The 141,458-nt window shown below is 41.8% G+C and overlaps 11 protein-coding genes and 1 long non-coding RNA gene across 19 annotated transcripts in view; 7 read left to right on the top strand and 5 right to left on the bottom strand.

The window, feature by feature from the left end:
• Window positions 1–2,154, top strand: part of txndc5 (thioredoxin domain containing 5) — an 8,980-nt gene extending 6,826 nt beyond the window's left edge. The window contains exons 10-11 of one of the 2 annotated variants that reach the window (XR_004612321.1): window positions 4–1,394; window positions 1,602–2,154. Coding sequence is in view for 1 of the 2 variants with exons in the window: in XM_034572386.1 (XP_034428277.1) it covers window positions 4–126 (123 nt within the window). In the remaining variant the exon portion in view is untranslated. Of the gene's footprint in view, window positions 1–3 lie in introns of both variants that reach the window. The other variant, XM_034572386.1, reaches the window with a different exon arrangement.
• On the bottom strand, window positions 649–45,477 carry bmp6 (bone morphogenetic protein 6). The gene is made up of 7 exons (XM_034572383.1): window positions 44,566–45,477; window positions 19,788–19,980; window positions 15,854–16,002; window positions 13,879–14,076; window positions 5,424–5,500; window positions 4,155–4,265; window positions 649–3,765 (listed from the first exon to the last, which is right to left on the bottom strand). Exons 1-7 carry the CDS (start codon window positions 44,972–44,974, stop codon window positions 3,616–3,618), a joined length of 1,287 nt encoding a protein of 428 aa, XP_034428274.1. The 5' UTR covers window positions 44,975–45,477; the 3' UTR covers window positions 649–3,615.
• Window positions 45,478–64,962: 19,485 nt separating this feature from the next.
• pdcd6 (programmed cell death 6) lies at window positions 64,963–80,550 on the bottom strand. Of its 2 annotated transcripts, none has more exons than XM_034572533.1 (6): window positions 80,297–80,550; window positions 76,301–76,362; window positions 68,869–68,913; window positions 67,778–67,948; window positions 67,274–67,383; window positions 64,963–66,175 (listed from the first exon to the last, which is right to left on the bottom strand). In XM_034572533.1, exons 1-6 carry the CDS (start codon window positions 80,377–80,379, stop codon window positions 66,077–66,079), a joined length of 570 nt encoding a protein of 189 aa, XP_034428424.1. In that variant the 5' UTR covers window positions 80,380–80,550; the 3' UTR covers window positions 64,963–66,076. The 2 variants fall into 2 exon arrangements, with proteins under 2 accessions (XP_034428424.1, XP_034428425.1); XM_034572534.1 differs by having other exon boundaries at window positions 67,790–67,948; window positions 80,297–80,546.
• An 813-nt stretch (window positions 80,551–81,363) lies between these two features.
• On the top strand, window positions 81,364–92,511 carry rec8b (REC8 meiotic recombination protein b). The gene is made up of 18 exons (XM_034572532.1): window positions 81,364–81,728; window positions 81,850–81,918; window positions 82,245–82,387; window positions 83,142–83,217; window positions 83,390–83,507; window positions 84,555–84,630; window positions 85,115–85,182; window positions 86,256–86,337; window positions 86,716–86,782; window positions 87,974–88,166; window positions 88,884–89,018; window positions 89,617–89,683; window positions 90,526–90,689; window positions 91,000–91,039; window positions 91,173–91,248; window positions 91,351–91,452; window positions 91,621–91,727; window positions 91,927–92,511. Exons 1-18 carry the CDS (start codon window positions 81,673–81,675, stop codon window positions 91,998–92,000), a joined length of 1,713 nt encoding a protein of 570 aa, XP_034428423.1. The 5' UTR covers window positions 81,364–81,672; the 3' UTR covers window positions 92,001–92,511.
• LOC117753955 lies at window positions 81,843–84,078 on the bottom strand. Of its 2 annotated transcripts, XR_004612333.1 has the most exons (4): window positions 83,421–83,487; window positions 83,094–83,210; window positions 82,771–82,846; window positions 81,843–82,380 (listed from the first exon to the last, which is right to left on the bottom strand). It is a non-coding gene; the product is annotated as an uncharacterized LOC117753955 (long non-coding RNA). The 2 variants fall into 2 exon arrangements; XR_004612332.1 differs by lacking the exons at window positions 83,094–83,210; window positions 83,421–83,487 and adding an exon at window positions 84,032–84,078.
• Window positions 92,512–92,620: 109 nt separating the features above from the next.
• On the top strand, window positions 92,621–95,356 carry si:ch211-196f5.2 (uncharacterized protein LOC556372 homolog). The gene is made up of 4 exons (XM_034572379.1): window positions 92,621–94,133; window positions 94,216–94,315; window positions 94,405–94,534; window positions 94,945–95,356. Exons 1-4 carry the CDS (start codon window positions 94,039–94,041, stop codon window positions 95,040–95,042), a joined length of 423 nt encoding a protein of 140 aa, XP_034428270.1. The 5' UTR covers window positions 92,621–94,038; the 3' UTR covers window positions 95,043–95,356.
• An 853-nt stretch (window positions 95,357–96,209) lies between these two features.
• Window positions 96,210–107,630, bottom strand: ipo4 (importin 4). Its single transcript, XM_034572258.1, has 30 exons — window positions 107,177–107,630; window positions 106,822–106,908; window positions 106,604–106,683; window positions 106,460–106,501; window positions 106,014–106,143; window positions 105,418–105,597; window positions 105,192–105,257; window positions 104,993–105,094; window positions 104,791–104,874; window positions 104,499–104,651; window positions 104,350–104,403; window positions 104,031–104,140; window positions 103,779–103,887; window positions 103,085–103,214; window positions 102,845–102,958; window positions 102,380–102,493; window positions 102,170–102,293; window positions 101,954–102,065; window positions 101,736–101,869; window positions 101,436–101,513; window positions 101,131–101,188; window positions 100,314–100,419; window positions 99,915–100,108; window positions 99,764–99,814; window positions 99,298–99,423; window positions 98,654–98,880; window positions 98,431–98,563; window positions 98,186–98,290; window positions 97,519–97,588; window positions 96,210–96,731 (listed from the first exon to the last, which is right to left on the bottom strand). Exons 1-30 carry the CDS (start codon window positions 107,240–107,242, stop codon window positions 96,601–96,603), a joined length of 3,270 nt encoding a protein of 1,089 aa, XP_034428149.1. The 5' UTR covers window positions 107,243–107,630; the 3' UTR covers window positions 96,210–96,600.
• Window positions 107,631–110,801: 3,171 nt separating this feature from the next.
• On the top strand, window positions 110,802–113,221 carry nanog (nanog homeobox). The gene is made up of 4 exons (XM_034572263.1): window positions 110,802–111,375; window positions 111,831–112,219; window positions 112,316–112,459; window positions 112,640–113,221. The coding sequence occupies exons 1-4, from the start codon at window positions 110,940–110,942 to the stop codon at window positions 112,943–112,945; spliced, it is 1,275 nt and encodes a 424-aa protein (XP_034428154.1). The 5' UTR covers window positions 110,802–110,939; the 3' UTR covers window positions 112,946–113,221.
• Window positions 113,222–113,695: 474 nt separating this feature from the next.
• On the bottom strand, window positions 113,696–120,613 carry tm9sf1 (transmembrane 9 superfamily member 1). Of its 4 annotated transcripts, XM_034572260.1 has the most exons (10): window positions 120,034–120,613; window positions 118,401–118,612; window positions 117,895–118,026; window positions 117,076–117,198; window positions 116,620–116,978; window positions 115,891–116,045; window positions 115,461–115,646; window positions 114,904–115,177; window positions 114,242–114,644; window positions 114,044–114,201 (listed from the first exon to the last, which is right to left on the bottom strand). In XM_034572260.1, exons 2-9 carry the CDS (start codon window positions 118,605–118,607, stop codon window positions 114,251–114,253), a joined length of 1,830 nt encoding a protein of 609 aa, XP_034428151.1. In that variant the 5' UTR covers window positions 118,608–118,612; window positions 120,034–120,613; the 3' UTR covers window positions 114,044–114,201; window positions 114,242–114,250. The 4 variants fall into 4 exon arrangements, with proteins under 4 accessions (XP_034428150.1, XP_034428153.1, XP_034428151.1 ...); XM_034572259.1 differs by having other exon boundaries at window positions 113,696–114,644; XM_034572262.1 differs by having other exon boundaries at window positions 113,696–114,644; window positions 120,363–120,539.
• On the top strand, window positions 120,613–126,213 carry fen1 (flap structure-specific endonuclease 1). Its single transcript, XM_034572265.1, has 13 exons — window positions 120,613–120,751; window positions 121,014–121,108; window positions 122,081–122,183; window positions 122,341–122,443; window positions 122,810–122,873; window positions 123,058–123,167; window positions 123,446–123,582; window positions 124,143–124,209; window positions 124,468–124,599; window positions 124,696–124,847; window positions 125,487–125,601; window positions 125,890–126,014; window positions 126,051–126,213. The coding sequence occupies exons 2-12, from the start codon at window positions 121,027–121,029 to the stop codon at window positions 125,965–125,967; spliced, it is 1,143 nt and encodes a 380-aa protein (XP_034428156.1). The 5' UTR covers window positions 120,613–120,751; window positions 121,014–121,026; the 3' UTR covers window positions 125,968–126,014; window positions 126,051–126,213.
• A 251-nt stretch (window positions 126,214–126,464) lies between these two features.
• On the top strand, window positions 126,465–135,607 carry itprid1 (ITPR interacting domain containing 1). Of its 2 annotated transcripts, none has more exons than XM_034572875.1 (7): window positions 126,465–126,783; window positions 129,269–129,471; window positions 129,577–130,076; window positions 130,206–132,578; window positions 134,047–134,174; window positions 134,606–134,717; window positions 135,035–135,607. In XM_034572875.1, exons 2-7 carry the CDS (start codon window positions 129,273–129,275, stop codon window positions 135,290–135,292), a joined length of 3,570 nt encoding a protein of 1,189 aa, XP_034428766.1. In that variant the 5' UTR covers window positions 126,465–126,783; window positions 129,269–129,272; the 3' UTR covers window positions 135,293–135,607. The 2 variants fall into 2 exon arrangements, with proteins under 2 accessions (XP_034428766.1, XP_034428765.1); XM_034572874.1 differs by lacking the exon at window positions 126,465–126,783 and adding an exon at window positions 127,913–128,493.
• A 1,090-nt stretch (window positions 135,608–136,697) lies between these two features.
• Window positions 136,698–140,226, top strand: ppp1r17 (protein phosphatase 1 regulatory subunit 17). The gene is made up of 4 exons (XM_034572550.1): window positions 136,698–136,839; window positions 137,515–137,603; window positions 138,312–138,458; window positions 140,071–140,226. The coding sequence occupies exons 2-4, from the start codon at window positions 137,534–137,536 to the stop codon at window positions 140,139–140,141; spliced, it is 288 nt and encodes a 95-aa protein (XP_034428441.1). The 5' UTR covers window positions 136,698–136,839; window positions 137,515–137,533; the 3' UTR covers window positions 140,142–140,226.
• Window positions 140,227–141,458: the final 1,232 nt, after the last annotated feature.

Here is a 141,458-nt window from a genome sequence, read left to right as displayed (position 1 = left end):
CAGGTACGAGGTTACCCCACGCTGATCATCTTCAGGGCAGGGAACCAGGGCGACGAGCACCACGGAGGACGGGACCTGGAGAGCCTGCACAGCTTTGTCATGAAGCAGGCGAGAGACGAGCTGTAGAAACCGGTGAAGTCCGCGCCCACACTGCATATCTGACCAGTAGGACACCACTCTCTCGCTCGCTCTCTTACAGAAGCCAGCTCTCCCTTTATCTCTCTCCACTCGGGTTTGGTGGTCTGTTCTTTCTCCAGTGTTAAAGGAGAGAACGATTCGGTTTGGGATCTGATGTATTTGTCATTGCTGTTATTCAACCTCAAGTCTCCTAATGTGGAGAATATCAGTTGGGCCTGCACATGAAGTAAAATTGTGTCTGACATTCACTTTGCAAGCACTGTTCAATTGATCGGAACCAGAATTCCTCAGACAGGTAATGTTTATTAAAAGGGTAACACTGAAAATGTTCCTGGTTAAAAATCTATTGTTTCTGACTTAAACTTCTGTTGCCATTTGACTTTTCTTTTCTTTTTTTTTTTAAATACATGAATTTTTTTATACATGGGATCTGTTGTTAAATCATGAGCCATTAATGTTACAGTACTTGGTAAAAGCTTGCGTCACCCGAATGTGATTTTTTTTTTTTTCGAGTTAAGTTGCAGGAACCTCATATCCACTCCACTAATGGCTCGTCTGACTTAACTCTCAGGGAAACCCAGGCTAGAGGGCGCTGTGACGGAGGCTTCGTTGCTGTTAAGGGAGTCGGACATGGCACAGGGACACGACTTCATTTTTCTCTTTGTGATTAAGAGAAAATAAAGATCTGATTAAGTTCTCATGCTTGTTGTAAAGGAAATTAGCAAAGATCCAAGTCATGCACCCGACTTCGTTTCCGACTCCTCCAGCCCTCTCTGCTCCTCCTAGCATTCAGCCTCTCAGGCCTGGACCATGTCGCTCCATATCTCTGTTACTGAACATCTGTAGACTTACTGCTTCTTCTGTTCATTCGGAAACACCCATCAGACGCAGTGAATTGTTTCCTGATAACTGTCCTTTCAAAATATCGCCAAATTTATGAATGTAATTTTTCGCTGGCACTGTTTTCTAAGTCATCTTTTCAAGAAAAGACGTGAAAGCTTTTAGTAGCCTTTCTCTGCAGTCAGACATTTTTATAAAGCAATGTTCTTACCGAAAGAACGTAAGCTCAAAGCCAGCCAGGCTATCTAGCATCACATCACTTCTCTTACGATGATTTGTTTTTGTGGTTGAACCAGCTGCATCTACCATCTTTATCATTTTTCCCAAATAGGGGCAGCCTCTTGCATTAGTTTTCCAGTATGCTTGGAACTTTCTGTGTATCTCACCATATCTGGGAGACCCTGAATTGGACATAGGTGTGATCAGTTGAGTGTAAATGCCTGTTTGTGTCTATGTGTCGGGGTTTTCCTGCCTCTTGCCCAGTGTCAGCTGTGATTGGCTCCTGCTGCCTCGTTATCCTCAAAGGATAAGCAGTATAGATAATAGATGAATGGTTCTCTATAATCATTCTGAATGTTATGTTTTCTGTCGGTGGCTGTGAGACCAGTATCTTGACTAAACAGGTGACTATGACTCTGCTACATGGGTAATGGGTCTGATCTTGGCTGCTAATTCACCATTTACAACCAAAATAAACCATTATTCGACTGGTTTTAACTTCCTATTCTCGCTGTAAGCATTGGTTAGGTGTATTTTTAGTCTCCTGCATACTGAGGCATAACATGAACCCTCAAATCCAACATGTACTGAGGGATTTAACTGTCAAAGGCCAAGGTTTGAGTAGTATTCACAGTTTGCGGCTTTTCATTTCCTTTTCCTGTGTTTAATCATGTAGCGATGTAACAAACTGCATCCATCCACGAGGCCGTGCCCATACCATGCAAATGCACAATGCAGGGTGCCATTTATTGTCCAAACCAGGTACACAAACAGTGAGACACAGCAGTTCTTTGTCAGTAAAAGTTTTTATGGATAGCACATGGTCTTTAAAAAAAGAAAACTCCAGTGAGAAGTTTTTTTTCCTTGTGAGTCATGGGTTGTGCTCTACCCATGGATTTTGTACAAAAAAGAGTAAATAATGGCAAGTTGTAACATGAGATTTCATAATAAATTTTTTCAAAAATAAGTTTTCATTGTGTTTTTGCATCTGTCTTTGTTATTAAGGTATGTGATTTTTCTTTTTTAATAAAAGGTGCAATAAATAAGCTGAGAATGTACAAGTATTTACAATAAAACAGTCTAAACATGATCACAAATGTAAACAGCAGCTTACCAGAGGTATATTTTGTAATTTTATAGTTGGTTAGTCATGTAAGGTAATTTGATTCTTTACTGGTATTAGTTTTTCATTATAATATGGTCTCTAAAAGTCATTCAAAGCTCACAGTAACATGTTCAAATGGAGAGTGTTTGCTACTGGACACACATCTCGACATAATTTTACCCTCCGGGTTGAAAAAGCAAAGGGCTAATTTCAGACAGCTGGCACAGGAACGCTTCTGTCGGCCGGTGTGTGCCTCGCTAAATGTTTTTCCATGATGTCTCCCGAGTTGTCCGGGGTGGAACGTTTGTTAACTTTGCGAGTGCAGCAACGTGGAAATGGCCATTTGTGGTACGTCGGAGGGATAAGGCTGTATTCTTCAGTTCTTTGGAGGAAAAACACCAGTTTAGCCAGAACATGCATCGGGAGCTGAACCAGCCCGGTGAGTCGCAGCTCAGCGTGAGCCCGGCAAATATTGACACGGAGCGGATATTCGCAGCGGTGCACTGCTAAAATAGTGTGCGGTTACTTTGGTTTGGTCCATATTATATTCTAGGAAGGCAAATATGGCTTGAGAAGAAAATACATCAGGAAAAGAGGAAGGAAATATGAAACAAACGAGTCCAATCGTTCAGTCAGTATTAGATTGTTTGGGTTGACGGCATCTGAAGAGGAAACTGCTCTCGTGTTTTTTTTTCCATCTGACTCAAACCATTTATTTTATGTCATTGACTACAGTTGAGTCACTTGGTTTTAAATATATATATATATATATATATATATAATGTATATATATTTGTATGGGAGAAGGGAAAGTAAGCAGCACTTAGACTGGTCCCCCAACAGTTCAGGTTTGCCCTCGCCCTCTCAGTGAGGGAGAAGGTGCAGTAGCCTCTTCGGCGTCCATACACACTCTTCCATAAACACATAATACGCAGACAGACTGACCCCCTCGCAACACTCACACATGATCATTCATTCACCTGCAGACCCCTGGAGGAAAGACTCCACTCCAAAGCCAGTAAAGAGGGCGATTGACCCTTTGGTGACTCAGCAATGGAGTAGGGGGAAGTTGGACGTTTTCTCAATGGTCCCTACTTAGTTTGATGCCTTGTTGACAAATGAGCTTTTGAGCTGTCCAGGATTATTGGAATACAACACATAAAGGGCGGACCTTCCTTGCAGGCTGAGGATTTGTGCAGAAAACTGGTGTCTACTGGAGGTCAAAGTCACTCAGGAGTCGCTGGTGCAGTTGCAGCCCTTTGCCAACCCCCTTTTTTTTATATCAGTTCAAATATTATTGGTCCTTGAAGGTGTCAGTGGCAGCCACAGGACCGTACCACCATGTTTTTGTATTTCTTCAGTATGACGTTGGAGTTGTCGTCAAAGTAGAGCACTGAGATGGCATGCAGCTTGGTGGGGGCGCAGCATGGCTTTGGTACGTTCTCAGGGTTCATTAGGTGTACCTGAAAAACACAGGAAATAAGTAAAGCCTCTTCCTGTAGATGAATGTGTGATACAGCAGCGTTTCCATCAATCCAAGAATAATACTTTATTGAATAACTGCAGGACTCCCTCACAGTAGGTATAATATTGGAGCACTAGTGTTTTTACGTAAAAAACATAACGTTTTTACCATCACTTTCTACCTGCTTTGAATCCTTAAAAAATCCAGACCAAATGCTTCACATAAGAATAAAACAACAATATAATTACATGAAAATGAAGTAACATGAAACTAATTAAAACTCACACACAGATAAAAGCTTTTTTAAGAAGGAATGTAAAACCCTGTGTAAGTCCTCAAATGTTAGGAGATATTTGGTAGTGGTAATCTCCTGTGTATTGGCCTTACCAGTGTCTGCACAATGGCGTGGTTGGTGGCGTTCATGTGGGCGTTCAGGGGGAAGGAGCACTCTCCATCACAGTAGTTGGCTGCGTAGCCTTCCGGAGCAATGATCCAGTCCTGAGACACGTGACGATAAAAGAAGCAGATTGAATCAATCACATTCAGCTAACCTCTTTCTGAAAACTGGCTAATCACAGCAGTACTGGGTTATATTCATACTGAGTTTTTTAAAAATATTTAGTAGGCCTTCATTTATATGAATGGGATGGACAACATATTAGGAAGACATATCAGTGTTTTCAAGTGCAGTTCAACAGCAGCACAAATTACAACCTCCAAAATAAATGTTCTCTTTTTTAAACTGATTCAAAAAAAGTGAATATTATAATCTTCATATAGGAGGATCTGTTATACTGCATCAGTTTTATCTAAATTAAACCTCATAAATTGAGAAAGTGAGTGTGTATCAATGCAGTCCTTTTGAATTTCCTTTGGGTCCAGTGCTGTCTCATCAGGTATCTGATAAATAGGGTCTACTATTATTAATATTTATATTATAACACATCAGTGACATTAAATCAGATGATAATGATTTGATGATTGAATTAAATATTATAATAGATAACATGTAGAATGGGCTTTAACTTTTAAATTGAGGATGTAGCATTTGACATCTTCTTCAGGAGTCTACCTGACCTCCATGCCTCAGGACAAGTCTCTGTTCAAACACTAGTGTCTGTGGAATCGCTCGGAAAAGCCATATTTCTCTCCTCCTTCCTCCCTTAGTCTGTCGCTCTTTCTCTTCTCACTCATCTGCTTCTCCTCTTTCTGCACAGCTCCCTCCCATGGCCCCCCTCCCAATTTGTCCTCTTCTATTTCTTCCTCTGTACATTTCCTCATAACACACACGTACCTGATGCTTAATCTACCCCCTCCTCCTACTCAAGATACTTTAACAGACTTTCTCCCAGCTTTGCTCAGCCTGGTTTGTCAGTACCAGTTTCATATCAGCCTGACACACTGTGGGGTGGATATGTGTGTATATTATGTAGTGAGCTGGTCAAATAGCACTGTAAACAGTGTGTGAATATAAAAAAATACTGGAGCATCATGTGTCTATGGATCAGCAATATACCAAACTTTATTTTGAAAACTGAAATGTTTTAGCTTTGAGCAAACCCAGATAAAGAGAGTCACTGTGAGGATCACTGGTTCATCACATATACATTGGGACTTGTTTGCATCTATGGAAATGTGAAGAAAAGTGTTTGCTACCTGCCAGCCCAGCTCCCGGAAGCTGACGTAGAGCTCGTGCCGTCTGCAGGCTGTTTTCTGATCGCTGCTGTTGTAATCTGCAACAAAAGAACAGACATCCTCAGGAAACTGCATCTTTTAGTGTGTGTATGAATGTGTGATTCTACATGACCGTCAACTGTCTGGGGCCCTCGGCTGATAGGGGGCCCCTGAGAACGGCCGACTACGTTTGTCCACAGCAGCAACAGTTTAGTTAGGAGCTTCAGAAGCCCATGTGGTACGGAAGGGGCAAAGTGCAAATAATAATAATTAAATGATAAAATGAAAAATACAAATTAAAACAATAATTAATATAATCAGCTCTGTTACTCCTGGGATGATGGTCGGGGTTTGCACTTTGCTTTAGTTTGATTTCAGGCCCTGCAGGTCCCTTTTGCCTGGGTCCCACAAAGTCCCTTAAAACACTGCTAAGGGGAGGTCACACAGCAATTAAAAAAAAAATCCAATTAAACCGTGTGAAAGTGCCACAATACACTCAGAATCTGCATTTAAATGTTGCATGGCATGAGCACAAGCGGTGACGCAGTGACGTGTGTGTTTATGGGCTCTCCCGCTCTGCACTTTCTTCTCAATTATGTCTGTTCCACTCTGCAGCTGCCCGGCAGCCGGGGCGGTCAGTCCCAGGTATACGTTTGGTTTTTACAGTCGAGAAGGTCATTGCTGGCATCAGTCAACACACTGTTAGACTGTGACACCAACTTTCCACTGACTCCTCGAGGACTCTCTCTCTCTCTCACTTACTTTCACTGTCTGGCCTTTATAGTTTTGAAAACTTTTTTTTTCTTCTTCACAAACCTCCCAGAGAAAAATAAAGAGAGAGAGAAAATGGAGTTTATGGCAGCGACTAAGGTCGTGTATTGTTAAAAGACTGTAATCCAGGAGGGAGTTAACCTTGACCACCTAAAGTCATAAGCAAACCAAGTGTCTTGGTGGCCCTACAATGCCTTAAATAATACTTCAGCCTTGAGCACACAAGGGATTTTATTGCATTGGATTTTTGGACGACACGTCCCCAAAGTCCAAAGTTAATCATAAAGCTAAAAACTAATGTTTTGGTAGAAAACCTTAGTGTATTTTTGTTGGGGTTTTGTGTGGGCCACAATATGTTTTTTCTGACTACTGCTTACGTTGTTAAGTACAATTAGGGCCAGAAAAAGGGTGAAATTATCTGATCTGAGCCTAAAATGATGACTTTATTCATTCATTTTATTCGTGATATGACTTTATTTGTTGTTTTGTATAATTTTCTTTGTTGTAAATTAGCCACTTTAGCTATTTTAGCAACCGTAATCACCTCCTCACATGCATTTCCCCCGACATGCAGTTACCCCAACACCATTTTGCAGGGGCACCATCACTTCATCCGGGGCTTAGTGCCACCACATACGATTGTGATGGTTTATAGACATACAAACAAGCTGGAGAGTTTGTATTCCCCCTGTAGCCGAGTCATAATGCGTGCAGCCTGACCGCTGTCCACGTCAGACACATTGCCATGGCGATGAGTCTGGCTATGCAGGACGAGGGGTGAGGTCAAAGGGTCGTATATAACTGTTGCATGCAATCAGGTGTTTCCCCCAGTTTCAGGTTCCTTCCTTTCTGAAAGGAAAGAGAGTTCGCTGGACGTGTGCTAATGTGGAAACACAGAGATTATATGTGCAAGAGTGTGTATGGTAAAGTGTGTGCATGTGCAAATGATGCACATGGATACTGGGTCACATGTCTTCGTCCTCCCTCCCTGTGGACTGACTGACCTGCCCCTTCAACAGCTGTAAGAGCCGTATGAACAGATTTACTGTACTGAGACCTTCACCAATGAGGAAACAGACTGGTCCCAGACCAGCTGCTGCAGGATTCCACTGATCTTTCCTATAACTGTTACACTAAAAATATTTTTCTCTTGCAGTGTAAGGTGCATTCTTCAGTTTGTAAAGTGTTTGTATAAGAGGAAGGAAACATTGAAAGAACAAGGCGGTGCGACTTGGCCTGACATGAACTTGAGGTGATGTTTATAGAGAGAGGAAGTGACGCTAATCACGATAATGTCACCTCCGACATCTTTTCTTTTCTACTGTGCTGCAGGAATTTCAGTAAAAGTGACTGATATTCAATATTTATGAGCTTCTACTCCATCATGACATGCAAACACACACACACCGGTTTTACTTTACATCTCTTAAAACTTGCATTGTGATGGGATGTTCTCCTTCTCCCGCTCTTTGTGTCCCACGGCAGTATTAGTGTTTTTATTTTTTCTGTTTTTAAAAAGTTTTGTTTAGAGTGCATGCACATTTTATTAGTGATTCATTTAGTGCTGTTTTATCTGCATGCTTTATTGAGTCTAATGGGTTTCTGCACCTTTATTGTTTATATGGGTCTGGGTGGAAAAGAATATCTTTATTTTCTTATTACTTTTAAAACAATATTTGTTTTCTTAAAATCTGTGACCCAATCGTACTTTCTTCAGGGTTTTGTTGGATGAGCACCTGCTTGTCCCATGTGGCCATCTTGGGTGGGTCACTAGACTCGCTACTGAAAGTAATATAGGAATATCTTGTTTTACTTTACGCTGTACAGTACAAGGTATAACATTTAGCAATATATACCCTCTTCATCTTATTCTCCCTGCACCTCTCAGCCTTCTAAGCCGTCAGCGTTCACAGTTTGTCGGTCTCTTTAAGAGGAATAAGGCTGATATTTACTGTGGGCTTTCATTGAGTGTAAAGGCTCAGATTTGCGGTGCCCATAAACCACATCTCTCCTTCCTGCCTGTAAAAATGTTACGCCACATGGTTGTTGCTGAGCTCCGGCTCCCATCAGGATCCCACTCGTTTCTTTTTCCTCGACAGAGAGCGAAGGTGGGAAGGAACTTGAAATACTGACTGATTGTGAAGTGAATACTTATATTAACGATGATGCTAATTAAAACGTCATCCTTTCTATACTTCACCCATTCACCTGGTTCTCACAAAGTTTGGTACACATCACAATGTTGACAAAAAGTTAGAAAAAGAGTTTTGAAGAAAATCTGTTTTGAAATTATAAAACAGACCTGGGTCTTAAAATTTTACATAAAGTCTTAATTTTTTGATGCAATTGTAATAAGCCTGTGTTCGGCTGCTTTGTCCTTGCGTCGCCACACAGTCTTGAGATGTTCTGCCTCCAGGGGGAACTGCAGAAGCGAAATTTGCAAACTTTTTATCGCGCAATCGGTGGCATGGATTTGTTCAATAAAATACTGGTTTCTAAAATACTGAACAACTCATGAAGCATCATCAGAACCATGAACTCTCATTTCACCCCTTTCTTACACAAACGTCCAGACCAAATATTTGTATATTAAATGAAAAGAAAGCAGCGTTGGCACTGAGCTCCTCTCCCCCACCGCAGCAGCTTACCTAACTGTGTTGTACCTGGAAATGTTTCCCTGTGAGTGGGCAAACATCCGCTTGGCCGTGCGAAAGTAAAAAAACGTTGCACTCGAACCCATTCACATTGAATTCATTGAGGTGGGACACCAGCAGCCCGTTCCCACCCTGTCTATTCAATGGCAGGGGAAACATTACTCATTACTGAACGTAAGCATTGTGGCTCTTTAACACTGAGACCTTTGATGTGCGGCACAGTTTGAGTGTTGGGTTGATATTAACCCTTCACTGCACTACCAACCATTCATGAAACACCTGAAACACTTTCAGCAGCCTCTCTGACGGGAGGAAAAGTAGAAATCTACCACACGTCGTTTGGAAAACACAGGAATCGGATGACGCCAATACAGACGTTATAGTCTGGGTGTTCCACGTAGGAAGTATGTATGTGTGTGTGTGTGTGTGTGTGTGTGTGTGTGTGGGTGTGTGTGTGTGTGACGTCTGACAGGCCACAATCTCCCAAACCACTTTACTGTAAGTCTATAGTTTGCTCTACAAATTTCTCATATCATTACTCATTCTAGAGAAAAGATTGCAGCTTTTACTGTAGAAATTACATGAACTCCCATCGGGCTGGTGGGGCGGCGAGAGAAAACTTGGGTTCAGACGTTTAAAATAAAATCTGGGTCCTCGTCACCCGGAAGGAGGAAGGAGAGAGTCCCGTCGGCGAAGAGGACATGAAAGCAGAATGTCACTGTTGTCTCTCGTCTCCCTCCCACCAGCCACTATACTACTGAAGCTTTATCTTTCTTCCTGTCTTTCATCACAGAGGTTATTAAACCCTGCGAGGGAGCTCCACTACGTCTAATTACTCCAACAGTAAACAAAAGGAGGTCGGGCGGGGATGGAGCGAGGAGAATGAGGAGGAGGGAGGAGAGACAGATGAAAAAACACAGCTGGCTGAGTGCTGTGTTATTATAATTCTTTAAGCGATATTGTTAGCGTGGTCAGTCTTTTAGCCGTGCAGCTAATGACTGGATAGGCCTAATTACAGGCCTCGCAGGCAGCCTGTGCTGCGCTGGGACGTGATATTCCTTCCCTGGATGGTTGTTAACTTCCCCCGCAGCCAGAGCCCAGCCCGACTCCCAGTACCTCCCCGGACTGCTTTGCCCATAAAACCCTAAATTACCTTTTAAAAGGTGTTTCATTGTTCTTTTAGAGGTGCCTGATGTGCGCACAGTAGAAATCGCTGCCCAGCATCACAATCAGAGGTTTTGGACGCCATTGAAAATATTCCTGCATTCTCCTCATCGCTCCAAAGAGAAAATGGAATTTACTAAAGACAAAGAAGGAGAACTTCCCCTTTCAAAATTGTCTATTTAGTGGGTAAAACATGAGACACGCAGTTGATTTATTACCTCCTTCAGGGAGGTTATGTCTTGCTTTGTCCGTCTGTTAGTTAGCAGGATTATGCAAAAACTACTGACCTACCTAAAAATGTGGTTTAGGTGAGGAGAGAACCTCTAATCCAGATCCGGATTAGGGGGCGGATAAAGGATTAGTTTTGCCTTTCTTTAACATTGCAAGATAGGCTGTTTTCCAACACTTTCCTTGATTTCTCACAGACTATTTGATGGATTTAATTTTTTTAACAAAAATCAGGTTTGCTTCGGGGCCTGATATTAATGAGTGTGTGAAATTTGCTGCAGCTCCAAATAAAAATGTGGATCGAATTTAAAATTTCGAATTTAAATTGAATTTAAATGCGGTTTCATAAGGGGACTGTTGGTCCTTGACACAGGTGTATCCCACAGTTCTCTTCTAGTGCCCTAGTTGTTGTTGTCCCTATAATCACATTATTATCTCAAGACAAATGCTGCAGAAACTTATTTGGCAGAAGTTTACCTCTTATGACATCTGGAAGACATTTAATATCACGTCATATTTAATCCAAGTCATTAACACTGCGAAATCGAGGAAACAGAAAGACACAAAACCTCACGAGGGGTTGGTGAAATAAGGTTTCTCCGTTGATGCTTAGCTGACACTTATCTATGTCAAAGCAAAGCTCTATTGCCAAAATTATAAAAATGTCTAAATCACGAAAATAGCTCTGACGGACAAAATGGCAACAAACTCTGTAAAAAAGTTGCATTAAATTTAGTGCAGTGGTTGACCACAGGTCAGGAGTGTGCAATTTAGCCAGAGGAGAGAAAGTATTTTTAGAAAACACACAGTCGAGTAACAGAAAGCTGACTGTGTGGAAGGTAGCACGCTGCAGTAATTAAAAACAAACAGATCGCTGCCTCTCCGCCTCAGATCTTCATGTGTTTTTGGAGAAAATGAATTATCAGTGACACGCTTTCTTTTTTAGCTGGAGTTGTGGTGGTCTGAAACTAAGGGGGGGGGGGACACAGTCCACGTTTTGCTTCTCCCCCCATGAGCGCTCCACAAGACGGATGCTCTCCCCATCCATCCTGTCCTCCTCCCTGTCTCTGGAGTGAGTGATGCGGTATTGAAACCATATGCCCTCCTGAATTCCTGGCGGATCCTCCCATCCCGTCCAGTCCCAGCAGCGCTCTCGCTGGCCGCGGACACTCGGCTGCCGCGAGGGGGGCCTCCACGCTTCCTGTGTCGGATCTAAATATTTACACTCCGCATCGTCCCGAGTGGCGAGGTGGAGAGGTCTTGATGTTTTGGGTTATGTAAAGTCCAGTCCTCCAGGATGCATATTTAACAGATTGTCCTTGTTAGAGCAGATTTTCTTTTTTTCTTTCTGGGGGGGGGCAGATTCACTTTGCGGAAAGTTTTCTCTCTCATCAAGCAGATACAGTTTGATTCATGGGGTAGAAGTTCACTTTCTTGCAAAATCCCTGCAGGAATTCATTTTACAGCAGTGCAGTGTAACCCACCGGGAATAAAGATGCTCGTAACAAACAGAAAATAGAGGCAACAAATCCGAGCAGAGGACTTTCAGGGAGCAGCAGTGAAAACAATCCCAACTTGTCCAACAAATACGTCTGTGTGCCACACAGATGGTAGAGCCATTAAACACAAGTAGCAGAAGAAGCAGAGCAGAGGTAAATCGTTTCTCAGGTAGTCTGCCAAGTCGGGCCGTTCGTGGCTGTGTCAGTGTACCGAGCCAGCTATGACCCAGATTTGGCTGTGGGTTTAGAGGGAGCAGACGTGTGTGTCTTTGGTCGAAGCGTCAGCTCAGGTTAACAGAAACACAAGTATGTTTATGGTCATTTATCGTAACTCTGACATGGGTCCAGAAAACAGGTGAGCTGAACGTAAGCTGCTGCTGGGCCAAACAATGTCAAACAATCAATTATCAAACCCTTATGACAAAGAAATGTCATTGAGGCTTAATATTTTTAAATACTACTAAACTTTATAATATGAATGAAAGGAAAACACAAATACAACCAAATATGTGAATAAATATGTGAATAACTTTAGATAAAATATAAACGTAAATGCCCATCTTCTCGGTAAATAAAATGCAAACTTTGTTGAACTCAGTTTTACTGATCTTAACTTACTTGTTAACATAAGAACTGCTCAGACCCAAGAAACATTTAATCATTGCTGAAGATCCACTTCTTCTGTCTGGCCTTCAATTTGAGTACTTTTTCTATTTACTATTTATTCTTTGTTGTAAATCTTACATATATTTTTATACTTTGATCAACTGTGTTTTTTTAAACATGCTATATCAATAACGTATACTTTAGATCTTATTTCAGCAATAAATCCATCTCGTAAAATGTTGACTGTAAAAGCAATTTCTCAGCAAATGAAGTGACGTTGACTGAGTTAAGTTATATATAATATTACGACCCTAGAGTCCAGTATCTGTAGGAATTATGTCTATGTTGGACAGTTCTGTACCACATCATTTTTATCCAGTGTGAATGTTACACAGGATGTAGTGTGAAAGGTGAAAAGCTTGACTTTTATTTGTTACAACCACTCTCTCATTAAACCCAAACCTTTTTAAGGGTTTTAATGAAATCACTGAAAAGTTTGAATGTATTAACATGTAGAATAATACAGATATTTAACATAAACAGGTGGTTGCCTGCAGGAGACATTTTCTTGACTGCTCCACACAGGGCTCAGCTCTGATACAAAGGCTTAATATTAACACTGTGCTTCATCTGTCAAGTTAGCCAGGGATTAGACTTCATATGAACAGCAGGCCCACTGAGTAGCAGCTTTATGTACAGCAGGAGTCACACAATGAAGCCTCACAGCAGCGTCGAGGCTTTAAGAGATGGAAAGTCTGGCCAGAGTTACACAGCAGGTGATGGGTGAGTGGATTAAGGTTTGATTTAATTTGAAAAGCGTGCAGAGCTCATAACATCAGGCTTAAACCTGCTCTTTGTATCAGCTGCTAAATAGCGAGAGAATGGGGGAGGAGTATAGTCTTTGTGTTAAATTATATAATATTCAAGCTTTTTTAGCATTGTCTACTTGTTTTCCTATCATACACATTATTTTTAATTTTGTCTGACCCTAATTCTTAAAGTATTTTCTCTACTATACTCAATTTTACTGTTAAAGTTTACTGGTTAAATTCAAAGCCAACCCTCCAATCCATCTATCAATCATCTTCATAATACACATATTTTGTATATATTGCAATGAAAAAACTACATTTCGTGCTCAAGATGCAGGTTTGCAAGCACAAAGTAAATTCTGTGAAATGATTCGCCTGCCGAAGATGGTAAAATCTTTATGGATGGCAAAGGACCAGCAACACAGGTAGGATTTTTCTCCTGTAGAACTGCAGGAACCACACAGACTTAGCCCACACTACAGTACAGACAGATTTTGGATGTTACCCCTAGGCTTACATTTTTTGTCCAATGGGGGCTGATGGATAATAACAATTAATAACGCAATAAAAACTAAATTGGGAGGACTATGCAAAACTGAAGGCAAAATATCCCCGATACGGGCACTGCCATCTGTGTCTGTTTACGGCACTTTGAGATGAGGTTGCTTAAATTCAAGGTTTGTTTAGTCGACGTCAGACTGACCTGTGAGGCTGAGCCCTCTGGATCCGTCTTGTGGTTGCGTGGACCGGTTGCGTTGCTGCTGGCGACGTTTGCCGCCAGTGGAGCGGGCGGTGCGGATGTACACTTCACTGACTTTGAAGAACGCCACCATGAAAGGCTGCTTCTCCAGGGCGCCGTCGCGTCCTACGAGCCCCGCCTCTTTCGAAGTGATGCTCTGTCCTGTTAGAAAAGGAACAGCAACGCAAAATTACACAAAGCCAGATTTTCCACCACAGTCATGTTGCTTTGCACATGTTGCCTAAATTACTTTATTTTTTCAGTTATTTTGTTCATTACAGCTCTAAAAAAGTAAATCAAAAGTCAATCTTTGAGAGAAAAAAAACATATTATGCTTTTCATTTTTTCTTTCCTCTAGTTTTTTGTACGGGTTTTTTGTGTCTGTAAAAGTCCTGAAAAGTTAAAAACCCCAAGTCAGTGGTCAAGGGAGCTCCTCATCAGTAGGCCAGCCGATACTCCTGGGGTATTGTGATGTCATTTGATGACATAATGTACTCGTAGTCTGGATCGCCCCGCAACAAAGCCAAAAAAAGTGAGAGTGGAGACTGACTTTTCCTGTACACGCTGAAAGCAACTGACCAATTACATCAGAGTGGGTCAGCTGGCCAATCAAAGAATACTTGGACTTATCATGGGGGGGCCTTAAAGAGACAGGAGCTTCAACCAAGTGTTTCAGACAGAGGCTGAAAAGAGGAGTGGCAGCAATGGACATTAGGAAGAAGGTTTTTCTGAGCATTAGAGCATTTAATCCTTTTCAGGTTATGACTCAAATTAAAATTATGAAGCTAAATATGAGCATAGTATTTCTCATTTAATTTAATTGTGCTCACAGTGCTTTGAAAGAAAACAAAACTAAAGCAAAACTAAAGGAACATGCCGTCCTAAAGTAACTTTCAATAAATAACATATATGTGGTGGAACCCGAACCCTTGCATGCGAAACCTGCATTAAGCCTGTGACCCACTGACATAAAGAGCTTTGTGATGCTTTTACCACAGCTCCTCTCAGTTCTTGTTTCTTTCAGGGGGTTTCTCCCTTCAGTCTCCTCTTCAGGGGCTGACATGTTGTTTTAAACCTTCCACTTTTACCTCTCGATGATTTGACTCATTGTTTTGATGTATGGCGAAATGTATCTCCCGTTAGCGTGGATGCATTTCTCTGTAAATTGGCACACAAAACGTTTCTGTGGAGCTCTGAATTCATTCTGCTGCCGCGATCACCAGTTACATCATCAATAAAGATTAGTGAGCACGTTCCAGGAGCAGCCATGACACCACCTCCGCCGTGCTCCACAGATGAGCTTGTATGTTTTGGCTCGTGCGCACATCCTTTCTGCGGTTTATCTTGCTCTCATCCAGAGCTCCTGCGGCTCGTCTCTGTGCTTTCAAATGTAAATTCCAGTCTGGCCCTCTGATGCTTGCTGCTGATGAGTGGTTTGGATCTTGCGGCGCGGCCTCTGTAGTCCTGCTCTCTCGCTCCTCTTCAAACGATGGATTGTGACACCCTCACCCCTGCCCCGTGGAGATTTGTGGTGATGTCACTGACTGTTTTTGGTTTCTCTCCACAGCTCTCTTTATGTCATCAGCTGCTGTTGTTGTCCTTGGCCGACCTGTTCGATGGCTGTTTGCTCAGTTCACCAGTAGTTTCTTTCTTTTCCAGGACATTCCACATTGTATTGACCACACCCAATGTTTGTGTCATGGCTCAAATAGTTTTATTCCTCGTTTTTCTCCCATTGGTCTTCATGCTGTTTCATCCTACACAGGTGAAACCCTAGGTTCAAACTAAGAGTGACATTCAGTACAGCAAAAGCAATGGAATTGACCTTAACGTTCCAATAGTTTTTGAGGGGACTGTATATCCACTTTACTCAGAAATAACTTGAAAATTGTTTTTCAAGATCCTAACACATCTGGACGTATGTAACCATTTCTCTTACCGCTGCTGGTCTCCAGGCTGATCTGTAGGCCCAGGTTGTGCATTGGACTCATCACCCACAGGTTACTGGTGGCGGTGATGTCAAACTCCAGCCAGCCCTCCTCAGCCGCCCACAGGTTGCGAGATTCCAGCAAGAACAGGTCTGGCTCTCTGGAAGAACATGCGAGATGAAACAAAAGAAACAAATATTTTTAGCTATATAAACTTTTCTCAGAGTAGTTTCTAGGATGATATGATATGATTGTAAAAGTCAAACTGGGTGGAGCTAATTAGCCAAAGAGGCTTTTTTGGCTACTTCCTGCAATGTAAGACAGAAATATGATGAAAAATTTGATGAACAGAAGAGAAATGAGAATATTTTAACAAACCAAGTACTTTAATGGCTAACTGAAAAAATGCACAACAATTACTCTGTTAACGTTTATAGTTTAAGCTTATAGTTAAGGTGATCTTCAAGTTGGTAGTTTATGCATTAAATGTTTGGCAACCCAGAAAGTCTGCGTGTCATTGTAAACAAGCCAATTTTTTAAAATATGTTAGTTTAGTTTTTCATTTTTCGCTATTGCATTTTCCCAAAGATAAAAGAAAACAGTCAATGAAAAAAAGAGAGGTTGTTTTCAAACTAACCACTCTGAGTTGACTAGTTTATCGAGTTATCTCAGGTGACCTTTAAAGCTCAGAACAGCCGGGCCTCTGAGTAAGTAAAAGACCCCCCGTATTTAATGAAGAAAGAGCTGAGGACGTGTAAGGAAAAGACAGAGTGTGAGTGATAAGAGGACATGTCCTTCGGCTGTCCCATTACAGTAGTAATAACATAGCATCGCCTCTGTCGGACCCTCCTACACACCCGAGATCAAAGCCTCGCCATCGTCCAGGTGTTCGGAGAATGCCCCTGCAGTGATGCACCGGCAGCCTCTCCTTATTGCTCATTAATGACAGTGCTTCTCATGGCTTCCGCATGAGCCTCCACCCACACACACACACACACACACACACACACACACACACACACACACACACACACACACACACACACACACACACACACACACAAAACCTTGTACTTATTTATATATTTTTTTTATAATTCTACTTTTTATTGGCAGCCAGAAATTACACAGCCAACAGACACAGTGTTCATTTAACAAGCCTCTTTTTGTTTTTAAACAACTGAAAGAAAAGGGGAAGACAAAAGAAAAAGAGAAAAAAACATATTTCTATTTTTATTCATACTGTTATTCTTACTATATTTTCCCCTTGCGCTGCTACTTTCTTGTGCTGCTGTGTCATTTGTGAATAACACACAAATAACTGTACAAGTTCACACACACACACACACACACACACACACACAGTTGTGTCTCCATGACTTCAGAGGAAATTACATTGCCTTGACCATTGATTTAGAGACTTAGTCTAACCTTGACTTGTTTTTGGCCCCACAATGCAGCTGTGTAAAAACATTTAGGTCCCCACAACATGAGTAATACCTGGACCACACACACACACACACACACACCATATCTAAGTGTCCTTGGTCCAGATACTGAACACCGAATAGACAATGACGGTTGTACCATCATTGTGTGTGTGTGTGTGTGTGTGTGTTTGTGTCTGTGTGTGTGTGTGTGTGTGTGTGTGTGTGTGTGTGTGTGTGTGTGTGTGTGTGTGTGTGTGTGTGTGTGTGCGCGTTCAGGCGTGTGTGTGAATGGCATGTATGGGAGCTCTTTGCATCGTCAATTAGACTAGATAAGTACAATATAAAGAGTAGTACATGAACCATTTACCCAAACACACATTCACACACACACACACAGACACACACAGCCGGGCTGACGGAGTCCGGAGGGTAAGAGCCCCGTGCACAGAGTGAAAACTACCTACAGCCTACTGTAAAACCTCTTATTGACTGACTGCTTAAATGAACTGGAATAATGAGGTCAGGGGTCACAGTTGTGTTTTTTGCTACAATAAATCTCCTTTATAAGACTTGTCGGCAACTGTTGTTAAAATGTGCGGCGGGAGAGCGGAGCTCACAGCAGGCCTGGTTATTGCGAAGGCTTTCATCTTTTTGAAGAGCTTGAAGCATATTTGTAAGACTGTTAAAGGAATATGTAAGTCAGACATGTAGGAGGGAAGGATTACAGAAGTTCTACATACCAGGAGATTCAAACTCATTTATAACTTTATTACAACCATAAATTATCAAATCGTAATGTTAGCTACGGCATCATTGCTGGCTAAATATCCCAGGCCCGCCACATTTTTTACATTGTAATCTCTCACATTCCTTGTCAGCTATTTGGTGAAACCTCCCCAGTCTAATTAGAAGTACAAAGGGTGTCAGGCTAATTAGTGCTCTATCATTACGCCTTAGAGTCAAAGCAGGAGTCAGGCCTTTAACGGGAAAGAGAAATGAGAACGTTAACAGGCTCCCTGATGGCTGCCTAATTACCTTAGATGCAAAGGGCGGAAAATGGGGAAAAACAACAACAACGATTTTATAGTATTGTCTCAAACCAAACCTCAGTCAAACCAGTACTTTCACCGCTGAGGAGGATGTAGATAAGAACATGGCAATTTTTCCCCCCCACCTGACAGAGCACCATCCACGCTGTAATTTTCTTCTAGGTAAGAAAAAAACGTGTCCTGTAATAATAGAGAAATTGGAGACATATGGGCCCTTTAATCTCCAAATATCTGTACAAATAAAAGGCTTTACCTCCAGGCTGGGGAGCACAAACCACACATTGAAGGGATAAGGGAACGCAGCAGAAATATACAGCTCTTGATACTCCAAATATATCTTGCTAACATCTAGATCTGAGGTTCTCAAAGGACATAAAGTGGATCAGCTTGAACCTGGATCTTCAGAGTGCACAGCTGGTGTTAGAGAGACCACCTAAAGGTGTTAGGTGGTCTCTCTCTAAACATCACCAGCTTTAAAGGAGAATGCTTGGTGAATAACCATTGATAATCAAATTATACAGGGTTATATATAAGCTGTTAGTCTAAAAATATAAATCAAAAACTTCTTCTCACCGGGCACTCGGCTCCATTAAACACAAATATCATTCAGAATCCTCGCCGGATGTTTATGTACCCCTGCGGATGTAATGTAAATGTTTGGCGTGTATTAGCTGTGCTCATTTAGGGGGCGGGAGGATTTTTTGAAGCTGTGCTATTTCTGTAAGATGTGGTTATGCTTGATTTTACATTATAAACATAGCATGGGCGCAGCATCTGTAACACACAGGGAGAATGGCAGAGATAGATTGAAACACATACAGAGAGGCAACCTTTTTTAAAAACTACATGGCAGTAGAGCACATACCTCCAAGGCCCAACAGTCCTCTTAAGTTCAATCAAGCTGCACAACATTTCACACACTCATGGATATCAGTTCCCTAAATATGCCAGATTTTTTTAAATCAAGATCCATGAATTATTCCCTGAAAAAATTGTGAACATTTTGAAAAACATTTTGAAAAACTTTTCCCTGGGCCTTCCCCCAAGATTTGTGACAATACGTGCAGTAGCTTTTGCGTGACCTTTCTTACGAAACAAAACAAAAACAGACGGGGGAGAAAACATAACCTCCTTGGCGAAGGTGATCATAATCCCAAACTTCTTGTGTCCTGACAAAAGTCATGAGCTTGTTTTCATTAACTCCCTGTTTCTTGTTTGTACAAACCTACTGGACCCACCCAAGGGTGGATTAATGCACACGCATGTTGTCGCCCACGGCCAAGCTACGTCAAAGCCCACAAAACCTGATGATTTCACTCCAGTTTCCAGTGACGTACAAGTATGTGTATAAAATGATTTAGCGTAAATAAAATGATGACAAACTGTGATGCTGAGAATTGTGTGTGTGTGTGTGTGTGTGTGTGTGTGTGTGTGTGTGTGTGTGTGTGTGTGTGTGTGTGTGTTACCTGTCAGGGTGCTCCTTGACCACCTGGTAGACTTTGAGTAGGAAGGTGTCGTTGCGGAAGGTGCGGCTCACGCACTCCTTGTAGAGACGGAACTCCGCCGCGGTGACGGCCTCGCCCTCGGGGATCTGCGAGAGGTTGAACTTGAACTCCTTGTGGTGACGCCGCTGTGGGGAGAGCTCGCTGTCGTACTCCACTGTGGGATGAACACACACAAACACTGAGCGTCACAACATTATCCACAGAGAGAGAGTGAGAGAGAGAGAGAGAAACTACTTATTTACTCTCTCTGCATGATGTTATGAACTGTTATGCAAGTTTGCTCCTCTACAAGTTATCTAAATTTGATGCTTTTCCAATGGCTCCTCTCACATTCATGGTTCCTTCACTACAAAAAGGATGAAACTGCATATGTACAAACAGGGCTTCAGTCTAAAAATAGACAGTAGTGATTGATGAGTGGGTATTCTTTTCACACACTGCGCTGAGGTCAACCAAAGAAGCCTTTAAAACGATCACATGATTTATACTTAAGGTCTAATAGGTTTCATGGCTTCCTGTTTCCCTAAATAAACCCCTGTTATCATCAGTCCAAAGCAAAAGCCCATGATTTTTTCAGCGGCAGCGAACTTAAGAGACGCTGTGCGACCACTTCTGACAGAGTGAAATGACAAAAACCAACAGAAGTGTTCCCCTCTATGCTTTTAAGTGCAATATGCACCATAATGATACTGTGCTCTCAGGGGAATTGGTTTCTGTCCCAGCTAGAGGTTTTTCTCCCACGGCAAAGGGCCTTCAGAGTCAGAGTGTCGACGGACACACAGAACGCTGAAAAGGAAATGAATAGCGAGAGCCATGTTTAATGCAATTAAAAGGTCACATGCAGAAATATCCATGCACCAATTCAGCCAATAGATATAATAGACCATAAAATGTTTACCTCTGCCAAGGAGGTTATGTTTCCATTTTGTTTGTTTGTCTATTAGCGAGCAGGATTGTGCAAAAACTACAGAACAGATTACCACGTGACTTGGTGGAAGGATGCAATATGGGAAGAATTCATGGTATTTTGGTGCAGATCTGGATAAATGAGCAGATCCAGAAAAATTGTTTTACTTTCTCTGCAGCAGTAGCCGTGCATGTACGTGCAGGAAGGTCACTCTCACTCGCAATGAGGGGGGACTGTCTGCGTGGAGGGTAAAAACTTAATGGATGGTAGTGCAAGTGAGCATGCAGGTATACAATGCAGCAAAGGAGCAAACACTTAGAGATTTCTTGTGTTATCATCCGAAAATAATAATTGGAAACACTTCTTTGTCATGTCGAGAAAGGGCATTAGCCTTCGTGGAGGTGTGCACAGAGTCCCCTTCTAGTTTCATGTTTGTTGGTCAGCCACATCTTTCTGTATTTTGTTATCTGGTTAAATTTCCTTCCTGATAAACATAATGACCAAATGTCTAACTAGTCTGGTACCGCTTAAATCAACAAATACGATAAGCCTATAGATAAGCAGACTGTTAATCTGTGAGTGTGTGTCCTAATGAGAACAAGATCCAAACACAAAACAACTGCAAACACCCCAACAAGCATGCCAGGCCAGTAGTTTTACAAGTACACAGAGATACACATAAACCGCAGTTTTTGAAAACGTGCCCTTTGAACAGGAGGAAAAAGATAATTTAGCAATTTCCGCACCAGTGTGGACAGGGTGTGAGACAAAGGCAGCAGATATCTGAGATACTGAAAAAAGTAAAGTAGTGATCTATCAGGACAATATATTTATAAAACATTTCATTTTATTTTGAAGATTTATTCAGATACGTTTACAGCCCAAACCTGAGGTAACTAAAATTGAGTTTTGTTCCTCAGCCAGGCTTGTTAAAAACCTCTGGTAATTTTATGATGTGGGGACCAACCCAAAATGGACCAATGACACATTTTATTCCCTGAGTCATAGCCGAAAAGAAAATTGTGTTGATGTGGGAACACTAGAACCAATCAGACTCTCCCAAAAGTGCCGGCCCCACCTTGTACCCACACTTAAGAAGGTCAGAGCTGCCCTTATCCCCCAGACTTTTCCAAACTGTATACACACTGAACCTATATGTAACAAAGACTGCTGTGCGGAGGAGGCAGGGAAAGACATGACATTCGTCGCATTACTGAGGGAATTCAAAATGTGTGTGTGTGCATGCGTGCGTGTGCGTGCGTGTGTGCTGTGATTTGGTCAAAACAACTGGTGATGATTGCAGGTTCTCAGTTCTCAGCCAGTTCTGCCTCTTTGTTCTTCAAACACTTTCCACTGAAGCAAAGGAAACCACCTATAGCGGAGGACATGTTATTCACATCAGCCTCACTGTGACTTCTATCAGACGCGACAGTGACCATTTCATCATCTCGCTCCACGAGCCGCCCACACACACACACACACACACACACACGCGCGCAGATGTCGCAGTGACTGGTCTGGTCTTGTGTTGAAGGGTAGATCGATCAGCTAAGCTTCTGTGAGTCGGTGTGTGTGTGTGTGTGTGTGTGTGTGGAGGCAGAGGTCATGGAACTCTAAATGACTTTACAACGCTCCCTTCAACACCCCCGAGCTCAAAGACCAACAGCTTTAAATTACATATTCCCTATATGGGAATCTACTGACTTTTTGGCACAAAAGATTCAGGAGGAGTTCCACATGTTTCAAATATTTATTACGTTTACTGTGTTGTGTGTTCATTGAAAAAAATCTCAGAGACCTTTACATAAAAGCTGAAATGCTGACTTTTGGATTTACCTTTGCTTAGAACAATGAGGCTGACGTGACAGTCATTTTCCCCACTAGACTGCCCGTTAGTACAATGGAGCATTAAGGCCATTGTGATGAATGAAATGATGGAGATTTCATAATCTAAGTAATATAAAAAGTCATGGTATTCCAAGAAATATGTTATTAAGAATAAAGTAATATTACGAGAATCAAGCTGTAATTGAAAGTCGTAATATTACAAGAATGAGGTCATAATCTAATAAAAATAAAGCCCTACTTGAAAATAAAATGTTATGTTAAGATGTAATTTAATAAGGATAAAGTCATAATGTTATAGAAACTGTCGTAGTTGAAAATTAAGTCATAATGTAATGGAAAATATTTCATAATGCTACAACAATAAAGTCGTATTTAAGAATATATATATAATAGTGTCATCATAGAAGTCTTAATTAAATGAGAACTAAGTTTTAATTGAGAAGAAAGTAGTAATATTACGAGCATAAAGTTAAGTTAAGTAAGTCATTTAATGAGATGAAAGTCTCATAAAATTATAATGTTTTTCTCAGAATCTCTTTTCTCTCGAAGTTGCCCTAATAGTTTGTCACACTTCTGTACTGTCTGTATAATGTTGTATAAATGCAGCCATTGCATTCCTCTTCGTCACAGACGTTTTTATTTGTGTAGCCACCACACAAAGTTAAAACTGTGTCTGTTTCAAACACACACACACACACACACACACACACACACACACACACACACACACACACACACACACACACACACAATCTGGGAGTTGTCCAGTGTCACCACAGTCTTCCTGTTCCAGTTCCAGTGAGGTAACAAGGCTGTAAACAGCCTGGTCCCAGAATTCAACTGGCATCGTCTAATACCTTGCATTTCTTGAAAAGAAATGGTACAAATCCTCATAGAATCATACTAGTGGACTGAAAGAGATTCTGGCTGAGGAGAGAAATGTTTTCACTGAGGTGAAAAATGTATTCACTCAGGTTTTTAATGAAATCCACAGAATATGTCTTTCAACACAAGAGCTCGTTTTACAACTCACTGGCCGGTTCAAGTAAAAAATCAACCAGTTTTTATCCTCTCTGACAAGGGAGTCGCTTCGAACAACCAGATGAGGACAAACAATTACTGTAATACTGTGAAATCTGAAGAAAGCCACAGTCTGACAGTCTGAGGCCGGAGAGCCGCACTAGGAAGGATTCCAGCTACGTCTCTGCATCATCAGCTTGAAGTTCAATTGAAAGGTTTAGTATCTTTAATCAAAGGGAAGTCTTTACACAGGGAGCATAAACACTGTGCTAATCCACCATGATGTGAGCTTTGAGATAGGAACAACCACAAGGGAAAGGGTTTTTACTGTGTGTTCAGACGGTTTGTTCAAGTCTTTGAGTGCCCAGACGGAGCCCTGACCTGAACCCAAACCCGAATATGGGTTAAGATGACCAGAGCAGATGAATAAAAACTGTCACAGAGGAAGATAGAGGGGCCGAAGAGAAGGAACTGGAGGTAGAAAGGGAAAGACATGTCACGATGAGAGGAAGACAGATGGAGACAGAGACAGAGAGAGTGATATCTATGCTCTCATAGGAGTTATTCTTTCATTTAGCATACACAGAACATATGCTGTTCTGTCCCTGCAGCCACCAAACAAGCTTTCACATGTGTTTGTATGGTCCTTTTATTCACAGACTGTACATGCTGAGTGGTTGTTAGTCTATACACAAAGTCCTGCTTTATAATGTAGTTTTGTGGATATGAAAGAATGATTTGGAGGGGCTATACATACCCTGTGCATGCACTGTATATAGGCAAATATATATATATATATATATATATATATATATATATATATATACACTATATAAGCTATCATTGTCATTGCTTCATTGCATTTCTCTCTCTCTCTCTCTCTCTCTCTCTCTCTCTCTCTCTCACTCTCTATCTTTCTGCCTCTCTCACACAAACACAAAGTGATTATTGGCAGCACCAGGTCAAATGGCCTTTCAAACATCCATAAAGTTTTTACCGTCCTCTGCAGGCTGGCAGGATTCTGTATGCAGGCTGGACATCTACCCTCCAGATCATTAACCAGATCAGCAACCTTTTCATCATCTCTTATTAAATACTATACTTGCTGAACAATATACAAAGTCAAATGCAATTATATAAAGAAAACCAAATCAGTGCCCCGACAAACCATTCTGCAGACATGAAACTTAAGCTTTTCATTGACTGAGAGACATGCCCCTTTAAGAGGCAAAGCAAGGACAAAGGTGCTGAGAGAAAGATAAGTGAGTGAAAGTTAGAGCCAGCAGGCTGCATGTGCTGAGGCTGGATGAGTGCACAAACAGGCAAGAAAAATAGAAGAGGAGTCTGACAGTGATTGATAATCGCAACCTCTGGATTACCAATAAAATAAGAGAAATCGATAAATAAATTGTGGGGATGCGACGGCAGACTTTGGAGGTAGGATGGAAAAGTAAGAATAAGAGCAGAGCAGAGAGCAGGATGAAAGCTATAAGTAGAAGAAGGAAGGAAGGAAGGAAGACAGACAAATTCAAATCTTGGACGTGAAGCAAAAAAAGCAGGAGAGGCCTGGCGGTGGTTGACTGGCTGGCTTGTATGTGGTCTGTGGTTAGTGGTCAGTGCTTTCGCTCACACTCCTGATGTCGTCCAACCAATCCCTCCGAGAGACAGCTGGCGAACGGCCGTCTCGCATCAAATCCCTCCTTCTTTCTGACACACGTACCACAACCGCAGAGCAAAACAACCAACAACCGCCTCGCCAAAATACATTTTCACCCTTCATCAACATTAAGTTGTTAAAATTAACTTAAGGGATCGTTATGGATGGTTTTCTCAAAAATAATGATGTCATCATATACTGTCCATTTTAAAGCAGAGGTTATTGAGGGCTTTTAGAAATGAACTTCTCCATTGTGGCGTTGTTGTCGTGTGACACATTCCACAAAATTTGAGAATTCGATTTCAAATAAAAATTGCGTATTCAATTCATTAATTCTATTATTTCTATTCTAATTTTATTCTTTCATTAAATCTTATTGATAAAATTATTGATAAATACATTTTTCGGTGTTAAGGTCTTTGCACAGCAGGTCCTTATTTTTCATATGCTTTTTTTGAAATTCATCATCTAACAAAAATGGTCACGCACAGAAACCTTGCACACTGCTTCTGATTTATTTTTATTACGTATTCATTCTGAAAATGTGCAGTCGAGAAGTGAGGATGATTTTGTGGTTCATCAGGAACAAGGAGAATTGAATCTTCTGATCGGGGAGCTGTGAAATGATCCTGTTCGAAATGTATTCCCGGATGTCAGTGGTCCAGTTTGAGAGCACATGTGAAAAAGAAGAAAAACTCAAACCAACAAACAAACAAACGAAAATAAAGAAATAAAACCGAACTGAAGGAAACATCAATATTGGACGACCCCCTGCAAAACCCAAGTTTAAATTCATCGCCAACATTTTCTTTTTCGCAGTATGAGCTCATGGAAACTACAGTAAGGTTAATATCAGGGAGAGACCATGGGTGTGCTGAATAAAAAAAATCCCTAATGTTAAATGCAGGTTTGTGACAGGAGGTGAACCCTAATCTGCCGCTGCACGAAAAGTCAGACATGCTTACACAGCCGACCCACACGCCACCGCGATCTCCACGGCCCTATTTTTCCAGAAGCCACTTCCTCATCAATCTTTTTACCTCCCTGCTCTATCTCATAATGCACACAAGCCCAGGGTTTACTCTGCCTCTTCCTCTTCATCCGAACAGGAAAGAGTGGATGTTGACATTTGGTTTTGCGAGATGGGTTAAACGCCCGCGCTCGGGTTTACTGTCACCGTAGCAGGCATTTCATTTTTTCCTCTCAGTGTCTCCTGGAAGAAATGGGATGATTGCTGCACTACTGAAGAAAAAGGAACCAGTGACCCTGTTGAACCACCATGACAGCAAGACGCCAGTGGAGCTGAAAAAACAAGAGCTTTCTCTGCTGCGCAGCAAACATTCCTGTACCTTCTCTATAACCACTCTGCGTGGGGGTTTTATGCATAAAGCATGCCAAAAACTGAATTCCAAAGACCCTCGTAAAAAAAAATCTCTGCTTTCTAATTAAATCTGTAATTTAGACGCTATGAAACAGAGACTAAATTAAAGCGAATGAGGGAAATGAAAGGCAATAAAAAAAGGAGACATTTTCACCAACACCTCTCAATTTAACTTTTGCGCACCAAGAAGCTGTCAACATTGTTAAAGACTTTGCAGATGTCGATTAACAAAAAAACAGCTCTGGATGTGAAAGGCATGAGAAGAATCCGTGTTTATGTAATTACGGTCTGTAATCGGTCTGGTTTTTCTCTCTTGATGGTTTTCTGAGGATAGGTCAGAAACGTCCATGTCTTCTATTTATTGTTAATTCATCTGAAGTCCCATCTCATTAAGGGTTTGGCCTTTCCGGAAAATGTCGGTCCCGATTCGTCACCGACTGTCACTATTTCACCAAGAGAGAAAAACATCTGGAAATGTTCATTCTGTAATCAACGGTCTTTAGTAAAAAGACTCAAGACAGATTCTACGTTTCAACCTTTTTAACCTTTTGCATTGATGTAGTGAAGAAAGATGGGTACAGCTGTTGATCTTGGCAAAACAGATGGATACTGGCAGGTTATAGTGCTCACACACACACACACACGCACGCACACACACACAAGGTGTTGCCACTATGCTCAGCTGCTACCAGGAGCTGTTTCTGCCTTCTGCTTAGTGTTTTTTGGCTCTTTGTAATCCGGCAGCTGGAAGGGTAGCTCCTGGGGTCAAGGTACAGACGAAGGTGCTTGTGTAGTCTACTGGGAGTCATCATTAGCAATGTGTGTGTGTGTGTGTGTGTGTGTGTGTGTGTGTGTGTGTGTGTGTGTGTGTGTGTGTGTGTGTGTGTGTGTGTATGTGTGTGTGTGTGTGCTGCTGACATGCACTGAACATAAACTGTCACTCCTGCCAGTGGCCCTTGGCTGGTCCTGTGGTGCTCAGTGTGTCGGCTTTGATGCTGGGTCAGGGGAGAAGATCAGAGCACAGGATGACTCACACACACACACACACGCACGCACACACACACACACACACACACACACACACACACACACACACAGAAAAATCCACAGGCACAGATGTAAAAGTCAAAGCAAAGAATTAAACTTCACACATTCACGAGAGAAGATGTGCACAGTAGGGCTCACACACACGTTGTGATGCTTCGTGATGCAAACACAGTCCCAGAGGTCAGTGGAGCGTCAGTCCACAGCGACACTGGTCAATTTGCTCACTGTCAGGTCCCATTAGCAAACAGGGAACAGAAGCCGACAGCTCTACTGTGTGTGTTCAGCAGAAATCCGTGGAGTGATTTTTTACTGTCACGTGTTCCTGACACACAGCTAGGAAAACACGGGTTTGCAAAGACAGTCATAATTCACGTTAAAGTAACAATGGACAACAGTTTTAGATAAGAACGAAATGTCTGTGATTTAATGTGCAGACTCTTCAGAGTGTATCTCTTCAGGGAAAATTCCTCTGGTGCACAGGAAGTGTGTTTAATGTTTCCAGCAGGTTTATTATGATAAATACAAGAAGACCCTGGTACTTAGCATGAAGAGTAAGAAAGAGCGCCACATAGTGACAATAAACAACATCATCAGCATCATCAGATCAGATCGTCTAGCAGATACAGAAATGCAACTTTAGCGGTGGTGGAGGAAGCTCTCAAACAATCTATTTGAGTAGGAGTACAAATAAATGGATATATATGTACTCAAGTAACAGTTAAAATACCACATTCACTTTAATACTAGAGTAAAAGTGAGTAAGTACTTGCTTTTAAATATACTTAAAGTAAAAGTTTCCCACTTCCTCTCTCATTATTGACCACTTTTAAGTGAAAAGTACCCGAAAATCAATCTATTTAAGTAAAGATACATGAAAAAATTTACTTATGTACAGTAATGAAGTAATGGTACTTTGTTACATTCCACCACAGGACTTCAGTTTGATCAGTTATGTAGAAATTCAAGATCCAAGCATCCAAGCACTTTGTATTTCAGATGTGGCGACTAGATCACAGGAGCTCTTAATATGCAAAGAAGTAACACGTTTACTAGCACAGATAGACCAAACATTGGTGTCAGAGTACACGGACTGCTCCACCGCTGTTTGAGAACAAATACCACACGAAAGCTGGGCTCAGTCTACAGTCTCCGTGGGAATCGGAGGAGAAATCTGATCTGGGACCTGGATCAGCACTGACGTTCAGCACCAAATGATCTGATAGTGGCCGCAGAGTCATCGGGGCCATGTTTGATATTTCAGATTAAAAACGGTATGATTCCATCAGTACTTTCCAAGCGGAACTGGGGAGGAGAAGATGGAGCCAAGTGCAAAGTACAGATGAGTTGGAGGAGAGGATTGTTGCTGTGTGTTGACGATAAAAATCTCACCTTGAGTTCTTGTGAAGAACACACATGTTGAACCTGTCTACTCAACCTTTCTCTTTCTCTCTGGTTTTGTATCAAGCAGTATAACGTACTGCACCAGACTCCACCGTGTTTGTTTTGTTTGCACCTTCATCCTCACGAGATCACGTCAGAGAGGTGACGTGAGGTGGTGTGTCGATAATCTCAACAATATCCTGTTGTGTGTGATGTGCCATTATTTTCAAATATTTATAGTGTGTGCATATTTGAAATGAGAAAGAACATCTGCAAAGTTCCCCTCTTGTGCGTGATGCAACCTGATTTCAAACTCGGTCAGGATTTTAAAACTCCTGTAGTCTGAGCCCAGCTTAACAAGGGGCTTCCTCAGAGTGTAGAATTCAGGCTGTATTTTCTCCTTCAGCACACAGACACACATGAACCAATGGCCTGGATATCCAGCCTGCTCTTCTTCCACTACCTCCCACAGGTTACGATACATAATGATCTCACTGGACAGGCATCCCCACGACCAAAGGCCCCATTTGAACCATATAATCACATTTTTCATCCTCCATATAATGCCTGAAAAACCATTTGGCCTCTTCTAAATACCCATCCAAAACCATGACAGATAATGTGCGACGCACTGTCCCAGGCGCACACAAGCACGCACAAACTCAGGCGCATCCAAAGAGGTGGAGCATTTGAGTTTTGTTTCCACCACCCTGAGCTCCATCACCACTGAGCTGCATTCCATACCAGATGATAAAATGAGGTCTGGATACACATCTATCTTTTGTCATTTTCAGATTTTTAGCCAGTGTGCAATGTGTGTGGGTTTCTGAGTGTGTGTGTGTGTCTAACCTTGGGGGCGGATAATTTGCTGTAATTGCACCCCTACTGGGGCTTTGCTAACAGATAGATACCCATGGAATGGCTGTTGTACTGTGTAGTATCAGTATTTGCCATCGATGGACTGACAGCTGAGTGGTAGCAGTCATCAGCTTGTCCTCCAGGTAGCTGGATATGTCATACCTGTGTGTCAAGAGGAGATTTTATTCTAGCTACTGTTTCCAAGGATTAAGATGTGGACCCACTAACTCAGCTCAGACATTTAAACACCAAGTATGTTAATGTCCGTGTTTTGACCCTTTTCTCTTCCATACAGGAATGTACGGTACCATAATGTAACACAAGGGTTGGTAACATATAATGTATTTTATTAACACAGCATAAAGATATGTCATGTGAGGTTGATGTAACGTAACATAAGATATGGTAGCATGACGTTATAAGGACAGGCAAGGTTGCATAAGGGAATGTAGCCTAAATTCTAGATCGCCACCTGGTGGCTGCTTGCAGTATAGGTCATAAACCTTGCCTATTCTATGTTAGTGGATGGGACAGTAGTACTGGTGGTAGTATAAATACTAAAAAGTATTTTAAAGAAAGATTAAAATCAGCATTAGATTTTGAGTATGAGTTGAGGTTCAGGATTTGAGTTAAGGATCAGGTGCCCAGTTCACAATAATGATTATGGAATCATTGCTTGAGGGATTAGATATACTGGTTTTATATGTTTACGAATTAAAAAAATTGCAAGTCCGGCAGGCTCCTGCATTCTAATCCTTAGGTAGCAAATACACCATTTGTTTGATTTCATGCTCTCATGTTACAACTGCAACAAATTGGGTCAGTTGTAGGAGTGTAGGAGAAGAGCCATGTTTGTTCACAAGTGTTTAAAACCAATAAATGTACAACACATGTCTGTCTGACCACTTACAGATCTAAATTACATGAATGTCCGGCTGTGATTTCACCCAAGGCCCCTTTAAAAACAAGTGTTTGTTTCATTGGACACCATTCGAGCCAACGAGCTGTCAACAGAAGACGGTGACACGTCTTTTTCACATTTATAAGGACATGCCATGAAATCAGGATGGAAATGAGCTGTTAAATAAGCAACGCAGCCATTCCCCTTTTTCCACTTTATGGGATGTCCATAAAAATGTGATTCTGGAGTAGCAGTAGCAGCTGTCACAACAGCCTCTGGTCAGGCGAATAGTGGCGTACATTATAAATACTTCACTTTGAATTAAGTCAGTGGTCTTAAAACAAGATGTGGTCTTGTGGATGGATTCAAATCCTCCACGGACAGAATACTCTTTACAATCCTTCAGCATCAGACAAAAGTTAAGATTGAGTCCTTCTATGTCGGTCACATAATGGTCCACACGAGTCCATTTTGTTCCTCCACCGACATCTTGTTCTCTTTGGGGGCTGCAGATTTTGGCAGAAAAAAAATGACTGGCTTTTTCATTTAGACATGAAACAAGAAAATAAACACAACCAAACACTGCGGTCATAAACAAAACCAATGACACCAAACACTTGCTGCATAACGTATGTGGCTAACGTCAACAATCCTACAACAGAGTCATTAATCTCACAGCACACTAGAAGATACAGTACATTGTTTAGAGCGGGTCAGATTGTCATGATTTGCTGTCCCACGGTTCTCATGTGATACGGGGGGAAACCTTTGGATGACCAGTAGAGGAGAGCTCGTCTGGGTCTGTCACTCTGCTAAAGAAGTGTTGAACTGTCAGTCAAAAAGTCATAAAATCCTCAGAGTTGTACCCAACAAAAATAGAACATTTAAAGAGGATCATCAAAGATCAATTTTTATTGACCTTTCAGCCTCCTCAATACCTACATATTTTGCTGTATCATTATTTCCTGGTTACTTTACAGATAGCTATTTGTGTCCCTGCCTGTGCCTTGATTTGTCAACCCACCAGGACGTCACCCATTGGTTTGTGAACTTTAGAGGTCTTGAGTTTGGCATTATGTCCAGCGCCATCTTGGTTTTTTAAAACCAAAAGTTACCATATTTTGAGGAGCAGGGTTGGAGCCTGACTGAGAGCTCGATAACACTGCACGCCTACCTACACCTGTGACCTACACCCATTGGACGGTACTAGCTGTCAATCCCACAATGGATATCGTGCTTTATCACATTCAAATGAAAATTGTGTTGTATTGAAGAAGACTTGAAACTATCGATTGAGACAGTTAATTCCTTAGGACTGACGTTGACAAATGAGAAGTAGGGTAGTTTTATCATAGACTTCAAAAGAAAATGTGTACTTCCTAATGCAACTACTGGTCATTTCAGAGAATGCAGGTGTCAGGTACTTTTGCATTGGCTTCACTTTCTGGACTACGAGTCTGACTACATTTTTACTAACAGCCTTGTTATTTTTATACTGACGCTCTTTAAAACTGTCTCAGAGGAAAAGGCTTTTGGAGAAATCAGAAGTTACAGGCTGTTTGTTCAGAGGCTAAAATCTGTTTTTTTACTTCTGGTGACTGTGATTAGTCTTCAAATATCATAAAAGTCGTGTTAATCTTTTTGCACAAATCATATAAGTACGATAAACTTGTTGGGTTTTTTGTTGAGGGAACCCTGAAAATGCTAAAGTCCAGGTTGGTTGACAAATATACATCCCTGCAGCACGCTGGAACTCTAGGGTTGCTTGAGTCCTCCTGCAGCAGCCTCAGGTTGGGCAAACACACAGCCTCCCTTTGCTGTGTGTTTGCCCATTCTCCCGCCCCATTCAATGATTGCACTGTCCTATGAATAACGGCAAAAATGGCTTGAAATAAAAAAGAAACCTGTGGTTAATGTCTGCTTTTGGGCAGCAGGTGTGCATGTCAGCGTGTGTATACGTGTTAGTCTGGACTCGGCTGGTCTGGTCCCAGATTTAGAGGAGGAAGCCGGTGTCAGGGCCAAGAGATGGATCTCTCCTGAGGGATCCGATAAATAAGGAAAAAATATCTTTGAAAAAGGGAAACGCAGCTGTTGCCAAAGGAGAAGTCAAAATATTGGTGGCTTTGCATTCCACAGCGGCAAGGTGGGCCAGCTCGCTCTGAGATGCTGTTTGAGCCTCGATTTTCCCCTCGTTCCCACAATTAACATCTCAGTTTCTCTTCCATCTCCACATCTCGGCACATCCTTTCCTCTCTACCTCCCTATCCTCACCTCTCCATCAGACTTCACATGTGGACAGTTGAGCCTCAGTGGGATTCCCTTTGGAAAGTCGACGGTGACCACAATGTGTTTCACTGGCTTAGAGTAAGAACATACGATCCAGTGTAGCCCGGCTTCAATCTTCCCCCTGGGCTGAAATATATGTTAGACCCACTGCTTGTTTTACACACAGGCACAGCTCCAACAATAGCGGCGGTAACCAGATACCTGCATATTGAAAAACAGGTGGAGGAAAATCATAAGAAAAATAATCAATGTTCCTAATAATACATCTGTCGGTAAGGTCAACACAGCACTGGTGAGATGAAAGCGTAGAGGAATTTGGCTTTCTTCATGTTGGGTTTTTCGCTGAAAGCTAGAATAACCACAACTTCAAAATGTTTTTTTTTTCAGTATGGTGACCTCGAGTGGGAACTTGTTTGCTAAACCTACAAAAACACTGCATTAACGGAGGAAATTGGTGTTGAAATCCATTAGAATGTTTTCTCATTTAGGGATTTTAACATCTCTTTGTCACTAAAGATTCAAATAAAATAGTTAACACTGCCTTTGTGTCCATCAGATTATGCCACAAACCATATATAAAGATGGACGACGTGGCAGCTCCCCAAAACTCAAGCCGAACTAAGTGAGGCAGTCATGCCGGCCAGGAAGAGGTGATTTCAAAATAAAACAAGAAACACAAAAAATAAAACAAGACCAATGATATACCCACAGGAGCAGGGCGGGACATAACCACACACCCTCTAAAAGGGACGGTTTTCAGGTGTCCCTCGAAAAATAAAACTTAAAAGTCCGAGCCAAGCAGGGCAGGTGGAGGGTATCCACAAGCCGGGAAGTCGTAGAGCAGACTGGGGGGGTGAAGACTTCGATAGTTCAAGATCTTCAATGCAATGTAACATTTACAGTAAATAAATGGATGGATGTTCACATCCTAATTGCTGAAACGTGAATCTCACGGCACTTGGGACAAGTTATTCTGGACCACAGCTGACCAATAGGTGAGTTTTCCATTTGGAGCTAATGTAGCAGATAACAAGGAAAACCTATGAAAGAGACTATTCTCATTGATCCTATAACCTGAATGAAGTTATTCATGGGATGAATGTCAGAGTTACATTCCTCTGAGAGTGTACACAACACCAGCTGAGCTTAGACAGCAGCTACTCTCACACGGTTTATTCCGCACATCTGTGTGTATAAATATCTGTTCTGTTCATACCAACCATCACACAACGTTCATAACAAAGACACTGGCAAAGAGAAGCATGTACAAAGCTGAGGAATATGAGGCTTCCTGTAGGAAAAGGAGTCATATTGGACTCTTAAACATTCGCTCAGATAAGGCCTCCAGGCGGCTGGTCTGCCTGGAGGTGTGGAAAGGAAGCAGTGGGCAGAGTTTCCCCTGCACATCCTTAGTGATAAGATCCTTTTATCCAGAACAGCACACGTCACCAGGAGTGGAGACATTTTTGTTTTGGGTGGTCTCACTGGCAGTCATCCCCGAAACCTCTGGACATATTAGTGTGACGTAGTTCCAACTGGGATAAGAGCACCACGATCTTATTTTAATGACAGCTGACTATCATACATCTCAATTTTCTTGTTAAGTTCTGTTGATGATATCTCCTCCTTGTGTTTCTTTCATCACCCTATATTTCTTTTTTTGGTTTGAGGCCTAAATTGTCTCTGTCTGTGTTCCACAACTTTTTTTCCAAACAATGATGTATTGAAGGAAAATAGTACAAATTTAAATCCAGTTATATGAATCGAAATACTTGGTCCAGGCCAATATAACTGTTAGTTGAATTATGAAATATTTTTATGATTTTAATCTGACATATATATTAGTCTCTGATGAAAACATAATGCATCTTGCGTCTCTTCCTCCGTCTCCTCGTCTTACTTTTCTCATCTCTCTTCCTCCGTGCCTGCCTCCATCCCTCCCATCCCATACTGTTTTCCTGAGTATCATGTTTGGAAAGTCAGCCCGTGGGTCAGCCGAGGGCTTGTAAATTTGTCAGCAGCAGCGCGGTTGAAAGGGAGGCTACTCGCTCGGGAGGGTCAGGGAGCGCATCGGCTCTCACACTGGGCCTTTTCTCTCACCGTGAGACCTCTGGTTGTTTCAGGCACGTCCTCTTTGGAGACACGACCAGCCAGGGAAAGTTCGAGGGGCTGAGGGTTGGCGGCTTTTCTCTGTGACGCCATGGAGACTTCTTGTATAACAAGGTAGGAGTACCTCGCCAGCTGACAAGTATATTTCAAGTATGCACCGATTATCAGCGCAGACACGCATAAGTCAAGTCTCACGTCTGTATTTGTGTACGGAATGAATGAGTGACTACATCCATTCCTTAACCCTTGACCCAGGCCTGAAAGAAAAACTCCACCCTAACACACTTGTCATTGTTAAATAAACATCTATTCATTGACGGTTACACAAAGAGGTGAAATTCAAGAGCCACCCACTCACTGAAACGGATTTTTACTTTTTTAACTATTTGGAAACATTCTGAAGGAGCTAGCAGACCTGGGAACATTCATTAAACCTGTTTACATGGACTGATATAAGATAATAGTCAGACAAGTGGAGAGTGGAGTATTGTGACCTTAGTCACATTATGTAGATATGTATATGTCTTAATCACATTATAATGGCTTATGGGAGTTTTCAAAGCATTTTGCGACTTCCACATACAGAAGTTATCAACTGCTTAACGGCACATGACCTGAGTTCAAGTGTGAACAATTAGTAGGACACAATTTTGACGTTGAGTCATAATCACACTATGCTCTGTAACATGTAAACAGGAACATGTAGGGAATATTCTATTAGCAACTCATGTAAACATCATAGAAATATTCAGAATAAGGTCAAAAGTCAGAATATTGTAGTCATTGATCACCACAGCGATGACAGGGAGCAGCATGAATCATCCAATCCAAACAAACAGAAAAAGACAAAAGACAAGTTGAGCATCATACAATCAACCAATAACAAACAGGTCAATTTATTCTTACACAGGCAGTTAATGGAACGATAGGTAGAATTGATAAAACACATTATATATCATATATTACATATTCAAAACCTGTCAGGGACTGCAGATGAAAAAGAGGCTGTATGACTGAATCTGGTAAATACACATGATAGTATTCATGTTAATGTGCATAGGAAAGGAAAGGAAATGAAGGGGGGGGAAATGTTAGTAAACGAGGAACGAAAGAGGAAAGGAAAAGACGGAGGAAGGAGAAAAATTAAAGACAGAAAGACTTTGGCCCATCAGGTTTGGTGAGTGGTATATTTGTCATAATTAGTGCATTTATTCTTGAGGTGGCTCGTTCTTGACCTTCGACCTCTGACCACTTATCGATTACTAATCAGTTCATCTTTGAAGGTTTGGGCTAAATTTGATGCAATTCCCTCAAGACGGTCCTGAGATTACAATAACGAGAATGGGACGGAAGCACAGTCTTACTGACGGACCTCTGGTCACAACACGGTGGCATTAAAATGTATTCTGGCCTGAGGAATCTCCATTTCTCCTCAGGCACGTACATGGTAGGGTCTGAATCCAGGAACCCTCAAGCTTCCCTCAGGTTGTGCCTTTTTGTCTTTCTTTTCTTCCCTCCTTTCTCTCACTTCTTCTTTTTATTTGAAGAGAGATAAATCCCAGCAGGCTTGCCAATTGCATCGCAGAAGAATGTGACAGCAGGAATGTTTACCGTGACTTTTACGCCATTCCTGTCAGCCATGGTCATCTCCATTACCAGAGCGAGCAAATGACTGGGTCATTATGATAATTAATGGAGTTTACTGGGCACACAAGGACATGCCGAGTCCGAGTTCAGCGGTTCATAGGTTCACAACCTCTTTTAACACCAGGGCAGGCCGTAAATTCCACAGACATACCGACCAGTGTTTACAAAAAGGTTGGCCTCCTGCGTTGTGTAACCTGACATTAAATGTATCATCATGAAAGCATCTAAGGCTGCAGACCTAAAACAATGTTGCTGTTACCACTGTAACCATGACAGCACATCAACCAGCGCTGTACTCATAAGGATTACACAAATTACGATGGAGACCGAAAATGTTAAGTTAATTATGTTTCACATCAACAGTTTGTGTTTATTCAGTTTGCACTAATGCCACCTGTTCCTACTTCCTCTGTGTGTGTGTGTGTGTGTGTGTGTGTGTGTGTGTGTGTGTGTGTGTGTGTGTGTGTGTGTGTGTGTGTGTGTGTGTGTGTGTGTGTGTGCAATCAAACTTCACCTAGGGCGGTTGTGGCTCAGGAGGGAGAGCGTGTTGCCTTCATCTGTCCTTGGACAAGATACTGGACCTCAAAATGCAGAAGTTGTGCCATCAGTATTGTTATGTATTGTCTTGTATTGTACTGGAATTTGTCATTAAAACTATTAAAATAAACTGCTATATGAGGGGGGTCAATTTAATATTCACCCCAAACCCCCTGACAGAAACCAAAATGCAAATATTAATATTGATGAACAAGAAAAGCCATACACATAGAAGAAGCCAGCGAAGATGTCAACTTGACAATGAGATTCGAGAGCTTTTGGTGATAAGGGCCAATGCCAGTGATTTGCTGTAAACAAGAACACTGTGCTCTCCATATCAGAGTTTAAATGTCATGTCCTGAAGGCACCACCCCTCACCTGGATGTTCTGGAAATGTTCCTGTTGTTTTGAACGTGTCTAAAACAATACTATAATCAACATGTTTGTAACAGGGTCTATGGCTCAACATACAGTATATACTCCTTCAGGAGTTCAGAGCCTGTTTCTGATCAGCTGCCTCTTGTTGCACAGCATGTAGTCAAGACTCCTGAGGTTTTTACGATGCACTTTGAAATCGAGTACATGCGGTGAGATGAAATAGAGCAATAGTGTGTGGCGTGGCAAAACAAAAAAAAGTGCAGAGACAGAACAGGGCAGGAGAAAAAACTACAGATGTGAGAGAAGACGGTGCAGCTCTGCCCCGTCCTAACCCCGACGTTCTGCAGAGCCAACAGAGCGAATCCCCCCCCCCCCGCCTGCACCCAGAGGTGATAAGTGGGAGTATCGGGTCCTAATCAGATGTTCCGCCAGGGTTATGGTCCACTGCCCATCGCCTCCCCTATCGACGTATCGTCACACTCATCCATCTCACGCCACTATGATTCCTAAGAGGAATGAAGATGGTGGACGGGAGAACAAGCGAAGACAGAGATAAAAAAAAAAAAAAAACCTGTCAAGAAATGTAATCTCTGTACTTAGGCTCCAATCTCAGCCGCCATCTCGTCAAGTCAGACAGCTATGGCTTGAGAGGGCAAGATATGATCAGAGTGGATGGGCTGATGGGTGGAGGAATGATATTGTGTGCATAGTGGGATGTTAGAGCGGGGGGGTGTGACGGAGATGACTGAGGTGTAAATGAATTGGGTGGATTTAAATGGTAATTCGCCGACCAAGCGTGTGTGTACATCTACATCGATGTAAACACCCATACTTGTGGGTCACTTGCACTACTTATTGAGGACAATACAGTTAGGAGTCACTTGTCAATTGTAAGGCCTGTGGCAAGAAGTCACACAGACAATAGAGACGTCCAGTAACACCTCGTCTTTTATGACAGACATAAAGACTGGAAAAGACATAATCTGGTTAACCGGATATGTTTTCCCCATCAACCCCTGTTTGTTTCTCGAGGCCGCTGTATGTTTTGCCAGGGAGCTTGACAACCAATACAATCCAAACACGAGAAAAGGGAAGCACTTTAAAACACTGTAACTCAATAAGGAGAATTATTTGTATATCTTGGGCCATTCTTGAACGTTGTTGCGAGTTCGAGTGAACTCGCTGCGGCAGTGAAATATCTGATCCCATAAACAGACGAGAACAGACCTTTGTAGTTTGTTAATGTCATTTTTTTTTCTCACCGTCGCGAGTCTCCAAGTTTCTGTCCCTGAAAAGATCCTTTGCTCAGCTTCAGCATATCTTGAATTCCTCGCTAAACTGCTGGCTAATGCTGTTTATGGTATACTCTGAGGTGTAGTGACGGGTGGTCCTCTTGTTCTGGTTTCTGAGGCTTTACAGGAAATAGTTCAAGATGGATTTGTGAATTTATTTGTTCAAATTTCATGCTGAAACTCTCTCCTGCATCAAACAATTGACTCTTTGATTTAATACGACTCATTGCTTGATCATACCGGGGCTTTGGGACATGTTTTGCTGCAAAGAAAGCGGCTTATCCAGGCTTAGGCACTCAGAAATGCAACCAGGCATCTTAAGACCAAGAAAAATACATTTAAAGGGCCCTTCGATTCAGAGGGAGCCCAGGGACGACTGAACCCAACTAATCTCCTGAAAACCCACTTCTTAGAGCTCTCTGGCTTGTTTGCCTTCAGAGTGTGGGAGGTAGGTTGACTGTTGAGGTAAGAGAGCTCGTGACAGCTGAGCTAGAGCCATATGAGAAAAAGAAAATGAGGAAAGTCACGGTGGCAGACAAGTAGACAAAAGACTCCAATGACTTTTTATATTTGAGGTAGAGGAGGCAGGCATGATTTAAGTTTCCAGACACTGAAACAGCTTTGAAATGACGTGCTATGATGAACGTAAACAGCCAGAAAAAATTCCAGGTGTAAATGCAACCGGGGTGTCAAGTTAAAATATCTTCTCATAGCTCATGTCCCCTGTCACGTTAGCAACTGAGGTGACCCTGAAATTACACTGATATTTCCCACCCTTCTCCTAGTTAAATATGAATGACCTCAATGATCTGCATTGGCCCTGGACCTTCTCATCCAGACCAGCCCCGTGAACTTTTCACCACTACAGCAAGCGAACCAACGGCACCACGAGCAGCGCTGTCAAAGTGGGCCAACAATGCATCCCTGGGCAAAGAAATGGCTCCTCAAGCGCTCCACAGAGCAACCGGCTATGGTATGACAATTTTGACCCGCATGACATCAGCTCATTCACAGGGAATGAGAAGCGTCACTATCCAATGGTCTAGATTGCCAGTCCGACGATGTGCATTGGTGAGAGAAGGATGCAAACGCCTGTGAGGACGAGGAAAACATATTTGCCTATAGTCCTTCTCAGTAAATCTTAATCTAAACTGCAGAGAGGCGAGAGGAGAGAGGCGGGGGGGCACCCTGAACAGGTCTCCAGCTTATTGCACGGCCAACACACAGAGACAGACAACCATTGACACTCACATTCAACCCTACAGTCACTTTAGAGTCTACAGTATACCTAATCCCATACCCACCAACGCATGGGGAGAAAATGCAAACTCCACGGAGAAGGACCTGGGATTTGAACCAGGAACCTTCTTGCTGTGAAGCGACAGTGCTAACCACTGTCCACTGGGGTAAAACCACCTACTTGATTGGAATTGCACTAGCCCTGGCTATTTTAGCAGTAGCCAAGGAAAATAAAGACACATAGGATAAAATTTGATTTGTGATACATATATGAGGCAAAGTGTGAACAAAATGAAACTCATCTGGATTTAATCTGCCCTTTAGTTTGGTGGGCAGGGTCAAGCTCACCTGTTAATCATGAGAGATTTATTCAAGTCAAACAAGAATGACTCTAAAACCACAGAAAACATTTTCCTGGGTTATTATGGGATCTTTCCTCTGCTAAAACCCAGCAAACAAACAGAAAAGGACAGAAGAGCAAACAGGCGCTCTGAGCCCCTGAGTGGCCCCTGAGTGGCCCCTGTACACCTGTCGATCTGCCTGGCACGGCAGAGCTAGAGCGAAGCCAACTCATCACAGTTAAATGCAGATGACACAGGTACAACGTTGGGAGATCCCGTTCGGTGACCCGTGAAACCGAAACCATTCCTGAGCATCCTTTCCTCACCGCAACCACAAGCTAACAGCTCGAACCATAAAAACCAGACCTGATCAGAATAGCGAAAATTCTCCCTCTGGCTATAACAGTTCTCACAGTGAAGCTTTGGATATTTGTACAGCAACACGTCTCTGCTCGTTCATTTACAGAGCACTGACCGCTTGGATTTGTTTTCCACCGAGATGCAGCTTAAAATATTGGGTTACAATTTGGGTTAGGATCTCCCCTTACTTAATATATGACCTTGTAAAAAGGGATAATCAATAAGTGAAAAGTAAAAAGATGAGCTTCTCCCTTTTCTACAAATGACGTCTCTTTCAAAATAAAAAAATAAAAAACTGGACTTTAAACACCACACTGACTATTCAGGATTTCGCTTAAGTTTGTTTTTAAAGTGTCACTTCACCTCCAGCTCTGAGCCCATTATCTAAAGTAGTGGGCAGGGGACTGAGGAGGTGAGGGAGGCGATGCTCGATGTGAGACCAACATTTGCAGGCCATTAAAAAGTGCGACACAGAATCGCAAGGCACCTCTGCTGCAGAGAGCTCTTTAGAAGTGGAGGACTTTCCCCCTCCAGAATCCCCCGAAGTGGGCATTACTGTGGTGGAGGACCACGGTGGTCCCGAGCCACATCAGCTCGAGACGTTGGATCCAGATCAGTTATGCTCAAAGCCGGATCTCTCAGAGCCGAGGCCATGCAAGTGGGAGAGAGAGCAGCGGCAGAAGGTTATTTGTTAGAGTGCTTATAGCTCACGTTTTGATTGTTGTCGAAGTTGTCAAACTATATAATTGCATAACAGAAAATGTCCAATAGATCAAGAGCGACACAGCCAGGTGTGTTTGTGGGCACTTCAGGGAATGTGTCATGTTCAACCCCAAAAAGATTATTTTTTTATATAAATGTGGTAAAGAATGTGATATTAAAACCAGGATTAATGTGTTTCATCACAGTACAGTCATATTATTTATTATTTTACAACACATTTAAGTGTCCAGCATCACTAATGATAGTTTTCTATATTAAAAGTAAAATTTTGGAGTTGCTGGATGTTGTGCTCAGAGTCAGTGTGTCTCTCAGAGCCACAAAAAAAAAAAAATCTACATACAACAAGTGGGAACAAGCCCCTAAACTATAGTTAACAGTAACTGTTGCCATTACTCGAGTTCACCACTGTGCATTACAGGACATGTTGGAAGCTGCAGCGTGTCACACAGCGTGAGTCATACGGCACCGCGGTGACACTCCACCTCTGTGGAAAGGGGCAGCAGGGCGTCCGCGAGGCAGTGATGAACGTGCTATTCTGGGAATGAAGATGAAAAAGGAGCTGGAAAGTATGCTTCTGGTCCTGCGTCCTTCTTTTTTTTTTCCACTGGATGATTCTGAACAAGTGATGAAAGCAAAGCCGAACAGATGACGGAGCAAGAGGTCTACATGAATCATGCAGATAGGTGGATGGGGTGAGGGGGTGAAGAGGCACAAGGTTCGGAGAGCGAGCACTTGAGACTGGATGTAACGCAGGGGCTCTTAAATCTGTCCGTGTCCCGGGAGAGCACCCTGAGAAAAGGAGCTCTCTATCTGTGCTACTGCTGCAGCTGGCTGTGAAAGACATCAGCTCAGGCCAACGTTTAAATCACTGTCACCACTTTATTTGCTATAGGTCACTTTAAAGTTTGCGATCCTGCGTCAACATGTACAGAGAATCTGCTCGTGCAAAGAGGTGAATCATTTTTTAAACCAGATCGCCAGTGGAGTAAGAGCGGGCTTCCCTCTGATTCGATTTGACAAACAGGGAAGGTGCTTTCTCATGACTAAGTCTGTCGGTTAATCTTACCCAATGTTTTTCCAATTGTTTCGGACAGCTTGTTTGGCCTCCTTTCATTTATCTTGATTCTGATTTCTACTTCGGCCACACATGATATCCACATTTTTAGGCCGCTTTCTAAACAAGGAGGACCACCCAAGAGTGTTTCAGGCATCTTTCTACTCTTAACATCCTGGGTTCCTGCACACAAACTGCTGCGATGGAGCAAGAGACACATTAAAAACTAATTGGACGGCGATGACACACGGTAGTCGCACAAGGCCTTATTCGCAAAGCAGATGGAAAGCCTTGGCCTGGTCCTACATTAATTACAATCACATTCGGGGAGGAAGCCATTCCTCCTGCAGGGAGGCGGTTAGGACTCCGTGTACAGCTGGAAGAGATGGCAACCTAATCCCCCCGGCCGCCACAGAAATCTGAGGGAATCGTCAAAAGATGCACAGGACGTGATTAATCAAAGTGGAGGGCCAGATGTGCAACATCACAGGAGTATAAACCCCAAACTGACACAGAAACCACAGACACACAAACACCACGCCATCGCCATCACACTCCCCCAGAGGGAAGCCGACAGAGGGGATTCAGATGCTTGAGGCCAGATCTTCAAGCACCTTCTGTCTGAATATCTGCTTTCATCACTGCACGTTGCAACACCAACACCCGGAGGACCGATAACTGGAGAAGCCCGGTCACTCCAACCTGACTCTCCTTCTCATATGTGGCACTGAGTGACTATTAAATGGTTTATAAAGGTGAGGAGTAAAACACATCAGAGGACTTCCTGTCTCAAGAGCAGAAGAAGAAACATGAGACCTCATACTTCAATGACACATTCCCACATGTTCTCATGACAATGGCCTCAGCTCCCAAGATGGATGACTATCAATCTGGATTTAAGCCTCCTTGTCCAGCAGCCCCTGACTCTGTTTATCTTCAGGCGCTCTGTTTAGACTCTCCCAGTAAACACACGGAGCTGCTAATGGAAGGAAGAGGCTTTTTTTTTTGCTTTTCATGTTCCCAACTCGTTTAAGTGTCGCTCTTCATCGTCACTGGAGCTAATTAAAAGATGGCACTTCCTCGGGTGAAACGCAAACAATGCGACGCAGAGTTTTTACGCACAGAAACCGCAGCTTGACGCATGGAGGTCAGCGGCAGGAATAGCAGGCTTTTATATTCAAATAAATACCAGCGGTGGTGGTTGGTGGTTTGTGCTGAGGATATAAGTCTATTTTTCTCACACTAAAGACATAAATCATGGAGCATATTGCGCTGCAAAAAAAGTGACCACATGAATTTCACTCCTATAAATGAGCTGGGCTGTGCCAATGCGCGGAGAGAGGACGTGTGACAATAAATAACTCGGAAACAAAACGAACCTCGCAGTTTTTCTAACCCACAGAGCAGATAAGGAAGTTATTTGACCTCTCACAAGGAGCTACTTCTTGAACCAACACTGCACGTGCGTAATAGACGTGTTGTGCGCTATAGTTGTCTGGTGTGTGCGTAAACACGGATCCAGATGGGGGAAATGATCCCATTTCAAGATAAGCACGAGGCCATATTCATGCGTAATTCAAAAATATATGTATATATTAATAATAATACCCCGATAAAGTTGACATAATTTCGTCAAATCCGTCAGACAAAGTTTAGAGGAGTTTCCACTTCGCTCTTGTTCCCAACACCTGTTCACGTTTCGGCTCAAACACCACTGAGATTTTCCACTTCGCATGAAACTGGAACCCACCTCACAGAAGAATAAATCTCTTACCTAAATTGACGAAGCTCATCACCATGTCCGCGTCATTCAGAAAGGCAGTTTCTTGATAGGTGGCCAGATGAGGGCTCTGCGTCGACCGCGCGGACTGATACCGCTCCAGCATGCCCTCCACCTGGCTCTTCTCGTCGCTGGAGATCGTGTTGTACAAGTCCAACATGAAAAGCGGAGCGGAGTTGTACTTCCCGTGCGACAGATGCGGTCTCGGTCGCTGCGGCAGCCCGAGGATGGACAGGATCTCCTTCTGCATCTCCCGCTTCTCGTGCGTCCGCAGCCGCCGGTGGATGAACCCCGGGTGCACCTCGCTGTTCCCATCCAGCGAATAATTACTCCCCGCCACCGGGAACATGCAGTGATACGCGCTCCACCACAATCCGATCAGGGCGAGCCAGCAGCTGGTCATGGTGCTGTCCTTGCTGTCCCCGCTGAGACCTCTCTCCGGAGTCCCGAGTGTGTCTGACTCGACTGATCCAAACCCGAAATGAGCGTAATGGTGAATAAAAGTCCGTCCAAAGCTGTTATCCGTCCCAGCCACAGATCAGAAGTGTGGAAAGAGCTGCGTGTCAAGCCATTTGAAAAGCTTCCTAAAGCCAAATGCGCACAGGAGGGTCGGTGCTGCTTTCATTTCTGATTCCCGTAGCGCGCTGCCGTGGTGCTTCAGGATAAAGTGCACCATGTGAAAGTGTGGAGAGCGCCCGGGGGGGAAGTCGGTCAAAACACACCGTTTGATACGAAGTTCACCAGTAAAAGAATAACGACTCCTCTGAAATGGGCCATTTTACGCAAAGAGCTCTCCAAGCGAAGCGATTATCCAAAATTGCGCACCGCCTTCTGAAAGCTGAACTGGTCTCAATCACAGCCACCTTCTCCTGCAGGCTGCGTGTGACGGTCTAACAGGAATCAGCAGGTTGCAGTTCATATGTGTGTGTGCGCGTGTGCGTCTGTGTTTGCCTCTACGTGTGTGCGCGCACATAAACCGCCCCCTCCGCGCGTATTTAACCAGAGGTGGAGCTCTTTTGGCTTCAGGGGCGACTTCAACATCATATTTCCCGTCAATTCTAATAAACACGTCAGTTTAAGTCTTCGCGTTTGTATTGGACATAATGTGCATGTTGCTTTATCTCACGTTTTATGTGATACGACTCCATCGGAGCCTTGTTTTGATATTTTGGCCAAATCCAAATAGTAATGTTGATGTAGAATTCTAAAAAATGTAGTCTAATAATGTTTGGACCTCTGTGCTTCATGTACTATCTTATCACCCGACTATATAGAATAACGAGCACTCACATGAAGTTGACTCGTCCTCCGCTCATGCAGAATAAATGTCCAGTTGAGGCACGACCCCTGACGATGGAGTGGGAAACAGCAAGCAGCGACAGAACCAGAGGAGATCTGATCCGACTGAATACACTGAAAATAGCCCCAGGTAATCAGATTACCTGTTTGACTAAAACAGTGAAAAGGTTAAAGAAGGTACATGATCAGGCTGCGCCATCATTGTCCTTGTAGATGTGGACAAATCTCATGAGTAAAATGCCTTGTAACGTAGGCTGTACCACACTTCTCCATGCTAACATATTTCTAACATTGTGACAATATAATAATATAATAATAAACTTTATTTATATAGCACTTTTTAAAACACAGTTACAAAGTGATTCACAAATAGCAAAACAACAAATAGCATAAACGGTCCAGATGAAATAAAAAGGCTTTCTAGAAGTATTGAGGTATGTCTATCTGTGCCTGCAAGAAATAAAAGAGTTGAGAAAAAATGAGAAAATAACTTGCATAAAATCAAAAAGGGCTTTCTAGTAGAAATACATTCTGAGGTACTTCTACCAGAACAAGTAAAGTAAATTAAATTTAAATGATTTAAGTAAACAAACAGCTTTGATCAAATAAGGAGAGGCTTTTCTGTAGAAGTACAATGTTTAGAAATTATAAGGATCTAATCCTAAAAATTGGGTAATTCTTATAACCATGTCATGTGTAAACACCTTAAATTAAAAGGTTGTGTTTTTGTCATGTGAGAATGAGCCTTATATATCGTGAGCCAGTCGTCCTTCCATGGACATCGCCATGTTGCACCTCCATGTTTCTACAGTAGCCCGGAATGGACAAATTGGCTAGGGATGGACTCTAACTTTCAGCAGCATGAATTTGATATATGAAGAACTGCAACCCTTAAAGAAGACGTTGGATGAGGAGGTCATTATTTGTACGTTAAGTTTGCTACCCAATATGACGCTAAATTGAGAATAATACTTTTTATTTAAGAAGGGACTTCAAAGATGGCGCTGTCTCTGACGGCCTAGTTTCACCAGGCAGGTCATTCCAGAGCTTCAGGGCCCTGACTGCAAATATTTTGTCCATTAAGTTATTGGTCTCTGGAACAAAGAGAAGGCCTCTGCCTGAGGATCTCAAGCTAGGCTAAAGATTCGTAAGAGATTACAAGGTCTAAATTTATAATAATAATAGTTATAAAAAATCAAATCCTAAAACAAACAACAATCCAGTGTAGCATGGGGAAAACAGATGAATATGATCAAGCTTCATAGTCCCAGTTAAAAGTCGAGCAGCTGAGTTCTGCACAATCTGAAGTTGTTTCAGGGTTCTTTGGTTAAAGCATGAGCAGGAATGGAAAGTATGTGCGCAACGTTTTTTGCATCATCATCTGGGTCTTATTTTGGTAAAATTTCCAAAGTGATCAAAACAAGATTGGACAAGCTCTGTGACATGCTGCTCACAACACAAGTGGCTATCAAACAGAACCCCTAGATTCTGCAGGTTTCATGTAATACCAGAGCACAGTTTAATAGATAAAAGAATGCCGATAAAGGAATTCTTCACAATCCTTATTCCTCTGCTCTCCTTCCTCTTCCTCCCCGGATTCTTTTCACACGTGTTATGTCTTCATGCGCCCTCGAGACTGCGATGGTCCTGGTGATAAGGCCCCTGAGGTGTCCGTATCTCCCCGTCTCTCTGCCACCACTGCCACCGCTGCTATCGTGTCTGTATGTGACGAGTGAGATGCAGCATCAAAGAGGCACATACCACCACCCAAACACATACGTACACACACATACACTCAAGCAGAGAGAGGGATAAGTGGCTTCCCGACTCCACTCCTGCCTCCTGTATCGCAGTGTGTGGTACTCACTGCTAAAATCCTTTATCTTGGACCAGAACATTTCTCTCAGCTCTCTTGTTATCTGGTTTTTTTCACTTAACAAATATTTTTTTTTCCTTTAGTGATCTCCAGACAGTGATTTATGCTTTTATTACATCTCAACTGGGTTATTGTGATGCTGTATGTATGTGCCTTAACCAAAATGTGGTTACTCGGCTTCAGGGGGTTCAAAATGCAGTTTCCTCAACCAAATCACATCAGCATGATCTTATCTCCCTTATATGAGCTTCCCTTCATTGGCTGCGTTTTAGAATTGATTTCAAAATATTGCTGTTGACTTTTAAGGCCCTGCATGGTTCGGCACCAAGCTGCTTGGTTGAGCTTCTAAATCACCTAATAGCCTGAGATCTTCTGATAAGGCCCTGTTAGATTCCCCTTAGTCAAGACTGAAGAACAAAGCTGACGGGGCCTTTGCTGTCAGAGCCTCAACCCACTGGAATTGTTCATTTATGTTTTTAAATCACCTCTGAAAATATACTTTTACCAAATAGCTTCCTCTTCTTTGTTCGGTTTATTCGCGGTTGGTAAACAACGTCAAGGTGCATTACTGCCACCAACTATAATTCTTCTTCACCTTCTTTGCTCATTCTGTCGGCGGGTCTTCTTCATCTTCTTTGTACCAAATAGCTTTTACTTGATTGTTCTTCACTTTTGCTTATGTTTCTCGTATCGTTTTCCTTTGCCATTGATTTTAAATTATGTTGTGTTTTTTGCTACCTTTGATGCTGTTGTGTTTTTTTTATGTGTTGTATTTTATATTTTGTATTCCTGTTTTATTTGTTTTGAAAAGTACTATGCAAATAAAGTTATTATTCTAAATAGTAGTAGTAGTAGTAGTAGTAGTCATAGTGCTAGTAGTAGTACTAGTAGTTGTTGTATTCACATTCATATACCATCAACTAAATGACATGTTATTGCCCTTTCACTTAAAATCTTGCATTCTTTTCTTCAATAAGTTGCATAGACTTGCAGCATTTGAATACTTTTACTTGTCCTTAACATTTTTCGCTGGAGATTAAGCAACTGTCTGTGTATCCCTGGACGCTGAGCAGGTGATGTGTGTGCATGCTGGGTGAAATGGAGGCAAAGGGAGGGGGAGGAAACATTAAACAGAGGTTCTGTGTCCTGTCATCAAACTGTCTAGACAGGACACCTCCTAGACCTAATGAGGTCTTTGTCTGTCTGTATCTATCACGCACACACACACACACACACACACACACACACACACACACACACACACACACACACACACACACACACACACACACACACACACACACACACACACACACACACACACACACACACAATCGTAATACTCACTATACATCTTGGTTTTAGTTCTTCCTCAGAAACATTTTTCTTAAAGAGCTTTAAAAGGTCACAGAGGAGTCCACGGAAAATTGCACGAAGACAACCCAGTCCTGTGTGTGCACGCACGCTTTGTGTGTGTGTTTTATGTGCTTAAGTAGGATGACACACACACTAACACACATACACATCTCTCTAACACACAAAATTAAGGGTAAGTGTGCTCCAAAACCATAGGAATTCCTCCACCTGGCACAGATCTGACAGGAGGTGCTGAACCCTCTGCCATAATTATATTCCTACGGTTACTAAGTCACACTCACACACAGGCACGCACGCACATGTACACAGGCCCATACGTCTTATCCCACTTATCAAGTGTTTTTCACTCAGTCAAATGAACAATGGCGAGCCGCTGCAGGTTTTGCTGCTTTTGATGCCTCTGCAGTCTTTTATGATGAATTACTTCATCATAAATGGCGTCTTTCCTACAGCTCTGCATTAGACTGAACATAAAGATACGGGAGGGATTGTCCCTACCGGTATCTGACTTTAAGAAAATTGAATAAATAAAGTTGGTTAAAATTTTTTAAAACAATATCAAATCAAATTTATTTCATGGAGACATGAAAATGAGCCGAGAGGAAATGTCGAGAATAAATTCATATGTTGAGAATAAAGTTGAACTAAGTCAGAGGAAGATTTATTAGTGACCGGCAGTTACGTGAGCTATGAACTTACATCCTTTAAAAGTTGGTGCAACAATCCATATAACCTTGCATTTGTCCATTACCAGCTACTTCCGTTTGCATGAATATGACTAAATCTTATAAATCTGTGTTTATCCACTAAAAGAGTTAGAATTCCCTTGTTACTAAAATCAATTCTGAAGTAAAATATTACTAATTCATCAGCATAATGCATTTTGTTGAGGCAGTCATAAGCGCTAATGCTAGTAGATTGACCTGAATCTTGAAAAGTGACGTTTATTTCAACTTCATTTTCAAGATGCAAAAGTTGAAAAATCGTCCTTGTTTTCTTTCATGTAACTGGACTCAATACTCTTCTAGAATACCTATATTAAATCGGGGAAATAAAAAATATTTTAATAAATACTATAAATAATCCTATTCACAACCTTAAGTTGACAGAGAACAGAAATGGAGACACTACTTAAATTCTTAAACTTACCAAAGCTTATATATATTAAAAAAAATACAGCACTGATGTCACAGACATTTAGAAAATAAAGTATAAATAATACAAAAATGTACTCTTCACACACACACTTTTCTATAGCCATAAACCCCTGACTCAGACTGATTCTCAACAGAGTAGCACAAAAGTCAGAAGGATGTTTCAACACCTATTTCACTCTGACGTTCAGCTGGGTCCTGACATCAGGGGAAACTTTGGTTTCATGGAGAGAAGCCATTGTTCCAGTTGTACCTAGAGGAGGGAAAGACTCTCTCAATTACAGTGTGCAAATTACAGAGTGCTCTAAACTCTAAATAAAAATTGTTTACTTTGGTCTTTGCCATAAGACTTGAAAATTCTTGCCTAAATAATCAAAATGGATCAAACAGGATTTGTTCTGTCACGTCTGTGTCGTTGCCACTGTCATATCATATCATTATGGTATAACTACCATCACCCTCTTCAGGGGCTCCACAGTAGTTTGAATTCACCATGAGCATCCGCCTCATTCAAACATTATATTGAGTTGAAGACAGCGAACAATCCAGTGAGCTGCTTTCTTTTCTTCTTCTGTTGTTTAATGCTGTCTCAACTTTCGGCAATTGGTCCAAAAGTCGGAACTTTCCAAAAAACTGTTGTCACGCAGCAAACAAACCAAACTATGGTTCAGTTTGATCCAAACTGGGATCACCTCTTTCTGTTCACTGGTCTGGACCTGGGTCCATGGCACCTTTCACACCTGTTATTTTGGTTCAGACTAAAGTGAAACGTCTGAAGGACCAGACCAAACAAGGCGGGCGTAGTAACCTTCAAAGTTAAAGAACGTTTCAAACATCATTTAATTTGACTTCTTGAATGCTGTTTATGTCATTATAAATCAAAAATCGGGGATATTTGGAGTGTTGAAAATTAAAGAAAATGCCACGTTTCAGCAACAGGAAATGTTTGCAGAGAAATTCATGTTTTTTGTTGCAGCTGAAAAAAAAAAAAAAAAATGAAAGTAATTCTTAATTGCAGCCACATCTTGCAGAACAGTCGTCTGAGTTACTGTTCTCACTCATTGAAACTATCTACACCCCCCTGCTCCACTATTGCTCCACCACATTTGGAAATTCCTGTTCCAATGAAGAATATAACCAGACCATGGGGGTGGGGGACTTACTTAACTTACTTAACAGTGCGAGGTCAGAGGAAACGTAGGCCACTGTGCCAGTGTGTTGCGTTCAGGTCACTTAAACTGGGTGAAAACAGTTTAAAGAAACACAATAACACACTCCCTGCATTGATGAAGGTTACAGCTGCCTGGGGAGCTCAACCCTTTGCTTTACCTCTGCTTTCTTTCCGTCGGTGCAGCTCCTCCTTCCTCTCGGTCTCACTGGACATATTTGCATTATTATTGTGTCTACCAGGGAGAAAGACGGAGGGGAGGGTTACACGAGGAAAAAAAGAGTGCACTGCAGAGTACGGTAAGCTTCTGGCATCTGTCCTAATTTCTAAAGAGGACCAGCTGCGACTGGCATACTTTCTGCTGTTCAGCGCTCCCAAGTTCCACGCCGCAATCCCAACTCCCTAATTCCTCCAAGTCGCTGATTCTGTTTGACCGCCCCTCGGGAGCACATGTGTCAGACATGTTTTCATAACCTCGAATCATCATACTCACTCTCTTCCCCCCCCCCCCCCCCCCCCCCCCTTCTCTCATTCTGCAGGGAGTCGTGGAATTACCGCGATTCTATTCATAATCTGCAAGTTAGTCTTTCTCTCAAATAAATTCAATGGGGATACGTGGAATACCAGTGTTAATGCACGTGCGGCCGACCCGGGGGCCTGGTCTGGGCTCTGACAGTCGGCACAGATGGCTCTATGACGGACAGAACGCTGTGATTAGGTGGGGGAGGGGCGGGTGGGGGTGTTACGCCGTCTGCAAAATACTAGATTTCACTCAATTTTTCGGTTGTCCCACATTGCAGCAGTGCATCCTGCCCAAATGTGGATTACTTGTTTACACGTCGAGCCGAAGCAATGTGAAATAAATGACACTTTAATTCCTTTTGGTGTAGTTCAGTCATAAAAAAAAAAATAGGCGGGATACTTGTAGCGCAGATGTGTGTACATGTGTGTCTGATTCAAGGTCTTTTCAATATTGACTGAGACAACAACTGAGAGTGTTTCAGCTGCGGTTGCGCTCTGTGGAGCTTTGTCTTGCACCTCATGTTACTACAAGGATGTCTGTGCAGCACAGTCACACACTCACACACACATACACACGCTTCAGAGGACATTACATTGACTTACATTGATTTCCTGGAGACTTACTTTAACCTTAACCATAGTTATCACTTGCCTAACCCTTAACCTAACCTTAACCTAAACCTGATCTTAACCTAACCTTAAAACATGTCTTAACCTTAAAATGTTAAAAGGAAGACAAGAGCACAAAATGTGACCGTGTCAACAACATGAGTAATACCTGCACCACACACACACACACACAACATCCTATTGTCCACTGGTTATCCTTCAGATTTTTGATTTGTCAGCATCTATGTTGTCCTTAGACACAGGAATAATAAAATACATTGGCTTATCGTATTTTCCATGAAGTTACTGAAAATAGAATTGTGAAGAAAAAAATTTGAGTGGCAAAATTTGACAAATCTTAGACTAAAAGTCCATTGGAGCAAAGATGATTGAATGAATTTTGATAAAAGAAACAAAGAAAGAATAATGGGAATGAAAGTTTTTAATAATCTATAGTTTTTGCCCTTGGCAAACTATTTAGACTTCTCCGCCCTCGTGTTGATTTTTCACTCACTCTCAATCAAACACTTAATATTCAGGAGATGTGTCCAACTCTAATACTCACTAATGCTGAATCAATATGTGGATTAATTTGTTTGTCAAAGTTTATTTCAGTTTTTTACCACAGTCTTTCAACATAACCCCTGGCAGATGCAGGATAACCCCACCCACTCCCCTGGTGTGCATGTATGTCCCTGGTTGGAAATCAATCAGCACTGGAGCTTTGACTGGTGCAAAGAGCTTCTCTCTGTTGTTTCCAGCTCTATCACCCCTGATTGCAGCCAAACGCGGAGAGAGGATGAGAAAGGAGGTTGTCCGTAGAGACAGTAAGAGGCACACAGAGCCGGAATGAAGCAGCAAAGACAGAGCCAAGACAGATAAAGAGCCAGGTCGACCCCCCGCCAGTCTGCCTTTGGTGCTGTTGTTGGCACCACCGCTATCAGCTACCAGAAAGATCTCCCTTCTTATCCACAGCTCTCGTCTCTACTACTTCCACTTCTCTCTCTCTCTGTCTCTCCGTCTCTGATGTGTCCCTTTAGCAGGAATCTACACAGACATGCGCCCACATAAACGGGAGCTGAAAGGTTGGAGGGCACCTCCTTGAAGTAGTTTTAACTCAGAAGGCGTGTTTGGCCTGAAAAGTCAGGCGTAGCTGCAGAGACCCGTGGTTTTCCGATTCCTTACAGAGGGAAATATTTGGCAGTGATTCGAATTATAATAATGGAACAAGATAATCAGACAGCGTCTGCAAAACTAAAGTGAGGGTTTGTCATCTCTGGTCTCCAGTAATCAGCTCAACACGTGGAGAGGAACCCTGCCTCATTGTTCCAGACAGATGAGCTCATTGTCAAGACGGACGTGTGTTATTAACAGGGATGTACGTGACGCAGCAAAGACTAGTGTTTATTAATGCAGTATAAGAGACGGTGCTTCCTGCATCATGGGACCATTACAGTTTGTGTGACTGAAAGTTAGGAGAAGTATGGAATAGAAAAAGAAAACTATTTGCATTTATCCACCTGATCTGTTACGTCTGGTTTCCAGATCCTTAATTCAAAATTTATTAGAAAACGTTACATGTTTCCCTCATATGCGTGCCGAAGTGTCCATAGGCAAGATAGTCCCAAATGTCATTGTCCCTGATGGCTGTGCTGCACATAGATGCACTGTATGAATGTGTGTGTGTGTGTGTGTGTGTGTGTGTGTGTGTGTGTGTGTGTGTGTGTGTGTGCGTGTGCGCGTGTCTGTGTGTGTGTGTGTGTGTGTGTGTGTGTGTATGAATGTGTGTGTGTGTGTGTGTGTGTGTGTGTGTGTGTGTGTGTGTGTGTGTGTGTGTGTGTGTGTGTGTGTGTGTGTGTGTGTGTGTGTGTGTGTACAGCAAGTACTCTGAGTGGTCATCAAGATTAGAAAAGCGCTTTATAAAACAAATCGTTTAGCATTTACATTTTATTTGATGGGAGTGGTAATGGACCTTTATCGTTGATAGGGAGCCAGTTGAGAATCACTGATCTACAGCGTCTAATAATGTGAGAACAGAGTGTGAAACAGGACCCACACTGAGGTGTTGTGGTTTGCTGCTGGTGCTGCTGGTGTTGCTGGTGCTGCTGGCATCCTCACCACATCAAAGCGAGACCCACTACAAGGCCCCCCCCCCCCCCTGTATGAGGGTAACGTGATTTAGTTTGATGTGGATTAACGGTTTCCGGACAACTGCAGACTAAACGGACAGAGGGAAATGAGCCAACCCTCAGTGTGGAGCTCGCTTTGAAACTGGGGGAAATCAAGGAAATGAGTTCAGTGAGGATGGGTCAGAGATGAGCGCCACACAGTTAATGTGATTTTGTGTATTTAGCTCACTGAGGTAATAACAGGGCTGTGTCTTCTAGTGTTTGCAGGCAACCATAATCTATGAGTCCAGCAGGGTTGCTAACAGCCTAAACCCTTTAAAATTGCGGCGTCGTAAACGTTTTAACGTGATCAGACTATCAAGTTAAAACATGTGCACCAGAGTCACTACATTTTGAGCTCAAACATTTTAAATTATTCAGTTTTTGGTAAAGACTAGTGTTGTTATGCCGATCTTTATATGAAGCTACATTACGTATTAAAATCAAGTTTCAAAAGTTAGAGATGGATTTAAAGTTAAATGATGTAGTTCCAAGGTTATGTCACTCGATCTGCTTTCAGACGTGCCCTGAACTCCGGATAATCTCCTGAACTTTTCCTTAAGGAAAAGTTGTATATGAGAACGCCAACGTCAGACTCTGTTGCTGCAGAGTTTTTCCTACCAGCCCTCTAGAAAAAACTCCAAATAATGTCCGGATGAGCTCAAGTGAGAACAGAGCAGGAAGATGTCCAGAGACTCACCATAAGCGAATGCAAAACTGAAAATGCCATACACATAGAAGATGAAGATGTCAGTTTGGAAACACAATTACGGGATTCCAGAGCTTTTGGTAAGATGGGCCGACGTCAGTGTCGACGTCCAGTAAAACACGCGATTGCCACAGAGAAAGTAAAGGGTGGGTTCTGGCCAGATGCCCCCCCCTCGACTTAACCCAGAATTTGCCTTTCACAAACTCGTTCACTTTCTCATTGACCAGATGTTCCGTCTATCTCTCACACAGGTTTGAGACAGGCCTCCCAAATGATATCAAGAGGAAACAGGAGAAACTAATTTAAGGAAGTGGCCTAACAACTGAGCAACATTGTGAAGTATCACTGAAGCTCCCTTCTCTGTTGCCAGCTCTTCTTTTTTGTGCTGTGTGATGTTCCAAAGAAACTTCAATAACATGAGGAAATTAGTTAAACATGGTGGTTTTTGATTCACCTCGTTCAAAATTCTAAAAGTATTAGACACTAATACCATGCCTCCTGTGACGCAACCATCCCCGTCCTTCTCATTTCCTTCTTGGCGGGGCAGCGGGACCCCAGACAGGAAGCCGCAGGTTCAGCAGCCAATCGCATGTCAGTAAGCTGTCAGATCCTTGTGGTTGCCATTGGCCCACATCAGAGCGCAGCGCGGAGCGAGCCTGTGAGGGGTTTTTTTCTGACTCCACCAGGGATTCCCTCCGGCTGCTGCCATCTGTGCCCAACCCAAGAACAGTTCCAGGACTTAACCATTAAAAAGGAAGTAATCTGTAAGAAACACAGAATCTTTAAATAGACGGTGCATCCTACAGAGCAGCGTTAAACAGGGGAGAGAATTCAGGTCTGCAACCGTGTGAATGTTGGGGAAATTAAGTACATTTAAATCCATGCTGTGTCTTTTTCCGCTGTCATGGTCACGGTCCAGCGATACATCCCCATATCCCACCCTTTGTTGGCTGTATTGGGAGTTTCCCTTTTTATCCATCGCTCGCTCATGATGACTTGGCACAAACCTTTTCTATTATTGGACTCAAAAAAAGCACCTAGCAACAGACGGAGGGACTTTTTGGACAACCCTTATCTACTTGCCACAGAGGACAGTGACACCTCACTCTGCGTCCTCTCTGCTCAGTGAGTGGCAGAGAGACCAAAGCTGCTTTCACACAGGCGCCGCAACCCTGAAAGTTTCCAGAGGAGCTGCGAGTGTGAAGGAAAATGTTTACAAGCAGCTGGGTCGGACACCAAACAAACTTTACTGAGTGAGCTCCCTTATACAAATCTGTGTAACGTCCCATTGAGCCAATTGAGACAAAGAGCTGTTTCCACAGTTTTCAAATACAACCTCAATTTCACAGGGTGACCATAAACATGTTCCAGATCTATACCAGGTTTTGACCATAGGCTGTCTGTAAAGATGGACGTCATGTCACCCAGGTCATAAGTCCTGCCTCCTCCCTGTTAGTGGATGGGACATGGAACTAGTTGGTTATTTGATATAAACAGGGTAAACATTGTGATTGACAGTGGACTCCGCTCCATTCCCCAATAGCTTCTGCACAGACTCCGGCTCGAAATGCGCACAATGGCGGCGTTCGTTTCCAGGATATTCCCACTATCTCTGGACGGTGGGAGGAAGTGGAGACGTGTCGTCCATTTTTAAATCCAGTCTGTGTAGGCTACAGGCTTGAAAAGGTGAAGATGCTGGTTGGGCACCATACAACTTCTCAGACATATGGATTTACAAAGTCGTAACCTCTCTGCTAAATGCAGACCCGAATGAAAAGCTACAGATGCTTCGACTGGGCTGAAGGAAATGGCTAAAACGTGTTGACAAACAAAACTTGAAGATGTGAGGCAAACAAGAGGCTGTGAATTAATTAGAGGGAGGAAATGTGCTACTTGATGTGTTGAAACCACGGTGGTGCCCATCTCTCCCTCCTAAACATAGCTTCAAGCTGATGGAGGAGGTTTGAGTGCAACTATTGGATCGACTGCAGAGTGAAGACTAAGACGTTTGAATCTGTTGCAAGATGTTTGCCAGTTTGTGTGCACAATAAACCAGTGATACCTTGTTTTGCTTTTGTCTGCCTGTGTTTGTTTGTTAGTTAGTTTGCAGGATCACGCAAAAACTACTCAACCCATTTCCATGCAATTGTATGGAGGGGCATGACCGAAGGAAGATCTCATTGAATTTTGGTGCAGGTCCAGATCAGGGGTTGGATGCAGGATTTTATTTTTGACAGGGCATGTTTCAACATTTTCATTGATTTTTTTCGAGAATAGTTCAAGGTTCTTAAAGAAAACAAATCAGACACGTTAAGAGGACTGATATTTATGCATGTGTGCACTTTGGTGCAGATCCAAATAAGAATCCAGATATAGTGTTTAAATTTAAATGTGGTTTCATAAGGTGAATGCTGGGCCTTGGTGGAGGTATGCACTCTATACTGACTGCTGTATGGTCTGACTTTGATTCTCTTAAATTTGTTCATTTTGTTTTTGCCAGTAATCAATCATAAACTCTTTATTTATTGTAAAACAATACTCACTGATCATCCAACTAGAACATCTGGAAAAGATATTCTCAAAAATGAAAGTAAGTTAAACATCTAGAAAAACATCATAAACTCTAATTTGCACAAATAAATGACAATATAAATATATTATAATATATATAAAAATAAAGTAGCGTCTCTAATAATGATGACAAAATGGCGCTTGCACTGAAGAGAGAAGTGGGGATTTGCAACTACACAGTTTTGGGTGAATGGACAGATAGACGGGCGAGGGCACTGCCAGGATGTTCTCCTGTTAAATTACAGGCCTGGGATGATAAGCCCTGCATGTTTACACTCTACATCTAGTACTGACCGTAAACTATAATACAACAGCTGTATTTATAAACAACATGGTCATATCTTAAGCCCCCAAGCAGCATGGCCGAAGCAGCGACAGCTATATGCAATGGTTCAGTGCAAGCCACTTTTACATAGTGAAGCCAAGCACGACTCACTGAGATCAGGATTAGCTTAAAATGTTTACAGCAGAAGATCCAAAGTACTACTTGTTCGTCTGAAGACTATAGCTGAGTCAGCGAGCGAGCCATGCCAGTGAACTGCGAGACGCCAAAAAAGGAAAATGTTGTTTATGAGGGAAATTGTGTGACATAAATAATATGTAAGCTGTGTTTGGTCCTGCAGTGGAAACCTGGCAGTTGGATGCTTCCGCTTGGACTTATCAAGACTGCCCAGCAGACTCTCGCCGTGATGCCAAAAGGTCACGGTCACTGGTGTTATCTCGCCTCGACTCCGTCCTACACTCACAAACAGGAGGAGGATGGGGGGGAGATAACGGAGGACAGATTAACAAAGCTGAAAAATAGAAACAGTGTGGACTTCCTGGCAGCGGGAGACAGATGATCTGTGCTCGGACGCAAAGACAAGCACAAGGGGTGCTTTCATGGACAGATATAACTGGCTAAGCAAATACAGACATGCAGAGGGAGCAGCAAAACAGAAAATAAGGCGGAACAGAGATGGTTTAAAAAAAGGCTCCTGGCTCTTCCGCAGCACCAGCGTGAAGCAGCAGAGTTATTCCTATTATCACTGCCAACAGCGGAAGGCTTGTAATAGCAATATTAACAGTCACGGTATTAAAAGAGAAACAGAATGCCAATTACCATTATTATTTTTATATTCAGGTTCATGATTTTTTTATATATATGATATATTTTGAGTCATTATTGACAGGACGAGTGAAATGAGGGCTCGAGCCTCCATATGTGGTTCATAATTTCATAAATTCACAATCCTGGTTCATAATTTGAATGTAGGTCACTGGAGTGCTGAGGAGCTGTTGCATGAGCTTGGGGAGCAGTGTTTTCTGCTGAGGGGAGAGGAGTTCCCTTTACCACAGACGTATGACTTTTTAACTCTGTGTAACTTCTACCTTTAGCCTATGCAACAAACTAAAGTAAAGGGGAAAAGTGAAAAACCTGATGTCTCCTTAAAAGAAAGAATAAGGAAAGAGCAAGCAGCAGCAGCAGCATGACTATTGGAAGAGGATGAGCCTAAAACTGAAATCACGACTGGACGACACTTTTCATACTTCTGTGCCTCTCTGATTTCCTTTGGTTTATCCACTAAAATGTTCCACATTCAATTTCCTGACTCATTTATAAAAAGTGTCAAACAAAAGAGAAACAAATGATCCAAGTCGTAGCCGAATCTTAACCCCTACCTGATTTTTACATTTTATGGAAACCATGAGCCTCCACTCACAGCATAAGGAAGCATAGATATATCCCTCACACACACACACACACACACACACACACACACACACACACACACACAGATCTAACAGCACTCACGATCAGACCGGGACCCTTGGTGACATCTTGCTCCAATTTGAGGGAGGCTGTGTGATTGGCCAGCTCCGTCAGATCATAACCAGCACAGAAATTCCCTCCTGGAGGAGACCACAAAATTACAAAGTAAAGCAGTTGGAAAGTCAGAGAGGAAGGGAAAATGATGAGGATGTAAAAAACAACAAGTTGAGCTGGAGTCTGAGGGCTGCAATTTGGACAGAAGCTTGCTCTGGGCTGGCTGGCAGCTTCTCTTCCCTGAAAGAGCCTAAATCCAATGTACCGTCACACATCATCATGCATGTGCAGATCACAACTGCAGATGCACAATAATCTCATTAATGCAAGACTAACATACTCCGACCACAGCCCCTTCCACTGAATTCATGTGGTAATTACAACATTGCCCAAGAGCCTGACAAACACTATGTCACGGGCTCAGGCGGGGACTCGTAAAAATCCTCCTCCCTCTGTAATGTAGCAGGAATTAAATTGAAATGAAATTAATATCGTGAAAACATGTGCCAGCAACACCCATCAGCTGGGAGCTTTGATTACAGCTGTGGGTCAGTGCAGGGCAGCTGGAGAAAAACAGTGTGTCATGCTGTTTATCGGCATCGCAATGTGACGGAGCTCCCAAAACTCCCTATGTCCTCAGGAGGAAGAGGAGAAGAGCAGAAGCTATGCAGAGCTGGTTCAAACCTGCAGGATCTTAAAGCATATTTTAGATTGTTAAGGACAGTGCCTGCAGGAAAGAGAACACAATGTATCACAGGTCTTTGTTTACAGCACATCGACAAAGGCATCGGCCCCCGTCACCAAAAGCTCAAATCTCGTCTTTTCCAACATGACCTTTTACATCATCTTTTACGTGTATGGCACAATTGAGATATTTGTCTTCGCTTTTTTCCCTTTTGCTTCTGTTGCATGTTCGAAGCGTCGTTAACACGCCCACTCACTCGCTGGGGATTTTCGTGCTGTATTTCTTGACCTTTTATTAGGGGGCTGGTAGAAAAAGTTCTGGAAAATGTCAGGAACAACTGACTCAGACATTTGCGTTCTCACATACTCCCTGAAAGATTTCAAGTGCATGGCTGAACGCAGCTTGAGAGGGATCAATACGTCTTATCTTATAATATTTGAGGGTTTTATTATTTTACGATTTATGTTATCTGTTCAATAGTAACTCAGCTAATGGCAAGTACCTGTAGTTTCCACAAGGTGGCAGGTGACCCTTCGTGTTGGCAAGTTGCCCCTGCAGACATGATCAGTAGACCCTGTGTATGAAGCACCTGCCCCTCATTCCTTGATTAGGGTCGCGATGGTGGAAGAGAACTCACGAGAAGAAAGTTTGATAGAGACAAAGAAACTAACCTGTAAGTTCTACGATGACCATGATGGAAACTTGTCTGTTCTGAAATCACGATGATAGAAACTTGTCTCTTCTAAAATCACGATGATAGAAACTTGTGGGTTCTAAAATCACGATGATAGAAACTTGTGGGTTCTAAAATCACGATGATAGAAACTTGTGGGTTCTAAAATCACGATGATAGAAACTTGTGAGTTCTAAAATCACGATGATAGAAACTTGTGAGTTCTGAAATGACGATGATAGAAGCTTGTCTGTTCTAAAATGACGATGATAGAAATTTGTTTGTGAATCCTTTGACAGATATGACAGCGCCTCACCTCAGGAAGCTGAGAGGAAGATGAGGGAAACATTGGGATAAACATCCCTTGGTGAGTGGATTGAAGTACATTTATGATCAATTGTTTATTTCAAGAGCTGGGATGAGTTGTTCTTTCAACCAGAAGTTTATTTTATTTGTTCGTTGTAGCTGGCCCTACTGTCACATTTAAGAGCTGCGTACAGCCCTCAACAGTTAATATTGTATTTGTGTTGTTTCTGACTTCCTTTTGGGTCTGTGACTTAAACTACCACACTTTAATCAGCTTGTGGTCATTTTATTAAAATGACCTGAGATTTGTTTTTATTCTTCACTGGTTCTAGTGCTTAAATGTAATTTGACAATTCATTGTTTTTTAATTGTAGGTTATTTAATTCGTTGGAATATTTTTTGTGGGTTTATATTTTATTTTTCTTATGTTTGTATCTTTATAGTTTTCAGTGTTTCATGATGCTACAGTGTGTGGATGATTTGAATGACCAGTTAAATAAAAAGGTTGTGAAGCATCAGACTGGGACTCCACGCATCTTCTTAAAAGCCAAGGGACATACTATACAACAAAAATATTTTGATTCTTTTTTTTCTCTACTACTTCTACTCCTGCAACAACTGCTGCTACAGGCTCTTCTCCCTTGAGTCCTGCTAATAATTTTACTAAAACCACATCAGCTTTTATTCCAGCTAATATCACTCCTTAAAGAAAGACTCTGTAGCGTGTGCTGTGCTGCAGCAACAGCGGCCTCTGCAGCCACAAAAGGTAATTACAGACTGAAGACAATTTTACCTCGGAAAATAGATGGTGTCCCTGCAGCCGCTGTTTTCCACAGCTGGCCGAGAGGAAAACTTTTTGATCCCCAAAAGTGAAGCCAAACCATCTAGGATTACTCCTGGTGGCTTGCTGCTGTACGAGTACTAAATCCAGCCGCCTCCATGTGGGTCAACTGGACATGTGCCAAGCTAAGAAGTCAAAGTACACGTTAAATAAACTTTTCTCAAGTTTGGTTTGTCATTTTAAGTAGTTTTTTTTACAACATGTGTCTAAGAGCTCATTTATTCCAATATGTTTGTTTAATGCTATAAAAACAGACTGTGTATCAGAGGGATGTTGATAGCTCCAGTCCACGATCACTGTTGCAGACTTTGGCTCCAAATGTAGTTAAAAGTGCAAAATGGTGGCACCCGTATCCAAGATTTTAACTTTTTATGTACAACAGGAGGAATTGGAGATCTCTATAGACAGTCGATGATATCGACCTGAGTGTCGTGGTGTTCTTATCTGATGGTGTAATACTTGAATATAAGACCTTGGTGTGACTAGTGGAAGGCTTAAAATAAGAATATAGGTGGAGGAGAAAATGGAGCCTAAATGACGATGACTGATGCTGATTGACACACAAATCTCTCAACAATATTTAAACTAGGCTCAAACTCTGTACTATGTCGATTGAGTGAAGTGCCCAGGAGCAAGTCACTAAATCCTTAAAATCCATTGATTAAAGGTAAATCCAGATTTTTCATCCATCCTGTCCTTCACAGTCCTCTTACCTGTCCCATACAGGACAGACACGTTCAGGTCTTTGTCCAACAGATCCCTCGCTGTCTCCTTGAACGCTGCATAGCACAACTCTGGATGCTTTATCGCCACGGTAACCGCAGACCCCCTTCACCCTGAGACCACAGTCTGACCTGCAGCTAATGACGGAGAATGAGAAAGATGCACAGACAGAAACCAATATGGACCACAACACTCAGAGAGGCTGACCCAGAGACACGAGGTTAAAACCTCACAGTGGGAGAGACAGAGGTGGAATGTGACTCGTTTTATGTGGCTGAAAGAAAAGAGAGAGAAATTAGACAGTGAGAGAAAAGGTGTGGGTTAAGGGTGAATGGCCTCGGCTCCCGCTCAACCTCTGAGTGTTTGTGAGTGTGCCTGTGGTTGTGGCAGTTGACCCTGACATTGTTCAGAGTCGTCTCAGGGAATCCAGCTGCCGGCTGCAGCCAGAAGCAACTGCATCCAAGATAGAAGAGCGTGGAAAACAAATTTAGTGGACTCACTCACACAGGCTGTTCGGAGAAGTGAGGCTGCAGGGTCACGCAGATTAAACATTATGATCCCAGTTGTAGCAACTCATTTCATTTAAATACATTTACAATCAAAATTTTAAAAGTAAAAAAAGTGTATTTCATTATTGTGCTTGTTTTTTATAGCACTTTTCTTAAAGTTAAAAAGCACTTTACTCTATGTCCAGATCAGAGATGTAGCCACAAAATTCCCAAGCATTCCCAAAGCAAAAAAAACAAACGTGACTCAAACGTTCCCCAAGAAGAATAAAAGCAATAAAAAGACAGCATTACGTAAAAGCTGTAAATACAAATAAAAGGAATGGAACAATAAAATGAAAAGGACGATGTAACAAAAGCAACTTAATGCTAATAAAAAGAATAGAAGCAATAAAACACAAAGATAACAAAAGATTAAAATGGCATCACGTTAAGGCAAGTCTAGAATCTGCCTCTTCTCCTCAGGCTGCATCTCTCCTCCTTGATCCAAACATTTTCTGGTTTCAGCTCTAGATATGAAGATTTATATTTTTCTTAATCTATATAATTGTAAACTTGAATCTCTTAGTTTTAGACTATTGGCAGAACAAACTAATTTAAAGACATTGATTTAAAGGCCCTGACAACATGTGAGGGGTATTTCTCACTTTTCTTGACATTTATGGAAACTAAATCAATAAAAGTAAAAAGAGTAATGGCTGTTTATAATTTAGGTTTACTACTTTCCTGGCCTTATTCTGCATATAAGCCTAATGGAGCTGAACACCAAGGTCCAACCAGTCTCATATCATAATATTGAGTGAAATCTTGTTATGTTTAATTATACACTTTGTTCATGTTTAATGAGGTCTATTTTATGCTGTGCTGACTCTAAATTATGTTAATGGTGACATTTTGCTTGTGCTGACAGTATGACAGCCTCTACTGCCTCCTATAGACATTACTGTGCCACTACCCTGATGACTATATTGGTATAGTCATCCCTTGCTTGCTTGTCACTTTCCTCTTAAATAGTTGTATTTTGACCTTTTGTTTTTATTCTGATCTGATTTAACTCGTATGTTAAACCATGTCATGTATTCGTTGTATCTATTCTTTTTATCTTTAAGCACATTGAGTCTTGTTACATGAAATGTGTGGATAAATAAACTTTACTTGACTTCTCCATCTGTTTCACTGTTGTGGGATTTTATTGCAACCAAACTAACCAAAGCAAACCTAAGCTTGAAAAATGAAATGAAAACAATTTGCAATATTCTGTGATAGGTGCACTGCAGTGGCAAAGACCGCAAATATACAGTAGAGGGCGACGTTTAGCTGCGTTGACTCCCTGGCTTCCTCCTGCAAGGCAACGTGACTTTAATGTCCAAAATAATAAAAAGCAGACTCCACATCAGATGTTCTTACTTTTTTTTTAATAAAAGATTTCTCTTTTGTGTCGTTTTTACACATTTTAAGGCATCATGCACAAAAAATAAGCCATACTAAAGGCATTATGCTCAACCGCTACCAAAAAATCCTATGTTCTAACATTTGGAGATTTGCAGTTAAAAATGTTTGTACAAATATGGCATGTAAGCTGGCATGTCAGTGAATCTCAAAGCAGAGCGTCACCTGCTTTCACAGTTTTTGTAAACATGGCTTTGAGCAAAATAGGGCTGAGGAAAAAAAACGAGAGATAAAGGGAAAGCATGCTTCAAAGTGGGGCTAAATTTCCCTGATAAGCATGCAATGCATCTGAAATCATATTTACAATGCATCATTTATATTTTTCATCAATTTAAAGTTAAGACATTAAAAGGTTTGTTGACAATAACACTTAGACTGACGAGAAAGACAGATGTGTCCATAATGATTCCCCCAACCGAGTCCCCAACACGGACATCGTTCATGTTGGTGAACGAACAAAACACTACAAGATTTTTTTTTAAACATCAAGTTTTAGATTCACAGACAAATCTTATCAGGAGGGTTTTAAAAAAGAAAATTTCAAAGAAATTAGCGTACCTCTGTTTTATTGTGATAGGTTCCAGGGTTCCCACACATTCTTAACATCACATTTAAGGACTTTTCAGGCCCAATTCCCTCAAATTAAAGGACTCAACGTGCAGAGTTTGAGTTAAAGGGAAATAGAGGTATTCAAAGGTATATGAGAACTAGCAGCTCACAGACACCAATGTAAAAGAGACAGCTTACGTGCCGAGGAGCCGAGAGACGGTGGGAGACAGTCTCTCGGCTGTTTACTTACATAAACAATTTTTTTTTTTTTTAGATAATTAGTATATTTTCACAAAATATATTAATTCAAGCACCTACAATAACCTATTGGAGGCCCCTTTTCTCCCCTGGGAGGCCTAAGGTTTTTTTAATTTGTGTGAAACAGCCCAACTGTGCTGAAAATCAGGTTTAAAAAAAAAACTTGTAGTGTCCACCATGGCAGACATTCGGTAGGTGCCAGGAGCTTTGGCACAGTTGTGTCCAGTTGTGCTCTTCTGTGGTGCTCCGTGTGCGTTATACTATATTGAAGACCATGGAAAGATACTGTTCATATGAAACCTGGATCCAGCCGTCTTGGTCTGTATCGTACCGCCTGAACACGTCAGTCAACCTCTGTGAAAAGACAGGACAAGACATACAAATTTACTTTTAGAATATTACAACACCAAACTGCTCCAAAGTCTCAAATTCTACATCAGCATATTGAATGGATTTAATAGCATTGTTACAGTAAACGTTCATTGGTTCAAAAAAGTGCTTCACACAGCTACAGAGGGTGTGGCCAAATGCGTCCAAGACCACCCCAGAATATGTTTTTTGTCTCCGGACGCATTGAGGATGCATCTAGCTGCGTTCACACCTTTACTTATTCTGAAAAGGGTCCTAATCATCTCTTCAGAAAATTTTAAGAACCCTTAACGCTTTACACATTTTTGTTGTAAATTCAACAAAATCTATCAAAAACTTGAATCTATTACTTATAGAATTATTCAGACCCTTTGCTGTGAGACTCATTTGTGGTCAGGTGCATTATCTTTCTTTTTAGCATCTTTGAGATGTGTCTTAACGTATTTGGAGTCCCTGTGTGGCAAACTGACTATTGGACATAGTTTAGAAAGTCATAAACCTCTGTGTATATATAAGGTCCTGCAATTAACAGTGCATGTCAGAACAAATATTGAAGCCGTTGGGCAGAAACACCTGACACGGCTCATCACCTGGTTAATACCATCCCTGTGGTAAAGCATAGTAGTGGCAGTGTCATTCTAAGGGGGGGCAGGGACAGGAAGACGGGCCACAATTAAGGAAAGAGTGAAGGCAGCATGTGAAAAAAACCTGCTCCCCAGCACATATGACCTGAGACTACCTGCAGCATGACAATGACACAACTGAATCTACTGTGGGACGAGTCCCTGATTGTGCTTTAGTGGCTGAGTCGACACCCCAGACTTAAACCCCCATTGAACATCCAGAGACCGAGACTTCAATTTGACAGTTCACAGATGCTTTCCATTATATATGACAGCTTGAGAGGATCTGCCAGGAAAAATAGTTAACTACCCAGATCCATAAGTGCAAACCTTATTGAGGCTTTCCCGAGAAGATTCAAAGCTTTAAGTGCTGCCAAAGAGGCTTCTACAAAGTGAATTAATAGCCTGGATACTTTTGAGAATGAGATCCATTTTTTATACATTTGCATAAATGTGGCACCTGTAGTACAATACAGCACTGGATGAAGTCATCGAAGGCCACCTGTCCCTTCCTCTGGCGGTCGAACTTCTCTATCAACGTGCTGTAGAACTGGTCTGATAGACGATAACCTGCACATAACAACAAGTATGATGTTTTAAACATTTCAGACATTTGAAACATTCCGTGTACTCTCTGTAAATTTTCCATAAGTCAATGCTCACTAATCGTTTTGGTCAACAATAAGTGCTCAGCACTGTAGATTCCAGCCAGGAGCTGCTTGTCAAATACAAATAAAAGGATTTATGAGCGTGAAAGTAAAGCTTTAGCAGTGTATTTACTGCACAATAATGTATAAAGTAGTAGTTCTATAAAGAGTGTTCTAATAGCATGCTGGTCTATACAAACGCACAGAGGAATTGAAAAGACAGAATCTGACCTTCTAACTCAGAGAAATGATTAGTCATCTAAACAGCCACGCAGCCCACCACCACAGCGATTCAATGTAATTATATACCAGCATACTTTGTGTCTCACCGAATCCAGTCAGCGCCTGTTTAAGCTCGTTCTTATCAATGAAGCCGGAGTTGTCCCTGTCGTAGTTCCTGAAGATGTTCTGCCAGTCCGTGATGTACTTCCATACGCCAGCAAACTCGTTGAAGTTCACACCACCTTTATTTTCCCTATCGAACATGGCTGAATGAAAAAGGGGAGAAATTTGAGAATAAAATGTAGTATTCACTTGATGTCTCTCTCTCACACACACACACACACACACACGTTTACTCAGAAGTCTAGAAGTGATGGATGAAACCTGTCATGAAAGCAATCATGCTACTACATATAGTTCAGGAAGAGACGCCTCACACTCGACTAACTCCTGTTTCATAAGACTTAAAACACCACAACAGTGGAAGAAAACAGTTTGATCCCCCTCAACTTTAATCCACTCCTCACCCCCCTGTGGTTCAATCCAATTACCTCCACACAAAGGGAGTGCTATCACAGGATAGGCTTCTTGCGGGGGGACTTTTAAACAAAATGATTTACTGAGCATGGCCCTGTGAGAACGGGAGGCAATGGAATTATAGAGATTTACTCTGCAAGTCCCACAACAAAAACATACTAGGTTATGCTACGTTATATTATATTAAGAAACAAAAGTATATTAAAAACCAGAGCGAGATATCATGTTCAAAAGATCACATTGTTATGGTGGCATATTTCAAATAATTCCACAGGTAGTGCTTGTAGTTTGTGTATAGTGAAGTTAAGTCTGACCTACAGCACTGAAGTTAAAAAGCTGCCAACAGAGAACTGAATTACACTATATTTAGACGTATTCAACATCAAATGCATAATGCAACTGCCTTGAAAGTGGAAACGGGTCAATATTTGGCATCTGAGGCCACCGACAGCTTCCTTACGAGACAAGCTTTGCCACTTCCTTCTTGGTGCGCGCTCGTCCTCCCTTTAGTGTTGACTGCAGGTTTCCACTAGAGCAACACTGAGGCCTTTGTTTGAGCCTTCAGGTTTTTTCTCGAAACGTAATTCATTTATCCGATCGTCATGGAGAGGAAACAAATAAACAAGTGTCAATCTGAGAATTTACTTACATATGATGGAGCGGACCGTCACCGGGTTGAAAGGAGTCCATGTGCCTGCAGACAGAAAGATACCGGTCACATACCAATGCAATGTGGGCTGTTTTGGTATTTGAAAACTAGAATAATCGCACTGCGGTTGTATGCCTCCACCAACAGTGCAGTTTCAGTCCACATACATTTCTTTTTCCAGACTCATATGAGGTCACCATGAATTGTATTTTTGAAATCAAATCTTTTCATCTTTTGAATAAATTCCTAAAGGGAGACTTGAGTTCAAGAGGCCAAAAAAATGTTTTGAGGCTACCACAAGAATGGGAAGTGCAGACGAATAGACAACCCAAAAACATAATGCCTTAAACAATGATGATAAAAACAACTAAACTAAATCATGTGGAAGTTAAAAATACATGAGTGATAAAGGCAAACAGATCATAGAACTACAAAAGTATGAGTGAATAAAGGCTTTACAGTGCTAGAAGCTTGTCAGAGAAAATGCTGTTGTCAAAGTACAGAAGCTGAGAGGAGCTGCCGCAGCCTTAATAATTTTTTTGCAGGGGCATTTACCTCCAGATCGCAGCTTAAATTTGACAGCATCTCCAGTAAATAATCAGTTTTCTTCTCATCATGGCTTTGTCACCAGATTCTCTTAGGATCATTTCTGTGTCTATATCTATGTTTAGGAGGGACCACTCCTGTATCTCATAATAATAATTTTGGGATATCATCTTCTCTCGGTAAACAGTTTTTTAGCCCTGGATTATTCACTTCATTATCTTGGGATAAGAAAATGGCACCATGTTAATAGTCATCTTGAGATTAACAATATTGAGAATTATATTATCAGACCAACTCTCTATTCTTCATTTGTACTGTCAGTTTGTGGGACAGAATGGACCCATAATCAAAACCCATTTGCAAAGATAGAACATTACTTGAGACGTTTTGACACGTCACACTAAGTAGTGCACTACAGTTCATTTGAGTTTCCAAATTCTATTGTTTTGATCAGGAAAGAATAGTCCTTTAGTTTTTAGTTATAGAAACAGAAAATAGTCAGTGTCCTAGCACATTTAGGGGTTTAAAAGTAATCAGCAACATCCTAAAATATTTTTTGATGTCCAATGGACACCAGTGCAAAGGAGAACAAGAACGAACAAAAAAAAGAAATACATGATCCATTTTTATCTCACATCAAAGGTCTTTCATGGAGAAGTTTTCCTAAAAAGGGAAGAAACAGACTTGAAGCCAGTTCTGTGACAAGCCCTTTTTTTCCCCCAAACACAAGAGAAATAGTTATTTTTCATCTGCAGGACAAACTGCTGTCATCTATATGGCCAGAAAAAGACTGATGGGTACTGAGCTGAGCAGGGTGTCTATAATTTACAGCCTTTCTTCACACACTCAATTCTCAACACACTGAGATCTATCGGGCCATCTAAATCCTTGCTGACTCACCATCTCACTTCATTACAGAGGCCCACAGTTCACGGCGAGAAACAAAGGAGAGTGACTGAGGGAGGATGCAGAGAAGGGAGGAGACAAGAGAGAAGAAATAAGAAATAAGGAAAAGAGCTAGAGGGGAGATAATGAACAAAGGGAACAAAAGAGAAGGGACATAAGGAAATGGGAAGGCCCACATAACATTTGCAGATTTTGAGCCATTACTTGAACTCTTTGGCCTACTTGGGATTGCTCCCTAAAACTCTATCTGCAGCATCGTAACACCTTGTCGGCATAGTGTGGAGCCTTTTTCACACCGTGCTGTTCATGACTGCTAGATTTTCTTTTCCCTGGCTCTACCAGCAGTGAGCAGGTTTGCAGTGAGATAAAACAAGATAAGATGATTCTCTTTAAAACCGTACAACTAAATAAAAAGGTCTATTTTATCTCAAACAAACTCCATAAATGATAGCCAAGATTTTGGCACAGAAATATGTCCCAGCAGTGCTTCAGAGTTCAGAGGAGATACTCGACAGTTCCACCCTCTGCCTTGGTTTGTTTTATTGATGGGTGAGGCTGTCTGGGACAGTGGGTGGAGCTGTTCTGGGACCACATGCAAGGTCCAATTGGAGACAGCGTTCAAGCCAAAATCTATACCCTGATAATGCTGCTCTCAAGCAAAAAACAAAGAGATTCATATGCGTATTGATGTGGAATCAATTTGTAGAACCCGGTCACAGAGTGCTGTGTTTTTATCTTCAGCAGTGCAGACCGATTAAAGGCTCGTCTCCCTAAGCATTTTAGAGACTGGAGAGTGGCTATGGAATTAGTTTCACTACATGTCCTCTTAGTCCCTTTTAAAACACATCAGGATGTATTAGCAGTCAGGTCTGTAAATTTGACAATTGATATTGTTGATTTGAGAATGATTTACTAACATAATCCCTGTGAGCCAACAGGAACCATAACAAAACTGATAAGAAGTTGTACAATGTCCACATTTAGGTGAGCAATTTGAGATATGGAGAACAGAAAAGTGTACACAAATAAAACTACATTAGATGGGTTATTATGTCATGGATAATGCTAAACTTGCAAATATTAATGTGCACAGAATATAGTTTTGTTGCCTCAAACAATCTAGAATAAAACATAATTTCACTCCAAAATATGTTATTCTATGCTATAAATCTCAATCTCGCACAAGATTTTTCTATCCTGTACTGAGATCCGACCATCACAGAAATCCCAGTAAAAAGTCAAATGTAACCTCAACTATTACTTTCAAGATCATGAAACTTGCTTTCTACATGTGTTTCTACATTAATTACAAAGAGGAACATGGGATTTTGTCTCAATTGTGTATAAATCTGCCTTAAATCTGCAAAATGAGCAGACAGACAGACCGCGGCTACCCGGTGTGAGGCAGTCTGTATGGTTGAGATGTTTGTGTGCGTCTGATTGCCAAATGGGACAATACGAGTTCTGTCCAGTCCACACACTGCGCTCTCTCAAGAGATGGGAAGAGAGGGGCGATATAGGAGGCGAGGAGGGAGGCAGACGTGTGGAAAAACAGTGTGAACAGACTGCAATGTATACACATACATATAACAGGTTGCACTGGGGTTCAGTGAGATGCTTGTACAAATACACTTGACATACGCAAGCATAAATGGATGAACTTTTAAACACAAACCACACGAAGTAGTTTCCCGGATTTCAACCAAAACACACTAACTAAATAGTGTTTAAATTTAAAAAGTAACGGTTTAACCTCGAGATGTAAAAGGAAAAAAATACAAATCAAACATTAGGGAGGGATGATTAGTATCCACATACATTAAATGCTGCATTATTGGTGAATAAGTCCCAGTTACCAGGGGATTCAAACTCATGAACTTTTTAGTCGGTGTTACTGACTATGTGCTCTGGGTCAGTTTCCACAAATCTTCTCACATCTGTAGGTAATGACATCACATCTGCAAGACTGGGATTTTATGACTATTCAAACTTTAAATACTTAAAAAGCTTTTCGTAACACTGCTGACCAATGTTTGTTTGAAAACTCAGAGGTTGCTCTTTGGTCTAAACGGCCGTTTGTTTTGGTTTCACTTGCGATTTTTTTAAAAGGCGGGACAACATGGTATTGTTAAAGCAGAGGAGAGTTTAAGAGGAGATGCTGGTGAACTGAGAGATTGCAAAAGAATATTGACTAGCAATGATTCAGCAGTCAGCCAGTCTCAGTTTTTGTTTATGGTTTATGCCAGATAATAACCTGTGTCACATGAACCAGTAGATTAGGAATCCAGTCAATCATGAACAGTAGATGCCGCAGACAAGTTACAGGGTCTAACAGAGTGAGTGTATAAGGCATCCCATCCACTGCTAAAGTAGAAGTGGCAAAGCAGAACTGGTGATAAATAACATGAAGAAAATAATGAAATTGTGCCTCCCCACACCTCACTTACAAAACACTTCAAATGTAGGGTTGTCAAGGGAAGGATTGCTGAACAAGCTCCTTGACTCCTGTCATTTAACCAGGTTTGGCAATCTGCACAGCAGGCTGGTGCTCCCTCAGCCATGGTTAGTTTAGTTACATTTATCAGGAACTATTTCCAGCAAAGAGAAGAGATGCATTGCAACAGATTTACTGTAGCTAGAAGCTAATTCCGCATCTGCAGTTTCTGGGCAGGTGTCAGCTATTTTCATGGCTATTGCTACTCCAACACACTTAAATAAATAACTCAAGGAGAAGTGAATTGCACGCAGTAGAGCGCATACCTCTGCCAAGTCCCAACAGTCCCCTTGAATTAAATCAAGCCTTATAGCTAAGGCCATATTACCTTTCTCTGCTACACATTGGTGGTAGTTACAGGTTTCTAGCCCTATTTGTTACTGTACAGCGGCTGGTAAAACCTATGGCCCTATGAAACCACATTTAAATCCACTAGATCCAGATTGTTGTTTAAATCTGCACGAAATTGCACAACCATTGATACCAACCTATAAAATGTTTGATTTTTTAAAATCAAGATTCACTAATAATTCTCTGGGAAATAAAATAAAATGTTTAACAAAATGCTCTTTCTTACATTATGAAATGAAAAAAATCCTGGATCTAACCCCTGATCTAGGTCAGCATTAAAATCTAATGAATTCCTCCCTGTCTCATATTGCATCCTTCTGGCAATCCATCTGGTAGTTTTTGCATAATCTTGCTAACTAACAAACAAATGCAGATCAAAACATAACCTCAGAGGGAGAATTAATAAATCTGTGAGCACAGGAGATTGACGGAGAGTTGGGTATGATATCCACCCACTGCTGAGCAGAGAGAGGCCAAAACATATAAAATGATGTGGCTACAAGGCAGAGCCACAACAAAAACATCCATATACACTTCAGCAGCACTGAAGCAATCACGGTATTATTGAGGATGATACACTTTCACAGCCAGGAATGATAGAGGGATGGAGAGACGGAGGTAAAGAAGAAGAACGAGAGAGAGAGGGAGAAAGGTGGGGACTGAGTAAGGGAGCATAGGCGAGAGACAAAGATAGAAAGTCGCAGTGACAGGAGACAAAACCGTCCAGATGACACAGCAGGTATTGAGCTGATGCCAGTGGATGAGAAAACATGTAATTTTGTTACTTTGTAATTAAGAGAAGGCAAGTAATCATCTGCCAGTAGGAAGAGATATAAATGGAAGAGATATTAATGCTGGTTGAAAGACGACAAAAAAAATGGCATCCTGACAAAGAGCATACAGGATCAGAGGAATCCAAATGCTGGATAAAAGAGAAACTGGGTTGGAAACCGTTGAAAATACCTCATCCTGTGGGCAGATTTTTCGCTCAGAAAAATTTCTCATACGGAACAGGGAAGAGGAGGCTGACATTGATTTTAGAAATGCAAAAAAAGAAAGGTACTGATGGATGGCCGAGTACAGAATGGAGAGATAAGAAATCTAAACTGCACCTCACCAACCAGTGCCTTCCTCCTCACCGTCCGAGCATATGTGGCGACATTAGAGCGGCAACACACGGACAGTGGCAGGTCTGGCAGCTTTAGCGTGCAAACCGCAGGACAGGATGCGGCGCAGTATGTTCAGCTTCACTGGCTCTGTGTCACATCACAGTGAGCCTAATGAACTGGCGGAGAGTGAACCAGGCAACCTGCTGTTCAGTGCAGGCACATTCACAGCATGGTGTACGCAACACATCTACGTACATACAAACAAACAACACCGATAATTACACACACACGCCAAGTAAAAAACATCAAAACCAAAACAAAATAGATGAACTGAATAAGACCCACGTAGATAAACACACATTCTAATGCACGCACAAACACACACTCGCACTTATCAGTATGCTGAGCCAGAGCCGCTGTGGAGCCTGATAAAAGCTTCTTTCAGTGCTGCTGCTGGCTTCCACTCTTCTTGTTTCCTCTGGAGGTGCCCACACAAAAATGGGTTTTCCGAGGATCGCAATCTGCTCAACGGTCTTCAAAAGACACCCGAACAATTCAGTTATAAAGCTGATGAGGAATGAATACCTTATATTCTAATGAGAACACAAATATTAAACTGTTATAAACCAGAGCTTCAGGGCAAACTCCGCTCTGATATACAGCATATGTCTCATCCATCTTTCTCCATGTCACATTGAGAGCAAGGTCTAGACGCAATGCTGGTGCAGTGTTGTGTTTATGTGGGGGCATGAACACAGATTTTACCAGCCTGATGCCTTTTGGAAGCTCCTCTCAGTCTGAGCGAGAGCGACTTGAGCAGAGGAGATGACCTGTGACATTTAATCAACACTGCCCATCAAACTCTCTAGAAAAATCACATATTTTCTAGTTCAGGAAACCAACTAGGAACTGAACTTTTAATCCTGTTCAAATCCCTCTCCTCCGGAGCATCTTCCTGGACAGAGAACGACTCCATCACGAGAAGCTGTAATCTTTATGTTTTCTGTCCGAGTCCTTTTCATGCACATTTTTGAGATACTTTGAGACCTCTATCAGATGAACTCTCATTCAGCAGCACTCTATTGGAAAACATTCTTGAGATAGGTGCTATATGCCTGTCAAGCTTTCTATTCTCTCAAGCTACCTAGCTAATCAAGCTGGCATGAGCTTGCGTGGTATGAATTGGTTGCTGAAGCAAGTAGAGGTCATGGGAATCTGACAGCCGAAACCTGAGGTGGGTATCACATGGGCATATGTGCTCTAGCAGGTTCCTGGTTTGAGTCCCAGCCAGCCGGACCATAGATTGTATATAAATATGGCAGACATGACAGCACCCAAAAGTGAAGCCAAAGCTTCTTGATCGCCCTCTGGTGGCTGGCTGCAGTTTAGGTCATAAACCCAGGCTATTCAGTGATAGTGGATGGGGAATGGATTAGATAAATCTTTTTCCGTCTCGTTAGGTAGTTCTTATCAAACAGATGTTCAAGTCTGCATTTTTCCAGGAAGCTTGGTTTTAATTAATTATTTGATGATATAAAAATGGGACGAAATGTAATTGTGACAGCTGAGACTGTCTTGCGATTGGTCGTATGCGTTTATCGTAAGGACATTGGCACAGAATCTGGCTCCAAATGCGCAATATGGCAGTGTTCCTATACCCAGCATATTTTGGCTTTATTTTTGGATAGTGGGAGGAAGTGAACATGCATCATCCATGTTTAAATACAGTCTATGGTCATCACAAGGGCAGCGAGGCAGCATGGAGGGTGTTCTTAGCTCCACAAACTATATCCTTTATAATGATCACTAGTTCGAGTCAATGAATGTCTAAAACAAGTCAACAAAAAAAGTTACATTACAACCTTAATTAAGATATGATTTATTGCCAGACTGCTGTATTAGATTGCATTGGTTTCAGCAAAGAGTGCCTAATAAACTGCCAATGGAAAGAAACAAAAATGGAAGTGGCAGAGATTGAGAGAGTGAATAGAAAAGTTCTTTTTAAAAGAGCGACACAGATACATACCATTCGATAAGGCCTGCTGAAGCTCTGAGTCAGATATCACTCCACTTCTGTCCTTGTCAACCCTGGGGAGGAAAACACAGATTAGATAGCGCCTGCATAAACCATTTTACACACCCATGCACTCAACTGCAGCGGGCATCGGCGCTCGTCAGCTGAAACCTTATCCTCCTGAGCGCGTGTTAGTATTTCAACAGTCAACTGGGACTGAATGGAGGTCTGTGATAGAGACACACGAGGAAGCATGTCCACACGTGTCTCCCCTGAGAGCAGCTAGAGAGGCTGGGTATGTGCTTGTCAAAGTGTGAGTGTTGATCCTCAGCAAAGTGAAACTGAATGTTGGCAACTGTAAAGTTGTTATGAAGAAAAACACAGAGGGACTGGTTACATTATGTCTTTGCTCTGTCGTCACAAAAGGAGGCAAAACTATGAAAGCTCCTTTTAATATGTGAAATTGTCACTACAGAGCTGAACAAATTATTGTTTTAACTCTTATTTGTTGTCTTCTAGCTCTTACTAGTTTTGTTTTAGCTGTGTTTTCGCTCTTATTCATGTCGTTCGTGCTCTTTTTTTATTTTCAAACGTGTGTGGATTAAAGTGGTGACATATTTTCTTTTATACAATGTTATAACTTTAATTGGGATTTATGTGTATCTTCTTGTGTTTGACTAAACGTAGAAATGCTTTGTCATCAGACCAACACCCAGAAGTTAATCATTGGTAATTGTTATTTATGTGCTTACTCTTTCTTTTGATTGTTGAACCATCTAAACTTAAATACAAGTTAGCTGAACATGTAGGTTTCGAGATAAGGTTTCAAATTCTCAGCTCTATCTCAGACAGGAGTCCTTCTCTTTGTTATGGAAGGAAAAACATTAACAGGCTGGACTATGACACGCATAACAGGCTCCAAAGTTCTGAAATAATATGGGCTACAGTCATGTAGCTTAGTCAAATATCCCATGAGTCAGTTGTTCCTTAGCAACCGGCTAGGCCCAACCTATCAACACAGAGCTAAATGAATAAACACACGGTGAATACCAGCAGAGAAGAAGCGGGAGAGGAGACGGGAACCCCCCTAAGTAAAAAAAAAAACAAAAAAAAACACACACATAGGACAATCCCAGTGCCAAGTGTGTGGGTTGAGTTTCTGCTCCCAGTTGGTACGACATCATATCCTAATATCTGCAGCATTCATAGCTTTATTTACAGTGATCAGATATATGTCACTGTGTGTACCCCTCTCTTTGACTTGCTCCCAACTAAAAAAATAAAAAATAAACCTTACATAAGGAGAGCTTGTCCTCTCTCCCTGGGGAGAAACACAGCTCTCAGCATGCTTCCATAAATGAGAGCTTTGTCACAGTGGTGGTGACGAGTGGTTAGGTTAGAGCCGGGAGTGGGGTACCCAACCTTTTACAAACACCGACAGATTAACTCAAAGACGTGTAGTGTGTACATCACCTCTCCCTCGTTTTCCCCCAGTCTTCCCTCCACTGACCCATTCACTGAGTTTCAGGTAGAGTCACCTCACCAGACTTTTACGTAAAACAAGTCGTTAAAACTTTCTCTTCTAGCACAGGTGGTCTAAATTCACGAAGTCAAATACAACACTGGGAGGTAAAAAAAAAAGGGCAACATAAAACACCATGGCTGAGTGGGTTACTGTGCTCAGATTTTCCCATGTGTCACTGTGTCCCATTAAGCAATGAGGTTAGAATATGGTTTCTGGAACAAAACTCACCCTACTTTCCACAGAAATTGGTCCAAGAGTAAGAAAATGTCACCATTGCTTCAAAGTCCAAATTAAAGCTGCATTCACAAAACCTTCCATGGAAAGCCCATTGTCCAAGAGTCAGTTTCCATTGCTACTATTTCTAGTTTCTAAGGTTCAAATTGTGAACGTAGTCCGTTTGCTTAAGAGAAGACTCACTGACACTGAAGTCACAGACAGATTCTTGAATAGAAATGAATCTGCGTTGTGGATCTAAACCGAACTTAAGCCTGAACACCTCTGCCAAGGAGGTTGTGTTTTCTACTGTTGGATGGATTATCCGAAACTTGGTGGAAGGTTGTGGTATGGGTCAGGCAATTAAATTCAGATCAGGAATTCATCAAGGGATTTTTTTTCCACTTTCTTTAACATTGTGCGATGGGGGCGTTTTGGGATATTTTCACTGATTTCCCAGGACTTAATTCATGGGTCTTGATTAAAAAGAAAAACATACTCAGAGGCCTGACATCTATGACTGTGCGCAACTTAATAAGGTTCAGTTGAATTTTTGTGGACTGTTGGGCCTTGGCGGAGGTATGCGCTCTATCAAGTGCTATTTGTTGTTGACTCGTGAAGGGATGGGCGCAAACATTTTTGTAATTCCAGCATCAAGCACCGGTAAGTTGGCAAAAGGATGAGATTGACTTCCTCGAGATTCATTCTCACGTCAAGTCATGGAATTTAATAAATAGAAGAAAATAAACAGTCAATTTAGAAACCGATTGACTGCAGTCTACTTTTACCATTCCCTGTGCAAAACACTTTAGAATGAATGACTAATCTGTCAACGTGTCAACATGTCCAGTCAGAAAAATACAGATTCATGATGAGACAGGATAAACCGAGTTCAGGGCTGTGACCTGAGCGGGTGTTCCAACAGCAGGACAGTGAGTCATAGAAGGGTAGGGGGTGTGTGCATGTGTGTGTGCGTGACACACAGACACAGAGAGACCTCCCACGTCAACTATGCTCTATTGACTCTGGTCACATGACTGAGGGAATTCCAGCACTGCTCTGCCAGATTTTCCCCAACAGGCAACATGAGGCAGCACAATGCTCATGTGAGAGACGACAGTGTGCGAGTGTGTGTTCCTATTGTGAGAAGCAGAATGATGATGACTTTGTGTGCACACAGATGTAATAGTCATCTGTTTGCGTGGCTGTTAGCAAAAGCAAAAGATATATAAAATATATACATCTGACCTAATTTCTAAGGGGGGTTTGCACCATACATAAATAATTCATTAAGCCTGTTTCAAAAGCCTTGCAATGCCTGCAGCATCTCAATGTTGTAAGAAAGCAAAGCGGGAGGAGGAAAAAAAAAAAAATCCTCTGCAGTATTACATAACTGTATAGTTAACTATTAGCAGGGACCAAAGCATTTCAAGTGTTTCCCTCCTTGCCTACAACCACCGTGACCTTCTAAGATGCTGCTGACACACTTTTGACTCAGGCTGTGGTGAAATGGATGACAGTGAATGGTTGAACGCCGCCACTGAGACTAAACGGTGACAGAAAACAACACAGGTTGCAATAGATATGATCTTAGTATTGAAGATCTGCTCTCTGGCATTCATGTCAGCCTGTACACTGCGTCATATACACCTACAACTGGCAGGTTTCTGAAGGGAACCCCATCTTGAAAGGGTTTTACTATGCTGACTGGGAAGAGAGGCGATAGTAGAAGAAAGCATTAATGAAATATTTCCCTTTTTATATGTGTATTAAAAGGAGAAATCTTGAATTGTTGCAGGGAGATCAGGGTAAGAGGCGTTCAAGGACTCCTGGAGGTCCTTGGAGCCCAGTTTTGGACACTGGTGAAGGGGGAGATGGGTTCACTGGTTGAACGCCAACAAGAAGACAACTGAGCTAAAGTAATGCACCGATATGTAACGCGACCTGCTGAGTGACGTGTAGCGGCTGTGGGCCGCGTTGAGCACCGGGCGGCAGATGTTTCCAGGAAGCTGCGAGGAAACACGAGAGCTGACAAATCCCTCGTTTCACTGCGGAGCTCCGCTGTCACTCACTCACACACACACACACACACACACACACACACACACACACACACACACATACTCATGAGGAGTAAAGACACAACCGTGAAGACACACACACAGCCCCCCCCCCCCACCCCCACACACACACGCGCACACGCACACACACACACTCTGTCATTCTGCCGACACACACAGCGAAGCACAACCCGCCCTCAGCGCACTCACCTCTGGAAGATATTCCACAGGAAGCCCTGGTCCGGGGGAGCGTTGTTCTGCATTGGAGCTCTGTACGGACTGTGATACGCCATTTTTGTTGTTTTTTAACCAAAGAGCCAGGCAGGAAATGCTTGAGAGAGTCCGACCGACACACTGCGTCTCTCCTGCCGCCAGAGTTTGTAGTTCGAGTCCCTGAGCAGCAGCAGCAGCTTCTCTCCGCCAGCGACGCGCCCGTCCGACGTCAAACGCCCGCCTTCTCGCGCACAGGGGCGTGGCCAATCACTGACCACTACCCTGAAGGAAAGTGACGTCACGCTTTCCTCTCCTCACTCAGCGGAGTAAAAATAGAAAAGTTTATAAAAAGAAAAGAAAAATTTGCAAACATTGATATGAATGGCTGAACTAAATTTGTTGTGACTTTTATTAAATATTTCTATTGTTGAAAATATTGATTTTGAAAACACTGTGTTGTGTTATTTATCTTATTGTAATAGTCAGACACTATTCAGTTTGATATTCTACAAAACAAAAGTGATCAATACCATAACAGCTTGTAACGAATTAATAATAGAAACCAACTGGAATAGAGCATAATCTGTTTTCCCAACAAAAACCAAAAACGAAAACAGTAAAACAGAATTGTTGTTCATTTGCACAGAGACTTTAAATAGTTCAGAGCTACAGGCAGTCAAGCCAGTTTGCAGCTTTATGTATTGTAACTATGTCATTAGGCAGGGAGGTTTCAAGGGACTTTCGGGGCCCCAGGCAATAAGGATCTGGGGCAAAAGGGACGTGTGGCATCTTACATCAAATGAAACCAATCTCTGCCACACATGATACCAAATGATCCCAATCTTCAAACAATTACATAAGTATCAAAATGATAAAACGTGCAAACAATGCTTAGACATAAATCATTGTAAAGTAGTCAAGTTTGAGTAGACTGTATCTAATTAAATAAATATAAAGGTATTTTACCAAAGTACCAAACTATAGATGCGATGAAGGGGATATTTAAAAGCAGTGGGGGGTGAGTACAATGTATGCTGTAGCCATTGTGTAAATAAAATGGAAATACAAGTACACATATAAACTGTTGAAAAAAGAAAAATCTACATTTTTATTTTTACACTAATGTAACATTAGTGTAAATTGATCACTTCTCCGAACTTTGAATGCATCATTTCCTGAATACTATTTTCTAATAGTTCATGAACGCATCACGTTCAAAAGGATGAATGTTTAAATCTGATTGGTCCGCTGTGATTGGAGGCGGGGAAACTGCAGCGCACTTTCTTAACTTTTCATATTTTACACTTTTATAAATTCATAAACTTTTACATTTTCCCCCTCATTGCGTCTGGTATTTACAGAAACGTGGAATAATGTTTTACTATCCAAACGTCCTCCACCGTCACACCGGATGTTTCTCCACTATTTGGTGAGTTTTTAAACAAGCTAGTTAGCTAGTAGCTACGAAGCTAGCGAGCCTGACAAGACACGACAGAGATAACCTGGTAGCTAAAGTTTATTAAATGTCATAAATGTGTTTTGTTGTCCAGGTTAGCAGCCACCAGAGGCACCAGGGTGACTCGCAGAGAGCTGCTCAAAGTCAATGTCAAGCTAACATGGTAAGAAATGGCTAATGCTAACCTGTCTCTGCTTGAATAATAAGGTAGATCAGATAAAAGGTGCAATTTGTTTTTGTGTTGTAAATCAGTAACATTAGCTAACATGTTCATTCATCATATTACTCAATAATTAAGAAAAGATAGATAATTTTGTTAATGTTCATCTTATGCAGAGAAAGGGAGGTTAGAGGTGGCCTGAAGATAATACCCCCTCTTTGCTCTCCTACTTTCAATAGCTTATATGCAGCCTATATTAATTTAAACATTTAGTTATTTATGTTGACATATTCAATGCATTTTTAACGCATTTTGATCAATGTTTACAGCGGGGACATTCTGGGCTACGTGACAGCTCAGGTTCCTCCAGCGCAGCCCAACCTGCCGATGCCTCGCTTCTCTCTCTACCTGTCGTCCCAGCTGCAGTATGGAGTGGTGGTCGTCTACCACAGCCAGTGTCGCTTCCTGCTCGGTGAGAGAGACGGAGCGAGCAGGAATAGAAAGGCCAGGAATAGAAAAATCACAATCCAGTCACAACTCTCCTCTTATCTACATTGTTGACACATCATACGCTGTGACTTCCTGCTATTGTAGGTGAAAGAGACGACAGTAAGAGGAAGAGAGAGAAACAGAGAGACTTTTTGTGCAATATAAAACCAACATACTTTACACTACGGCTGTTTCCCAAATTAACCACATTACCGTTGACCCAGATTCCAGTAAAGCTGGTTGAAAGCTATATTATCAATCACAGCTCAACAGTCTCTATTCATCTGGTTCTAAATTACACCGATATTGCATGTGACAGATTCATGATCATGCAGTCTTTATGTTTGATTAAAATCTGTGAAATACAGTGCAGGATCATAAGCAGATCTAGATGCCAAGGGGGTCTTGGATTCAGCAGTGCCTTGCATTTAATTTCATCCATCTGTAAAACACAATACAACCCTAAGTCATGAGATAATTCTGACATAAAATCGAGAATAGGGTTTAGTTTTCAATAACCAATAGATAAGTTTGTGCATAAGAAGTGCTTATAAATTATGATAAATGCTGAAAACAATGTAATTACAGAGACGCCTTATTTCATTCAGCGCCTCCTCTTGTGTAGAGCGGAAGCAGAATGTACACATTTGTCATGTCAGATATTTTAAAACTTGATTTATGTGTGATACATCTTCTTGCAATACCAAGACTTCTGTGTGAAATCCCCTTTTTTCCAGAGGAGATCCAACAGACCATCGACCGCCTGCTGCGTGCTAAGAGATGCTCACGCATTGACATGGCTGAGTCTGACAGGTATGCACACACCAAGGGGAAAATACAGAGTGGAAGGGTGTTTTGTAGCTTAGGGAACATTTTATGCAAAACTGTGCAGAGCTTGTGTGTATTTGTGGAAGACTGAGCTATATTTATTTTGAATATTTTTGGTAGTAACATTGGTGTGTCATCCTCTTTCTTTATCCGACAGGCTGGCCCTGAATGTGCCTGACAGCCTGTACCTGATGGAAGAGGCAGAGGGAGCTCAGGACCCCTTCTTCGGTCTCATGGAATCAGACCAACTCCTCAGCCCCTATAAAATACTCCAGGTACAATTTACAATTTATGCACCAGTACAGCAATATGTTGTATGTGTTTTTGTGGCTCTGAAGACCAGATAACTTCACAGGGTGTGTAACCTAATGTCTAGTGTAGCACAAGATCCCCATCCCAACCCCATATAATACATCTTTAAATGCCTTAGACAAACTGCAGATTCCAGGATTTCATTCCCACATCTGAAGAACAGTTAACTAATGAGAGAGGGCTTCTTATCTAACTAGATTTATGACTTTTGGCTCTTCTCTGACATAAATGCTTAAACCTTTGACGACCAAAACAGCAGTAAATTTGTCATCAAATACAATTGGATAGCAGTAAGTCGATTACTCAGACTGTATTTAGCACACACAACATGAGCCATCAACTCCTGTATGTGACTTATTGCTTCATTACCTTTCATACACAAGTTTAGGTCACTCTCAATCTGCCATAGTATTTTTGCATGATATCTTCCATACAAACCCTTTGTATTGTCCGACAGAGTAAATCATAGCAGATAGCTTTTACTTACTCACACAGTTCCGGCTGCTGCAAATCTGGCTGACATGTCTGAACTTTGTCCTCCTTGTAATCTTTTCCTGTGGAAATACCACATGTGATTTAGATTTAGCTCAGCACCAAGTGTTTCTTAAGGACAAAGAATGGTTTCGAAATGTCAGAATGACTTTTACATTGCACTGGGACAATAATATATATTTTATGGTTTACTATTTTAGAGTTTAGCTTCCACATGGTAAATCAGAAACCGCTACATGTTGAGATTCAATTTCCTATTCACTATTCTAGACATAATATATCAGATATATCATGTTGTCACCCTATACAGTTCACCACAGAGCAGCTTTTGGTACATGGAGGCAAAAGAAGGAAAAAGAAAACATTTTTCTTTTGAAACAACCCTAACCTCATGTTTTAACACAATTTGGTCTTGAAACCATTTTTCTAAAGACTCAGTTCACACTCTAAAATCATACAAAAAGGAAAATAAATCAGTTTAACTGTATGAAATGTTTGTAATGTTTATTTATTTGTAGACTGCATTTACGAGTGAAGCTGTGGGTTCACAGCACTCCCTGGTGCCCAGACCCCGCACCACACTTGACAACGAGGGTAAGACATAATTTGAAAGATTTTAGCTCTGTCTTATTGTGGTGGCAGCTGATCATGGATTATGATTACAAGACTGCTTGATATACAATATGCCTACTCACATGTTCTACCATGACTGGCAATAACTCCTCCATTTCAAATGTCATTGCGGCTCCCTTCATCTCAATCAGACAATTTCTTATGTATGAATATGTTTCTACGTTTTTTTCCCCTGTTAATAGGGCTTTTTTGGTATTTTTTCCCTTGTTGAGGGTTAAAGACAGGGGATGTCGCACCTTGCTTAATATAATTTTACTTTGTGATATTGTGTTAAAATGCATCAGTCGAGGATAAAGCCAGACCCAGAATTCATTCTCCTGGCTATTTTTTCCCTTGGCACTATCATTCAAGTGCCACAAACACAGGGGAATCTGACTTGACGCTCACATCCCTCTTGTGCTACAAACATTTGTGGCTCTGAATTCCTCCTGCTGTGTTAAACCAGGTTTCAGGTCACCCTCAGTCGCCATCACGCTGAGAGAGAAGGAGCAGTTCGTCATCACCACTGCTGAGGTAACCTCTTTTTTCAGAGTCCAGAGACACGAAACATCACAGTCATCATTTTTAGATGTAGCAGGCTTAATATGATATGAGAACATAACAGCAGGGAATGCACCGAATTTGAAAATCAAAGGACATAAAGACAACAGAAATTTCTCACTTTTATCAGTGGGATGATGTAGTGTTTCATTCCACTGAGTTTTGCTGGAGGTTTGTGTTTTTCACTGCTTAAGAAATATATCTATGAGAAACAAATGTTGAATAAAGTCCATTAATTTTGTAAATGGTAAATGCAGTGACATTAATGGTGGTGGGGAATGTGGAAGTAAAATACCTGATGCCTAACTGGTTGTTTTGAATTCACTGCTCAGCACGCACAGTGCTTAGGAGAAAGCAGAAGTACATTATCTTAGTCATATAAACACAGCTGTTTTACAACACTAAATCTCCTACACTGCTGCACTGTCAGCCTCCTTACTGCTTCACTTAATGACTCATTATTCTCCTCCTGAAGCATCATGAGCAGATGAAGGCTGTTTTGACTTGATAAGATCTGACTTAATTACATCAGCTTCCACTCCGTTCCTTCACAGAGACGTGTGGCTGACTTCTCTTGTTGTCCTCTTCTGCCCTCCACTTGTCCACTTGCCCCATGGGTTTATTTTCACTTTGCATTCAAAAATTAAGCAATTTCTTTAATTGGTAGTCTCTTCTTGTTGTCTCTGTTTTTTACTGCTCAGTTCAGTCAAGTAAGATGTATTTGTATAGCACATTAACAACGACAGGAGTTGAGCCAATGTTCTGTACAAAAAGGATAAGAGTGCAAAGATAGAATTAAAATATATGCAAGAGAAAAACAGTGAAAGACACTGAAGATGAGTCAATAATAAATGAAATAACGCAAAAAAAAATGCAGGCTGAATTAAAAGCAAGAATGGTAAAACTTCTAACTTATACATTTTCGATAGTGGGACAAGACATAATGTGGAGTTTGCCTATATTATCCACCTTTATTGCTTCTGTTTTTCAGCCTTATTCATATCTTGACATTTCATTCTGTGACTGTCTTCCTCTGTCTGTATCAGAATTTCGAGGGAGAGGATCTTCCTGAGGTCACAGACAGAGAGATCGACTTGCTGATGGATCAAAATGACCAGTTCTGTAAAGGTGTGTGTTTCTATCTCAACCATTCATCACTCCGTGAGCACTGCACATGTATGTTAGCAGGTTAGTGTAACTCAGAGGGTGTTTTCACTGCCAGGAAAGAAAAGATTTGAAAAGATAAGAAAGAATATCCCACCACTGTTTACCCTAAGTAGTTTTTTAATGTAAGTAGCACATGTTGAGTCAAGTAGAGTTTTTTTAGCTGTGTATTCACTTCCTGCGTAATAACAGCAGTAAATGAGTAGCAAGCTGGATTTGTTACAGTTTGGTATAACCGTGTAAACCAGGTTGTCGTAAACGTTTTGCTTATTTATATCTATGTGTTGTATGTAAATATCTCACTTTGTTTCTCTGAACATTATTTACATGTGTGCTCAACAGAAGTGGAGCAGCAGCGGAGCAGGGAGAGAACCAGGGAGCTTGAAGGAACCATGTCCTCTTTTGACCAGTGAGTCTTGTAGAGAAACTTTAAACTGACCAATGATTGTCAGTCCCACAGTACTTGGTATATAACAGAATTGAGAGCATCAAAATCACCTCTGATTTCTAATTAAAGCTAATTGCATGTATGTTTGGTATTGACCTGGCCACAGTGACTTCACAGTTCCAACAATGAAACATGGAGATTGGAGTGTGCGTGTATATTACACTATATCTGTACACCATTAGGAGAATAGTGCCCGTGTAAATCCACAGATACTCCCTTCTCTCTCCAAGCAGTACCCAAGGTCAGGTTATAGATAAAGGTGCCAACCAACAGTACATTGTAGTGTCTACGCTCAGGGACTTTCATATCTAACTCAGATGCCCCAGACAGAGACACCAGTGGCAAGCTGTAAGGACACAATGTGATTTAGTAAAGCATGCTTTAGGCTTAACTATCCAATAGGATGTGAACACCTACATGTAACATAGAGAGTGACAGCAATTCAAGCCATTCATGGATGTGCTGTTAGAATAAGTAGAGGGAGATATACTGGGATGCTGTGGGAGACATCTTCAGACTCTGGGGTGACAATTGCTCATGTTAGTCTGTTTGCGTTTGAATATTGTTTCACCTTCTGGTCTCCTTGATGCATCAGGTCTACATTAAACTCTTCTGCATAAGAGATCAGCTGCTGCCTGAGTTCTCCTTTCACCAGCTTCCAGAAAAGTTCCATAACAACCACGATCCTAAATGCACTGTAAAAGTGATTCAGAGTCTAAACATTTTGATCTCACTTCTCCGTCACTACGATAGATGTCAATCAATTGTAGTCCAGTTATTTCTGACATCACAAAAAGACGAGGGGAGTGTGTATGAAACTGTGATGTATGTGAAGATTGGCTGTTGTTAAAAAAGTCCACAAAGTTCTTGCTCCTTTCTGTTTGTGTTCTGGGACTGGGCTCACTAGCAAATTACAATAACGTTAGTTAATGTACGTTAACATGTTATTAATGCAGAAGTAGCTCAGAGGAGTGAGTATGTGTATTCAACACCCATAGATCTGAACTGACTTTATAGGGTTTCCAGGAAGACATTAAACAAGTGACTAAATCTTATTCATTATTAAGATTTTGTTTATTGTGTAACAAGCTAAATAAATACATTTGGTATAGTGTGTGTTTACTATAAGCATGTGTGTGTTCTTGTTTCAAGGTTGAATAAAACAGCAGTGAGAGGAGAGCGGGACAGTGTGTTCCTGCTGGATGAGGAGTCAGGTCAAACTGTGGACGTTACTCTGGCACCTCATGGCCTAGAGATGACTCCACTGCGGGTTGCTATGCCAACCCCAACCTCTGGGGCATCTAGGACAGAAGGAGACCAAGAGACAGAACATTCAAATGAAGAGGTGATGCTGTCTATTCATGAGATTGTTCAGTATTTACTGTCAGATAAACCTCCAAACATATTTGGTTTTCTCTTTAACTTTGTCTATTGAGGACCAGAATAACTAATCATAAAATAAAATAAAATGTGTAAATCTATAAATAAATAGATTACATTAAAAAAGTAATTGATTGTTTGATATTTGAATGGGCAATAAAAAGAGGGATTATAAAAATAACTAGTTAATTATTAATCACCAATAAATTGTTCAAATGAAAAAATTAATTAAAATAATCAAGTATATAATTTTTAAATATCTTAATGAATCAATAAATATGAATTAACATATATATTTTAAATGTATATTTTAACATTTAAAAGAGAAAAAATCAGAAAGTGAAATGATACTAAATTCAATTAAATACAAAATATTAAAGATAAAATGAATGAAAACCTTTATAACTATATACATGTGGTCTTCCATAGCTGTCAAACTCTAACACAAAGTAAACAATGACAGTGACAGAGTTGTCATCGGCTTGATTTACATTCCACAGAGTGACTCATGAGAAGCTTTTTGTGTTTGGTTTGGACACATGTAATGGAAAGAACATGTGGGTGTGTCAACACACAGATTATAATTTCCAGTATGTGTCTACTAGTTGTGATGTCCTTTCACAGACCCAGTGCTGTACACAGGTCGTGTAAAGACGCTCTGTGTTTCTCTCCCTGCCATCAGATCAGGGTCTGTCCAATCAGGAAACCTGCTGGAAGTCGCAGGCGTCAGCTGATCTTTGCAGACCCTCAGGTCCAGATATCTGACAGAGCAATGAAGGAACAGATTGTAAAACCACTGGCCGAGACACTGGATCTGGTACAGAAACACACTGGGATTGTTTCACTCAGCAATACAAATTACAGTCAATGAGCACTTTATTAGGGACGACTGTGCTAACACACACACACACACACACCGTTTGTAGTCTATATATTGTACGGTACATAGACTGGTTATAAATTGTTTCACAATACTGCAGCTCTATCCCTCGGTTGTTACTGCGCAAACTGGCTCTGTCATTTGCGCAATATGGCAGTGTTGTTATCTGGGATATTTTGGCTTAATTTCTGGATAGTGGGAGGAAGAGTAGACGTGTCGTCCATCTTTATATACAGTCTTTGGTCACTAATAAATACACATTGAAGAGGATCAAAGCTTCACGGACACTGAACAACTGATGATCAAAGACTGAACCTTCAAAGTGTCTCTTCATCAGGGTGTCAGTTAATTAAACTCCAGTTGTCCACTGGAATTGTAATCCATTGTTTTTATTGTCCTCCCTCTTTCCTTCTACTCTTCATTCCTTTCCTCTTTCATTTCCTCTGAGACACCATCATTAGCTTTTACACCTCTACTCTGTGTGCTTCTGTTTGAAACTGCTGCATCACTTTACTATTGTGTTTGTTTCTCTCAGTCGAGTGTGTTGCTGAACTTGACCAAGTGGGCCACACCTGCTCAGCTCTTCAGCGCCCCCTGTGAATGTCAGTACCATGTGCAATGATTCACCTGTAAAATCATCTGTGCTATTGCCTATAAATCTTTTTAGACGTTTTTCTTGAATAATTAAATCCTGGATGGATATATGGATTAAAGAATACTGTTAATGAGGTCAGAACAAAGAGGGAAGACAAAAAGAGGAGAAATAAAGTAAATGATAAAGAAAGAGAGACCAGTGAGATGTGTGAAAAAACCTGATCTAAAACAGGCAGGGAGCAGAGCAGACCTGGTGGGAGGCTTTTCAACAGGCACCGGTGTCTTTGTCCATAATGGGCCAGGTTAAATACTGAAACAATATGGTGGCTGGATACAGGCTACGTCTTTATGGTTGTGTCGTGTAATGAAAGGTTTCCTAGGAAGGGTAAAAAACACCAAAAACGTTCCGTGTCATAATCAAGGGATTTGTACTGTACCTACCAAAGTACCCCCAAAAAATAGAAGTAATATGGTTGGAAACCTTGAAAAGTTGGGGGGGAAACGTCAAAATCTGGTAAATTTGAGATCTTCATACGTGAGGCAAAGTAGATGATCTGAGAAAAAGTATTTCATGTTTTTACCAAGACAAATTAGCACACATTTCCATAAGGAAATATACTGTTCATGTTGCAGAAACTCAACCTGCGACCTCTGTGTTTTTAGAGACACTAGAACAGAAGTCATCAGGAGGTTTGTAGATGTTTTCTAATCAGCGACGACCTTGCAGAGCCTCTGAAACGTGTTATTAGTATTGATTACAGCTCAGTGAACAGCACTGACTTCCAACAAACTCATCACTTCAGCTCTTGTGCAGAAAATACAAAATGGTGACCAAATTCCCTGTCCACAGCCCTCCCTCATGCTGACCTCCAGTTGCTATGGCAACAGTGTGCCTTGCTCACTGCCCTGCCTGTGCATGGGAAAAACCAAAGTGGGGAGATGGGGGAGGAAGAGGAGGCGAGAGGGGAGTCTGAGCAGGAGCAAGAAATACTGAGGCACTCAAGCATGAAGCAGGTGGGTTCAACCAACTGAAGTCTTCTTTGTTGTCTTTCAGGTCGTCGTCTGATATCCACATAAATGACCTAAAATCAAACACAGTATCTGGGAGGGCGAGCTGATAAATAATCTCACCAAATTCCACTTTTGCTTGGATGCCTGTATATGAGGCAGCACTTGTGAGGCTATCGCTGGAATAATGAAGGTTACGCAGCTCGCCTGCAGTTGTATCCTGCCAACTGAGTGTGTTCAGTTCAGTGGTCAGACAAATTAGATTATAAACCTTGTGTCTGTGTCACGAAGCTCTGCCTCTCCCTCTCGCTTTTAGATATCCAGTGAGTCAGGACTGCAACCCGCTGATGGCTCATGTAAGAACTCTTCCTCTCTCTCTCTCTCTCTCTCTGACACTAAATTAGTTTTTCAAATCCTGATACACAAATTGTTCATTTCAAGCTGTCAGCGATTCATTGTGTGTTTCTTTGTTTCTTCGTGTGTAAACAGCTGTATTAGATGTGATCCTGGACATTTCCAGAGAGGACAAGTCTGTAAGCGATGTGATCACCCCTGTTGGGAGATGGTGAGTCTCTTGATGTTTAGACAGACGGACGACTTAATGGATAAAAAGATGGATCAATGTGTGTGTGTGTGTGTGTGTGTGTGCTTGTGTGCTTGTGTGCAGGTCTCCGCAGGAGGACACTCGGCTCCTAATGGAGCCTATAGCAGAGGAGAACATTGAAATGCCCGAGGCGCAGACTGACACAGAGAGCAGGGACATGCTGAGGTGCCTCAGACACACACACACCTTAGTGAAACCATGACTTTCCTCCACATTCACAAGTGCACAAACACAGTGTGAGCGCTTCAACACTCAATAACGGAATCTTTATTTATAACAATACTAATAGTTTGAATCATACCATGCACTTCTCACATTGCTCCTCTCTCTCAGCTGGATCTCCTCCGTCCTGCAGAGGTTTACTGAGGTCACCTTTGACTCTCTGCTGCCCCCTGAGGCTGACCGCACCACTGCAGCTCACACGCTCTACAAACTGCTTGGTGAGGAAATCGACAATCAGCTACTAATATTTTTTCAAGATAAAACAAGATGTTGACTGGAGAAGCAATGGAGCTGTTAATTTGCACATCAGAGAAGTTTTTGTCAGTTGAAGGTGTACTTGACTGTCTTTGCATCCTATGAAAATACAGATGACACTGATTTAATCTGAAGCTTCACATTGATGCTTCTCCTCCTCAGAGCTGCTCTCTGCCAGACACGTGACCGTCCTACAGACTGAACCCTACAGCAACATGACCATCAGCTCTGCCTGAGACTCTGACCTCTGCAGTAATCCACACTGAGGCCTCACGTAGACAGAATTAGTTCCTATGCTCGTTTTGTTGAATCCTGTCAATTTTTATTCTTACACATGACACAGTGACAAATGAGATCATCAGTTCTAACACTGATACGTTTACTTGCGTTTGTTCTTTTTTAATCCAATGTTTTATATGAATTTTAACATTGAGGCATATTAATTAGCTTCTTTCCAGTGTTATTTTTACATTTTTAAAGGTTTTTAACCAATTTTTCTATGGTTTGGATTTGTTCATGTTATGAATTTCAACATTTTACACATTTTAATGGTGTTTCCAGATCTTTACATGTTATTGTTGACGTTTTTAAAGTCTTAATGAAGTTGTAGGTTCTATTTTGTGGTTTCTTACCTCACAATTTGTATCTGCTGTGTGAATTTTTAGCCTTTTAATTATTTTAAGTTGCATTTCTATTAAAGGTTTTCATTCTCAGTGGAACATATGATCTTTGACTTTTCTCAAGCTCTACACATACTCAGAGGGTTAATTTGAATAAAACTTCGGTTTGTGATGTTAGTTGAGTCAAACACGGTGATAATCCTCAGTGAGCTCAAGTGTGTTTAGTAATCTTGATCCATGATGAATACCAGAATATTGGCACCGAAGATGAGGCTTAAAATGTAGTTCTTCTTCTGAGCTAAAAAGCAGAGTTAAATCTCCAGCATCAAAGAAATTGTGGTTTGAGAGCATCAGCTCCGTCGTCTCTCATCAGGACCATGATGTCGCTCCCCATCAGAAAATTCCTGCCTTGCCTCATGCCTCCATAACTTAACAATAACGTGCCGGCTGATGTCACTGTGAGAGTGTGTGTGTGTACGTTGGACCACTGTGGCACCTCATTGTGACCGAGAGGCCTGAGCTGAGGTTTTAGCTGCAGCCATAGGGACACTAATCCTGATTTATATCAACACACAGTCAATGTGTTGCTACGACTTGTGATGCATTCAGGTTATGCCAGTATGTCAGGAAACGTCATTCTCACTGACACGTAATGTTCTGCTATAAAACAAAAGCATCTCATAGAGGTTGACTGTTTTGTCCACTATTGTGTCCCTCATTTATTTCAGCTTCAAACACTAACAGACTGTTTACATCACCCCCCCCCTGCTGACGTCAGGCTGATGTCTGTGAATGTGTTTATTATGGTTAACTATGGAATGTGACGTCCAGGGTGGTAGTTTAAGACCCCTGCAGTGCAGACAACACACATGTCCTACACATGTCCCGTGTGCTGAGGTCTTTGTTAGTTTCATCAAGAACTAAAAATGTGGTGTGACGCTGTGACGGGCTCATAAATCAACCTCCTGTTCACCTAGACTGTCAGGAGGAAAGACAGTGATGAGCAGAGGTGGAGATTTGTTAGATGATCTCATTACACAGTCGTAAATGTGTCGTCCAGGCTCATCCTCAACTGACCTCTTGACGCTTTCTCATACGTTGTGTGGGCTAATTTATCTGTTTATCAGTCATAAATATTCAGTTGTAGAAAAACATCAGAGCACGTCACCTCAATTTACAGCAGAAACAAATACACTCCCACCGATAACACACACACACCTCACAGTACAAACTCTACCATCTGTCCATCAGCCTCCTGACAGTCTAATGAAACTCACATCTGAGTGACACATAACACACATCCTCACCAGCTGCTTATATCAGCCAGGAGGGCAGAGCATGAGTCTGTGTGTATCATTCTCTCCACAAGCATCGAGCTTTGAATCATCGGCCCTGAGAGCAGAACAGACCAGGACGGTGTTTACTGAGAGAAAAGTTGCAGTAGGCACAGAGGTAAAGATCAGACGAGAGAAGAGGCAAAGGGATACATCTTGTCTTTTGTTTTTTTTGAGAGAGTGATCCAAACATCAAGCTGGCGGCAGATGAGACCAAGAGCTTGGAGGAGGAGGGAGAGGCCACCGGAAGCCGGGACAGCCCAGCGGACAAGGAGTCACACGGAAAGCTGGTGCGCGTTGAGCTGTTGTGGGACATCCCCATGTCAGTGACGCTGCCCGTGCAGGTGGAACTGGACCCCGCACACCAACCCTTCCCCTTCCTGGACACAACACTGGCCGACCTGGGCATCGAGGAGTGAGTGTGCTGTGAGCAACCTTCAACAAACAGATGTTTCAGGTAGATTTAAATATATAAATGTGTGTGTGCGTGTGTGTAGGTCAGAGGTGAAGGAGAGGACGGTGTGGGTCGACACCAAGAAGACGCAGGTGAAGAACAAAGCAGGGAAGCTGAAGGAGAAGGAGATCACCATCCTGGAGGTACGACTTAAAGATGAGTGGAATCCTAAAATTCTGTTAAGTAGCAAAGTAAACGACCACAAAAAAGCCCATTTGGTTTCTTCTCGTAGGTGCGAGTGAAAGCCCAGAAGCCCGGAGAGAAAGAGCTCCAGGAGGTGTTGTACAGCACTGAGGCCCACACTGACCGCTCCTTCTGTCGCACCGGAATGAACATCATGCCCTGGAAACAGAGATACACAGGTCCGCAGAGAGCTTTCACTGATTTACTAACTGGAAGTGCTTTTACTCTTAGTTTGCCAGCTGGGTTGCGCATCAGTTGCTGTTAGTGTGGCTTCATAAAACATAGGAAATAATTGTTTTTGTGCAACCAAAAGTGAGTTGGTTTTCATCTTCACTGTTTTCCCAGAGAATGATTCATGGATAAATTAGACAGACACACTGATATCTTAGAGTGTGTGATATTTGGTGCAGCTTGTTTTTTATTTTAAAGGACTGTTGGGCCTTGGCGGAGGTTATTTATTTGCATGTTTCTACTCTGTACAGATTAGACAGGTCGTTGTGTGGTGAAACAAACATCAATGGTGCTGTTATTTCCTCTTGAGCATATCAGTGGGCTCACAAACACCTCTCTGTCTCTGTGTCTGTGTCAGGGGAGAGTGGAGCGACGGCCGTGCAGATGACGATGGCACTGGACGTGGAAAACGAGCAGCCGGACTCGACTGAGGCAGACGGACAGCGGGATATCTGAAGAGAAGCACCAACATCTCAGATCTGAAGTGTTTTGATGTAAATCACAGAGCTGCACATTTGCTTTATCTTTAGAAAGAGGGCAACATAGTTGTTTAACTAATCCATTGCAGAGTTTGCATTTGTTTAAAGGATCCAAAGTGCCGTCAGTTTCTCGTTCTACACCAAGTTGAATGTCTAAGTTTTAAATCTGCCCGAATTGAAAGATTGTGTCTAATGTTTTGCTAAATTGCTGCATTTGTAAAAAGAAAAATAATCTGTTGCACCTGTCTCATGTGTGACATGACACGTTTGTATAGTTTTGTGTGTAAAGTAGAATCATCACCTCGCACTTGCATGGATCCACTGGTCAATCAAGTCTGTCCAGCTCAGGATATATGTGTTGTGACGTGTTCACGTGTTTGGCAAATAAAACTGATTCTGATGGAACCATAACAGAGGATGAGACTTCAAATGTGGATGCCACACACACAGATTTGTGCAGCCATCCTTATTGAGACTGACTGAAATCTTATAAATCACCTTAACCATGACCAATTAATGCCTAACCTTAATCCAATTAAATTCACATCTTATCCCAAACCACAAACTCTGACCTGAAATGTTGTTACATTCTCTCCAGTTACTGTGTTGAATGACACCTTCAATAACAGGTTTCTAGAGAACATCATGAGGTCACAGTGAAGTTCACCTTTGACCTTTGGGATGCAACACATCATCCCTTCGTCATGTTATCCTCTTAAAACATCTGTGTGGATTCTTGAATAATGGCCGAAAACATGTTTTGTTGACGTTACAGTGACCTTGACCTTTGACCACCAATCCTACATCAGTTCATGTTTGAGTCCCAGTGAGCGTGTGTGAGAAATTTCCCGTAAAGGCATTCTTGAGAGACGGGGGTGCAGTCCGACCACCTGAAAACTTCTGCTGCACAACATGCTCACAGGTTGAGTTGCTCACCTTTAATAGTTTACTAAAGGTATAGAAAGCAGTTCAATAATTACAACAAGTGTTATCTGAGTTCAAATGTGTTTAGTTGAAGAGCTGTGAGTGCTTTCAGAGCTTTCACAGGAGCACACATCTGAGACGTTGAGCCATTAGATGAATCCCTTTCGTAAGAGTAAAGCAGAACAAGTGGAGAACCCATGCAGCCGCTGACTACAGATTGTAGCTGGGAATGAAATATTATATTTAACAGGAGCTCAAATTTATTGCTTCACATTTGGAGCAAAGCCAGAGATCTGTGTGAACAGCAGCAACAAGGCAACAGTAGCAGTTCTGAGTAGTGCTTTGCAGGAATGACAAGAAAACTAAATACAAATGTAACCAAAGGATGGTAAAGAGGGAGTCTTAAAATAACCAAAGTTCAAAAAGGGGCATGCAAATAAGTAAATAAATAAATGGTTCATACTCCAGGGGAGAACTGCTGAAGGTAATAGTAGTTACTGTAGATATCTGAAGTGCTGTACTTAGATCAGCTTTGGGGAACATATGCAATTACAGTCCCATTTTCCACCTCCAGTATAAAAATGTTTTCTTTTGGCTGGCCTCCCTGTCGGCTACGCTGCAGAGATGGCAGCGCTGAGTTTGGCCTGTTGCTCCCCAGCGAGAGGGATCACAGCTAACTGGAAGTCTGCCGAGTGGCGCTGCGCAAATTCCCTCATCAGCAAGGCCACGTTGTTCTGGGTTTCTGTGGACGAGAGACACAAGCTTGTTTTCAGACGGGAACTAAAAATAAAAAAGTCAGGAAAACTGGGTCTGGAGGCAGAACATGAAGTACAATTTAGAGTAAAACCACATTTTGTTGTCCTTGCCACACTGGCCATCATGTCCATGACCTGGTGGCATTGCTTTTTAAGTTCCTTTGAGTTTGCCATTACATAGGCCTTTTTTTGTACGATACCTCAGTCTCAAATATGTTTGTAATTTGGTCGTAAATGAGAGTCTCTTGCCGTCCCTACAGCTTCTTTGAGAAATTCTATGTCGGCTCTTATCGCCAAAAGCTCTCGAACGGCCCTGTCTTTCCAAGTTGATCTCTTTGTCTGTGTCTTCTACGTGTACGACTCCTGTTTTTCATTCCAATTCCATTTTTGGATTCTTCTAGTCGTGTGAGAAACATCAACACGCCTGCTTGCTTGTTGTGAATTTTCCAGACATTTTCCTGCTGTATTCTCACATGTGCTCACCCTGACATGTAATTTAAGAGGGTGCTAGTATAGTTTTGGAAAACGTCCAGAGGTACTGACTCACATTTACATCCTTACATACAACGCCTCTGGAAAATTCCAGGGAAATGTCTGGTGTGAAAGCAGCTCGAAAAACAGCGATGATACAGACAGAACGCTGCAGATTGTTGACTGTGGATTTCAGTTAGAGTAAACATTAAAATAAACTAGATTTACTCTCTTTGCAGTCTGTTCAGTTTCCGTGCTTGACATCTTGCAGCCTGATTCAAAATTTTAAGCAACAATATTCACCTTCATTAACGTCCTTGTTGCCCAACACATCACTGGATGCAGCAACTATGGGCTTCATTAACTTCACAACCTGAAAAGGAAAAAAAAATAAATCAAAACAAGTGTCATCAGGAGATGTGACATATCCTCCTAACACCCACCCAGGGGTTGAGTATACTCCCTGTAAACAGAAAGCTGTGTGATATCTTTCTGTTGCTTATTGGTAAAAGGCTCTGAGGTGAGAAGACTCAATTTGACCAAGTCAAACTTGTTGCCATGGAAATACAGAAAATAATAAACAATTCAAGAAACACGTAATATCAAAAGACACCATTTTACTACCAGACTGAAAAATCCACATGGTTACTCCTCCTGACACAAATGTTTTACAGGCATATTCATCACTTTATCCAAGTGCACACATCACACTAGGTTTCTGAGTGGAATCCAAGCATTTGGTGTTTCCAAGTATCTGCTTGTAGATATATTGCACATTTTTCCTTCAGTGTCTATTTATTTATCTCTGCAACTTCCTAATTTTTCTGGGAAAGTCTTCAAGACCACATGCATACAGAGACAGTATATTTTCTTATGTCAAGCTTCCCAGTAGTCACAATCTCAACACACACACACACTGTCTCTGCACTGGGGATGTTAATAGTGAGTGTTAATGAGCTGTGTACCGTACCAGATCAGGACTGTGTGTGTAGAGCATGGCCAGGCAGCTGAACACCGTCTTGTTCTCCTCCAGGTCCTCTTTGAGGGGAAGACGACCCACCAGAGCTGGTACCACCTGTCACACAGCACAACAGCTGATTTCACTCAACAACAAACACACTTCTGTCGTTAGCTGAATGTTCTGCTTGTGAAAAAAATGTTGTCAACAGTAGAGATAGAAACATCTTGAATGAGAGGTGTAAATTGTATCTGTACCTGCTCCAGAGGAACCGCTTCTATATTACTCATGATCATCCTGCAGAGGGCAGCACACAGGTTGTCGATCACCCTGAGGTCGGACTCTTTGGTCAGCATGTTGGAAAACACCGACAGCATCATCGGAAAATCTCTGGTACACACTTTGCTAAGGAAACCCCTTTGAAAATGATTATTACACAACTAACTCCAAATAGAAGGGGCCAACGGGTGAAAAGGATACGTTACAACGATGGGTCCAGCTGCCTGGGCCAGACATCCCAGTCCAAACACGCTGTTGTTGCGAACCTCTGCGTCACTGTCCCTCACTCCAGCTACCAGCACAGGCAGCAGACGGTTGGACAGCCGGCCCGCCACTCCCCTACCCCCAGATACGCCCGCAAGGGACTCCAGGATTTCTCCAATAGTGCCCAAAGAGAAGGAGCGTTCTGCCACCGTGCACGAGGATTTCTGTTGAACAAGAACAGAATCAGTCTGCTACTGACCAAAACAGGCAGTATGATAAAAAGCCGTCCTGGCTACAGCTGAGATTTATTTATTTATGACTGCAGGGCCAAGTAATTTTGAAAGAAGACTTCATGAGTGATGAGCTGTGCAGGCTGCTCTGCCGCCGACACCCAGCCCTCATGTTTCTGTTAAAGCAAACACTTTGTCAAGCAGCCAAATGACAGTTTTTGTATTTAAGCAATTTAACAATTATGAGCTCAGTCTCTTAGATATGAGCATGTACATGATGATGATGATGATGTGATGAGCAGCTCAGTTGTCAAGATTAACATGACAGTAATACAGAGGACTGGGATAGTTCTGGAAAAAACTGTGTTAGAGTATGCTGATTCTAAAAGTCGTCTGGGCGTCCAGACTCACAGCTTTGCTCATGATCAGAGGCAGCAGGTCATTGAGGTATGGGGCGAAGCTGTCTGCAGGGACAGAAGCGGCCACTAGGGGAATCCCCTCCCCGGCAAACTCCTGTAGCATGGCGTCATACTCCGCCTGCAACAAAGAGCACGCAGAGTTGTTATGGCAGGGATTTGGGCATGAAACAACACGCGCCCAGAGAGACGGATGACATTGAAAAGGTCCCTGACACTTCTGTAAATGTTGCCAAAGGTTCTTCTACAAAATGTAGAATTTGAATACTTAAAAATTCTTGATTTTCAGTTCAAAAATTCTCACGACATTTTGTGCGTTATTATGTAGATTGATGTGAATATAATTCTGACACTACCTTATATAAAAATACTACTTATCTACTATAACATGACAACAATCACTTGTGTATGACGTGTAAATATGGACTGAAATATTCATAAGCAGTGAAGTGGTGTTTGACCTGTTGCTCCTCATCATCAGCTTCATCAGCACCCCCATCCTGACAAACCATCTGAACAGACAGGCAGAAAAGAAAGAACAGCAGCAGAGGGTTATTAGCAGAACTAGCTTTGGCAGATGACGTCATCTCCTGATCCCCTTTAGTCTCTCACCTTCTTCTTCAGCACATCGCGGATGATGTCACTGATCTCCTTTAGGCGTGACGGATTTCTGAAAACCTCCTCCTTGCAGGACTTCATAACGTTGTTCATGGTTTCCAGGACCCCCATCACAACCTGGCGCTCCTGCTCTGTCCGAACCGTTTCCAGAAGGCAAGGCAGCACCATGTCCAGCAACTTCAGAAGGGCTAAGCAATGAAATACAGTTAAAATAAGCTGAGGCGAACACATTCATACCTGTTGGACGGTCTTAGAAAATAAGGAAATCTGTAAGTTAGCTGACCTACACGTTAATGTTTGCAGCAGAAAGCAGCTCTGCACATTTCTGCGTTTCCTAATAATAATAATAATAATAATATCAGCAGTTTAGAGTTCCTGAGAGTAGAGCTTTACCCTGGTGGTTGGCCTCAGTGGGACTCTCCTTCCACGCTTTGTGCTGAGCTCGACAGAACTGGCCCATGGCTCCAAATGCTGCCCTGCGGACGTCCTCATGGGGAAACTAGGGAGGTAGAGAAGTGAGGGAGCATAGAAAAGCATCAAGTTACAGCAACGTGAAAAGTGTTGCTTGACTGTGTATATATATATAGATATATAAAAAGGACAAGACAGCCCCCCCCAAAGTGAAGCCAAAGTTTCTTGATTGTCCTCTAGTGGCCGGCTGCAGTATAGGTTAGAAATCCTGCCTCCTACATGTTAGCTTATTGACTAAACTAAAAAGTATGAGTTAAATATTTTTTCTCAAAGATGCTATTTAATATTTTAGGTGATTCTCATTACACATGTATTATCAAGTTATTTTTCGGTAAGTTTGGTTTCAGTTGGTCAATTGATGCTATATTAACAGGGTCAGACATGTCAGCGTTCCCACCAGGTTCTCACTGGATTTAACTGAACTCCTTACATTCCAACACCCATATAAAAATCTTTTGTATTTTGTAAATTTCACAATTAACCAGAATCTATAAATAAATAACAGAATAACAGATTAGTAATTTAGAGAAGCCATATTATATATCTTTTAAAGGTCAGTGTTTGCATAATAACTGAGAACATGTTGCAAGATCAGCACTTGAAAGTCTGAATACGGACACCTCCATTTATACCCAGACACAGACACGATGTAAACACGAATACCGACCACAAAGTGCCCAGCACAGACCATTAGACAAAGAGGGAAGGTTGGACCAAACAACCAGACGCAGTGACTTACATCTCTCATCTCGTAAACCTGCTGGAAGCTCGACTCCAGGAAAGCTTGAAAGGCAGCTCTGTCAGAGGGAAGCACAACAAGTTCAGAACTACTTACCGATATAAATATACATGCTTTTGAGGAAGATATGACTAAATTAGACAATTTAATTCAAACTATGAATCATCGCTGCAGTTATGACCTTTAATTTGCCTACATGAATAATATTACAATAAAATGTGTGAGAGTAGCAGTAAATATAATATAAAGGCTGAGCCAGAATCCTGTTAATGTTAAAATGTGTAAAACTGTGTTAAAGATCTCACCCTGTGTTGAAGGCGATCTCTCCCAGTGCGTCACAGGCGTCCTCCTTCTCATCGATGTAAGCATTCTCAACACTGAACCTGAGAGATGGAGAAACGTGGTGTCAGATGGAGAGACAGCAGAAGAAGTCGGGGTGGAGATATATATCCCTTAATTCATATCTATGTGCTTGGGACTATATTTTAATTTTAAACCGAATATGTTGCAACACGAAGCCTGAAAATCTAAAATTGTGTGAATGTGTAAAAACCTTCACTCTGTATACGTATGAGTGCACGTGTGTACGTGTGTGAGACTTTTACCCTGCAATATCGTTGATATCCGCCTCGGTCTCATCTTCTGTGAAATCAGCTACATCTTTTTCTTCATCTTCTTTGTCGTCATCATTGTCTTCATCATCCAGGAGTACGAACGTCTTGTCCTCCTCAAGGTGAGCCTGAGGAGACATGATGGAGAAAAGTCAAGCGCTGCATTATACTCATATCATTGAGGAGCCGCAATGACAATATATATTTTTTACCGTGATGCCTTCATTAGACTTGAGGGCGAGCAGCATGACTGTGGTAATGGCAGTGAGGTGAGGAGTCAGGCATTCAGGGCTGACTGTGGATACAGCAGAATATAGACTGTACCTAAAAGAGGGATAGAGAAGCATATACCATTATTTCTAAATACGAGAAAAAGCACCAAAACAGTTTTGGTGCTTTTGGCACAAAAAAAAACTCTAGCTACATACGTGCAGCGTCTCAGATCAGGGTCATCGATGGTGTCCGTGAGGTTGAGGCCCAGCTGAATACACTCTGCCGCAAGAGGACTGAAGACATCTTTGCCAATGGTACGAGCCAACACAGACAGAGTGTCTGAGAGCAACAACAAAACACAGTCAGCATCCAGTCATCCAGGCTACATGCACTGAGGGTGTTGTTGAGGCAGATGCAGCACCTACCCAGCGACTGAGTTTGTAGAGACCTCATTTCTTCCGTGGTGGTGGTCAGGAAGCCCTTAAGGTTTTCAATTACAGGAGGGAAGTACGGAACCAGCAGCTCTTTGGCGGCATTGGCTGTGAAGAAAGTGATTCATATTTTTGTCTTGAGTTTGACATTTTTACTTGACAGTTTCATTATCAGCCTTTTAACCAGAGTTGACCTGGAATATTGTTTGGCCAAAATGTAAACCTGCCTGTCTCTCTCAACCCCACACATAACAAATACTTTAGTAAAACGAACCCATACGCTTACAAAGTGATGCTGCCATGTTAACTATGACAATCTTTTTTTTTGTGTGTGCTTGAATTAGGGAGAAAACTGAACACTGTCAAAGTGAGATGTTGTTAATCTTAAACTTTAGTTTATACAGTAAGCCAGAAATAAAACATGCATGATGATTTTCTTGTGAATCTGTGACCTCTTACCTATGGCGCCGATGGCAGACACAGCGAGCTCCCTTATCTTGAGGTTTTCAGTGTTGTTGAGGGCGGACAACATGGTCTCCATCAGAGTGGGCAGGTACGGTTCAATATCTGACCCTATTTAGAGAGAACAATTAAAGAACAGGTAGTTGTGTAGTTTTCTGATTAGCTTTAAGTTTTCTTTTACTGGACAAGTTGTGCAGGTTCTTCTGGATCAGTCTTATAAACCTTCCTTTAGCTTACCTAAGTTCTCCATGAAGTTCTCGAGGGCGTAAAAGGCCTTGGTGACGTGGCCGACCTTGGCGTGGTTCAAGGAGGAGAGGTATCCCAACAGCAAAGGCATCAACTCCGAGCAGAACTTACTCACTTCAGGCTGAAAAGAGGAAGAGTGGAAAAAAATTTAAGAACAGAAAACAGAGAAATTCATAGTATTCAACTCTAATAACGAGATAATTACTAGATTTGCAGGGGTGCCCCTACATTAGTATTATTATAATATGTAAGCAGATCCAATATTGTAGTGCAACTTCCGACATACACAATCTCAATTACATAACCTAAGCATTTAACTGTTTCACATACAAGTGTTGACCTTCACATGGGATAAGAAATATAAAGAAAATGTTTGAGCACACACAAGTTTGGTCAAAATTTCTGTCAACACTCATGTGATAAGAAGATTAACTATTTGCCGAAAGTTATTTATTAAACATTATTGGTTTAATTTTTAGCATTTTATCTCGGGTATCTTAAGTGGTGTGTTATTTTTGCATCGTACAGTTTGAGAAAAAAAAGGAGAGGTAACTTAATTTTGCCAATTTGTATTTGCAAATGGGGGCAATTACACAACTATATCAAAGTGTAATACTTTGTAATCAGATGCAGGTATAGAATGCAGGATATGTACTATTGAATGAGGATGTTTGTTCTGACTCACCTGTAAGTGTTCAGAGAACTGTCCCAGGGCAAAAAGGCCGGCACAGCGCACCACTTGATTACTGTCAGAGAGACTCTGACACACGGCCTGCAGCATTGGTGACAACATCCTAACACAGGTACACACACACAGAGGGGTTAATGTACTCAAATCTAAGTGACTGATAACATATATTAACTATTATCATTTGCCAAGAGACAATACGGATCCTCAAAGAAAAATAAATGATTTTTTGATGTCAGATAAACATACTTGGTGCGTATGTGGTCAGCACATCCTTCAGCCAGTACTGCAAGACACAAGAGACCCCCCTTCTTCTGATAGGGGTTATCACTGGCGAGACAGGACTGAGTGAAGGGCATCTGAAACACAAGATACAACACAGGGCATTGTAATGAAGCAGGTAGGTGACTGTGTTCTCTTTACTAACCCTTTGCCTAAATCTGCATCAAACAACAAAAGGAACTTCAACGTTCAAGATCTAACTTTAGCCGCTAAGAGTCTCTCAATCAATACAATAATAAAAGACCTAGTTTGATGACATCATGAAGCAGCGCGGGAGTTGACTTACCAGTTGTTGGAACAGTTTCTCTGGAGGCATGTGGAGCGCCATTGTGTCAATGATCTGGATGTTCAGAAACAAATGAACAAGTTCAAACCTTATTTGAAAGTACACACATGGATTTTGTAAATCATACCCACTAATAAACGTCCCCCCACCTGTGCAGCGCAATGTTTGGGATTGTCATTGTCTGTGTCTCCAGTGTCGTTCTCGTCGTCCTCTGGGTCCTGCTCCCCGGGTGGTGGGGCTGCAACAAGTATGGGGAAGATGGCCTGCAGGATGGGGTTCAGCAGTTTCTGCTTCAGCACAGTCTGTGAAGTAGAGGACAAGGGGATTGATGTGAATTATGGTGTTTGTACTGAGCAGCAGGTGTCAGCAAGTATGGCACCTCTTTTTCATCCCAAGATATTTATTCATCATTTATTTCTAGTGGCTAAGGAGCGACTTTACCTTGCTCTTCAACTTGATGAGGAAGGTGACGCAGGACAGACCTTTCACCCGCAAAGAGTTATTCAGTGTGGTGTCACTGCCCACCTGACACAAACACACACACAGTGAAATTCAGATTACTAACATTACATGTCAGCTACAGGGACAAGTTGAGAATCCAAAATTGCAGAGGACAGATACAATACAGGCAATTAGCTCCTACCTCCAACCAGAAGCGGACCATGTCGGCAACGTGAGGGACGATGACGGACACCTCGCTCTCCATGAGCTCATTGAACACCTCCATGGCCTCGCTGGCTTGGTCCTGTCAGACAAAGAGAAACACAATGAAAGAACAGGTCTGATTTATCCATAATCTTTCAGCAACAGTGATCTAATGTCTTTAACATATCACAATTTACCTGATCTGCCTTGATGAGGACTTTCAGAGCCGCAATCAGACTTGGGATGATCGAACGCATCAGGTGCTGCGGGGCAGAAAAATGTCACTTCAGACATTGAAACGCGTCTTCTAAATGACCTTAAGTCAGATACAGTTTAAGCTTTTGATTATGGTTGGTTAATTATAGATTATATATGAAACTGTACTGGCAAGATATCGAGTGGAAAACAATGAGGCTGCCTCACCATCTCCTCTGAGCCGGTGTATGCAGTTATGGCTGTGAGGGTGAGGATGCAGTAGTACAGGGCCGTCGGGTTGCTTGGGTCCTGAAGCACGGCACTGAACAGCTGCAGCAGCTGGCAGTAGTGAGGCTTGAAAGGCTCAGGGTTGGAATCCATCACCTTGTTCAGCAGCAGGAGGCCAACCTGTCAGGACACAGGAGATTGGATTTTATTGACAAATACAACACCAGTCTGATTTCTTATAAATATTTCACACTGAATCTGAAGCTGCAGTTTTGCTTGATGGTTTGGTCATTCTGCGCCAACTGTGCCATCAACACGTCACCTCTGCCTTTCATACTTGTACTTGATGCACAGTGATTCAGTGTTTTCAGTCTTCAAAATGCAACCACACTGCCAGAAAAAGGCGAAGAGGACACACAAACAGAACAGTTTTGGCACCAGCTTGTTTTCTCCAGGACCTGTTCACAGACTCAATCAATGTTACGCTAGACGACCTGAGCGCCGAATCAAAAATAGTCGGGAGGTACGAGACGGCCGACACAACGCCACGTGCAAGGACACTAACAGCGACCACAAATAGGCTCGACTCCCTGTACCTGTCTCTCGTGAAGGTTGCTGCTCTTGGTGGACTGATTGAGGAACTGCAGCAGAGCGGGCCAGCGGTCTGGTGTCTCATGTTTGACCATCACTGCACAGAGCTGGGAAAGCGAGTGCTGCACCGTGTGTCTGCGAAATAAAGATACACAGACATGAGTATCTTTATTCAAGTTTTATTCAAGTTTTAGGTAACAACTGTATCATCTGTGTGTCTAGACAATGTCACTTTAAACACATTAAACCAGGGAAATTCTGAATCAAAATAATGTATTAATTAATAACCATACAACCGAGTTAAAAAAGTATTTTTCGGAAAAGCTCATCTTAACATAGACTAAACAATGACACTAGACAATACACATAATAGTGCAGAGTGTTTAAAGTGCATGTACATCATGATTATTCAGATATAATAAACTATGAGGGAAAAGACTGAATAACTTACTCTGTTTCCTGCACAAAGGCCTGCAGCACCACCAGCTTGAGGCTGTCAGAGCAAAGCAAACATCACCAATCACAAGTTATGTTCAACTTCATTTCAACTCAACAAACGGTGTTAAAGTCTTCATTGAAAAGGTTGTGACCGCACCTCTCTCTGTCGTCCGGGCTGATCTTGCTCCAGTGTTTCTTCACCCGCAGCCTCAGCATCACTGCAGCTGACTGACGGACCTAAGAAGTGAAACAAAGCGATTTGAGCTGGTTTATGTACATAGTTAGACAGAGACAGGGAGCTGACACCTGTCACTCATCTGTCATTCTGGAGATGATGCTTAGATTTTCACTTCTCACTCCAAACACGTTAAGTACCTCGGGGTTCTGGGAGCCGGTCATGACAGCACACAGGGCTGGGACAATGGCTGGATCTTTGAAAGCCTGCTTCAGCTGGGCTGTGGCCTGACAGTGGACAAAAGAAAGAGTGATCTCACCAAGTCTGGCTGGCTGCCACAGTCACATAGCTGCAGCAACACATGGCACAGCCTTAACTCTCCATCTTTATGAAGAGTTACTGCACTGACAGCAAACAGCTAAACACAGAACACACTGCTGCGAAACACGATGAGCAGAGTTTTTTACAGTTTGTAGGTATTAACTTAGCTGGGTTAGTTAGCTAGCTAACTTCTTACACTGACGTTAACTTGAACAAAGTTGCGTGTGGCGTCACCTGGTGAATGACGGCATTGTCAGGCTGTGTCAGCTGCAACAGAATCTGCTCCAGTTCTTGTGTCATCTTGTTCGCTCCAGATGTTTCACCTCCCTTCACCTGCTGGTTCTGATGAACCCGGACTAACTGTCACTGTGTTGGCTGACTCGCTGGTGTCCGCCCCACAGGTAAACACGGCCTCTGTGTGGCTCGGTTTCGACCGCGATCAGCCGAGTTAACCTTCACTTTGTAAACTTCTTGAAGAGTCAGATGTGATGTGGAGCAGAGGAGCCGATGAGGAGAAGCTGACAGACACGAGCTGCTCGGTTAGAGCCGACACGAGGGACAGAGGCTGACACGAGTCACTCGTGGGGTAAGTTAAAGGGACCTGCGGGTCTTCAGCCGGGTGGCAACAAACAGCGCCCTCAGCTGGACAGGAGGTCACAGCACAACTCGTTCAGAAACTAAATGAGATCTAGAACATACAAATAAAAAAGCATCCCCTAAATTCAAATTAGAAAAAGCAAAGAATGTGTTGAAGAAAGTGATACTCAAAATGTGTTCAATGTGATCTCTAAATTATATGCCTGTTCTTTAATTACATATAATAATGTTTAATTATATCTATCTATCTATCTATCTATCTATCTATCTATCTATCTGTCTGTCTGTCTGTCTGTCTGTCTGTCTGTCTGTCTGTCTGTCTGTCTATCTATCTATCTATCTATCTATCTATCTATCAGTCACAATATTTAATGGTCCAATCTGATGTGCTCACATTTCAGAAGTAGGCTGATATCAAGTAAATCAGTTGGTATTGATATATAAAACGTCTGTGTATATACCAGACTGCAACAGGTGATTAAGATTTAGTTACTACTTAGGAGTGTAATGTGATATCTCAGTTTTTCCTGAGATTTCTAAAATCCTTTTTTAGCTATTTTCATTATTGGATATTGACTGTAAATTGATAAGGGGTTATTTAATCAAACAATCTAAGCATAAGGTTGCAACATAACAGAATGTGAACAAAAGGATTCTGAACTGTATAAGGAAGGACAAGTTTTAGAAATGCACATGTAATATAATGCACCATAATACTGAAGCGTAATTGAAATAGCAGATCCATGACAGTGGAAACAAACCTGATCTTCTTGTATCTTTCCATTGTGGTACTGCTATTTACCACCTGATTAAAACAACCTCTGATTTAAATCAACATAACTCATGCCTGTCATACAGTGAAGAAAGGCATTGTAGCAGGTCACGGTTAACTGGGGAAGGGTGGGACTCCATGGTCTGTTTTGAGAGGGCAGCCTTTTGAAAGGTCATTTGCAAGCAACAAGACAACAAACGAGAGACTGATAGCCTCACACTTCACAAAACACATCTCAACTGAGTGATCTGCTCTCAGCCCGTAGAAGAAAGGAATGCCAAAGAAGACTAATCCGTTTTCTGAGAAATGCAAGATTCAGCATTGATTTTCAGATGTACTCCGAAATTCTGCTTATTAGATTTTTACTATTTACTATACAAGGGGGTAAACATTGTGTGTTTATGTTCTATGGTTCTTGCTATGACGGTACAGTAACATCACAGATATACAAATAATCCATACAAATATAATGCAATTAAACTTACACTATTGTTTAGCTATTGCAACATGTTCTTATGTGTGTAGTGTGATCTTCAAATTGCTTTTAATTTTTGGCTTTTTATTTTTACTGATGTAAAGTACCTTGTAACTGGGGTTTTTCAGTGAAGCGCACCTTGTCAAATTCTCTGGCACAAATACGTCTGCAAAATACAGTCCAGTATGCCCATAGTCACCAAAGGTAAATATTAAGTCTTCTCAGCACATACCAACTCTAATGCTCTCTCACTTCTATACCCATCCTCCATTCAGCCCTACCTCCACCCCCCTGTATGTTTGTGCTCATAAGACATCAGACAAACACACCCATAGATCAGTAGAAATGCTAATCGGCCCATTAGAGCCAGTGTTCCCACATAATGTCGCCACTAACTGAAACATTACCACATCAATACGCCCAGGGTTGAACACGAACAGCAGAGTGGATGGTAACGTGCAGGCTAATCTAACTCATCTTTGTGAAAAGGATTGCAAATGTGGGTGGAAAGATCTCTGCATCAACACGTTCAACCCAGTGAACCCGATGGAGGCCTGCTGGGATTTGAAGCTACTGTCTTTGCACATAACTGCAGAAATGAAAACATGAAATAGTGTTTTGAAGCTTTAAATTAGAGGCTAAATGTTTCCTCAAACAGCCCCTTAATACTGTACTAAGGGGTACAGTATTGCTCACACTGCCTTAGAATACATTTGGATCATTTACAATAAGGCTAAGAATTTTTAGTGGTTTTTAAACTATTCATGCTCTTAGTTTAAGAGAGTGAATCTCATTTAAGCATAATTAATCTTGTCATTAAGGGATATAACAGACTCATGATCAAGGGTTGGACACTAGAGCCTGTGCGCTGACAAAACAGTTAATGTTGACAATTTAATTTGATATTAAAAATGAAATCAAATTCAGTATAAACTGATGACAAGTATGTACTGTAGTAGAGACAAAACTAATACATCTGACACCAGTTCCTTGGATCAATGTTTAAAATGTGGCTCTCGTATAATATATGCCATTTGGCACAAAACCCGCCGGCATTGATCAATGCAGACTGAAATTATAGCAGAAACCTTGTGTGTGTGTGGATGTGAAGGAAAGACTGTGAGAACAGTCATATAACTGTCAGGAATTTATGGATTAAATACCATAAAAGGGTTCGCTAATGAACTTGATGTGTCCCACGGCTCCTAAAACAAACACCATAACACCAGCAGTAACTATCAGAGCCTCAAATACCTCGTCAGGTGCTGTTAATGCTGTCTGACAATTGGATTGAATGTGGGATTTAGGGTTGTCACTAATTATTGTGATCTAATTTTCATCAATGGCAATACAACAAAGGTTGAATATATATTGATATAATGCTGAATTGTGCAAACACAGTGAAGAGGTAAAACAAATCATTGATCTTTCTCAGATTTGTAAAATGTGTTGTTGTTTATCAGGTATTTGTCATTCTGTGCTTATATAGAAGTTTTTAAATCGACAAACTTCACTCATGAGCAGATATCAGTGACATTTATCGTGATAATTGATATATTGATGTTGAAATGTTTCTATTGTAACATCACTTTTGGCCGTATCATCCAGCCCAATGTGGGAATATGCACAATCTCAAAGTTTAATTAGTTTTTAGTTTTAATTATCGAACTAAATGTCTTAAAAACAATGCCATATGAATTAGATTTCTAACTATCTATCCTCGATTTCTCTTCCACACTGGGCCTCAAGATACAGTATATATCCAGTATTTCTTTATATATAGTTTAAGCTCACTTCAGTGATACAAATAAGAAGGTACTTTAGTATCTTTTTAAAAAACTTTTCTTCCTTTTTTGGTCCACAAACATGTAACAGCATTGGAAACCATCGTATGAACTTGGGTGACCAATCAAATGGCCTCACAGCCGCCCTGTGATTGGTTGAAATCAGACGCCCACCTCCCTACCTGTGCACGCCCACACTTCCCTCTATAAACACGCTGCAGGTGAGTGCGACACTTCCAACGTCTGATTGGTCTGAGTTTGCCCGGAAGGTCCCGCTGCTTCGTGTCGCTTGAATTGGACCAATTTTGGCAACAATCCTCGATCTTTTTTTAAAAAAAACATTCAATTCGTGAGGATAAAATAAAGAACATGACCGACTGGAAGACGCAGATCGGCTACAAGTACAACCCGTCTTACCATGCCTATGCCTACGGCCTCGTGTACCAGCCCGGGCCCGAGCAGAACCACGGGAACCACGGGAACCACATGAATCCCCTGAGCTGCTGGAGCGACTCCGGAGTCACCGACCTGAGCAACTACAACGCCGGGGTTCCGCAGGCCTACTACACCGCCACCTCCACCGCCAGAGCCCGGGAGGAGTCCCCGCCGGGCAGCCCGGAGCAGCAAGCCGCCAGCGGGCAACGACATTACCAGGGCCCCGGGGTCGTCCACCTCGGGGACGCCCAGGCGGGCCGCCTGCTCCTGGCCAGGCCGCATCGGGCTGCGTACGACGACGCGCGGGCGGAGGGAGTCGGGCGAGTCGGGAGCGACTCCACCAGTGACTCTGAGGCGCACACCTCACCAGGTATGTTACCAGGCTAGAGTCCTGCAAAGGCACGCATTTCTCCGCCAATGCAAACTGAGCATAGACTGGTTCTTTAGTAGTAAAATAGAAGATTATGTCTGATACAAAATGATGTATCTACCATGTCACAGTATTTGAAGACCGAAAGAAATCCCTCAAAGATGATTTTAAAGCAATCAAAATGACCAAGTGTGTTGGAACACTGTTTGTGTGCGAAACTAACTACAATGGCCCAATCAAACCGAATTGAAGTTCCAACAGCATAACTCATTGCCTCTCCATTATATCTTGCAAAAACCATGGGTCAATCTCCTTTATCAATATGATCCATACCAAATCCTTCAAAGTCACTAAAATCAGCTCTGTAGTTGTTGTATAGTCCGGCTAACTGACAAATGACAATAAACATTACCTCTTCAACTTAACCTAAAAATCTCTTTTCTCCTCTTGCCCAGACTCGTGGAGTTCAAGGAGTAGCAGCAGCAGGGAAGGAGGTCTGCCCCAGACAGACCCTGCTACTTGGGTAAAGAGGGATCTTGAAAGTGAGGAGCGCGACAGGAGCCCCATTTCCAGCAAGGACGTTTCCAGCTCTCTTGTGGAGGAGCCGGAGACCTTCACCGTCACAGGGAACGATGGCGCTGAGGACATCACCCCTCTACAAGTGCCCATAGCTGTCCCCAATAAGCCAAGCCCTCCTGCTGTAACCAAACCTAAAGGAAAGGTGCGGGCAGCCTTCTCAGAGAGTCAGATGAACACTCTTGTCCAGCGCTTCAGGGTTCAGAGGTACCTCACCCCGGCTGAAATGAAGAACCTGGCAGAAATGACCGGCCTGACTTACCAACAGGTGAGGTGTCCAAGAGTTCGCTGGGTCACAGATGCATTACAATTGAATGCATGTACCCGTCTGATCAGTTGGGACCATCTTCGTCTCCTTTTGTAGGTGAAGACTTGGTTTCAGAACCGGAGGGTGAAGCTGAAGAGGCACCAGAAAGACACCAGCTGGGTGTCTGAGCAATACACCCTCAACAAGGATGGTCCAGTTCACGGAACCATGTACAACAACATTCCCCCACACATCCCATCCGTAAGTAGTTCCCATTATTTGTCGTAGAACACTTGTTTTTATGCATACACTATACTTAAGAATAGGAATACTTGTATTAAATCAGAAGAAAAAGAAACTCAAATGTGTTTAATGTGATCTGCAAATTAATATATGCCTGTTTTTGGCGTACAATAATGCTATAATGGTTTTATCTTTCAGTATCGGGGAGAGGCCCAGTCCCAGCTCAAGGAGCATTACAACCAGCACATGATGAAGGCGACCCCACAGAACCTGGCCTTCTACCTGGCTGCTATGGGTGGCACCCCAGGGTCCGCTGGCTACCCCTCCTGGTCCGCCGCCTCTTCCCAGACAGCAATGCCAACCAGGCCCCAAGCAACCGGCTGGTCCATGCCGCCGGGCATCAACCATTACGAATACAACCACAATGCATTCAACGCATCCACGGCAAACAACACCGGACACAATACGAGCTTCGAAACCAAAGACGAGTCTGTCAACAGCTGAAACTTTTTGAAATACTCATGGTACAAAACAGCAGCCTTTAGTCCCACATGTACATTAGCCTTTCTCTGAATGTTGACAGCTGTGTTTGCATCCTGCTCTTCAAGTTTCGTGACTATTTGGCAAAGGACTGGGGTGGTTTTGACAGGCTGGGTGTACATATTCCTTGTTCGGATTCCTGATCAAATGTATTTTACTGTTTTTGAGTTTTATTTTTATATGCAACTATTTAATGTATGTTGGTGTGTTCTTTGCGCTTGGTGCTACTAGATGGGTCCAGTTTGGATACTATATTAGATTTTTTTTTTAATAATTTTTTTGAACTGTATGGGCAGGTTCTGATACAGATGTGCACACATTTTCAACACTTTTTTTTTGGTTCTATAAATATACATTCAATTCAGCAACTTGAAACATTTGTCTTCATTTCACTGATTGTTTTGCTCTGAGCACAATGATAATATGGTTATACTATTCTTTAATTTCTGGTGAATAAACAATTGATGTGTGACTTTGCCGTTAGTGGCTAAATGCTAACATCTGCTGTGACATTGCAGAAAGGATTGTGGCCAAAAATGGAACTTGGTATGCTAAACACATCTTGCCATAAACAAGTCCAAATTGTGAACTTCAAGTGTAGAATTTACATTACAAATGGCTAAAAGTAGAATCTGTAAAACCCTTATACCAAAATAAAAGGACACATTAAATAGTCGTGGGTTTAAATAATCAGCCCAGGGTTGTTTGCTGGCATTATTGTATTACAAAGCACTTTATTGAAAAGACAATATTTACAATAGAACCAAAAATCTGTCAACGGTGACCACAACGTACAGTGACAATATTGCTCCCATCACCAACGTACCGCAGCCGCTCTTAAATCTACAAGGCAACGTTCATGTTATCCACCGGAGGGCGATGTCACGCTCAACAGCACCAGTGCAAAACTCTATCATGTTTGAATAGACTGATGTGTGTGTGTGTGTGTTAGGGTAAACAACTAGTAAGAGTTGTGTATGCAGTAAAATTAAGTCCTGCCAAGTACTTGTACCATGAAGTACATCACCTCATGAATTTTAGTCAATAATTTCACAACCACCTCCTGATGATTTTCCCTTTATTTGTCCTTCCATCCCATAATATCTCCTATAGTTCAAATCAAGGGCTAAATGCCCCTGTTTCTGCTCCCATTAACCAAGCAAGTATTTTTCTGGGTGTAACAGAGAGCAAGAGAGGAGAATGAAGATTGTCTGTGTGTGCTATGAGGAAATGTTCATTCAGAGCCGTGTGTGTGAGCACATTTCATGTCTAGTCCATCTTGAGGCTATGGTAGATGTATCTAATAAATGCCAGCGAGGCCCAAAAGGAAACGCTGCCCAGCATCAGCGAGAAGACAAGTGCCGTGAGCAGAGAGTAGCCAAAGAACTCTGTGCTCTGAACTAGGCCACTCATAGACGACCGGTTGTGGTAGTAGAAGACGGAGTAGACGAAGATGAAGAGACCGGTGGAGCCTGTGCTGAGCACGCTCCTCCACCACCATTGGTAGTCCTCGCCCGACAGCAGGAAGTAGGTGAGGGCCACAGAGATACAGGCGCCCACAGAGAGGAGGATGGCGTAGACACACAGCAGGATGCCATAGAGGGTGTAGTGCTCTCGGCCCCAAACGGTGGCGAAGATGTAGTACAGCTCCACTGAGATGGCACTGAGGGAAAATTGAAGGAGAAATAGTGTGATGAAAATTGATTTTAAACAGCTGTAGATGGGTGGATAGATCCTTAAATTGTTTAAAGTGCAGATTTGCCAGTCAAGATGACTTCAAAATGCACACATTTGTAGATGTTTGATTTAAGAACATTTTGGGCCTAGATGAAAAATATTACAAAAGGTCCTTCGATTACATTACTACCTCCACCAGGGTTAGCTAAGCATCACTTAGTTCTACACATTGGACGCCAGCTCACCTGAACGGCAGGAAGCCGCCGATGGCCATGTGCACAGCTGTGTGTTTGTACCACGGCTGTGCGGGGATTTGTCGGGCGATGTTGCGAGTGCGGCAGGGTGCCTGGAAGTTGCCGGCTCGGTTCTTCCCCACGATGCCTCCGATGATTGTGAGGGGGAAGCCCACCAGCACCCAGGCACCCAGCAGGAGGAACACGGTGGAGGCCGGCAGAGCCTGAGTGGAGCCGCACCACCAGTGGATGGAGTTCACGATGCTCCACGTCAGGAAAAGAGGAGCTGTGGGGTTGAAGGATCAGGTGACTTAAGATCAGACATGGTTTTGATAACATCTGCTGATAAAAATGACGCATCATATCAGTGCTTTTTATAATTAAAATACAATTTAATAAATAAGTATTTTGTGTCAGAGGCCAAATATACAGCCTCAACCTAAACTCCTAAAAGAAAAATCACTAACTGAGTAGAGCAGCATTGTCACAAGCACCTAAACGTGTAGAAGTTCGACCCTGCTCTTACAACCCAAGTTTGACGTGGAACAAACCCTTCACATCAGACTCACCAGAAAAGAGAGACGAGGTGAGGATGATGTTCCACACCCAGCGCTGGCCATTGATCTGCGTGTAGAAGCTACAGGAGACATAGCCCGACACACAGCTGGTCAGAGCGTACAGAACAATAGCTGCCGAGTTGATGGCGCCGTGGCGGTGTACGTTGAACATTCCCAACAGTGCCATGATGATGATCCCTGGAAAGATGAAGAGACATTAGGGTGGTATTTGCATCTGAGGTGTGTTCATATGTACAGTGTCACACTATGTAAGCCTTCCTTTATCAGGTTTGAGTAAAAAGACGGTTTCTACAGGTCACTAGTGCTCAGAAAACGAGTCTCCTCGATTTTCTAAAAGAACAATAGCAGTGCTGATACTGTTTTGGAATTTAACAGAGCAGTGTGTGTGTGCGTGCATGTGTGTGCGCGTGTGTGTACTCACCCGTGGCCAGGGTAAGGAACTGGGCCCCCACTCCCAGCACAGCACACAGCAGGCTTTTGTAAGGGGGAAACCTGAAGACGTCAGTGTGAATGATCTTCCAGCCGTTGTCTCCCTGGTCCAGATCATCACAGCCGCCCTCCTCCTCCACGTTGTATCTGCAGGCGAAGGGAAAAGTGACGTTATATAAACTGAATAAATGAAAGACGACAGGAAAATACTCCCTACAGTTCACCATATCAGTGGTTTGGCATTTAAAACCAATTATCTGCTTAAAACTCTAATTATTGCCGCTCACATCCACAGCATGCAGCCATATTTAGCTTTTGTTTATATTGCAGAATAATTTAAATGTGTGTAAAAAGGAAAGGTGGTTGAAGGAAAGACTAGAAATGATGTATGATTCACATCTTTATGTCCAAAAGATGATATGCAAACATTAAGACCTTTTAATTGCTACTTGGGAGTGAATTTAAACCATTTCTTTTTAAAGTAAAGATGAAAACTAGATCATATTATATTAATTACAGCTTAAGATTTTGTAATTTCTTTCTCTATTATTACAATTTTTTCCTCACATTTGCAAAATTGGGGGAAATAGTTCCACATATTGAAGATACTGTCTTTATTTGTCCCCCTCAGGTTGGTATGTAACCCACAGTATTTCTAGCTGGCCTTTTATCCAGTTTCATATAAAATGTATATCTTATATAAGCTGCTTTGCAAACTGACCTGGCAAAATCATTCTTGAGGACCCGCATGAGGATGATGATGACGAAGCCCAGCAGCAGCACCACCAGCACCAGCGAGTTGATGATGGACAGCCAGTGGATCTCCAGCGTTTTGGGGAAGAATGAGTAGTCCAGGAGGCGCTCGGCTCTGCGGGAATGAGGCAGAGGGGACTCGAACCAGTGCACGCTATAAGTGTGGGTGACAGTCAGGCTGCCTCCGCCCAAACCAACGCCACCGACTGCTGTGCCCGCCCCCTCCTCCAGGGGAACGGGTTTGACGTCTTTTACAGAGACGTTGGCGAAGATCACCGAGTCACTGTTGTACTCGATGTTGAAATCAAGGTGAGTCCACAAACCCACCTGGAGGCAGAGAGACAGGTTCAGGATCAGAATGTCTCTCACGCGTTTCAGTCGGCTCCACATATCTCACAAACCATCAGTACTACAACAGGTTTACCTTGTGGCTGTGAGGCAGAAAGCCACTCTCTTCAATGTATCCCACAAAACCCCAGATTGGAATGTCATCCAGGACAAATTCAAAGTAGTACAGCTCCTCGATGGCCTCTCGAAGCTGGTCCACCTGACGCACACAAAATACACCGTGGATCACACATCATGCGTCATGATCAAGGATACAGAGAACAGACAGCGTTCCGATAACAACCTACACTCTATATCACTGAGGAAAAAAGGAATCCCAACCCACTCCATCCCCTGGATCCAGACTACCGACCCCAGCTGAGTATCACTGCAAAAGGTCCTTGAGGTTCATTGAGTGAGAGAACCAAGCCGCTATAACTGATCTGGTTAAGTTATACTGTACTCAAGGTTTCACAAATAACTTGATATGTAATCTGTTAAATCAGCTCTACAAGTATCAAGACTTTGAAAGATCTCAAGAAGGAGATATGGTCAATGAAATATTTTCTATTGTTGTTATTATTTCGTCCAACCTGATGCTAATATCTCTGATGTCCTTTGCTCGGTTGTTGGTTTTAATTATGGATGTGTCACTGTAATTATGGCTTTTTTTCCCTACATGGCATGGATAAAGAAAATGACCGGATTTGAAAAAGTGCATATATTAAATGGTCCTTTTCTTACAACATCCACCATCCATGGACTGAATTATGACTCAACTCCTAGATGATTTAAATTGTTCATTAAAATATGAAGTAATTTGATTCTTATTAGAATTTTCTGAGGGTATTGTCACTTGACCCAAAATATCTACTAATGCTGTCCCCGGCTTTTGTAAACTAAAACACACAAATACCTGTTTCTCTGAAAGAGTGAGTTGACAGAGAGTCTTTTTCTCCACGTTCTCTCTGAAGCGGAGGTGATATAATGACTCTGCCATTCTGTCACCATCCAACACTTCTCCCAGACTCAGGGACTTGTGGTGTACCTGAGGGAGAAACATTACAATAACATACAGGGTGTAGTACAAAGTGAAAACCGCAGAGAATGCAGTCACACTACATCTCTGCGTTCTCCTTGTTGAAGTATTATATCATATAGTGGTGGATGATAAGTTATTACTATTGTAATGTTGGGCTCCCGTGTGTAACAGTATAACACCCATGAGCCATGAATTAAATCTTGACAACAGCAAAACACAGAAAACAAGTTAACAGAAGCGAATGAAAGTAAATGAAAAATGATATGTTATTACCTTGTGTTTTTGATTATATTATTCAAAGTTAACATGGCAAAACTACAATTTGAGATGCGTTTGTGACAACCGTCCAGAACACTCTGTGAAACAGGGTTGAGACTGACCTTCTCTGGCCTGCAGACTGGCAGGGTGTAGTAGTGATAGGTCTCTTGGGGGTTATGATAAGGGCCCACTTTGTTGACATAGATAGTCACGTTGTCCCCCTGCTTGTAGCCCGCGATGCAGCTTGAGACCAAGCACAGGATCAAGATGCATTGCAGCCCCATCGTCTTCTTGCAGCCCCCCTGCAGGTGTCCGACTCCGCGCTGCATTACCCCTGCAGGAGAGATGAGACAGTTCGTCATTTAAAAATGTTTAGAAACTAATTTCCATGTAGTAAAGCACTGATGTGCAACAACGTTTACATCAAGTCACAAAGAGTTTTATGCAACGTGAGTTCGAAAAATTGAGAAAAACTATCATTGTGTAACCACCATGAATTATAATGCAGTTCATCAGTGGATGCTTTTTTGACAGGAATTAGATAAGCACTGCTACTCTATTATAAAAAGGAAATTTGATATATTGCCCAGAGATACCTTTGTAGGAGAATCCACAATCTATAGGTATGATAAGTGCTCAAATCAATTTTTTAAAAGTTTATCTACAATAAATTTGGTTACCTGAATATGAAATGTACACCCTAAAATGTATTTAACACTTAACATTGACAAGAGAATGATGATGCTACAGTAACGAATGATCCTTCAGTAAATATATAAAAATATAAAACGAGGAAGTAAAAAAGGCTGCATCATAGAAGCATGAACATCACACGTATCAAAGTGTGTATCCTGTAGTTGTGATGCAAGTCAAATCTAGTTGATCATATTCTCTATCCAGCACTGTGCTCCATATACCTCCATTTACTACATACAGTACAAGCCAGCCTGATGGTTATGTTACAATCATAACAAATGCATTTACTGGTGACACTAAAATCAGCAGGTTTCAGAATAAAACAACTTCACGCTGGCTTGGGTAAACTCTCTCTGGAGTTTAAGAGGAAGGCTCGAAAAGCTGATCACTCGTCAATTATCTCACTGTCATCGGTTATAACTCTCTTCTTTATCATCACAACTGGGCCTTCGGATTTTTCTTAGCACCAGGGAAGCCACCAAGACTCTCCCAGGAGAACAGCAGTGGCTGTGAAGTGGCTGAAGCTTGGAATCACCAGCTCTCTTCCTGGAGATGTTTGCTCAGCCAAACTCAGCACTGAAGGAACGACTGTATCAACATGGCCTCTGTCAAGCAGGCCTTTAGGGTAGAGTGGCTGTTAAATAAACTCCACAGAGGAGTGCATCCTAATGCTGCCTCACTGTGGGGATGGTATGAGCCAGGTGATGAGCAGTGTCCGGGGATGGCTGGAGCTTAGAGATCTCATCATGCTCTAAAAAGCAACAACAAATGGAGTCATGCTTTTTTTAACCATTTACACTAAAGTGTAGTGAAGGCAAAATCAGTCACTTCCTCAATTTACAGTAGCAAGGGAAAGAGCAAGTTTTTGAAGCTGCCACAGATTACAGTTTCACCGCTTCAGTAGAAGGACGCTGGACTTTGATGAAGAGCATCATGGATTTATATCTAACCAACTGATCAACAGCAGTGATATTGATATGCAATCTGTGGTTTTAATAAAAAGAGACATGTCAGCCCTCATATTACTGCGGTGGAGGGGTTAGCCAAGACTTGCTCTACCGGTTTGTCAGCGGTGTCACGTCAGCTTCGATGCCACAGATCCGACTAAACGTGTCTGTCCGCCGGATTCCTCTCGACTCTAGGCCCCGACTCTCTCCCCCGGGCTCCGGTACACTGGAGCTCAATGTGCCGATTTACAGGTGAACATCCTGGAAAGCCTCGGTGCGGTGTCCTCCATCCATCCCGTGCATATCCGGGTACACCGAGTACTTTTACTGACACCCGAGCCTGAAGAAGGGGTTCGACTCCACGTCACCTCAGAAAATAAAAAATAACGACGGATGGTTGAAGTCTTCCGGAAGGGGCGGAGAAACAAGACACAAACACACCTCATACGTTACCGCTTGCTCTCACTCCGGTGACACGTCCCTCTCGCGGGCTATTTGTAAAGGATCTCGTCAGTTTTCGTGATTTAACGACGCCAAAAAGGCGTCATTTTAACGATCCGAGCTGCGACTTGAACGACGATCATTTAGCTGTGTTGACCGGATATCCTTGAGCCTCGACCAGCCAATCAGAGGCATGCCTGGACTTCCTCGTTCGAAGTCAGACCAGTGTAATCGCACCTGCACCATCGACGCGCTCCTTCTCAGGCTCCTTCGGGGACGCTCCGCTCGACAGATCGACAGGCAATGTCTGCGATTTGGTTTCCCGCGAACGAGAAGCAGGTCCCCGCGCCACAGAGCGAGTGAAGGAGCATCAGAGCTGCAGCTAACATGTGAGTCCGCTTTAAACAGGTTTTAACCGAATCTAACACGTGCAGTTTAAAATATCAGAGGCTACTTCATGCTATTAGCAAACAAACCATTGCATGTGTGCTATTAATGTTGTAGCCCCTCTGCTAACCGCAGTTTAGCAACATTCCCTCACTCTGCAGCGAAGTTAGCGACCTAGCTCTGTATCGCATCAGTTCTCCAGGCCATAGAAAGTGTTCAGCTTGAAATGAATGTGACATAATGACATTGTAAATATCACTTCAGACGTCAGAACACCATGGGAATACACGGGCTCACCAAGCTGATCGCGGACCAGTCCCCCGGAGCCATCAAGGAACAAGACATCAAGAACTACTTCGGTACGAGTTTTCATTCACGATGCGGCCACTTTTTAGTTTGTATCTCTCGTGGGTGAACTGGATCAGTCGTGTATCAGGTGACACTGGGATTCAGCAAAGATGGAAGAAGGATCCAAATAAAGCTTAATCACTTGCAAAAAAAAATGGCAGCCATGGCAGCTTGTAGTCAGTTAATCGAGCCAAGGATTAAACTGTAGTCAAACAGCCACCTGTCAAAGTGATGCAGTAACAGTGTTAAACTGAGTTAAATCAAGGTTACAAACACAATATCTATTTATCCTAATGCAGCTCTGGTCTTAACTGTAGATACCACTTCAGTAGATGTGATAGAGTAATACCAAGCTGAAAGTATTAGTGTTGTTGTAAACACATGACATCACTTAAAACTATGGAAATCAATTGTACATTTTATCTTTTAAAATGTACCAATATCTTCATCCATATACATTAAATTGCTCGTGAAATTGCTCATATGTATAATATAAATTAAATTTCTATCTTCTTATAATATTGTATAATGTACCTGCCTATATATTTGCCTATGCCTATAATAGGCTATATATATCATATTTGTCAAAGCTGTGCAATTAAAATTATACCATGTAATACAATGTTTCTCATCCTGTGCCATTGTACTTTGTTCCAATTCTTTATCCACCTGTAATATTCTGTCTGAGATTTATATATTAAGTCCATATCTGTATATTCTTTTATTTTGTGGTCTATTTCATTGTATTTTAAAATAAAACATGCTCTCTTGTCTTCCTTATTTTGAGTGTTTACTGCTCTAACAAGGGAATTTCCCAGTCGAGGGATCAGTAAAGCTTATCTTACATAATATCAATTAAATAGGTGAAAGACCTCAATCAGGAATTGAATGAAATTATTGTACTTGATGCCAATATTTCTGACAACCCCAGTTTTTTTGGTACATATTGAATAACTTGCTGATGGTTCTTCTTAACTCTACAGGCAGAAAAATTGCCATAGATGCCTCCATGTGCATCTACCAGTTCCTGATCGCTGTGCGACAGGACGGAAACGTTCTGCAGAATGAAGATGGAGAGACGACAAGGTGCAGCCCCCAACATACAGGCACTTTCAAAATTCACACAGAGGAGTCCTAATAGAAAACCTGGGAGAACTGCAGTAGTTCTTGGTTTGATCCCAGATCAGGCAGTTTGAGTCTGGGCACAATGCTGATATGTTTGCCTCCTGCTTTCTCTCCTCAGCCACCTGATGGGGATGTTCTACCGGACGATCCGCATGCTGGAACACGGGATCAAACCTGTGTACGTGTTTGATGGCAAGCCTCCACAGCTCAAGTCAGCAGAGGTTCGTGTGGCTCTGGCTTCCTCTGGTGCTTTTCCCTCGTTAAAGTATCAACCTGAGTGAACTCTGTAATATAATATCCAACACCTAAGAGTCAAACCATGTGGTTTTATCAGTGTTTTGTAAGATCAAAGTTAAGCTTCTTTATCATGTTTAACGATCATCTTAGTTTCTGAAATTCAGTTATTTGTCTGATGAATCACATTTTTAAACTGTTTTTATACTTTTATTGTCTATTTAGAGAAACAAATCAGGCAACATCTTACAGACAGTTTCATTTGCTCCCAACCTCTTATTTATAATGATTAATGATGTTATATTTTTGTAACTTACCTCTTTCTCTGTGTGTGTCCTTCTCCTCACCCCCAGCTGGAGAAGAGAGGCGAGAGGAGGGCAGAAGCTGAGAAGATGCTCGCTCAAGCTCAGGAAATGGGTATAATTCATTATTTTCACACTTAAATAATAGTCATGAGTGGTTCTAGTCTGTGTTTACTGTATTAGCAAATTGGCATTAGCATAAAGGGTGGCATTGATCTTATTGTACAAGCTTTATCTACACAAGAGTAGAGCTGCATGATTTTGGTTTTATAATAAATTATCTTTTTCTCTCAACTCAGGGGAACAAGAGAATATTGACAAATTCTCCAAACGTCTGGTGAAAGTCACCAAACACCATAATGACGAGTGCAAGAAGCTGCTGACCCTGATGGGCGTCCCCTACATCGAGGTCAGATCAAGATTCAACTTATTCCAACTTTCACTGGCTTTAAGAACATGTCCACATTTGTACTGACAGTTTTACAAGCTGGTATAAATTTACATTTTTAGCATTCCAGAAAACTACCAAGAACAATGCACCATTACCTGTTGTAGATAATGTTTATGAATTTCAATATGCTGCTTATGTTGCTTCGTCATCAGAATAGGAACATCCTCACCCTCAGTACATCTGTAGAAACACTGAAGTCTGAGTCAATAATAATGAGAAATGTGATTGTATTTTAGGCTCCGTGCGAGGCAGAGGCCAGCTGTGCCGCTCTGGTTAAAGCAGGGAAGGTGTTTGCCACGGCAACAGAAGACATGGACGGTCTGACCTTTGGCACCAATGTCCTGCTCAGACACCTCACCTCCAGTGAAGCAAAGTAATGTAACACACTGTATTATTGATATTTCACTGTCAGCTGAAGAACTAAGATGTTTGGAGATTACTGGATGTTTTCCCTTGGTTTGGTTGTGGCAACATTTCGTGTAACTTATGACTCAATTTCATTTCTATACTTGATGAAATTTGACATCAGTCTGATTGGATTGGATTATTTGTTGATTGATTTAGTGGCAAAATAATCTTTCTCAATTCTAAGGTGTAGTGGATACAGACATCCCATTAAAACATAAACAAGGTGAAGATGTTATTCTCCTTGGTGTTTGTAAGCCAAGAGAAACTCTGCAGTCATAAAACCATAATATTGAGTCGTATAGAAAAACCTTGATGATGGCAGAGTTGTTTTATTTTATCATCAGCCAATAGGCACCTAACATTTATCATCACCAGCCTTTCTTCTAATGAAACCATTTGAGTTTAGATAGTTGTATTTATTCGGATGAGTGGATGTTATGCTCAGGGCGACAACACAAACAACAGTCATTAAATCTACCAGTAAACTATGCACTAAATAAAATATTACTTTTTTATGTGTTTCAGGAAACTTCCAATCCAAGAATTCCACTTCAATCGAATCCTGCAGGACATCGGCCTGACCAATGAACAGGTTAGTTTTTTTCTGACTTAAAGTAAATCATTATTCTTTGTAATTCAGAGCAATTTTTCATCTGGGATAAAATGGGGGGGAAAATGCATCCTCTCTTTTCATAAACATTTTGCAATTTTCATATAAATGTCACAAAACCAGTAATGTCCTTTTCATTACAACAGTATGTGCTGTGAAAGTGAAAGTGCCATCTACACCAGGAGTGATATTAAGCAACTCCTTGCATTGACACCTTCTTCTTTCTGTTGTCCGTCCTAGTTCATAGACCTGTGTATTCTGCTGGGCTGTGACTACTGTGGCACCATCAGGGGGATCGGCCCCAAGAGGGCCATCGACCTGATCAGACAGCACGGCTCCATCGAGGAGATCCTGGAAAACATCGACACCAGCGTGAGTGGATGTTTGCCACGTTCCTGTCGCTCAGCTCCAGGACAGAGGAGCTTTGGTTCTGATTCTGTGTTTTGTGTCTCGTTTGCCTTCATGCAGAAGCACCCAGTTCCAGAGAACTGGCTGTACAAAGAGGCCAGGGGCTTGTTTCTGGCGCCCGAGGTGGTGGATTGTTCCACAGTGGATTTGAAGTGGGTCGAGCCTGATCAGGAAGATCTGGTCCAGTATATGTGTAATGAGAAACAGTTCAGGTGAGTCATCACATGTTGTGCATCATTTGACCAGTAGACTGCACTGTTGACCATGTAAATACAGAGCTTGATGCTTACTTTTTCTGCCACACTCAGTCTTTTGAAGTAATGTATGACTGATTTCAAAAGTTATGTCTTTGCCCACTACCCCTTTGCGATGGGTAGTGGATCACATGATGAATTTAAAGGGACTATTTGGCCCCGGCCGTCATATGCGCTCTTCTGAGTGATATTCTAGTTGCGTTTTCAACCTGTTAAAACAAAAAATATTGGCTGTTTGGGCTTTATTTTTAAAAGCAAACAAATCGATTTTACAGTTGACACGGCAGTAGTAAATAATAGTCAAAATGTTAACACTGTGGAGTAGAGGCAGAGATTATGGTCCTGACATCACTGAGGTTCACAACCTTTTGTAAATATAATATGAAGTTTAGTGTTAATATTCTTTTGGAGCTAATTTGTAGTCACTAGTCTTAGTTGTAAGTTGTCTTGTTGCTTGTTAATGGTCTACATTGCCTCATATTGTCTTCATCCTGCCTTTAAAACACTGAAGGAAGCTTCCATTGACAATAACATTGTATCAAGGATGAAATACAGGTTTTTATTTATTGAGCCATTTATTTGTGTATCTGTTTGTAGTGAGGACAGGATTCGTAACGGCTATAAGAAGATCCTGAAGAGTCGACAGGGCAGCACACAAGGACGACTGGACTCTTTCTTCTCTGTCACTGGATCTCTGTCCTCCAAGCGAAAGGTACCTTAATGAAAATACACTTGTGTCCATGTGTTTCCAAACTAAATGATCTGACTCAACCAGTACCTGATTTATCCCCCTTACAGCAGTTTGTTAATTTCTTATCCCTTGTCTGTCTTTTACCGTTTTACCGTGAAGACAAAGTTGCATATTATTAAATAAGCTGCTTTATTTTGACGCCTGTCTATATTGTCAACTTTTTTTCTTTGAGTTGCTGTTGCACATTTTCAGTTATTTTCTGAATGTTGAACTCGTTTGATATTTTTGTATTTGCTTTGTCTCACTTAGGAACCTGAGGTTAAAGGATCAGCGAAGAAAAAGCAGAAGACTGGATCCACACCAGGCAAATTTAAGAGGGGAAAATAGACTGAACGCAATTATAAATAATTCATGTACGAATTAAAGAGATGTAAAAAAAAAAAAAAAGAAGCTCCTGTTGAGAAGAGAAGAAGCAACAAAGTAGGAGGTTGTGTGTAAGGACAAGTTCAGCTGAACATCTGTTATACACGAGTTAACATGTTGATGTAAAAACAATTGTTTTAAGTGACTGTTTAAGGTTTTTGTCTAAGTTTGTTTTCTGTTGAATAAAAGTAAAGATTTTTTTTTTGTACAGCAGCTTGTCATTTGATTTAATTTACTAGTTTAAAGTGTATGTAAAGATGGGCGACTCCTAAAGTGCAGCCAAAGTGTCTCCATCGCTCCCTGGTGGCTGGCTGCAGTTGATGGGACATGGACCAAACAAGTCAAACGTGAACGTGAAATAATGTTTTCGAGTCAGTTCAGGTAGTTATATCACACGTTTGTTCAAATATTCATTTTCCCATTAAGTTTGGTTTAATTGGTTATTTGATGCTTTTAAACAAGAGGAAACATCACGATTGACAGCTGAGAATGACTCACGATTGGTTGAGTGTGTATTGGCAGTTCCTCCTTGCGGATTCTTAGGAAAAACTACCACTGGTCCAGCAAATCAGAGAGGCACCAGATGAGGGTTGTGTGTGTCCGTGGCCTCTGTCCCTCCTCTTAATGAAACTTGACCTGTGTTTGCTGGGGAAATGCAAAGCACTGGCTGCTGAGGGAAGCTGCAGGTACAAACCAATGGGAATCCTCTCTCTGTTGCGTTGAGGTGCATTTCTCTTCATGAGTCCTAATGGTCTTTGTGGGATTTGGTGGTGCATGATGGTGAGTACGATGTGTGTTTGGCTCGGGGCACTTCTGTCGTGGCGTTTCCAGCTTTTAGATGGAGTGGAATGAGGTGGCGAGTAAAGCCATGACAATGATCAGCTTCCTGGAAAAAAAAAAAAACGAGTAGAAATGAAATACCTAGACTATGTAAGCGAAGTTATAAGGGAATAAGAAAAATGCAGATGTACAGTAGGTATCATGCATGCACATAGAGTGGCTGCTGCTTCACAGTCGAATACTGTTACATAACTCTGTTAAATTAATTTAACAGATGCTCTTTAATGAAACACATTTCATATTATTTGATAGTGTGTTGTGTAAATTTACAGAAAAAAAGCTAAACCTTGTTTCTCTATTAAAGTATTTTTTGCATGTGGTCGAGTATTATAAATCCTGCCCTGAGCCCATCTGGTTCTAGTAGCATGCAAATGGTGGCAGAGGAAACCATGGGAATGGCAAATTGCTCTTTTCCCTCTGTCCACTCCTCCTCCTTCAGCAGGGAGGGAGCCTATGTGGCCTCCCTGCTGCCAACACGAAATCTGGATTAAAAATCATATTTACGTGATTTTTTCTCACTCACCCCCTTTCTCACATATGTTGTTCCTGAATCCCTCCCTCATCACACACCTGTTGATTTCATTTTAAGAAGAGATCTATGGGGCCATTATTTTAGCAACACTATTGACAAATGTGAGTCTCAATCCTTCTGTGTGTTATGAGATTTGTGAATGTGAGATTGCTTCAAGAGTTGAAAATACAGACAAGTCACAAGTTTCTGCTCAGGCGGCCTCTCAAACTGTTTTTCAGATTCAGGAGCTTCAGCCATTTCCTTCATAATTCTTTTTTTTAATGTCCGCCAAGTTTTCCTCAAGACTTGGTGGAAAGATGGAACATAGGCCGAGAAAGAACTCATTACATTTTTTTTCACTTTCTTTAACATTGTGAGAAAGGTGAAAATCAAAAAAAAACACCTTGGAATAATGTAATGAGTCTTGATGAATCCAGCATATTTAGGCAGGATATTTATCACTATGTGCGATTTGCTGTGGCTTGATTAAACATAAGGGACTGTTTGGCCTTGCTCGAGGTAAACACTCTGAATGCCATTAGTTGATTTTGCATTTCAATTGTTTGGGATTGAAAGAGTTTGACTAGTGTTGCTGGTGTGTGTGTGTGAGACAGAGGAAGAAGAACATCTGTCATAAAGACATTAAGTACACTGTGGTTACAAAAACCAAATGCCTGTTGAAGATCTGATAACTTATGCAAAATGGGTGATTAGACGGCACTTCAGTCACTGTCCTGTAATATGGTGTTGACATGAGCTTCACAGAAAGTCTTAAAAAGAACATTTTACTAATTTCTTTTAATATCATGTGTCGTATGACTATTTCTTTTTAGTGAACACATGTTTTGCGGTCAATTTGAACATCATGAATAGGTCACCTACTAATGCAGGGTGTCTCTCACTGAGTGTTGTTGGTTTTATGCTGTGGTAACAGCTTCTGGACAGATGGACATACCGACAGGTCATATTTACCTGGCAAATAAGCCTCATCTCCCCTCGGTGCACGAACAGCACGGTTTGCATAGATTGTGAAAGGATGTGACGTAAGTTATTAGAATGCTTCACCACGGCACAGAAAAATATCAATCAGCAGAGAGCAGCTGTAGTTTAAAAGACAGAGTTATGAACGGGAGCAAAACGTGAGTATACAACTTATCCATTATGTATAACTGCCTTATTTTCTGTTATGTGTTGTAGGTCTGCTTTAATTCAAATCATACACCAAAATTACTATGTTTATACAGTTGGTTGCTTTGTTTATGTGCTTGGAGAGAAATACAAAGACAAGTTGATTTTGAAAACTGCAGCAGGATGGGTTAGTTTACATACCATTGGCTATAAGTTACAAGTCAGGCAATAGATTTTAAAACAACAACCCACATTTCACCAAGTCTTTGTATCCTAATGCATCATTCAAGGGGTTATGGTTTATATTTAATCTATAGATTTACAGTAACCCAAAAGGTTCTTGATCTAACAGTGTGAACTTTAAAATTTCTCCACTTTGAACTATCTATGAGTGGCTTAACTGAGTGTCATTAATGAGTACTTGAATAGACAAAAACCCTCTTGTTTACTATTTTGTTTAGCTTATGTCCCATCTGCTAACATGGAGGAGTGAAGTTTAGGACCAATGTTGCAGCCAGCCACCAGCTTTCATGTGATCCATCGTTGTTACATAAATGTTGAGCTTCATTTAGTTTCATTTTTTACAAGGGTTCAATATTTTCGTAAAGCAGCTGGTCACAGTAGTGTTAGCAAACGTTACTCAAACAGGAATTACAGCATTGTTCAGGGCAGGAAAACAGTGAAGCTCTATGGCACTAATGCTTAAGATTTATCAGGCTTTGGATTCGTAGAGGACTGATGTACTCTCTTTTATGAAATGCTGTATTGCCATTCTCCTGTTGGCAGAGTGATGGATGTGCTCAACCTGTGGAAGGATGACCCAGAGGAGCTTCTCTTCGAACTGGGCTTCGGCCGCGACGAACCTGACCTGTCCGGACGCATTCCGGCTCGATTCATCAATTTTCAGTCTCAGGCGAGAGGGATAAGTCTCCAGGTGTTTTTGGGGGCCCAGAAGAATCGACTGGACCTGGAGAACCCAGATGTGAGCAGTAAGTCAAAGTTTAAGTACTACGTGTGTGGAAAAGAACTTCCAGCAAGTAATACATGGATGATCAGGTTTAATCGTAGCAAGACAATTCTATCTTCTTTTTCAGATCGTTTTAGAGAACTCGAGGTTCTCCAGCATGTTACGACAAAATTCTGTTCCTTGGTGGTGTCATCATCCTCCTCCTCTCTGAGAGCACCGGTGGAAAGACGCCTGTCTCCTGAGGCCCGGGAGAGGAGGAGGCGCATCGGCCTTCGGTTCAGACAAGCATCAAAAAAGTCCCTCTGCCAAACCCACAACAATAAAACCCAGGAAATATCCACACCTTCTTCCACCTGTGCTCAATACACTGCGTCTGAGTCACTGCAACCTCCACCCAGCCTTGGAGAAGAGAAAGCCACCTTAGAAAGAGTCAAACCTGGACTTCTGGCAGACGGACAAGGAGCTAGACTAAACCCTCAACTCCAGCCTCACATGGTTTCTTTCAACGGCCAAGAGAGAGCACTCAGTCCTGGGCACCTGACGGAAGGTCCCCCCCTGACAGCCAACACCTTTTTAGAGAGAAAGAAGAGCCGAGAGCAGGCCAATGAATTGTTTGAAATGGAAGAGGTAAGTCAAAGGCAACAATTATAGCAAAAGGTTTATTTGTTTAGGACAATAGGCCCAAAGACTACAACTGCCAAATTATTAAATTCAATAACATTTTTCTGACTGTTTGTGTTGTTTGCTTGATTGCAGGCTCTGCCAGATCCATCAGGAAGGAACCCTGGCAGCCAGAGAAGTGAGATGCCGGACTCTCCCTCTTCTCGTTCCCAACATAACTCCTCATCTCATCCCCTTTCTCCATCTCTGATCTCGTCTGGTGGTGAAAAATTTCACCTTTCCTCACCCTGTCCTTTCCCAGAGCCATCAAAATATGACCCACCATGCTCGGAAATAGAGATACCACCACATCAGGTTTTGTCTTCACCTGCTTCATCGTCCAGATTGGAGTACCTTGAGTTACACCACAGAACTCGCTCCCAGTCACCAACTCTGACTTCTGCTGCCTTATGTATCTCTGTCTCCCCTACTGCCTCCTCCATACAAGCTGACTCTGAAGACAAGGATGCCCCATACCCCTACCTCTCTACTCTTCCTCAGGACTTACAAGACATAGCATGCCCTACCATGACAAGTGTCCCTCCATCTCCTTCTCCAAATTTGGATTGTCCACCTTCTACCCTGATTGCTGTGCCTTCTACGCAGTCTGACTTCTCCTTTGGGAGTCCAGGGAACACACAGTCAGAATGGACTGAGGTTCTGCATGAAAACTCTCTAGCTGTGTCCGGTAGCTTATCATCTCTGCTTCCCTTTGCCCTTCACGATTTTCATTGTCCATCCTATTTTGACTCTTCCCAACTAACTGAATCCTTCTCACAGAGTCCAGAAAACGAGTCAAAAGATTCTGTTTTCTCACACTCGGATGGAATAGGTCTCTCTGAAGAACCTACCAATACACAAAAGGAACAGGATGACACATCCCTTTCTCTCTCCTTTCAATTGGAAAAGGAAGAGGATAATTTCTCACATCCATCCCTTTCTTTTCTGGACTCCTTTAAATTTGAAGAAGGTTATCCCACACTGTCCCACCTTTCTCGTGAGACTTTCTTTCCAGTTTGTCTTTCTGCTCTATCCTCACAATCACATCCACATACAGATCTGATAGATTCAGCTCCTGTAAGAAAATCAGACCTAACAGAGCAGTCCATCGCCCAACAGGGCCAATCAAGTTCTCATGATGATAACACAGATTTTATTCCATCCTCTACTGTCCAAGATGTTATTTCTGTAAAGATGGATCAGCTCTCTTTGGACACAGAGGGCAGCCCACAGAGAAGGAGAAAGGGGGAGGGGGAGACGCATACTGACACTGTGCAGACTCAAGATACTGCAGATAAAGAGAGTTCTGCAGATCTGACAGAGGGTTTTGAATTTGCCTCTGAGGAACTATGTAACCAAACAGTAATGGATCCACAGGTCCTCTCCCATAGTCTATGTGATGAGTTTTCAGCTGAAACCAAACCGGAAGAGTTAAGTGAAGAAATCAATGGAACAGAAAGTGAATCACCAAGAAGTTATTTTGTTTTAAACAAACTTCCAGAATTACAAAGAAGAACTGAAGTGGAACCAAAGGATCTAATCGAAACTGAGGACTTAGATCTGGTATTTGAAACCTCTGTAGACAGCTTGGATGGTGAAACCGTGGATGTGGACAATTTTTTTCAGCAGCTTGAAACTGAAGGTCGGGTCTATTGGGCGGAACCCATTCAGGTTTTGAATCCAACCCATGAGCTCAGCGGGTCAAGCAGCTCTGAAGTGGAATCTCCTGAGAATTCCTCTTGGCATATCGGCTCAGCTGCTCTGGATTCGACTTCGTCCACAGTCAAAGCTTTATCTTTACCTTTTTTATCCTCAGCAACAACGAGCACTGACCAGAACCCAGAAATAACAACGACTGCATCCTCAGATACACCCCCCTCCTTGGCTGTAGCTCCATTCATATCCTTGCCTGCAAACTCAGACCTCAGGCTATCAAACCGCTCAGTGTCTGTTCAGCTGTCTTCATCTCTGTCTTCTCATATCGTCCAGAGGAAGGATGTTCCTTATGTTGATGACTCTAAACACACCTCTCCTCTCCCTAGTGTTTTCCCTTTGGACACCTCCAACCCCTTTCGAGCTGTCCAGGTATGGACAGACGTGCAAATTCAACGAAACATCCAGAAGTTATCACGTCAGGCTACTCATACTGTCCCACGTGAGGCGACCACCTCAGAAATGACACAAAGATCTACACTGACCTTCTCTTCATCTCAATCTTTCCCTCTGATGTCTACTGACTCTCAGTCGTTTGACATTTCCCCTGGGATGACTAAAGATTATCGGACTGTGTCAGCCTCTGTGGATACAGCACTGTGGTCTGATAAGGAGGAGGAGGTGGACAGGAGTGGAAATAAACATAAGGAGAACCTTTGGGAGGGCAATCAGTCCGTCAGCATGGCATGCTGCTCCTCCTGTGACGATCACTGTACCTGCTGTACTCAGAATACTTACCACAATCAGCACAGTCCTGTGAGTCATGACACATCCTGTTGAGATTTGAGTATTGAAGTGTTCTGTCGCAAATCTGTCAGGTTTCAATATCTGCGGGAAGTGGTTTAGAATTGCAGTTACATTGAAATTTTGCAGCTCTGTAAGATGTGACGTTGTGGTCATAAGATTATGATATTATCATCTCTGTCTTGTTTTGAATATAGCAAGACCCAAATTGCAGAAAATAACAGTGAGTGAAAAAAAAAACTACTTGTCTGTTATAGAGGCAGACGGGCAGGCAAGCAGGTGATGAAAACTAACAAAACTACACAGGTAGCGAGCTGACAAAACTAAGGAACATAATTCTGCGTCAAAGCTAAGCCGTAGGTATGCACCCAGCCTATGCAGGCGCATAGGCTAATACATTAATTTTAAAATCAGGATAATCCAAAAAAGCCCACACAAGCATTTAAAGTTCCTGACATGCTCATATCATATATACGAGCTACAATCAAATTTCCTACTTCCTAAAAGCATTCAGCTGTCACCTACTTCCCTTAATGTTGACACTATTAGAAAATATAGATGTATTAGTCAGTATGTCGGGTGTGAGAGAACTGGACAAAGACCAGAGCGTGGTTGGGGTAAATTTCAATAACGGTTCTGGGAGGAATGTGTCGCAACACAGTGCGTTGTATGATGCACAGCGTTTCTGTGTGCGTCTGTTGCTTCAGATTGAATATTGAGGCACCAAGTAAAACACAAATGAACGACCAAGCCCATAATCATCCTTATTAGTCAGTGAAAGAGTTTCTTTTGGGCAGCGCTGTTGAGTTCTGCATTGACCAATGACAGAAACAGGAGCGAGCCACGACGTGTCCATCGTCCATTGAGTCACGAACAGTATATTTGAAGTCACATTACCATAGTTCTTGAGATGGAGCCCTTTTCAGAGCCGGCACCTAATTAACACATGAATGTCTCATTTGCCTGTGGAGCTTGTGAAGCTGTCTCCTCGTCTTCTACTCTCAGTTTTTGTGTTTTCTCTGAATTCACTGTTACTCAGCGACATCTGTAAATGACACTCACATTAAATTTACAGGACATTCAAATACATACAACAACAAAGGTCTTTTTTTATTTCAAAATATCATTATGTTTTAATCGTTTCCTAAAAAGCCTACGTCTGTGACTTATCCATTTAACTGCAACAACCATGGTCTTCCTTTATCCGTCACCAAGTGCTTTTATGGAAAAGTGATCATATAAAGAATATGTTGGAAAAGCCATCTGAAAAGCAATTACAGTGAATGGAGTAAACGTGATCTGGTCAATTGCTTTTGCTTTTGATGGAACAACAAACTAGAGATTGAATGCTAAAAGTGATTTTCCGCACACTGTTGTTCTGTCTAGAATATGATTGTGGATTTAATATCCACATTGTGAAAGTGTAATTAAGCCTGAAAATGTTTTCTCATTCGATAACTCGTGTGCATGTTCTCCACAGTTCTCTCTGGGTGATTTGGAGGAGTTGATGCTGTGTCTGCAGCACTTTCGCTCTGTGCAAAGCAACATGGAGGAGCAGCTGTCTGAGGACCAGGCTTCAGTTTACAGCTCTCTCTCTGACCAGGACAGGTACACACTATAGTTCATGTATAGTTTATACTCTGTAGGACACTGACATGTGCAGGCTGTGGTCTATGGTGTTTTATTTGGCTTTATTTCACACTTGTTGGGCCACAGATGTTCTGCTTGGGACAGATGTGCACATGGAGTCAAAGATATTAGAGCAAGAGGATTCCCCTCCCCTCAGTGACAAAATACTCTCATTTTCAAGTTCATCTTCCATCTCTATCATTTTCATTGAACAGTGAACACCAGCAGTGAGCAGAATATTTGAGAGTTTTAATTTCAGACACTGTCAGGTGATCCTAATGTACTTTATTATAGTAAAACCAATCATTTTATATACTGTACAGCATTTTAGGAGATTTAAGAAGTAATGTCTTGTAACAGTTTAGCTTTCACTTGCTGCAAAAACCTGGTCTGTGTGTGTGTGTGGACAGGGAGAAGATTCAGGACCTCGAGGTGCTGAGAGGAGCAGTGAAGCAGGAAGCTGCAGAGCTGGAGACGCATTTGAATCAACTCACCCATCACTGTGATGACAGCTTGAAAACGGTAACACACTGGATTTGAAAACAACTAAAACAATGCAAATCTCAAAAGAGGCGTCATACCCTTAGAAAATGCTGCCAAAGATGTCAGATTGGAAAGAGACGAGAAGATTTGACAGCTTTTGGGGACAAGCACTGTTCTTTATATGTGAAAGGCAAACTCTGGAAAATGCCCAGACCCTATTTTCCTGGAGTTCATGTCTGAAAACAGCTTAAATTTCATTATTTTTGTCCCGTATGAGTAAAGAAGTCTACAAATGATTTGTTTTACCACTTTTGTGTTACATGAACATTTCTTAATTCTCCTTTGTTTTTAAGCAGAAGATGCAAAGACTTCTGGAGGAGCAGTCTCTCCTGTGCTCTCAACTCTTTCTACCTGGAGCAGTGCGCACATCATCAGGCCTCACCCCCAACAGGACGGTATCCACTCAGTGCTGCCTGCTGCCCTGGACCTCAGCTGATGTGCAGAGCGACCACATCTCCTCCTGCAGCACGTGGAACGAGAACTCGCCCAGGCAGTCTCCCTCTGGATCAGAGAGTAGCTGCAAGGGCCTGGGCTCTTTCTCTGAACCAATGTAGTTAAATGTTGAACTCACTAATGGAAGACTGATACAGATGTCTTCATGGATCAATGAGTTCATGGGAGAGACAACAGGAGAAAGCAACTGATACGCTGAGAAAATAGAACTAATTACCAATGTGTGCCAGAGCTCCTGTATGTTTAATAAAGTCTGTAACACAATAATAAGTCTGTCTAACAAGTATGAATTTGGAGGTTTCGAGGGCCAGAGGTCCAATATATGTGATCGACCAATCATGACTCAGTCTCATCTTTCAATCATGACGATTCCCCTCATTTCTAAAGCATTAAATTAAACGAATTGAAACAAACTTACTGGAAAAACACAAACTTAAAAATACCAGTTTGATAAAAAACAAATACCAGAATGACAGAAACCAACTTTGACTTTTTAGTTTGGTCCATGTCCCAACTATTTACATGGAGGAGGCAGAATTCATGACCTATTCTGTTGCCAGCCACCAGGTGGTGATTGAGACACTTTGGCTTTTAAGGGACAGTCATATTGTCCATCTTTATATATAGTCTATGTAATAAATAAACACAATAACTTTTATTTTGAATAGAGCTTAATTATGCTATAATTTTTTTTTTATTTTGCTATGTGTCTGGGCAACTGTCTTTTTGGTAAAATAATCCTAGGATCTCAAGCAAAACCCCAAAAAACAGAATTTGTAATGGCATAGACGAGGGTGTTTGTCAATAGTCAAAATACTCATGTAAGAGGTAAAATATGTGAATATAAATGAAATATATATTATTACACACTCTGCATCTGCTTAGTGAATGCACTGTCCTTCATGTGAATAATACCACGACAAATAACCCAATAAACAACGGTGAAACATATTTGTTCTCCTTGTGTCTCTGTTTAATTATCTAAAACACAGAGGAGGTTTTGGGAACAAAAGCTGCGGCGAAGAACAGCAAGCACTTCAAAGTGAAGCACGTTGTATCAATTACTAGGGAGCAGTGGCTCATCAAGACTTCAAAAGGCGTTGGTGTGTGCGGAGCGTCACAAGGGTTTTATTTGTAGAGAACAGCTCACGTAACTGACCTGCCCTACAGAGAACGTGACGAGAACCGATGTGTTGCTCCTGTTCTCCTCCACACGTTACAAAATGAATTGTACTCAATAACACTAGAGGCAGTGGTTACACAACACACTGCTTCATTCAGAATTTACGACACTATATTTTGTTTTGTTCACGACTTCCTTTCGAGTCAGAAATAGTCAACTTCACAGATACAAGAAATCACTTCTATGCAGATCATATTCAACTATTCGTCTATTTCAACCCCAAAAACATGTCGCACTGTTTATTTTACTTTTAAGATACTGCTAAGATTATTGTCAAATTTGCATAAAGATCACAAAAGGACATTAGACATCTGTTGATATTCAGCAGCTCCTCTTTAGGGAGGAGGAGGGGAGGGTCTCTGTGGCAGATGATAGATGCAGATGGGGGAGGATGCTCCTCCTCCGACCTTCATAACCCAGAGTCACACCGCTCCCGTCTGTCTGGGTCACACTGCTGAGACTGAGGTAGGAAAACAACCTGCTTTGATTCTTGATTCTTGATTCTGATTGGTGTTTGTCTTTATTTTACTTTGATATACTCATGTATTCTTTTTTCTATGTTTTCTTTTTCTTTGCTTCTGTCTTCAGTCACTTTTGTTTCTTTTTAGTTTTTACTCCTGGTTTTCTTCAGTGTCACTGCAATGTGAGAGTCAGTTGTCCTTTTAGTCCAAAAGAAAATGAAATACAACTGACAATAATATACTTACTAGACAAAAATCTGAGCTTTCACCTTTGTGATAAGATCCACTAATGAATAATGGATTATGTGTGTGTGTGTTACAGGGACTTGTCTTCCTAATGGGGACAAAATGCAAGTCCCTATAACGTAAATGATTACATTCAAAGTGGAGACATATGGTTAAGGTTCAAGTCAAGTCTCTCCAGAATATGAATATAAGTCAATACAATGTCTTCTCTGTGTGTGTATGTGTTTAACCAGACACACAGAGGTGTCTTTTTCTTTGTCTCTTATCTACAGTATATTCCTCTGTCCAACCCGCACGCTTTTACTTCCCCTCCGTCTCACAGCTTGTGTGTGTGTGTGTGCGTGTGCGTGTGTGTGTGTGTGTGTCTGTGTGTGTGTGTGTGTGTCTGTGTGTGTGTGTGTGTGTGCGTGTGTATGTTATGTGATCTGTGCAGAAAGCCCAGAGGACCTGAGATGACGACTAGCTGTATGAGGTCAACCCTGGAACCTGAACATCGTCTGATGACACAGGACAGCAAACACTGTGAGTACGGAGAGATAATAATAATAATAATAATAATAATAATAATAATAACATTGATTTAAATTAAAAGACACTTTACATTGTTCTTTCGATAAACATACTTATGGTATGAAGTTATTTTCCTCCTTTTCACCGATGCAGTTTTCAATAAATTGCAGGTGGAATTATTATTATTAATGATATTACAATGCAACTTAACACTGTAATATCATTGTATAGAACCAGTAACATACTGACTGGAGGCACAGTGGAAAAAATGAGAATATGGAAAACAAGGCAGTAACAGTTGGGAAATTTAGAGTAAAGGAGAAATAAATTCTGCATGATTATAGATTTGTAAATGTCGGATATCGACATGGTTCAGTACTGGGAAACAAAAACATCTTCCCTTCTATAATGGATGAACTCACACTCTGAAAAACATCAGAAAATCTCTTTGTTTTCGAACCAAAATGGAGAGAGTTGGAATTGGGAGAATTGTTCTGCTCTCAGCTGCACTTCTCATCCTGAACATCTGTTCTTGCTCTATATAATATCTAATTTATTAAATAATCACCACATGTGGCTGCAGAGGGCGCTGTTGCCCAGTAAAAGCTACATAGTGTCGCTTTAAGTTTAAGTTTGACCAATACAAATCTGTCTCCACTAGGGACAGGTACAGTGGTGAAGTTTGTTTAAAGTGTAATGCTTTGTTGTCCTGTGTGACAGACCAGGGGGCGCTGGACAGCTCGGTGGACAGGAAGGATGATGAAGACAAGGGCGTGGTTGTCTGTTCAGAGAATCAGGAGGAAGAGCAGCTGAAGAAACCTCGCAGAAAGGACACACCCGTCCTCAACTGTCATCCGCATATACCAGGTCATGATGAACACACACACACACACACACACACACACACACACACACACACACACACACACACACACACACACACACACACACACACAGAAAGACACAAGGCTTAACCATGATTTCCTTAATTCATTGAACTGTAACTTAAGAGTATGATTATTTACATTACAAGGCCGTCAAAACCAAACCACTGTTCATGTCTCAGACTTTAAGTATGAATAACATTTACTTAAATTCAACATAAAGAGGTAATATAAATCTTTGCTGCCCTCTGGAGCTTTGTGTCTACATATAACACAAATGAAAAATGAAACACTGGCTCCTGGAACAATCTGGACACCCTTTGGGGGCTCCACCAGTCCATTCTACTCTGTCTTTATTAGGTGGCCTACTATTCACACCATTGACTATTCACGTGATGCAGGTTTTTCAAGGTTTCTTCTTAAACGTGCAATGATGTGACCTAACACGCAGCCAGCGAGGTTTACTTTCCTTTAAGCCGTGCAGCTTTCTGTTCTGAACGTGCAGGCATTTGACCAGGAGGAGAAGTTTGTCTCTTAATGGATGTGTTTGGTGGATACTCTGTGTGGGATGGTGCTGGACTTGAGTGTCTTCTCCCCTCCCTCCTTATCAATAGTCTGGGCTTACGTTGGTCCTTGGGGTCTTTGTGGATCAGCCTCTCCTCCATATTAGAGCCAGTGTAAAAAGTCAATGAGAGAGCAGACATGTGGAACATACGGCGTCAGAAGGCTGATCTCAGTTTGGGTGACAAGTTACTGAGCAGGTCCAGGAAGAATAAAAGACTGTAATGGCTGATCCTTCAGATTTGTTGTTTGCCTTCAGAGGATTCAGTCTTTATCATTTCAAGTCTTAGTAATGAACCAGTACAAGCAGATATATCCCAGTCAGATGTTGATCATGTGCATGTGAATGAAAATGGTTCTGTTAAAATCACATAGCTTAGGGAAATAAAATAAAAAACATTCAACAAAAAAAATAATATATGTACAAATAAATTACAGTATATTTTAGGATGTATGTGATTAAATGTGTAAAATCTGGTAATTTAAATAAAAATGATAAAGGTTAAATCAATGTTTGCACTTCAATGCAACTTTTTGAAACCTTGTTAAAATAAGAGCAATAGAAATAAAGTTTATTATTACAATTTTATTATTCTATGTCATGTTTCTTTAACCTGAGTGAGGTAGTCGCTGCCCTCTAGTGGCCAACCCTGAGAGCATTTTTGAACACTTGTATTGTGAATGTAGTCTTTGGATACCAACCTGCAAACTGGATGCAGACTTTAAGGGATATAACCAACAACAGCAACGTTTATTAAATCTGAAGTGCCCTTCATTGTTATTATTCCTACAGTATTCCATCAGGGAACAGGTGAAGTTTATGTGTCCGCTGCTTTTGCCACGATGCCTGAAGGGCACTTCGGCTACACTTCACAAACTGTTATACTCCTATACAAAGGATGTATAGGAGTCTTCTGATTGATCTCTATAACAGCTTAAATTGTATTTTTATCATTGCCCCTGATGTTGCATTCAAACATCCCAGTGGTTCCTCGCTTCGACACTGACGACCTGTGTTTTCCTTCCCTCTAAAGGAGTGAGGCTGATGAAGAAGGAGAAGCACTTGGTCCACCTGGAGGATGCGGAGAAGGATGTGACCAATTAAATGTTCTTGTTTTGTTCGTAAATCTTTTATGTTCAAAGTCTCATTAAATTTCTCTTTAACCATTTTAACAACATCTCTGCTCTTTTTGCTGTATAAAGATGAAGACATCTATAAGACATAGCACATGAATGTAGAACTGCACTGGGATTCAGATAACATTAAGCACATACTCACGTTCAACAGTCTGTAAGAAGTATATGTGCAAAATGGTTATTATAATACATTTTCAATTGGTGGAGATAAGTATTGATAAGGGGCAAAAGTATTCCTGATCCCTACTGATTATTATAAATACAACATTTACACAACTGGTCCTGATCTCTCTCTTCTCTCCCCCCAATCAAACCAGTCGAGGCAGATGACAGAGTTATGCGATATGCATTACAGTTTTTTAGTGAATAGCAGGAGTAACAACAAACCACCTTTCGCTATAGGTCTGTGTCTGGAGCACAATAAGTGATTATTTTGTATGTGATGATTTATGACTTGTGGAAACTGATTGATTAATTATATGGGTGAAGTGTTTGAGTCCACAAAACACTAGAGGAGTCTCAGGGGTAAACAGTGTTGCAGCCAAATCCAATACAATTGAAGTCAACGGGACCCCCCCCCCTTCAGTCAATTATAATCTTTGCAACATGTATACTTTTGGGATAAGGCTGTGTGCCTTTTCAAACTAAGATACTACTACTGCTGCAGCTATCCTTACTAGAACTGCCCAACCAAAATCCTGATCCTTAACCATGACCACTTTATACCTAACACTAACCTTACCCTAACCACAACTCACTTCTCACCAATAACCTTAACCTGGACATCAGAAATGACGTTTACCCAGATTAGGGCCGGACTGGGCACAGGGTCCCGATGAAGTCTTACTGGCCCCACAAGGTCAGTGTTTATGCTGGAAAGAAAAGGCACAACTACACACACACACACACAGACTGATTTTATGCCTTCAGCTGTCCAACATTTTTTACTAAGAGTTTTTATTCAACAGTCCACAGTGGCAGTTTATTTCACTTTTTGTTCCAGTATTCCACCAGTTCCACTTTTGGCAATTTATTATTTACCTTTCAGCTTTTTAACCAACATGCTTCACTTCTCAGCTTCATCATCAAATGCATTTCATCTCCGAGTTCCACTTTTATATTTCAGCTCCCACGTTTTCAAAGCAATGCCTTTTGGTTGATATCAATGTCATAATTTTTTTAACCATTTTGACACTGCTTGTTTTGCCTTTCATTTCAGCTGACTTTTATTTACAACTTCAAGCATCGCCTCAGTTATTCTCAACTTTGTTTCTGCCAAGTTTCA

This window comes from Hippoglossus hippoglossus, chromosome 20 (assembly GCF_009819705.1).
Source record: "Hippoglossus hippoglossus isolate fHipHip1 chromosome 20, fHipHip1.pri, whole genome shotgun sequence".
Classification (NCBI taxonomy): Eukaryota; Metazoa; Chordata; class Actinopteri; order Pleuronectiformes; family Pleuronectidae; genus Hippoglossus; species Hippoglossus hippoglossus.
The sequence above is the reverse complement of the archived record's forward strand: the minus strand, read 5'-3'. Positions and strand labels throughout refer to the sequence as shown.

Coding starts and splice junctions, on each gene's coding strand:
- si:ch211-196f5.2 (XM_034572379.1), top strand. CDS start 94,039: ATGTCAGTGACGCTGCCCGTGCAGGTGGAACTGGACCCCGCACACCAA. Junction 94,134..94,215: donor GCCGACCTGGGCATCGAGGA/GTGAGTGTGCTG, acceptor GCGTGTGTGTAG/GTCAGAGGTGAAGGAGAGGA. Junction 94,316..94,404: donor AGGAGATCACCATCCTGGAG/GTACGACTTAAA, acceptor TTCTTCTCGTAG/GTGCGAGTGAAAGCCCAGAA.
- nanog (XM_034572263.1), top strand. CDS start 110,940: ATGACCGACTGGAAGACGCAGATCGGCTACAAGTACAACCCGTCTTAC. Junction 111,376..111,830: donor TGAGGCGCACACCTCACCAG/GTATGTTACCAG, acceptor CCTCTTGCCCAG/ACTCGTGGAGTTCAAGGAGT. Junction 112,220..112,315: donor CCGGCCTGACTTACCAACAG/GTGAGGTGTCCA, acceptor CTCCTTTTGTAG/GTGAAGACTTGGTTTCAGAA.
- itprid1 (XM_034572874.1), top strand. CDS start 128,411: ATGCTTCACCACGGCACAGAAAAATATCAATCAGCAGAGAGCAGCTGT. Junction 128,494..129,268: donor GTTATGAACGGGAGCAAAAC/GTGAGTATACAA, acceptor TCCTGTTGGCAG/AGTGATGGATGTGCTCAACC. Junction 129,472..129,576: donor GGAGAACCCAGATGTGAGCA/GTAAGTCAAAGT, acceptor CTTCTTTTTCAG/ATCGTTTTAGAGAACTCGAG.
- ppp1r17 (XM_034572550.1), top strand. CDS start 137,534: ATGACGACTAGCTGTATGAGGTCAACCCTGGAACCTGAACATCGTCTG. Junction 137,604..138,311: donor GACACAGGACAGCAAACACT/GTGAGTACGGAG, acceptor CCTGTGTGACAG/ACCAGGGGGCGCTGGACAGC. Junction 138,459..140,070: donor CTGTCATCCGCATATACCAG/GTCATGATGAAC, acceptor TTCCCTCTAAAG/GAGTGAGGCTGATGAAGAAG.
- rec8b (XM_034572532.1), top strand. CDS start 81,673: ATGTTTTACTATCCAAACGTCCTCCACCGTCACACCGGATGTTTCTCC. Junction 85,183..86,255: donor TCGTCATCACCACTGCTGAG/GTAACCTCTTTT, acceptor TGTCTGTATCAG/AATTTCGAGGGAGAGGATCT. Junction 89,684..90,525: donor CTTCAGCGCCCCCTGTGAAT/GTCAGTACCATG, acceptor CCCTGTCCACAG/CCCTCCCTCATGCTGACCTC.
- fen1 (XM_034572265.1), top strand. CDS start 121,027: ATGGGAATACACGGGCTCACCAAGCTGATCGCGGACCAGTCCCCCGGA. Junction 124,600..124,695: donor TGGAAAACATCGACACCAGC/GTGAGTGGATGT, acceptor GCCTTCATGCAG/AAGCACCCAGTTCCAGAGAA. Junction 125,602..125,889: donor CTCTGTCCTCCAAGCGAAAG/GTACCTTAATGA, acceptor TGTCTCACTTAG/GAACCTGAGGTTAAAGGATC.
- bmp6 (XM_034572383.1), bottom strand. CDS start 44,974: ATGACCAGCTGCTGGCTCGCCCTGATCGGATTGTGGTGGAGCGCGTAT. Junction 14,077..15,853: donor CAGCCTGGAGACCAGCAGCG/GTAAGAGAAATG, acceptor CTTTTCTAACAG/GACAGAGCATCACTTCGAAA. Junction 5,501..13,878: donor CAGAGGGCTCAGCCTCACAG/GTCAGTCTGACG, acceptor CTTTTGTTGCAG/ATTACAACAGCAGCGATCAG.
- pdcd6 (XM_034572533.1), bottom strand. CDS start 80,379: ATGGCGTATCACAGTCCGTACAGAGCTCCAATGCAGAACAACGCTCCC. Junction 67,384..67,777: donor TGGATTCGGTGAGACACAAA/GTATGCTGGTAT, acceptor TGTTATGTGCAG/GTTATCGTCTATCAGACCAG. Junction 66,176..67,273: donor AGTGCTGTATTGTACTACAG/GTGCCACATTTA, acceptor GTCTTTTCACAG/AGGTTGACTGACGTGTTCAG.
- ipo4 (XM_034572258.1), bottom strand. CDS start 107,242: ATGACACAAGAACTGGAGCAGATTCTGTTGCAGCTGACACAGCCTGAC. Junction 106,144..106,459: donor GCCTTTGTGCAGGAAACAGA/GTAAGTTATTCA, acceptor TTTATTTCGCAG/ACACACGGTGCAGCACTCGC. Junction 104,141..104,349: donor AGAAACTGTTCCAACAACTG/GTAAGTCAACTC, acceptor CTTGTGTTTCAG/ATGCCCTTCACTCAGTCCTG.
- tm9sf1 (XM_034572259.1), bottom strand. CDS start 118,607: ATGCAGCGCGGAGTCGGACACCTGCAGGGGGGCTGCAAGAAGACGATG. Junction 115,647..115,890: donor GTTCCTTACCCTGGCCACGG/GTGAGTACACAC, acceptor TCATCTTTCCAG/GGATCATCATCATGGCACTG. Junction 115,178..115,460: donor CACCTCGTCTCTCTTTTCTG/GTGAGTCTGATG, acceptor TCAACCCCACAG/CTCCTCTTTTCCTGACGTGG.